This window comes from Trichosurus vulpecula, chromosome 1, assembly GCF_011100635.1.
Source record: "Trichosurus vulpecula isolate mTriVul1 chromosome 1, mTriVul1.pri, whole genome shotgun sequence".
Taxonomy (NCBI): domain Eukaryota; kingdom Metazoa; phylum Chordata; class Mammalia; order Diprotodontia; family Phalangeridae; genus Trichosurus; species Trichosurus vulpecula.
The window spans coordinates 526,325,905-526,468,906 of NC_050573.1; the positions used below are offsets into that span (position 1 = coordinate 526,325,905).

Here is a 143,002-nt window from a genome sequence, read left to right on the forward strand (position 1 = left end):
GGAACGACGTTGCTTTCACTGAGCCTTCTTGGCTCTGCCCCCTGTAATGGCTGAACAAGTTGTGCAATATGAACATAATGGAAAACTGTTGTGCTGTAAGAAATTATGAAGAGACAGATTTAAAAAAATACCTGGAAAAACTCCCAGGAACTGATGCTTGCTGAAGTGAGCAGAACCAGGAGAACATTGTACACAGTAACAACAACATTTTGTGATGATCAACTATGACTGACTTAGCTCTTCTCAGCAATACAGTGATCCAAGACAACTCTAAAAGGCTCATGATGGTAAATGCTATCTCCATCCAAAGAAAGAACTATGGAGTCTGACTTCAAATTAAAGCTTACTGTTTTAACTCTATGTTTTGTAATTTTTGGTTTTTCCCTTTTGTTGTGCTTCTTGTTTTACAACATGATTAATGTGGAAATATATTTAACATCATTACACCTGTATAATCTATTTCAAATTGCTTACTGTCTTGGGGACAGGTGAGGGAGAAAAATTTGGAATTCAAAATGCTATAAAAATGAATGTTGAAAAGTGAAAAAATAAAGAAATGATTCAGTTTTTTTTATTTAGTAGTTTAATTTTCCCCAGTTATTTGTAAAAAAAAATCATTTTTAAATATTGAGTTCCAAATTCTCTCCCTTCCTTCCTCTCCACCCCCCCCTTTGTTGAAAAGTGAAGTTACAAGTTATACATATATAGTGAAGCAAAACATTTCCGAAATAGTCATGTTGTGAAAGAAAACATAACTAAAAATACCCTCAAGAAGAATAAAAAAGACATGCTTGAATCTGTATTCAGACACTATCATTTTCTTCCCTCGGGATGGATAGTATTTTTCATCATAAGTTCTTCAGAGTTATGGTGGATCATTGTATTACTGAGAATACCTAAGTCATTCACAGCTGGTCATACAATATTGCTGTCACTTTGTACACAGCACATTTCACTTTGCATTACCCTGTGCAAATCTTTTCAAGTTTTTACTCAGAGCATCTTCCTCCTCATTCCTTATAACACAATAGTATTCCATCATGATAACATGCCACAATTTGTTTAGCCATTTGCCAATTGATGGGAATCTCCTGAATTTCCTATTCTTTGCCAGGAGAAAAGTGTTACTATAAATATTTTTGTATGTGTAGATATTTTTCCTTCTTTAAGTTTCGTTTTGGATACAGAACTAATAGTGGTATTGCTAGGTCAATGGATATATATGTATATATATATATATATATATACATATATATATATATATACATATATGTCTGTGTGTGTGTGTGTGTGAATGTACACATATACATATATATATATAAAGCTGTTGACTTGTTTTTCATGATTTTCTTGCACCATTCACATTTTAATTCCCAATTTTTCCTTTACTTTACTTACTTGATATCCTAAAACCTTTTTAAGCTCTTCCATGGCCTGAGATCAATTTATATTTTTTGTTGGAGGCTTTAGATGTAGGAGCTTTCACTTTGTTACTTCCTTGTGGGTGTGTATTTTGATCTTTCTTGTCACCATAGTAACTTTCTATAGTCAGAAGTTTTTCTGTTGTTTCCTCCATTTCCCAGCCTATTATTTGGCTTTTTACTCTTTGTTGCAGTAGGGTTCAGCTTCCATGATGGAGGCACAGTGTCCCAAACTTCAGGGGTTTTATGCAGCTGTTTTCAGAGATATTTCTGGGTACTGATGTAGTTGTGAACTGATTCAACCATTCTGTAAAGCAATTTGGAATTATGCCCAAATGGCTATAAAACCATGGATACCCTTTGACCTAACAATACTACTACTAAGTCTATATCCCAAAAGAGACTTAGAAAAGGAAAAGTATCTATACACACAGAAATATTTATAGCAGCTCTTCTGCTGGCAAAGAATAGGAAATTGAGATGCCCATCAATTGGGAAATGGTTAAACAATTTGTGGTATGTGATTATGATGGAATACTATTTTCTTATAAGACATGTGGAGGAGAATACTCTGAGAAAAACCTGGAAAGATTTGCATGGGCTGATGCAAAGTGATGTACTGTGTACAAAGTGAGAGCAGTATTGTAAGATGGTCAGTTCTTCCAAGGTGGCATGATGTTAAAAGAGATGTTTGCTACTCTTTTGGCCTATGCTCTGGTCTGTGAATGACCACGAGGACTGTGAGGAGGGTCCCTACTCCTTTGTGGCCACAAAATCTGGCGTGCTGGTGCTCCTCCTTGCCTTGGGACTGCCACCCAGGACTACAACCTTGATCTGGTTATGGGCAAGGCAACAGAGTCTTGCATTGGTGCCTGCAAAGAGACACCTTTAATCTCCTTTGGATCATTCATTCATTCATTCAACAACCTCACCATCTGTGGGCTGAAAGCTCCACTACTAATTCAGTGGCTCCCAAGGCCTTCTCCTGGTTTGCAGGGTCTGGGGTTGTGCTAGTGGGACCTGTGCTAGGCTGTGCTCCATTGTTGCCCAGGTGCAACAGATCTTTCTGACTGACCTTCTAAGTTGTCTTGGGCCAGAATATTATTTCACTTCATATTATTGTGGGTTCTGCTGCTCTAGAATTTTTAAATAGTCATTATTTAAAGGTATTTGGAGGGTCTTAGGAAAGAGTTCAGGTGAGTCCCTGCCTGTCCTCCACCATCTTGCCCCACCTCCCAAATAAATGGTTAATACAAGAAATTAACAATTAAGAAAAAAGTAAATTTTATTAAAAAAACAACAACCTTGAGTATGGTGGAGTAAGAAGTAAGTTGCTCACCCTCCATTGTTGACTTCTAAAAGCCCAGAAAATATAGCCCTGTGAAAAACACCGCAACAGCTGAGTCAGTACAAAAACAGGTGCAGCAGTCTTGCAACCCAGGACGGTTGGAGGATTAATGGGTAAGGTTCTTCTTGATCTGGTGAAGAAGGAGCAGTATAGGACAAGAGGCAACTCAGCAAGCCAGTGGGAAGCCCCATTGCAGCAAACCAGGGGGAGATCCTGAGCCATGGTATGGTGGACATGTAAGCACCAATACAGGACCCCCTGGTGCTTCTGCATAGGCAGCGGAACTGGTAGACAGTAGCTTGGAAAACCACAACATGTGCCAACACTCTACATCAGTCAGATCTCCCTGTGGTTCAGCTACAGGTTCATGAAGCACAAGTTCTAGGAGTCACTGCTATAGGCTGGCAGACATCACCTAGAAGCTAAACATTCTAGTGCCGAGCTTGGGTGAGCAGGAGCCAAACATTCCAGTGCAAGGACAGTTGAGCAGGTGTCCTCTAGGGGCTAGTTCCCCACTTCCACCCAGAGAGCACCAGTGTTGCTGACCCCAGCTCAGCACCAGGTAAGCTGCCAGACCTCTAGAGCTGCCAGCTGCCAGCACCTGAGGCCCAGAACACAAAACCAGTGACCAGGTCCCAGGCTCATAGCATAGGAAGCTTGAATCAATGCCCACTCTATTTCAACAGGAGAACTTAACCCAAAAAGCCATGAAATAGGCAAATACCATGAGCAAAAAGCAGAAACAGATAATGAGCATAAATTCTTATAATGGGAACAGGGAAGATCAAGGTACAAATTGACACATTGTCAATACACGTATGTTTGAAATCTCAAAGGAGAATATGAACTGGTCTCAAGCCCAAAAAGCCTTCTTGGAAGAGCTCAAGAAGGATTTTAAAAGTCAAATAATAAAAGTAAAAGAAAAATTGAGGAAAGAAATGAGAGGTATGCAAGAGATTGTCAATAGCTTGGAAAAGAAAGGACAAAAATTGACTATAGAAAACAGCTCCTTAAAAAGTAAAACTGGCCAAATGGAAAAGGAGACATAAAAACCCACTTAAGAGAACTCCTTATGATGTAAAATGGGTTACAAGAATACGAGTCATTCTTCAATTGATAAATGGTCAAAGGATATGAACAACCAGTTTTCAGAGGAAGAGATTGAAGCTATGTTTACATAAAAAATGCTCTAAATCACTGTTGATGTGAGAGGTGGAAATTAAAACACGTCTTAAGTACCACATAACACCTGCCAGATTGGATAACATGACAAAACAGGAAATTGATAAGTGCTGGAGAACATGTAGAAATATTGGAACACTAATTCAGTGTTTGTGGATTGCGAGGTGATCCAACCCTTCTGGAGAGCAATTTGGAACTATGCCCAAAGGGGTATAAAATGTGCATACCCTTTGACCCACCAATATGACTTCTAGGGCTGTATCCAAAAGAGGTCATAAAAATGGGAAAAGGACCCATATGTACAAAAATATTTATAGCAACTCTTTTTGTAGTGGCCAAGAAGTGGAAATTGATGGATGGCCATCAATTGGGGAATGGCTGAACAAGTTGTGATATATGAAATGGAATGGAATAAATCTTTACAACCAATGTCTCTGACAAAGGCCTCATATCTAAAATATACAGGGAACAGGGCCAAATTTATAGGAATACAAGTCATTCCACTATTGAGAAATGGTTAAAGGATATGAACAGGCAGTTTTCAGAGGAAGAAACTAAAGCTATATATAGACATATGAAAAAATGCTCTAAATCACTATTGATTAGAGAAATGCAAATCAAAACAACTCTTAGGTACCACATCTCTCCTGTCACATTGGATAACATGACAAAACAGGAAAATGATAAATGCTGGAGTGGATTGCAAAAATTGGAGCACTGTTACATTGTTGATGGAGTTGTGAACTGATCCAGCCATTCTGGAGAGCAATTTGGAATTATGCCCTTAGGGCTATAAAAATGTGCATACCCTTTGACCCAGCAATACCACTTCCAGGGCTGTATCCCAAAGAGATCACACAAGTGGGAAAGAGACCCATATGTACAAAAATATTTATAGCAGCTCTTTTTGTGGCAGTAAAAATTGGAAATCAAGGGGATGCCCATCAATTGAGGAATGGCTAATCAGGTGGAGCAGGCCTCAGGGCATTGAATCACTGAGCTGTGGCAGTTACCAGACTTCTCCACCCACAAACACCAAAGACAACAGAGCAGGCCAGTGGGAAAACTGCTGGATATGGGTGAGAGAAGTGGGTGGTCTGGCCTTAGCCTTGAGGGCAGTGGGCAGCAGTAGCAGGAAGCTCTTGTGCTGCTTCCAGAACTAAAGCAGCAGCTATTTCAGGAGCCCTGGCCCACATGAGGGGAAGAATTAAGGAGCAGAGAAGAGCAGGAGTGCAGGGAGTTATTTGCTGGTTCAGATGCAGGGTTCTTTTGCTTTGCCCTGTTTGGATCTGGGTTGCAGTCCTGGTTGGTGGTTTTTGTGGAAGGAGGAGCTCTGGTGTGGCAGAGCTTGTGGTGACTGTGGAGAGGGAGTCTTCTTGGTAGTTACACAGTACAAAAGAGTGCTTGAACTCACAGACCAGACCATAGGCCAAGAGAGGAGTATCATACCACCTCAGAATAGAAGTACCTCTGAAAGCAGTAGCGCAAAACCCCTGAAGCTTTGGACAAAGCACTCTCCAATTTGAAAGCTGCCTGACAAAAAGCTCCAAAGTCAAGTAATTTGCTGGGAAAATGAGCAAGCAGCATAAAGTACTCAGACTATAGAATCTTTTTTTCTTGGTGACATAGAAGATCAAAACATACAGCCAGAAGAAGTCAACAAAGTCAAAGATCTTACATCAAACATTTCCAAGAAAGATATGAATTGGTCTATGGCCAAGGAAGAGCTCAAAAAGGATTTGGAAAACAAAGTAAAAGAAGTAGAGGCAAAATTGGGAAGAGAACTGAGAATGATGCTAGAAAACCATGAAAAACAAGGCAGTGAATTGCTAAAGAGACCCCAAGAAATACTGAAGAAAATAACACCTTAAATAGTAGACTAACCAAATGGCAAAAGAGCTCCAAAAAGCCAATGAGGAGAAGAATGTCAGAAAAGGCAGTATTAGCCAAATGGAGAAGGAGATCCAAAAGACCATTGAAGAAAATACTGCCTTTAAAATTAGAATGGAGCACGTGGAAGCTAGCGACTTTACGAGAAATCAAGAAATTATAAAATAGAACCAAAAGAATGAAAAAATGGAAGACAACATGAAATATCTCATTGAAAAAACCACTGACCTGCAGAATAGAACCAGGAGAGAAAATTTAAAAATTATTGGACTACCTGAAAGCCATGATCAAAAAAAGAGCCTAGACATCATCTTTCAAGAAATTATTAAGGAGAAATCCCCTGATATTCTAGAACCAGAGGGTAAAATAGAAATTGAAAGAATCCACCCAACACCTATTGAAAAAAGATCCCCAAAAGAAAATTCCTAGGAATATTGTAGCCAAATTCCAGAGTTCTCAGGTCAAGGAGAAAATATGGCAATCAACCAGAAAGAAACAATTTGAGTACTGTAGAAACACAATCAGGATAACACAAGATTTAGCAGTTTCTACCCTAAGGGATCAAAGGGCTTGGAATATGATATTCTGGAGGTCAAAGGGTCTAGGATTAAAACCAAGATGCCCCTACCCAGCAAAACTGAGTATAATACTCCAGGGCAAAATACTGATTTTCTATAAAATAGAGGGCTTTTAAGCATTCTTGATGAAAAGACCAGAGCTGAATAGAAAATTTGACCTTCAAATAGAAGAATACAGAGAGGCATGAAAAGGTAAACAGGAAAGAGAAATCATAAGGGACTTACTGAGGTTGAACTGTTTTGTTTATATGGAAAGATGATATTTTTACTCATGAGACCTTTCTCAGCATGCATACATACAGAGGTCACAGGGTGAGTTGAATATGAAGGGATGGTATCTAAAAATAGAATTAAAGGGTGAGAGAGGAATATCTTGGGAGAAGGAGAACAGGAGAGATTGAATGGTGTAAATCATCTCACATAAACGTGGCAAAAAAAGCAGTTATAATGGAAGGGAAGAGGGGGCAGGTGAAAGGGAATGAGTGAATCTTGCTCTCATCAGATTTGACTTAAGGAGGGAATAACATACACACTGAATTGGGTATCTTACCCTACAGGAAAGTTGGGGAGAAGGGGTTAAGAGGGGGCGATGATAAAAGGGAGGGCAGATTGGGGAAGGCAGCAGTCAAAAGCAAACACTTTTGAAAAAGGACAGGATCAAGGTAGAAAACTGAATAAAAGGGGGACTGGATAGGATGGAGGGAAATATAGTTAATCTTTCACAACATGACTATTATGGAAGTGTTTTGCATAATGATACATGTGTGGCCTATGTTGAACGAGGGTGTGTGGGGAAGGAAGAAGGGAGAGAATTTGGAACTCAAAGTTCTAAAAACAAATGTTTGAAAAAGGTTGTTTTTACATGCAACTGGGAAATAAGATATACAGACAATGGTGTGTAGAAATCTATCTTGCCCTACAAGAAAATAAGGGGAAAGGGGATAAGGGGGGGGGTGGGGTGACAGAAGGGAGAGGAGACTGGAGAAAGGGGCAATTGGAATATGTGCCATCTTGGGGTGAGGGGAAGGTAGAAATGGGGAGATAATTTGTAATTCAAAATCTTGTGGAAATTAATGTTGCAAGCTAAAAATATTAAATAATAAATATAAATTTTAAAAAAGAGCAACTATGATTGCAATCGCTGTAGGAATCTATGAAGCCTCTGAAGATGCCCATCTAATCCTCCCTCCCATTATTCTTTCCCAGAAACTGAAATGCCTTCTTATAGAGTAATTGTCTTGATTTTTTAATTAACATAACAAGTGTAAAAGACAACATGATTGGATCTTCTCCTCTGAGGCTAAACCCCTTGAGAAAACCATTTACAACAGATGATTATACTTTTGTTCCTTTTTTCTTTATCCTTTTTCTATTCTGAAATCCCTGTAGTCTGGCTTCCAATTCATCATTCAATTTAGCCTTTAAAATTAAAAAATTCTCCAAAATTACTAGTGATATTTTTATATTTATAAAAATATTTTAAACTTTCTTTTTTAGCTTTTCCTTTTCATCTTCTAAAAATTGTATTTGAATTTGGGCCCAAGTTGTATTTTCCTTTGAGACTTTGCTTGTAGATTTTTAGAATTATTCTCTTTTGGGTTTGTGTTTTCAATGTCTCTGTTACCATAATAGATTTTTTATGGCGTTATTTTTCTTTGTTCATTTTTTTCAACTTCCTGACTTTAGACTTTATGTTAGGTCCATGTTCTACACACTTCTGGAGGGAATGTCAGAATTGATTTTGTTCCATATTTCTTGTGTTATTGGTTGTTTTATTATTTCAGTCTGCAAAGGCCATCTCATGCTAGGAACTTAGAAATTTATGATACTCTAAGAGATCTTATCCAGGGCATAGTCTGATCAGTTCCTTCCTCCTCTCCTGCCCCAGTGAAGTTGGATCTCTGCAGGTTCTCGACCTGTATAAAGTCTAAGCAACAATAGGCTGCTGATGAATTGAAGAACTTCGGATTGGTCTAAAAGCTAGAGCTGAGAATAAACTTTTTTTTCCTGGGGTCTGAGGCAAATTGTTGCTGTTTGTTTCTGAATTTCTCCTTTGCTTGATAGGTCCTGTGACTGATCCTCACATCTGGGTACCAGTCCCTTCCACAGTCTGCACTGGATCTGTATCTCAGAAAGGTGTAGGAAGCATCACTCTGTCAGTTGGCACCTGCTCTCATACCCTGCATGAGATCATGGTGTCCCAGTGTGGGTTTATGACTTTTTATTCCCCTTGAGCAAAGTCTCTACTTGTTGGAATGTTCCATAGGGTACTTTTTGGCCCATATCTATAAAGTTTATCTCTCTTTCTATGCCAATCTGTGCTGGAAAATTACTCATATGGACATATGACATTTTCCCCTCCTCCTTTTTGGAGCCAGTCTGGTGCATTTTCTATACTTGCTTGGGGGCAAGGAGCTCTTTGTTCTTCTTGCTTCTCTGCCATCTTAACTTCATCTCTATTACTGCTCTCTTAATTGTTAAATCTAATGACTTCTTTTTGATTTTAATCCTTCCTGACTCTATGGCAGCATTTGACACAGTTAGCTTATTTTCTTTCTATATGTTTTCTCCTCTCAGTGTTTTGCAATTCTGCTCTATCTTGGCTCTCTTCCTATTTCTCTGACCGTTCTTTCTAAACCTCCTTTGTTGGAAATGCATCCAGGTAACACTCAGTAACTGTGGCTCAGTCAGTGAAAAATAATTTATTATGCAATAATAAAATTTACAAATAGAACATAGGTAATATTAATATATGGTTTTCTGATTCAGTATATGGCCCACAGGTATCCTTTTGCATCGTTCAGTCTCCCCAGTTTCCAGCGATTTTGACATCAGTTTTTTAGAGCCTCACTTTATATATTTGTTTGGAGATGAAAGAAGAGATGCCTTTTTGCTTTCTCTCTCCAGCATCTTTTGGGCCTATAACATGGATGTGATCACTACCACTTTTTTTGAGTCAATGTTGATTCCTTGAATAAGCAGAATGATGCCTTTCTCCAAGAAATGAAAAGTTAATTAAATTCCATTTTGTGGACCCACTCATACTTTATAATAAGTAACCATCTTCCATTATTTCTTTATAGAAATTTAGAATTACAAATTCAGTGGTCCTTACATTCCTGAAGATAACTCAATAAATTGGATCTTAGATTTGGAGATGGAAGGAAATTTAGAACTCATCAATCTTAACCCCTATATTTAACAGAAGAGGTAACTGATGCATAGAGAGATTACAACATAGTCCTTGGAATTCTAGAAATTCAATTCTTTAATCATTGTAGTGAGAAAGGGAGGGCTTTCAGAAAAGAACTGACCTAAATCTTCAGGGAAATTACTTAGTGATTTGATTAGTCATAGATAGCTTAGCAGTTAACCTGGAAGACCAAGGATGGGAACAGGAGACCTGATTTTGGTGAGATTCCCTTCCACTGTTGGATTTTTAATTGACCCCTAGCAATTCACAGACAATCAGTGATGTCAAAAAGGAAATGAGTAAGCCATATTACAATCTTTACCTCTGGTACTGTCTCCCCATCTGTACTCCAGATAAAAGTGATAGCATCTCTCATGAAATTCTACAGCTTCATAAGGATGCTTTTCTTCAGTACTCTTTCCATTCCTTCTTCTTTGTTTAAAAAACTGACTGAAATACATTTCCAAAAGATGCATCTGACATTTTACAGAATAAATTACAAAAATAAAAGCGTAATGAAACAAAAATTCATGGATGGTAAGTAGTTATTTATTTGTTATAAGAATATGTGGACATTATAATTAATTGCATTCTTTATTCTCAGAGTAGAGCAAACAAAACTTGTGTTTCATTTCACTTGGTATTCACCCTAGCTCACTTTAATTTTTATTCAATTGTCAAACATTTTTGAGGAATTTTAGTAACATGAAGTAACATCCCTCTGGGGCCTCTAGGCTCACTTCCACATTTAACTATGTTCTATTGTTCTTATTATTTATTATTTGCCAGACCTTATGATCAGTGTCTCTGGGAGTACAAAGAGAGGAAAGACACTGTGGAAGTTCTCAACTAATTTATAACCTCATAGATCGGACAAAAATTCATTCCCAATTATATACTACTAATTAATATGTGGCATGTGGAAGGAACTCAAAGAGTGAGAGGGTTATTTCCCCTTTTAATCTTATTTCTTATTCACCCACTTGCCTCATCTCGTAGTAGAAGTTTTGTCAAAATCACCTGCACTGACTATGATTTGCCCATTAGTGAGCATGGTCTTGGTTTGAAAAGACAAAGGTATGTTGAAACACTATAGGTTTACATTCCTTTTTCTTATCCCTTGCTTGTCTTCCCCTTCCCTACTCTCCTCTCATCTCATTTTCTCAGATTCTTATTCAATCTCTCACCCCTAAGGCAATACTTAAACAGTTATTTACCTATATTGGTAGTATTTAGCCTTGAGAATGTATTTAAATAGTTCATTTAAACAGTGATGAGTGACCAAGCTACAGTGATGGCAGTAGGAATGTAAAGGAGAAATGTTTATAAAAGTTTGTCTATAGATCTCATAATGTAGAAATTGTGGGGGTCCACCGATCACCTCCTGAAAGTGATCCCAAAAGCAAAACTTCTAGGAATATTGTTGCCAAATTCCAGAGTTCCCAGGCCAAGGAGAAAATATTGCAAGGAGTCAGAAAGAAACCATTCAAGTCTCATGGAATCAGATTAACACTAGATTTAGGAGCTTCTACATTAAAGTACTGGAGGGCTTGGGATATGACATTCCAGAGATCAAAGGAGCTAGGATTAAAACCAAGAATCACCTACCCTGAAAAAGTGAGCATAATATTTCAGGGAAAAAAAACAGAATTTCAATGAAATAGAGGACTTTCAAATGTCTTTTTTTTAGGGTATCATTTTTATTTCACTGGGCCCTGATAAGCAAGTAACCCAACTCTGGTCCTACGTGATACCAATTAGTCATGTAACAAATGCTATGTTCTCAGAATTATCTGATTATTTCACCATTCCAGTTCTAAAGCTTTATCCTCAGATCTAGACATTGCATGTTCCTTGATAACATTTCTCATTTTCATTCTTATCCCTCTCAACCTTTCATCACATTATAAGTCAATAATGTACCATATATGTGAGATTGTGACACGGTACCAGTACTACCACTCTTTGTAATATTTTCTTTTCATTTAAAAAATTTATTTATTTTTAAATTTTATTTTGCAACACTCAGTTCCACAAGTTTTTGAGTTCCAAATTTTCTCTCTCTCCCTCTACTCCCTGCTCCTCCCCAAGACGTCATGTAATCTGGTATAGGTTCTACAAATGCCTTAGCATCAAACTTATTTACATATTAGTCAAGTTGTAAAGAAGACTTATAACCGATGGAATGAATCATGAGAAAAAAGAAAGAAAACCATAAAGAAGGAGTAAAAGAAGAGAGAGAGCAAATAGTTTGCCTCAAACTCCATTCAGACTCCTTAATTCTTTCTCTGGATATACATAGCTTTTTTCCATCATGAGTCTTTTGGAGCTGTTTTTTAATTTTTTTTGTTTTTATTTTTGGGGGGAGCTTCATTATTTATTTATTTAATATTTTTAGTTTTCAGCACTAATTTTCACAAGAGTTTGAATTACAAATTTTCTCTCCATTTCTACCCTCCCCCCAATACAAGATTGCTTATATTCTGATTGCCCTGTTCCCCTTCTCTCACCCCACTCCTCCCCATCCTTTTTTCCCTTACTTTCTTGTAGGGCAAGATAGATGTTTTTGCCCCATTGCATGTACATCTTATTTCCTAGTTGCATGGAAAAACGTTTTTTTTGAACATCTTCTTTTAAAACTTAGATTTCCAAATTTTCTCCCCTCTTCCATCCCCACCCACCCTCCCTAAGAAAGCAAGCAATTCAACATAGGCCACATGTGTATCATTATGCAAAACCCTTCCACAATATTCATGTTGTGAAAGACTAACTATATTTTGCTCCTTCCTATCCTATCACTGTTTCAACAATCTGGCTAGCAGCCGTTGTGGGGGTGAAAGCCCAACAACAAAAACGCTACCAGCACACTGCAAAAGCACAGGTTCTTTTGATCTGCTTAACTAAGAAAGCTATATTAAGGGGTTTGACAAGCTTACTTTAGTTCAGCATACAAATATCATTCACTTAGTTCAGGGGAAAAAGGCAGAACCCTGAACTTCAGAAGAATATATAAACAAATTACAAACATCGACAGACAGACCTTGTCTGATTCAAATCCCAATACATAAATACCAGAGTTCAACAAAGTCTCAGCATCCCGGTCTACGGGCTGGAGGTCTCCTTAGCTACGGCTGCCTGGAGTCTCTGCATCAGCACCATCATGAATGAGAGCCCTAAACAAATTATAAACAGACAGACCCAATACAATTCATAGTTACCAACATCTAGGTTCAGCCCGGGAGCTCATAACGTGGCTGGCCCAGAGTCACTCACACCACCACTGCTGTGGGAAAGAGCTCCAAAGAATAAAAGGTCAACCCCTGGTTTTATATGTTTTTCAGGGTCAGGGGTGAGTCACACATGCGACTCACCCACGTGACCTAAAATCATCACAAAGAGGTGACTTAAACCCATGTGGTCTAAGAGCCTCTGATGTCCCAAACCTGTCACTCAAACTCATTTGTAAACAAGACCTTCCCCTGAGTTAGCCCCACCTGGGGCCCCACCTTAGTTACCAATCCACAGCCACATAGGTTTTACACCTAATAGGGGTTTGGGCCTGGGGCTTAGCACCTAGTAAAGCTCAATGAAATACACTGAATTACAAAAAGGAAACAAACCAAAATTTTCAAGGGCACTTGTTGAACTAAGTGCTAAGAGCCCATTTTGCTTACCAATACAATCCCCCTTTATCCAACTTTCTCCTTTGACCCTGTCCCTTTTCAAAAGTGTTTGCTTTTGATTACCTCCTCCTCCTATCTGCCCTCCCTTCTATCATCTGCCCTTTTTTATCTCCTTCCTCCTTCTTTCCTGTGGGGTAAGATACCCAGTCAAGTGTGTATGTTATTCCCTCCTCAGGTCAAATCTGATGAGAGTAAGATGCACTCGTTCCCCCTCACTTGCCCCTTCTTCCCTCCCAACAGAACTAATTTTTCTTGCCATTTTTATGTGAGATAATTTACCCCATTCTATCTCTCCCTTTCTCCCTCTCTCAGTATATTCCTCTCTCATCCCTTAATTTTATTTTTTTCGATATCCCTTCATATTCAACTCACCCTGTGCCCTCTGTCTATATATCCATATATATATTTATATCTATATGTATATACATATGTATATTCCCTTCAGCTACCCTAATACTGAGGTCTCATGAGGTCTTTCCATGTAGGAATGTAAACAAAACAGTTCAACTTTAGTAAGTGCCTTGTGTTTTCTCTTTGTTGTTTACCTTTTCATGCTTCTCTTGATTTTTGTGTTTGAAAGTCAAATTTTCTGTTCAGCTCTGGTCTTTTCACTGAGAAAGATTGAAAGTCCTCTACTTTATTGAAAATCCATATTTTACCTTGGAGCATGATACTCAATTTTGCTGGGTAGTTGATTCTTGGTTTTAATCCTAGCTCCATTGACCTGCGGAATATCATATTCCAAGCCCTTTGATCCCTTAATGTAGAAGCTGCTGGATCTTGTGTTATTCTGATTGTGTTTCCACAATACTCAAATTGTTTCTTTCTGGCTTCTAGCAGTATTTTCTCCTTGACTGGTGAATTGTGGGATTTGGTGACAATATTCCTAGGAGTTTCCTTTTTGGGATCTTTTTCAGGAGTCAATCAGTGGATTCTTTCAATTTCTATTTTACCCTCTGGCTCTAGAATATCAGGGCAGTTCTCCTTGATAATTTCTTGAAAGATGATATCTAGGCTCTTTTTTTGATCATGCCTTTCAGGTAGTCCAATAATTTTTAAATCATCTCTCCTGGACCTATTTTCCAGGTCAGTGCTTTTTCCAATGAGATATTTCACATTGTCTTCCACTTTTTCCATTCCTTTGTTTCTGTTTTATAATGTCTTGATTTCTCATAAAGTCACTAGCTTCCACTTGCTCCAATCTAATTTTTAAGGTAGTATTTTCTTCAGTGGTCTTTTGGACTTCCTTTTCCATTTGGCTAATTCTGCCTTTTAAGGCATTCTTATCCTCATTGACTTTTTGGAACTCTTTTGCTATTTGAGTTAATGTGTTTTTTAAGGTGTTGTTTTCTTCAGTATTTTTTGGGTCTCCCTTAGCAAGTCATTGACTTGTTTTTCATGGTTTTCTCTCATCACTCTCATTTCTTTTCCAAATTTTTGCTCTATTTCTCTAACTTGCTTTTCTAAATCCTTTTTGAGCTCTTCCATGGCCTGAGACCAATTCAAATCTTCCTTGGAGGCTTTTGATGTAGGCTCTTTGAATTAGTTGACTTCTTCTGGCTGTATGTTTTGGTCTTCTTTGTCACCAAAAAAAGATTCCAAAGTCTGACACTGAATCTGAGTCTGTTTTCTCTGCCGGGACATGTTCCCAACCAACTTACTTGACCCTTGAGCCAAAGCCATGCCATAGATCTTACTCAGTGACCATCAAGGCTGTCCTGGGTTGGAGCCCTGCTTCGCTCTGCTATTTCATGAGTTCTGACGTTGTAGAATTTGTTCAGAGCCATTTTTATTGGTGTTTGGAAGTTGCTTGGGGAGAGCCCTAGGCCAGTCTCTGCTTTTCAGTCACCATCTTGGCTCTTCCCCGGAGCTGTCTTTGAACCTTGCATTGATGAGAAGAACCATATGAACTCATTTAAAAAATACTATTTATACAAATTAAAAAAATCCAAATAATTGGAAAAAAGTTAATTATTCATGGCTAGGCCAAAGCAATATAATAAACGTGCCAAGAATTAAGTTATGTGCTATAGTTGGAAGAGTATCTTCCCTCAAAGAGCTTACAATCTGATTAGGGAAGACAATACCACACAAAAAGGTAGAAACCAGGGTGGTTGGAATGAAGGTACCAGAAGAGAACACTGAAAATAGTGGAGTCAAATAGAGGAAGTGTAACTGGTGGGATAAGAAACAAGAGGTCAAGAACATCCAGGGAATAAATGAAAAAAAAAGAAAAGGAAAGGATCTCAGCAGGGATGATTTCAAACTACATTACTACAAAGCCATATTTGTAAAAAGAAATAGTAGTCCTGAGTAACAAATGGAGAAGGTAATTAGTAGAACAAATTGGGGACACAATATACAGAAACAAATGAGCTTAATAAACAGTTTTTGATAAAAATGAAGATCCCAGATTTTGGGGCAAGAACTCAATATTAAACAAAAACTATTGGAAAAACATTCTAGGAGAAACCAGGCACATACCAATATTCCACAAAATATACCAGGTTAAATGCAAAATAAAAACATGATTAAGACACAAAGGGTGACATCATAAGTAAATTAGAGGAGCATAGAGAAATTACTTGTCAGTTCTATGGATAGGGGAAGAGTTCATGGCCAAATAAGAGATAGAGAGGTTCACAAAAGGTAAAGTAAACAATTGTGGTTACATAAACTTAAAAAAAGATATTGCATAAATAAAACCAATGTAGCTTAAATTTGAATAAAGAAACTAGGAAAACATGTTTGCAACAAATTTCTCTGACAAAGGTCTCATTTCTAACACATGAAGGAAAATTGGCTAAATTTATAAGAACAGAGCCATTTGTAAATTGACAAATGGTCATAGGATGTGAATAAGCAGTTTCCAAAGAAATAAATCCATGCTATAACTAGTCATATGAAAAATTCTCTAAGTCACTGATAATTAAGGAAATGCAAATTAAAACAACTTTGAGCTACCATTTGCACCCATCAGATAGGGGTGTGACCAGGGAGAATGACAAATACTGGAGTGATTCTGGAAAAACACGTATTTTAATGCGCTGTTGGTGGAACAGTGATCTGGTCTAACCATTCTCTCAAGCGATTTGGAAGTATGAACAAAAAGCTGTTTCAGTGAGTCGGGCAGACCGAAACAAATCAATAACTAACAACAAAAGGTTGGATGAGACTGATCTGTGGTTCAAACATCATAAAACTTTAACTGCAGTGTGATTTTTTCAATACTATTTCTCATAAGGATTAAAGATGTTTGTATTATTTTTGTTGTTGTTTGTCCTTCATTATTGAAGAGGACTATGGCATCAGGAAGTGATGCTATGACTTGAAAGTGCATGGGATTTAAGTGAGGGAGGGCTGTGCAAAGTTACCAGCCTAACTTTTTTTCTCTTGGAGCCATCTGGGTTAAATGACCAGAGGTTCATCAGGATGACAGGAGAGGGCCCTCAAAGATGTTTGTGTCATTATTTATTTAAAATGGTTAATTATTACATTCTAAATTTAACTGACCATCACGGGATACCAAGATTTTTTTTTCCTACAATAGGACAAACAAGATGAACTTTGGGACTCTGGCAATAAAGACTTGTAATAGGAACCATAAAACTTCCCAGCTGGATCATAATTTCATTTGTTGACCCTGTAACTCCAGCCTTGCTTTACAGTCTGTGTATTCTCAGAATTTGTCAGGAATTATAACAGCACTCGAGCGGAGGTATTAAGGACTAAGGCACAGAGAGAGAGGAGGAGAAGAGACAGAAAGAATAAGCCGACTAGAGAGCATGACAATGAACATCATCCCAAGCTTAAATGCTGGAACTTGGGCACTGCTTGTTCTCTTCCTGACTCTCCTTTATCTGTAAGTGACCTTTTTTTCCCTCCTACAATTTGGATTAGACGAAGCTCCTCTGTGATTGTCACAGGACATTTCACAATGACTGGTTTCAAGATTCTCCTACTCTTTGTATAATGTACATAAGGATATATTTGTTATTTATGATTTCTGTATTGGAAACTTTTGACATTTCTTTGTTTATATAAATGAATTGAGATAGTTTGCTAGAAAAAGTATCAAGGGAATGCTATAAACTCTTTGATCAAAGGCCATATTGTTTTTTCCCAAAAGTATAGACTTTGAGCCTATTCCTTTTGCATTGGACAAGTAGTTTAAAAGCAGAGAAAACTCCTTAAAGAAACCTGAGTTCAGGCCAATTGCCTGTTTTTCATATTTCCTTTCCAATTTTGTTCTCTATTTTATTTTTCAAAGTTTAAAAGGTATTTCCTGATGTCTAACAAAATTACAGCTTATTTGCTAGTCCTCATCCTGATGAAAATGCTATAGTCTTTTCCATCAGTTGGTTTAGAGGAATTCTGTATGACTTATTTCTGCATTCTGATTTTCAAAGGCTTTGTGGTGGGAGTATCCCCCAAAGTTGAGCATTCCTGTTAGGCTCTATACATCATGATTAAGTAATCACTGTCCTGGAAAGGCAGGGAACTAGAAAACTGGTAAATGTCATGGACACATGTCAGTGATGGAAGCTTCTCTGTACAAAAAATACCAGTTGATCAATTATGTCTAGTGTTACAATCCCCCAAGCTGATGAGACTTAAAGTTTGTACTAGCAGTAGAACAGGTAGAGTCCCAACTGCAGATGTTGTAGCCCCCTAAACTTCAGCACCTGCTCTCCTTATTTTTTAAGGCTTCTGGTGAGTTCAAAGTCGATAATTTAATTATGCTCTATTGGAGATAAACATTTTGTGCTTTGGTCTTTGTTTATTTCCTGGTATATTGGTTACTTAACCAGAAAATGAGACAGTTGTTACTTCTAAATGTTAGAGGAAAGTTAGTGGAAATTTGTAAATTTTCCTTTCATTTTTTTCCTGTAGACTCTGAATCATTTTAATTTATTTGGGTAGTAGAAGTTGATATTCACATGTTCCTTGTGTACTACGAGTTTCAGAACTCCCTGTAAGTGAATAGAGAGTACGTGTTAGTAATTATTCACATGGATATAAAAAATGACCAGTTTGAATGAATGAAGTTGTTATTGAGCAGGGAGATAGTTTAATATCATTATCCTAATATACAGGTTTCTTTCTTAGAGCTACCAGAAAATCCCAGAAGGTCATAAGGGAAATAGGAATATTAGATGCCATGGGAACCTTCTGCATTTATGCCAAAATTACAGTAGCACTTATGGCTTAGGAGGCACCCAGCAAACTAGAATGATAATGCACTCTGGAGTGAAAGGACCTACATTCAGATTCCTCTCTTGATGCTCACCTATGTGAGCTTGGCCAAGGATCTTAAATAGCGGAGCCTTAGTTCCTTCATTTATATAACAAGAAGACTTTGAAGATAGACTGGAAAGCCTCCTAATACTATAAATTTATGATTCTATCATTTTAAGTTCCATATTAGAAATCAGAACTGCCCATGTGTGCTGCTTTACGCCATTGCTGGCCGAGGGTAATAATGTAATACAGTGTTTATAGCAGCATAGGGTATGAAACCTAGGAAAGACCTTTATCTTCTACAACACCCTCACTTTCTCTCTCATTTGGCAGATGAGGAGCTTGCGGTTAAGAGAAGAGAAGTAGCCTGCCTAAGAATACAGCAGAAAAGGACACAAATATAATATAAAGTAATGCACTATGATATAGTATATCTATGGAACCTATTACTTTGAGGTTACAATCAGCAAACAGATGCTGCGCAAGAAAAGAAGGGAAACCATATCCTAGATAAGGAAATAATACAATATTAGATATACAGAAGATGAATTGTATAGCAAATAAATTCTTTTCAAAAGGTATTGGAAACTTTATTGTGAAGTTTAAACTTAATGAGTTGAGCCTTTAAAACAACTGTCATAAACTTACCACACACTGCAGCATATATTGAAGTAGAAGCAGCTGAAGTAACATATAAATAACAAGGAAGAAAATAATATAGTTTTTATTCAGGCTTTCTAGAAATTTTTACCGTATTTGAACCCACATACTTCCCAGCTGGATCATATACCCCTCGGTGTAAGGGTGTAACCATTCTGGTTTTATTTATTTTGCTATACCTCATTTCATAAAGTTAATTCCTCATTTTCTTTTGTGCATTAACTATAATTATTGTGGGAGACTCTATTATACTTGGTTATGATAATGTGCCATAATTAGTTCAGCCAGTTTTGAATATATGTCCCCTATTTGTGCTTTTCAAAATAAAGAACCAATGAATATATTTTTATGTGTATAGGTAATTTGGCCATTTTGTGTTTATTTCTGTGATACTGCCCTACTTAATTAAAAGGCATATTCAATTTTGTGACTCTTATAATGTGCTGGGACACTGCTTTCCAAAATATTTCTGAAGTCCCATCAGCAATGAGTTAGAGTACCTGATTCTTCATAACCCCACCAAAATTGAATAGAACCATTGTGGAGCTAATTACCAGGTGCTGCAATGTATTCTGGTTTAGGACAATGAATTCAAAGGCATTAGCAAATGGAAACATTTGGGGCACCTTACCATCTACCCTCCTGATTTGGACTCTGTTGCCAAACATCTTCCTTATCAATATCAAACACCTTTAGCAAGCTTGTCTTATTCAGTACAAAAGTCCTTGAGAACTTAAACTTGTGGGCCTCTCAAAGAATATTGGATAGGTACATCATGAGCTTGAGTATGTTGCAGTATATAATGAAGTAAGGAAGAAAGGAAGTTAGGAAGGAAAGATTGAGGAAGGAAGAAAAGTAGGAAGGAAGCATGGAAGTAAGAAAGAAAGACTTTTTCAGGCTTGTACTATATTCCAGGTACTGTGGCACATGGTTTAACAATAATCTCATTTGATCATTGCAACAATCCTGTAAGGTAGTTATTATTATCTTCATTTTGCTACTGAGGAAACTGAGGCAAACAGAGGTTAAGTAACTTGGTCATCATCACACATCTATTTAGTGTTGAAAGCTCTTATTTGAACCAAAGGTTTCCTCTTTCTAGGTCTAGTGTTCTATCCACCAGGCCACCTAGCTCTAAAGTAATGGTATAAGGATATCTTGAAAGAGGTATCTCACATCTTCCCTCACCTTACAACAATTGATGATTTTTTTATGCCTGGGTGAGTAAATCCTGTTTGTAATTAGCTGTGAACATGTTAGAGATTTTAAAGAGACAGCATCCAAGAGGAAGGGCTGAGAAAAATCATTGAATTTGATTTCACAATTAAGAGATTGTTGCTACCATTGGAGGAAGCAATTTCAGGTGAATAATGAGATTATAAGCCAAAATGCAAGTCAAGTAAGGCTAGCATAGAAAAGATCACAGATTCAGACCCTAGCCCAGGGCAGAGCTTGGAGAGGGAGTCTGAAGTAATCATCCAATCTGAAGTAGACCAAGGATATCCAAGCACTAAAGCAAAAAGAGAAGAGGAGTATACATACGTACATACATATGCACACACACATATGTGTGTATATATGAGTGTATGTATATTTATCTATCATCTATCTAAATATCTATCTCTATATCTGTCCATCTACCCTTGTAGAAAACCACAAATAAAATTAAAATGATATTATAAATTAAGTCTGACAGAGAAAAGAACTGGAAAAGAAATGAGAGACCTGGAGGGCACACTTGGAAAAAGAACTAACTGTTTGTCATGAAGGGTACCAAAATCTTATCCAAGTAACTACTTCTTTGAAAATTAGAATGGACCAACAGAAGTTAACAATTCTATGGGAGAAGAAGAAATATTAAAAGAAAGCCAAAAGATTGAAAAAAGATGCTATAAGGTCTCACATATAAAGAAATGACCCAGGTAATAGATCAAGGAAAGATCATTCAAAAATCAATGAAGTCCTGAAAGCCATGAACAGAAAAAAGAGCACAGGAATAATATTTTGGGAAAATAGGAAAGAAAATTTCTCAGATTTCATTGAACTCAAAGGCAAAGTAAAAATTGAAATAATTCACCAGATAAATCTGGAAAGAGATGACTAAATGAATTCACTAGATAGTTTTGGAAAGAGATGTCTAAATGAAAACGCCTAGGAATGTCAGAACCTGTATCCAAAGGGTCCAAATCAAAGCAAACTATTGCAAATGCTAAGAAAGAAATTAAGTAATGAGAAGCTACAGACAGGACCTTATAAAGTTTAGCAGCTTACAATAAAGAGGAATAGAGAGTGTAGTATATGGTGCTCCCCAAAGCAAATGACACACACTTAGAACCAAAAGTAACTAACCCATCAAAACTGAGTTTAATTATACTGGAGGAAAAAGCATTGATGAAGAGATAGAGAACTTCCATGCATTCTGGAAGAGAAGACCAGATTAAAGTAGAAACTTTAAACTATAAATTTATGAGTAAAGAGATATATGAGAAGGTGAGCAATTAGAAAAGACTAAAATATTTTAGGGATGAAATGTTTACATTCCAATTGGGTAAGACATAGAATGCAATATCTCATGACAAGTATAGTTCCAGATGAGGTCATAGAAGGGGCAAATGAGATTGTCACCTTGGAAGTGATTTTTTGTAAAGTTTTGACGATCTTAAAGGATAAAGGGAAGGGAGGAGGGAAAGAATATACTGGGGAAGAAAAGAGGAATAGTGGGGACATATCTCATAATTGGAGGTGAAAGCAGAAACCCATATAAAAGAGGAAGGACGGGGGAAGCATATGACTTAAACCTCACTTTGAACTGAATGCAAAGCAAAGTGAACAGAACAAGAAGAATAATTAATAATATAATATTTTTTAAATTATCAATTTTGAAAATCTTCAGAACTCCACTATCATGATTACCTATGATTAATGAGTCCAAAGGATTGATAATTTAGAATGTTGTCCATCTTTTGACAGAGGTGATGGAACAGCTATGTGGAGGGAGACACAAATTTATGGATACGGACAATGTGTGGATGTGTTTTTCATGACTGTTTATTTGTTATAGAGGTTTTGTTTTCCTTTTTCTTTTCTTAGTGTATATGTGTGTATATGTGTGTATGTGTGTATGTGCATGTGTGTGGGCATAAGTGAGTGTGTGTGTGTGAGCAAACAGAGAGAGAGAGAGAGAAGAAGAAGAAGAAGAAGTAGAAGAAGAAGAAGAAGAAGAAGAAGAAGAAGAAGAAGAAGAAGAAGGAGGAGGAGGAGGAGGAGAAGAAGAAAGAGAGGAGAAGGAGAAGGAAGAGGAGGAGGAGGAGGAGGAGGAGAAGGAGGAGGAGGAGGAGGAGAAGAAGGAGGAGGAGAAGAAGAAAAAGATGATGGCGGGAGAATGGGACAAAGCTTTTTAATATTAAATTATTTTTTTTAAGAAAATTGAAGCCACAACTTAGGAGGGTACTGAATGGTGATGGTTCTGGGACTAGAGTTCAAGGTAAACATGAAAAATAAGATTACAAAAATGAGATATGGAGAGGAAAGAAATTATAAGATGTTGTCAGATAAAGCAAGTTTAGAAATCTTGACCATGGAAATAGAATATTTGGGGTGATAGTGAGATCAAGGCTGTTATTATTGCTGTATGTGACTAATGGGAAATGAGTGAATAGGAATTGAGAATTGAGGTTAAGGAATAGGGAGGCCAAGGTGTTCTGAGGACTAACTGAATTTTTATGTCATCTGGCATAAGGGCAGGGTTAGATTGCAGAAGAAGAGTGAGCCGGGGTGTGAAGCGCTTGAGAAAAAATAAACAGCTGTAATCCTGTGTGTAACTACTTTCAAAACTAGATTGGTTAAGATATATCTGGGAAGAATGAAACTCAAAGGATGACAGGTTGCTAAGTAATGCCAGAGAAAGGGTCTGGGAAGGGTAATGAGGAGCAAGGGAGGAGTGTACTGAGTTGTCCACCAGGATTTTATACCTGGGGTCATGAGAATCCAGGAGATGAAAGGAAATGTGTTGATAATAGAATGCAGATGCAGAGGACAAAATGGAAGTGGTGGGCACAGCTGGATCGCTACCTGAGAGGAGTAGGACTATGACATGTAGAGAAAAGAGAATGGGAAATGGAGGCAAGGAAAATGGGTGGTTTTTGCTTAGTCATGTGGGAGCTCTCTAATCAAATGGAAGAGTAAATAGTAGGAGTACACTAGTCTTAGCAAACAGTTATACCTCTTTCTAGTGTCAAAGAAGGAGTGATCTTAGGAATGGTGTAAAGAGCTCTTCCTGTACATAAGGTCCTAACAGTAAGAGGTGTGGTATTTAAATCTTTGGTGTTGGGGTGGGTCATTGATTTGAGTGAAAGATATTGGAAACTGTGAATGTGGTATGTAAGATAACTCTAGCACATGGGATGGCTGCTAGTACAGTTTCACTCTTGATCTGTTCAGACAGGAAAGACAGCTTCAAAGGGGTTAATAATCTTACTTTATTCTAGTCTAGTCTCCTTATAAAGGTTGTTGATAATGAGTACAGCCTCCTACAGCATTCCTTACTCACCTTTAACTCAAGTGCCAGCTAGAAATGGGAGGGCAACTAACCCTACATCTCAATGGGGTCGATTGAGACAGGCATAATTTGTGCACACCCCTCAATTACCTCAAGCCTCAATGCGGCCCAGTTGAGGCAAACAGATCCCCCCAATACTTGATGGGGGCCAGTCATGGCACACACAGCATTCCAGCTTGTGCATTCAACTCCAAGGGTTCCCCAACTCAGTGACCAGTGCCCATCTGATTTACAGGGCAACAGACAAAGAAGGCAAATTGCTACCAATAGCCTCACAAGTTTATATCACCTTATCTATGCATCTCACTGCACAGTCACAGTGAATGTTTACAGTTTAAGCACAGATGTGTATATTATTTATCATTACATAATGCTACACAAGCATGCTTTGAACCATGTGCCTGGGAAGTACAGATTGTTATAGCCATGGATGCTGGGAAACTGAACTAAAAGAAAAAATAATAAAAATCTACTTTACACAGACTAAAATCCACTTATTTACACTAAAATCCACCTTACTTACATGGTGTCTGGTGTTCTGGTTCTAAAGATGAGTGGTCTGGTGTCTGAGGCACCAGAGCTGAATTGGTTCCCGGAGAGGAAAGTTTCATGTATGAGGCTCATGTCCTCATCTGTCTTGGTCATATGTAAGTTGCATTGACCATGGACTGAGTCCAGTCTAGCAACAGAGATTTGGTCCTAGTCACAGCCCAATAGAGTTCAGCTGTAGTAATGATGGAATGAGTTCAGGCAGAGGGGGAGTATATTCCAGAAGCAATAGTGATGGTGGTTTACTTCAAGATTTGCCAAACTTGAGTATACCTATTGTGTTTTCTCAGGCTTTACTGATTTGCAGGTAGGACTTCAAAGAATCTCAGCTTAGCCTTGTATTGTGTCAGGATGTTTGTGGAAGCTATGAAGTATCTTTGGAAGTGCCCCCTTGGTATCTGTGTCTGAGTGAACCTAGCCTTGCCTTAGAGTTGCCTTTACAGCTCCTCCCCTTCTGATTACTGACAAGTGGGCCGCATCATTTGTCTTTGGTCTTGGCTTTGGCTTTAATGTCTTTGTATTTTTCCTTTGCTTTACAGATATGGGACCTGGACACACAAGCTCTTTAAGGACCTGGGAATTCCAGGACCATCACCTCTTCCTTTCTTTGGCACTTTACTTTCTCATAACAAAGTGAGTTTCTTCTAACTCTGCTTTATTCTCCTTGTACAGTGGAAATAGCATTTGCTCTTGGCTCAGGAGACTTGGATACAAATGCCATCTCTGATGCTTATTTCGTATGTAGTGTTGGGTAAATCGATCACTCTTTGTAGGCCTCAGTTTCCTCATTTGTAAAATGAGAGGCTTGGATGTTCTGCTTCAGTTCTAGGATCTTTAATTCTTTTAATGTGTTAGATTTTATAAAGAAAAGTTAAAGAGGACGTGTCCTTCAGTGTTACAGGATAGAGTGTGTAGTAGTATTCAGGCCCTCTTTCCTTGTACAAAGACTTCATTAACAAGGCCTGGACACTGAATAGTTTACAGTGACTTCTGCCTGAGTGGTTATTAATATTCTCTGGCAGATTTAGCCATTGATTCAAAAGGTATTTCCTTTTGAGTCCTGTGCCCTCAGTGCTCTAGGGGATGATAATTAGACCTTTTTTAACTGACACAAGATTTCCCAGGTTAGGTAAATGGCTATTATCACCTGACTTTTCCCATAACTTTTAGCCTTAGAGAGCTTTCTCCAACATCAATTAATTACTTTTCCTAAGGTCACCCAACCAGCATATGTGAGAGGCAGAACTTGACTTTTTAGTTTTGAGGCCAGTTTAGAAAGATCTCTACGCCTTTCTACTGACTATGCAGGAGTATTTATCTCCAGATATTGATGCATAGATAGGAGAGACTTCATGTGAAGCTTTAGATTAGAAGATATGTGATGTACTGGCAAGAATTAGCGTACAAAGATGGCCATATGAAAACTGTATCTTACTGGAGCTCTCTCACAAGTTCTGTCAGATTCTGACAAAAAAAGTGAATTTGAGCAGATTTGAGGGAGTTAGGAACTGTGAGCAGTATGAGTGGGGCAAATTTCCCAGCCAGGAGAGTCTGAAAGGCTGAAGAAACGAATCTGTGGGCTAGGAGAGCACTCAGCATGCAGAGCTGCTCCAGACAGCACCAAAGCAGAAGCAGTCGGCTGGGAAACCCACGTGGGAGACAGGCTGGGAGAAAGCCGGGTGCCTGAAACCAGCGGGGTTCCCCAGGCCTCCCAACACAGGACGGCAGTCTGTGGAAGTGAGGAGAGGCAGTGCAAAGGCACTGGCTGTGAGACACCAACTCCTCAGGCTTACAGCCCAAAGGTGTGAAACAGGGTTTCTTGAACTTCTGGGAGACATAATGGTCAGGTAAAAGGCTCTAATCCCTCCCCTACCCAATCAGAGAATTCCTCACAAAAAAAAAACAAAAACAAAAACAAAAAAATGCTGGAATAGAGGAGACAGAAGTGGGGCTTCAGTGGCCGAGTAGTGGGAGTACTCAAGTTCCAGAGGGGCAGAGCCAACAGGGGTCAACACCAGGAGCCCAGACTTGCTCTTCCTACCCCAGGGGAAGTGCCAGACACCCAGCTCAAGCAACAAAGAGCTGAGACCATTGCTGAAGAGCAACAGTGCTGGAGAGCAACCCCAGGGGAAGAGGAGATTTGGGGCAGCCAGATCCCTTCCCCCACACCTCAGGAAACTGAAGGCTATAATTCAGAAAGCCAACAACTAGACTCACAATCCCCAGAATAAGAAAGCTGGGACAGAGAGCCCTGAACCCCAAAAGCAGAAATTTATTGTAAAGCCAGGAAAAAGGCTAACCAATATGAAGAACACACAAAAAAAAAAACTGAGGACAGTTGATTCCTTTTATGGAGACAGGCATGATCAAAATACCAATTTGGAAGAGGATAACAATGACACTATATGCACTTCTGATACCTCAAAAGATAGTGTGAACTGGTCTCAAGCCCGAAAAGTATTACTGGAAGAGCTAAAGGAGGATTTTAAAAACCAAATTAGGGAGGTAAAAGAAAAAATGGAAAAAAATGGAAAAAATGGAAAAAAAGAATCCACTGATGAAATCAAGTCCCTAAAGAATAAGATTGGTGAAATGGCTATGGAGATTCAGAATCCAAATAGAGAAAATGACACCCTGAGAGGTAAAATCAACCAATTGGAAAAGGAGACTCAAAAGCAAAATGAAGACAGTAACTCATTAAAAAATAGAGTTGAGCAAGTGGAAGCTAATGACTCTATGAGGCATCAAGAAGTAGTAAAACAAAATGTAAAGAATGAAAAAATAGAAAAAAAAATGTGAAGTATATGATTGGGAAAACAACTGACCTGGAAAATAGATCCAGGAGAGACAATTTAAGAGTTATTGGTCTACTGGAAATCCACAATGAAAAATAGAGCCTTGACAGTATCTTCAAAGAAATTATCAAAGATAACTGCCCAGAGGTCCTAGAACCAGAAGGCAAAATAGTCATTGAAAGAATTCACTGATCACCCCCTGAAAGAGATCACAAACTGAAAACTCCAAGAAATATTATAGCAAAATTTCAGAATTACAAAAACAAGGAGAAAATACTGCAAGCAACCAAAAGGAAACAATTCAAATATTGTGGAGCTATAGTCAGGATCACGCAGGATCTTTCAGCTTCTACATTAAACTACAAGAGACACTGGAATATGATATTCCGAAAGGCAAAGGAGCTCGAACTACAACCAAGGATCAACTACCCAGCAAAACTAAGCATAATTTTTCAGGCAAGGAGATGGACATTCAATGAAATAAGGGAATTCCAGACCTTCCTGATGAAAAGGCCAGAACTCAATGAAAAATTTGATTTCCAAATACAAAACTCAAGAGAGACATAAAAAGGTAAACAGGAGGAAAACCCCCACAAACCTTATTAATCAATAAGGCCAAATTATTTGCATCTTTATATAGGATTATATTGTCTTATGTATGTTTTATATGTATACATATATATTTCAATCTTGAGAAGAGTACAGCTATTATGACAATTGAAAGGGATACACATAGACTGTGAATGTCTGTATAAAATAACTGATACAAGGATAAAAAACATAATTAAGAGATGTAAAGGGAAGGTTTTGAGAGAAGAGGTAAGGAGGTAGTAGAAAAGGGTAAATTACACCAAATGAAAAGGCACAAAAACATATTTTAGTAGAGGGAAAGAAGGGAGGGAGAAGAGCAGTATTTGATCTTTACTGTCATCTGATCTGGTTCAAGAAGGGAATAACATACCCTGATAAGTATAGAAACCTAACTTGCCCTAAAGGAAGTAGGAGGGGAAAGGGGGAAAAAAGGGAGGGGGGTGGTCAGAAGGGAGGGGAGAAGTAGCAAGTGGGAAATGGTAAGATAAGGGAGGGGAATAAAGAGGGAGGGTAAACTGAGGAAGGCAGCAGTCAAAAGCAAAACTTTGTTGAGGAGTGGAAGGGGAAAAGGAGAAATAAAAGCATAAACAGGGGAGAAATAGGATGGAGAAAAAGATACAGGTAGAAATCATAACTGTGAATGTGAATAGGATGAACTCTCCAGTAAAAGATAAGCAGATAGCAGAATGGATTAAAAACGATAATCCTACAACATGCTATTTACAAGAAACACATTTGAAACAGGGGGATACACATAGGGTAAAGGTAAAAGGCTGGAGTAAAATATATTGCACCTCAGCTAAAGTAAAAAAAACAGGTGTAGCAATTCTAATCTCAGACAAAGCAAAAGTAAAGATAGATTTAATTAAAAGCGATAAGGAAGGACACTACAGCCTGCTAAAAGCCATCATAAACAATGAAGCAATATCATTGTTTAACATTTATGCACCAAGTGGTATGGCATGCAAATTCTTAGAGGAGAGGTTAAGGGAGTTACAGGAGGAAATAGATAGCAAAACTATAATATTGGGAGACCTCAACCTTTCCCTTTCTGAACTTGATAAATCTAACCTCAAAATAAATAAGAAAGGAGTTAAGGAAGTGAACAGAATTTTAGAAAAGGAAGATATGATAGACCTCTGGAGAAAACTAAATGGGGATATAAAGGAATATACTTTCTTCTCAGAGGTACATGACACATACTCAAAAATTGACCTTGCACTAGGGCATAAAAACCTCACAATGCAGTGCAGAAAGGCAGAAGTAGTCAAAGCATACTTTTCAGATCAGAACGCAATAAAAAAAAAATTTGTAACAAAGAACCATGGAAAAATAAGCTAAAGATTAAGGAAACTAAATAATCTAATTCTAAAGAATGAGTGGGCCAAGGAACAAATCAGAGAATCAAATAATAACATCATTCAAGAGAATGACAATAATGAAACAACACACCAAAACTTATGGGATGCAGCAAAAGCAGTTCTTAAGGGAAGTTTTATATCTCTAAATGCTTACACGAATAAAATAGGGAAAAAGGAGATCAATGATTTGGGCATACAATTGATAAAGATAGAAAAAGAACAAATTGAAAATCCCCAATCAAATACCAAATTAGAAATAATGAAATCAAAGGAGAGATTTATAAAATTGAAACCAAAAAAACTATTGAATTAATAAATAAAACAAAGAACTGGTTTTATGAAAAAAACAATAAAATTGATAAACTTATGGTTAATTTCATTAAAACAAAGAAAGAAGAAAATCAAATTACCAGTATGAATAATGGAAAGGGTGAGTTCACCTCTAACGAAGAGGAAATCAAAACAATCATCAGGAATTATTTTCCCCAATTGTATGCCCGTGAATTTGATAACGTTAGAGATATGGATGAATATCTACAAAAACATAAATTGCCCAGGTTAACAGGAAAGGAAGTAAAATTTCGAAATAACCCCATCTCACAAAAAGAAATTGAGCAAGCCAGCAATGAACTCCCTAGGAAAAAATCTCCAGGGCCAGATGGTTTTGCATGTGAATTCTATCAAACATTTAAAGAACAATTAATTTCTATACTTTGTAGACTATTTTGGAAAATAGGTGAAGGAGTCCTACCAAATTCTTTTTATGAAACCAATATGGTACTAATACCAAAACCAGGTACAGTTAAAACAGAGAAAGAAAATTATAGACAAATTTCCCTAATGAATATTGATGAAAAAATTTTGAATAAAATATTAGCAAAAAGACTGCAGCAACCTATCACCAGAATAATACACTATGACCAGGTAGGATTTATTTAAGGAATGCAAGGCTGGTTCAATATTAGGAAAATGATTTGCATAATTGACCATATCAACAACAAAACTAGCAGAAACCATATGATCATCTCAATAGATACAGAAAAAGCCTTTGACAAAATGCAACACCCATTCCTATTAAAAACACTAGAAAGCATAGGAATGAATACAGTCTTCCTTAAAATTATAAATAACATCTACTTAAAACCATCAACAAGCATTATTTGTAATGGGGATAAGCTATATGTATTCCCAATAAGATCAGGGGTGAAACAAGGATGTCCATTATCACTCCTACTATTCAATTTGGCACTAGAAACGTTAGCTGGAGCAATAAGAGAAGAAAAAGGAACCGAAGGAATTAGAATAAGCAAAAAAGAAGCTAAATTATCACTTTTTGCAGATGATATGATGATTTACTTAGAGAATCCTAGAGAATCAAGTAAAAAACTGCTTGAAATATTAAACAACTTTAGCAAAGTTGCAGGATAGAAAATAAACCCACATAAATCCTCAGCATTCCTATACATTACTAACAAAGCCCAACAGCAAGAGATAGAAAGAGAAATTCCATTCAAAGTTACTGTAGACACTATAAAATATTTGGGAGTCTATCTGTCAAGACAAACCCAGGGACTAAATGAACATAATTATGAGACACTTTCCACGTGAATAAAGTCAGATCTAAATAAATGGAAAAATATCAGTTGCTCATGGTTAGGTCAAGCTAATATAATAAAAATGACAATTTTACCTAAATTAATCTATCTATTCAGTGCCATGCCAATTGAACTACCAAAAAATTATTTTATAGAGCTGGATAAAATAATAACAAAATTCATCTGGAAGAACAAGAGGTCTAGAATATCTAGGGTATTAATGAAAAGAAATGCTATAGAAGGTGGCCTAGCCATACCAGATATTAAACTGTACTATAGAGCAGCAGTCATCAAAACTACCCAGTACTGGCTAAGAAACAGAGCTGTGGATCAGTGGAATAGGATAGGTACACAAGATAGAGAAGACAATGACTGTAGCAATCTATTCTTTGGTAAACCCAAAGAGGCCAGCTTCTGGGCTAAGAATTCCCTATTTCACAAAAACTGCTGGGAAAATTGGAAAATGCTGGGCAGAAAGTGGGCATAGACCAATATCTTACACCATATATCAAAATAAAGTCAAAATGGGTTCATGATTTAGAAGTAAAGGCTGAAACTATAAGCAATTTGGGAGAGCAAAGAATAGTTTACCTATCAGATTTATGGAAAAGAAAAGAATTCATGACGTAACAAGAGATGGAGAGCATTAAAAAATGAAAAATGGATAATTTTGATTACGTTAAATTGAAAAGTTTTTGTACAAAAAAGCGAATGCAACAAAAATTAGGAGGGAGGCAGAAAATTGGGAGAAAATCTTTACAACTAGTGTCACTGATAAAGGCCTCATTTCTAAAATATACAGGGAACTGAACCAAATATATAGGAATACAAGTCATTCCCCAATTGAGAAGTGGTCAAAGGATATGAACAGGCAGTTTTCAGAGGAAGAAATTAAAGATATATATATATAGGCATATGAAAAAATGCTCTAAATCACTACTTATTAGAGAAATGCAAATCAAAACAACTCTTAGATACCATATCTCTCCTGTCAGCTTGGCTAAAATAACAAAACAGGAAAATGATAAATGCTGGAGAGGATGTGGGAAAATTGGAACATTGTTGCATTGCTGGTGGAGTTGTGAACTGATGTGGCCATTTTGGAGAGCAATTTGGAACTATGCCCAAAGGGCTACAAAAATGTTCATACCCTTTGATCCAGCAATACCACATCTAGGGTTGTCTCCCAAAGAGATTATACAAGTGGGAAAAGGACCCATATGTACAAAAATATTTATAGCAGCTCTTTTTGTGATAGCTAAGAATTGGAAATCAAAGGGATGCCCATCAATTGGGGAATGGCTGAACAAGCTGTGGTGTATGAAGGTAATGGAATACTATTGTGCCATAAGAAATGGGGATGACATGGACTTCGTAACAACCTGGAAAAACCTACACGACATAATGCTGAGTGAGCGGAGCAGAGCCAGGAGAACATTATACACAACCACAGATATATGGATTCTGTGATGACTAACCCTAACAGACTTTGCTTTTCTCAGCAACACAATGTGCAAAGACACCTCCAAAGGACACACGATGGAGAATGCTATCTACATCCAGAGAAAGAACTATGAAGTATGAATGCAGATTGAGGCACACTTCATGCTCACCTCTTTCTCTCCCCCCTTTTGTTTTCTCTTCTTTGTATTTGTTTTTGGGTTGTGTTTTTTTTTGGTTCTGTTTCTTCTTTCTCATGATTCATTCCATTGGTCATAATTCTTCTCCACAACCTGACTAGTGTGTAAATTAATTCAATGCAAAATTATACATGGAAGTTTTATGGGATTCCATGCTATCTTGGGGAGGGAGGCTGGGAGGGAGGGAAGAAAATCTGGAACTCAAAATTATGTAGAACCGTGTGTTGCAAACTACAAATAAAAGAAAAAATAAAAAGGAAAAAAAGAATTAGTGTACAAAGACCCGGATTGATGGGCCAGTGGCTGAGATAAGGCAACCATTCAACTTTTTTATCCTTCAGTTTACTCATTACCTCATGTTTTGAGAATCAAACGAGACACATTGGCTCGTGAAATTCATGTGAAATAACTTTAGAAGGTGTAAGATACTGTCAAGTGTAAAAGGGATCTGTTAAAGGATTTCATCATCATAATTATGTTAAAAACAATCGTTTAAAAACATCTATTAATCATTTACTTTGAATGATACTCTGTGAAAGACATTAAATCGATGATACTTAACATGGGAAATGCGAATTTTTTTTATAATTAATTTTTGAAAAAATTGTTTTCTTTTGTAATGCTATGTGTTTTATGCATTTTAAAACATCGTTTTGAGAAGGGGTCAACACACCACCAAAAAGGTCTATGACACTTAAATTATAAAAACCCTTGCACTAGTGGAAATACAAAAACAAAAAAGTCAATGGTAGGTGACCCCATGAAGCCTATTATTCAGTACAGAGAATAAGTTATATTAAGATAATTGTAACTTAAAGGAGAATATAGTAAGGGTATAAGTGAATACAGTATATCAATCCCTTTTATGAAGTGCCTACATTGTTCTAGAGGCACAGAGTCACAAATACTGTGAATAATAGAACAATGCCTATTTTAAATAATATTTCACAGCAGAGGAAAAAGATATTAGAGTTAAAATCAAGAGAGGCAGGGTCCTGGACAAATCTCTTTCTGCCAGGGAGATCAGGAAAGACTTCATGGAAGTGACCACATTTGAGCTGGGTCAGATGTCAATGAATAAAAATGGGGATGGGCAACAAACAACTTCCAGGCAAAGTGAGTATCACAACAACAATAGCAAAAAATACAATTATTGTATATTTAACTTCCTAACATAAGGCATTTTTAACATTTTTCTTTTTTAAGAAATCATGCCAATATCTGCTTTTAAAATGCTTTTTGCAGGGTTTTACAAATTTTGACCTGACTTGTTTTAAAAAATATGGGAGAATCTGGGGGTGAGTATTCTGACTATCTTTCCATTATACTTAAACATTTCAATAGTGAGTCCCTAATAGCTTCCCGTGTATCCTAAATACTTTTGTGAAGGTAGAGGCATTGGAGACCTGTTTAATGTCACAGAATTCTAGTTCAGGCCCATAGAATCATAACAGATGCACCTAGTATGATATTATCCTGGGTCATAGATTCTGTACATATCCCCTTGTTTTTAGTTCAGTGTCATGATAATGTGAATGTTGCAGAAATAAGGAAATATTGTATGAAGTGCCTACTGAGGGGGCCTACAAAGGCCTGCTGAGCAATGCAGATACAAAGAGAGAACTGAAAGAGTTCCTGCCCTGAAGGAGCTTCCATTCCTGTTGCACAATTCAACATGTTAAAAGAATAGTAATGAAAAAAGATGATCAGAGGAGTAATACCATATAGCTCAATGAGGGCAACCACCATTTCTTTGAGAATTAATTTTACTTCAAAAATGTATTCTTCCACTCTATTTAATTCACTGATTAGACTCTTATTAATTACATACTTAATAAGTATCACTCAGTGAGGAGGAGGAGTTAAAGAATAGTGTCATTTTTAGAAATGTTAGAAATTTTCTTTGATACATGATTATATATGTACTAATCTCATTTTAATTTCCATGAGTAAGCAATGATAAATTGGTTAACATTAGTGTAGCATCTGATACTCTATCAATCTGGACCCTTCTATTAGTTACCCCAGATACTAGAGATTTGGGAAGATGGCCAGAATCCTCTCCAAATCTTATCTCTTAAGCACTAACACAAATGATTTACTTTTCCTTGTCACCATAGTACAAATGGTATGTAACAGTTAATATAACTAAATAGTAATGAAAATAAATTAACAACAGAACATGGCCTCTACAATCTTTGGGTTCACTCTCTCATTAACATGCTAAAATTCAATGATAAGAAGAGGTCTCCATTGGAATTATGACTGGACAACCGCACGTTGGCACACAGATGGATAGAGCACATGTTTGAAAGGATAAGTATATAGGGAACAGATGAGAACATACATACACAAATATGTATACATACATGTTCATACATACACATAACACATATGTGCGTATACACACATGCATATACATAGATAGATAGATAGATAGGTATATAGACACATCATATCAACAAAGCTGTGTAGCTGCCCATGTCCTTTGCTGATGTGATTGCGCTACTCCATTAGACTTATTCCCTGCTAGTCATATTCCACCAGGTGGTTCCTTCTTGTGTTACATCTTACTTGTTTTGGAAGACCAAGATTCTAAATTCTATCTTAAACTCTCAAGAGGGTAATCTATTGAGTGGTTCTTTGAAAGCATGCCATGTTAGCACACTTCTTGTATTGTCTTCATAATCACGGGCTTCCATTCTCATTACTTTTCATCCAAATACCCACAATATTTCATCCTGAATACTTTTCCTTATTCTAATCACTCCAATTATTTCTGAATCCCAGTCCAGTTGAATTTTCCATCACTTACTGCTTCTGTCCTTCAGGGAACCGCTCTCTTATCATCTACTATGTTTCCTACACATCTATAAACTTTTCTAACAGCTTGAATTCTAATTGCTTTCTTTAATAGAAATCTGACCATCTCTTGAAGATACCATATCCCTTAAAATGCTTTCTCTTCTGTATTCTACTCCCTTCACCCAATACTCACAGTTAGAAAATGGAGAAGGCATATTCCTTAATCATCACTGTTGTTTCAAGGTCATTCTTTTTTACTATCCTCTAATTACTTGCCCATTTGTTATCTGCTCATCTCCAAGTAACTTTTCCAATGTTTCCAATGACTTTGGTGCTGGGTTCACCATCTTCTCATTTATTCACCCCCTGCTCTTGGCTACAACAGAATATTTCAGTTGATAGCCTGACCAGGCAAGTCCTCAACATCTACAGTTCCAAAGAGTTCCTTTCCCACCTCCAGTCAGCATGTTCATACCTTTGAACAAATAATCTCACCAATACCAAAATCTTAATTTAAAATTTGACAATTTAACCACCAATTTATCTCCTTTTACCTGATGTACTCACTCCCATTAAACCTAGCAGTCCTCTTATTGTGCATAGTGGTCCTTTACCACTCATTTTCCTGTTCTGCTTGTTCTCTTTGAGTTTCATTTGACCCATTTTTTGCTACTTTAATGCTTTATTATCTACTCTTTTAGAATCCTTCAAACTCTTCTTCCACCAATCCCGATTTCCATATCCTGATTCTAGGTTGAATCCCAATAACATATTTCTCCATTTCTACAATAGGTCGAAAGATCATTCATAGAGAAATTGGGTCAGTTTTACCCAATTCAAATTCATGGTACATAACTCTAGATGGGAATCTGAGTGGCATAGTACATAGAGTGTCATGCCTGGAATCAGGAAGATCTGAGTTCAAATCTACCTCAGACATTTACTAGCAGTATGACCCTGAGCAACTCACTTAACCCTGTTTGCTTTAGTTTCCTCATCTGTACGATGAACTGGAGAAGGAAATGGCAAACAACATATTTGCCAAAAAAACCCTAATGAGGTCACAAATATTTGCACATGACTGAAATGACCAAAGAACAATAGCAATATTGTATTATATTTTTATTTATTTTGTTCAACATTTTCCAATTTCATTTTAATCTGGTAGCCAAGAGTTTTAAAACTGCTTGTAGATCATTTATAAGTTTGAAAGTTCTTATCTGTATTGTTGTCTATTTTTATAATTTTGAGGGTTACATTCAATTCCTTTTCCCCCCTCTTACTGCAGATTCCTTCGGCTTCCTAGAATTTTCAATTCCATCTCTGCAACATCTCTGAAATCCCTTTTATAATCCTACTGCTACCACTACACATACTAGTACAAGTTGTTGTTACCACTCATATAGAATATGGTTGTGACCTCCTGCCAGGATTTTTCCTACCTCCACTCTCCCTTCTACTTGGTCCATTTAAAGATTATTTATTTTTAAAAACTGCTTATTTCTTTTCAACTTTCATTTTAAAAAAATTTGAGTTTGGAATACTTTCCTTTTTTCCAGTCCCTCCCTGGCCCATTGAGAAAGAAAATCATATGATATAAATTATATATGTGAAGCCAGGCAAAACATATTTCCATATTATTGTTTTCCAAAAATCCCACAAGAAAAATAAAGGGAAAAACAATATTGTTCATCAGTTGTCCCTTGGGGCATGAATGGCATTTTTTCATCATGAGTGGGTCCTCTGGAATTTTCTTGAGTCATTTCATCCATCCTTAATATAATTACAAGAGTAATTATTATTGTGTGTGTTAACATTCACATATACACACCAAAGTTCTCCCTGGCTCCCTATTGCCTGCTAAGTAAAATTCAAAAACTACTGACTGATGTTCAAGACTCTTCCTAGCATGGTACCACCTCATCTTCCCAGGCTTGTTCCCTATCAGTCCCCTCTATACACTTTGTTTTCTAGCCAAACTGGATGACTCTGGTCCTGAAACACACTTGCCACTCTCATGCCATCATGATTGCTCAGGCTGTTTGCTGTTATTGAAATGCCTTCCTTCCTTCCTCTTCCTACTGAGTGCCTGATCATTTTTAAAATGCAATTCAAATGTCATCTCTTCAATGAAACTATTCCCCTTTCCCAGCATATGACTCAACAAGAACAAGAACAACAGTAAAATCTACTCTGAGAGTTTCCAATTACACTACATTTGTTCTTTTATTTGATCCACATAAGAACCCTCTAAGGTTTATGCTATTTTCCCCTCATTTTATCAGTGAAGAAACTGAGTGTGAAAGAGGTTACTGACTTCCATGAGGTCACAGAGCTAGGAAGTGTCTGAGACAGGATTCTAACTTAAGCATGCACGAAGTATTTCATAAATATTCTCTCATGAGTTTTATTTTTGATTTGTGGTTCTCTTCCACATCTTAAATTAGGGCAACATGAGGCCGCACTGAGTTACTGGCCATTAGTTTATAGCTTCTGTGTGCAACCTCTGTTTCCAACAATGTAATTTTATGACCGATGCAATTTTTTCCACTTGGGCACATAGGTTTTTTGATGGCAGACAACCTGTATTGGCCATCACGGACCCAGAGATTATCAAATCAGTGATGGTAAAAGAGTGCTATTCTGTCTTCACCAATCGTCGGGTAAGTGACAGTGGAAGAGTAATGGGGAAAGCATGCTAAACATATTAAGGGTCACCCAATTTTTAAGCCATCTGTAAACAGTAGCTTCACTCTTGACATTCTTGCAGAAGACAGGGGCAAGACAGCCTGACTAAGGACAATGAAGCTTAAGCTACAGACAGAAGGCAGCTTTTGCTGGGTGATTTGAAGCCCCATCAATATAGCTTGGCCCCATAAACTTGGGAGTGGCAATGTCTCCCCACCAACTAGAATTGCTTATAATGAAGCCCATAGGGCCATTATTAAAGAGAAAGATCACTGAGGCCTGCTTTCTTCATCTCCTCAGGCAATTAACTGTTGACCTACTGCTTCCAATACACAGATGGGCATAGCCCTGGATGTACCCCCAAGCCTCCTTTCCTGCCTTTAGCCAGGTGTTTCCAATCATGATCCTGGGGAAAATTCCTGTGGAGGAAGTACTGGCTGTCCCCATCAATGGTCAAGCAATTATCCCACATATGACAGGCCCAGATAACTGAAGCAATTGATGGCATGAGGAGGAGATAGGAAGTGATGTGTGCCACGTCAAATTATCACCACCACCAATATGTTCAACACCACTTCACCTCCGATATTGTGGGAGACAGGCTAGGACATGGCACTCAGGACCCCTGAGAATTACAATGCTTTTAACCTAGTATACCCAGCCAACATTCTGGGAAGCAACCTCTGTAGTGATGCAGCCTGGAACTGCTTCTTTAGGTTCAATTGTCACAACTTTTAAGTATCCAGAAAAGTAAATTCTCAGCACCAAAGTGCATGGGATGTAAAGAGTCAGAAAACAAACTATAGATATTTAGAAAGAATTAATTTTTATACTGGAAAATGCAATACACCTCTAGCTCTGGTTCCACAACTGAATAAAAGAATGGTCTTTACTTTTACTGTTTTCTCCTAGGGAGGTCTTCCAGCAAAGACTTTGTGGAGTGCTATCACATTCGTTCAAGATGATCAATGGAAGAGGATTAGAACAATACTGTCTCCAACATTTACAAGTGGAAAACTCAAGGAGGTAAAGAATTGGACGTTGGTCAGATTCTAGAAAACTGAGTCTAGGGGAGAGTAAACAAAATAAGTTCCAACAATTTTCTCTAGTAAAAGCCTAATGAATAGGCCTGCAAGTTTCAACTTCCTCTAAGGGAACATTTTGTTTCCTATCTTTTGCGGTAATGTAGAGAGCATAGTGTCTGGAGTTAGAGAGTCCAATCTCACCTCTGATGCATATTACCTGAGTGACCATTAGCAAGATACTTAACCATTCTGGCTGCAGAATGTTAGTTCTTAGTTAAAATGTGGTAGTTTGACTAGATGGCCTAGAAGGCCTCTACTTACTATAGATATATGCTTCTTTACATTCTAAAATGAGAAATGAATTCATGAAAAACAATTGTGCTTCTTCTCACGTTGGAAATCTGGTTTGTTTTGGAATTGGGTTTTCCACATATAAGTATTGTCATTTGGCCTTTAGATGTTTCCCATCATTAACCAATATGGAGATGTGTTAGTGAAGAACATGCGGAAGGAAGCAGAGAAAAACAAGCCTGTGACTCTGAAAGAGTAAGTATGGGGCGACAGCTGTAGGAATCTAAGGAGCAACAGGACCCTGCTTGCCGAAGTCTCTCTCCTGCCATCTTTCCTCAGAAACTGAAGCCCCACTTTTAGAATTATTTTCTTGAATTTTTAACTAACAAAGCAAGTGTAAAGACAACATGGTGAGATCTTTCCTTCTGAGGCTAAGCACTTTGAGAAAGTTATTGACATTTGGAATCTACTTTTGCTCCTTTTTTCTTTATCTTTTCATATTCTGAACTTTCTGTAGTCTGGCTTCCAAATTTGTCATTCAACTAAGCCTTAAAAAAGTTTTAAAAAAATTCTCCAAAACTCCTAATTATCTTTTTTTACATTTATGAAAGCATTTTAAACTCTTTTCTTAACCTCTTGCTTTTTCTCTTCCAGAAATTTTATTTGACTTTGTCCCTAAGTTATGTTTTCCTTTTTGGATTTGCTTATAGATTTTTTTTGAAGCTATTTTCTTCTTGGTTTGTGTTTGGTGTGTCTCTGTCACCATAATAGCTTTTTATTATGGGATTTTTTTGTCCGTTCATTTTTTCCAATTTCCGGACTGTAGGCTTTATATCAGTTCCAGGTTCTACACACTTTCAGAGGGAATATCTGGGTTTGCTTTATTGCAGCTTTTTTGGGTTATTGGTTGTTTTGTTATTCTGGGCTCCAAATGCCAACTCATGCTGGGAATGTATGAACTTTTGTTGCCCTAAACCGTCTTACCCAGGGCAAACTCTGATCAGTTCCTTCCCCTTTCTCCTTGACCAAATGAGGTCTGAGCTTCGCAGGTTTCTGACCTCTATTTGAGACTGAATAGAAATAGAGTGCTGCTGGACTGAGGCCCTATCATCCAGTGGGAAACCTCTTCTGGTTCATAGTGAGGGAACTATAGGCTTCCCTCTGGGTCTGAGATTCCTTTCATTATTATCCCTCAGTGTGCTTCAGATCAGTTTAAATATTAGAGCTGAGTACCAACTCTTTTCCTGGGATTGGAGATACCTTGCTGTTGCTTGCTTGTGAACTTCGCTTTTGTTTGGTAGGGTTTGTAACTCTCCCCTCTGGGTCCTGGTCCCTTCCATGTCCACATGGCACCTTTGACCCACAAAGGTGTAAGGAGTGACAATCTGTCTGTTTTCAATGCATGATCTACATGAGTTCTCAGGGTTGCATTTAAAAAAAATACCTTTTATTTTCCTTGGGTAGAGTCGCTGGAATGTTCCTTAGGGCTAATTTTTGGCTACTTTCTAAAGATCTTTATAAATGTCTCTATGCCAACCTGGGCTGGACAAATGACTGTTTTTTTTCTTTCTTGGGCTTCCCAATCATTAGCTAGTCTGTTCCATTTTCTAGAGTAGTTTTGGGGAGGAGTGAGCTCTTTGTGCTTCTTGCTTCTCTTTCGTATTAACTCCATCTCTATTACTGCTCTCTTAATTTCCAAATAAATGACTCCTCATGGATTATGATCCTTGTCGGCCCCATTGCAGCATCTGACATTGTTGACCCCCTTCTCTTTCTGGATGTTCTCTGTGTTGTGATTCTGCTCTGTTTTGGTCCTCCTCCTGTCTATCTGGCTATTCTTTATCAATCACCTTTGCTGAATGTCCATTCATGGAACAATTACTAATTGTGGCTTTGTCAGTCAAGAATAATTTATAGTTATTTGATTTATTAATAAAAACTTGAGAAAACACCCCATTCAAAATAACTGTAGACTGTATAAAATACCCATCCACAGAAACCCAGGAACTATATTAGCAAAACTAAAAAAACCCACCTTTTTATGCAAGTAAAATCATATTTAAGTAATTGGAGAAATATTATTGGTTTATGTGTAGCAAGGCCAATATAATAAAAATGACAATTTTACTTAGATTAATTTATATATTCAATGCCATTCCAATTAAATTACCGAATATATTTTAATGAATTAGAAGAAAATAGCAAAAATCATTTAGAAGAGCAAAAAATCAAGAATATCAAAAAAACTAATAAACACGCAAAGGATGGAAGTTTAGTAGTGCCAGATCTTAAACTATATTACAATGTAGTAATTATCTAGTTTAGTTATCTGACTTATTGATAGGTGAAAAATTTATGAATAAAGAAGAGCTAGAGAACAGAGTAAGCTGTAAAAATGGATAAATCTGATTACATTAAATCAAAGTTTTTTTTTTATAACAAATAAAATTAATGTAGCCAAGATCAGACAGAAAGAAGAAAATTGGGAAAAATTTTTGTAGACAGTTTCTCAGATAAAGGTATCTTCTCTCAAATATATAAGGAACTTTGTCAAATCTATAAAAATATGAGTTATTCCCCAATTAATAACTGTTCAAAGGATATGAACAGTTTTCTGATGAAGAAAACAAAATAATTTATAAATATATGAAAATGATTTAAATCATTATATTTAAGTATCTTCCCTAAATTGCCTTTTATTTAAACTATCAATATCCTCAGTCCCTTCAATAGGCCTTTTGTTGTGAATCGCCTCATCATACTAGTCATTCTAAACCATTACCTCCAACTTATCAATGTCCTTCTCCAAATGTGATGCTCAGAGCTTTGGACACAATAATATAGAGATGGTCTGACCAGGGCAGGGTGCACCAGGACCATCAACTCTTTCATTCTGGATAATATTAATTTCTTCTTCATTTTAAGGGCTCATTATATTCTTAATTATCATTTATGTGGACAATACAAATTAAAATAACTTTGAGATATCACTTTATACCTATCAGATTGGCTAAAATCCTTTAAGAAGAAATGACACATGTTGTGGGGGATGTGGAAAAATAGTGACACTAATCGATTGTTGGTGTAATGGTGAATTGATCCAGCCATTTTGGAAAACAACTTTGAATTATTTCCAAAGTATTTTAAAGTGACTATAACCTTTGACACAGCAATACCATTATTAGTTCTATTACAAAGATGATTAGGGAAGATAGAAAAAAAACCTATGTGTTCTGAAATGTTCAGAGCAGCTTTCTTCATGGTACAAAGAGTTGGAAATTTTGAGGATGCCTGTCAAATGGGGAATGGCTGAAAAGTTGTGGTATATGATTGTGATAGAATACTATTGTGCTCTGAGAAATGATAAACTCAATAGTTTTAGGAAAATATGGATATACTTGCACAAAATAATGAAGAATGGAATGAGCAGAATGAAAAGAATGTTGTATACAGTAGCAGCAGTATTTTCGATGAGCAAGACTGAGTGGCTAAGTAATTTTGACTATTATAAATATCCAAACTGCAATGGATATATGAAGGAAGAGACTATGTGCATCCAGAGAAAGAACTGATAAATAGAACATGTACAGAATGATTTTACACACACATACACACACATGCAAATGCATGCACAGACACACACACATAAAATTGTATCTAATGGTAGCCATCTATAGCATATGGGGGGGCAAAAGAAAAGAAAGCAAAAAACCAAATTCATGTGATAAGTTTACTATATATTTTAAAAATATAGCCAGTTGTACATTATAGATTTGCACTTTCATATGCAAGCATCTTTTTTCTTATTCCATGTTATGGAAAGGCTTGTTTTATATTATAATTTAAAAGTAAAATAAATACAAATTGAAAAAGGAAAACATGAAGGTAAGAGTTGAAATGCTATTGTAGATAATCTGCAGAAGACAGAAGAATGAGGGCTCAAAAGTATAGCTGTTAGTACCTTCTTCTATGCTGCCACCTTCCACTTCTTTGGTATTTATCTTCTTGGTATTGATTGATATATGTATGTATTTATGCATGTCTACAAGCCCTATTTGAATATAAGCTTTTTGAGGCCAGAAGATGCTTTTGTATTTTTCTTATATCTCCAATGCCCAGAATAGTACCTAGCACATTCAAAGCACTCAGTAAAAGATAGCTTATTAATTGGAAACAGGGAGTATTGACATTGTGGGGAGGAAAATGTACCCGTAGTTAAATGAGGGAAACCAAACCTTCTCTAACAGCTTAGGACAAATAAGAGATAATACCAATGAGGACTGCAATGCATTTTGTTGCCCAAATGTCCTAAATATCATCATTCATTTATAAAATGCTTTTTGGACTTTGAGGTACTTAATGAAAAGAATCAACATTTTTCTGAAAAATCTCACCTACTGACCATTTTCAACTCTAGCTTTTATGTCCTTCAGGCTTGAACATAGAGCACAGTCAGCAAACCTGGCCAGACCACATTAAAATGTAATTGAAAATAGGTAATAAAGTAAAGTAAAATAGAACATAAGTAATGTTAATATGTGGTTTTCTAATTTCAATATATAACCCACAGGTATCTTTTTTTTTTTCCACCCCCCCCCCCAATTACATGCATTTTCACTGACTGTCCTTCAGGCCCTGAATATTCATTGTCTTTATCTCCATCTCCTGGCCAATCTGGATTCCTTCAGATTTCAGCTAAAGCCCCATTTTCAGTAGGGAGCCTTTACCCATGCATGCCTGCAAGGTTACTCCTGATTTATCTTTTTTTTTGGTACATAACTGTGTGCATGTTGTCTTCCTTATTAGACTGAATTGAGAACAGGGACTCCTCTGCACCTTTTTTGTATCATAAGTGTTTAGCACAGGACAGAGCATGTTGTAGGTGCTTAATAAATGCTTGCTGATGACTTGTTGAGTAGAGAAAGTTTCTTCAAATATAACCAATATCAAAGGGATATCTTTATGGGAAATTGTGACATATACAGTGTGTCCGTAAAGTCCATGTGCAATTTACAAGTTACAAGTATTTTAAAAGGCACACGGACTTTATGGACACACTGTGTAAGGCCAAGAACCATTTCCTAATATATAAATGGTAAAGATATAATAGTGATTGTCAAAATATAAACAGGGGTTGATTAGGGCATGTGCAGAACTGTCCTATTTCTAGTCAGTCATGCATATTAGCTCAACACTTGGGTTCTTTGGCGATGTCTAAGCAACCCCTTGCTTGGCCATTGAGGAAGAAGAACCGATGAATGAGTGGATGTTTTAAAAACAGTGTGTCAATCTTTATCTCTTCTTTTGACCTTCCAGGTGCTAGTCTGTAACTTGGAGATTTCCCATGAAGGGTAGAGGGAAGGTCAATTTATACTTTTCCCCGACCCCACTGACATTTGATTTTGAGTATGTAGTAACTTAAAGTACCCTGTCCTGCCTAGACAAACTTAATTCTGAATATCAGAGTATTAGCTGCCCCTTCTATTTTATGTTTCTCTCTTCAATATAGGTGTCCAAACATCAAATTTGAAACACATTTTCATGTTTCGAGGGTGCTTTGTGAATCTAGTTCCAGAATTTCTGGGCTCCCTAGTTGGAGATGGCTTATTTCTTTTTTTTTTTTTTTTGTTTATTTATTTTTTTTAATGCAATTTATTTATTTAACATATTTGGTTTTCAGCATTGATTTTCACAACAGTTTGAATTACAAATTTTCTCCCCATTTCTGCCCTCCCCCCCCACTCCAAGATGGCGTATATTCTGGTTGCCCTGTTCCCCAGTCAGCCCTCCCCTCTATCACCCCCCTCCCCTCTCATCCCCTTTTCCCTTCCTTTCTTGTAGGGCAAGATAAATTTCTACGCCCCATTGCCTGTGTATCTTATTTTTTAGTTGCATACAAAAAGTTTTTTTGTTTTTGAACATCTGATTTTAAAACTTTGAGTTCCAAATTCCCTTCCCTCTTCCCTTCCCACCCACCCTCCCTAAGAAGTTGAGCAATTCAACCTAGGCCACACATGTATTATTATGTATAACCCTTCCACAATATTCATGTTGTGAAAGGCTAACTACATTTTGCTCCTTCCCAACCCATCCCGCTTTATTGAATTTTCTTCCTTGACCCTGTCCTCTTTCCAAAGTGTTTGTTTTGATTACCTCCACCCCCATCTGCCCTCCACTCCATCATCCCCCTGCCTTTTATTTTTTTTTTTATCTTCCTCCCTCTTCTTTCCTGTGGGGTAAGATACCCAACTGAGTATGTATGGTATTCCCCCTCAGGCCAAATCTGATGAGAGCAAGGTTCACTCATTCCCCCCTCACCTGCCCACTCCCCTCCTCTCCTAGAACTGCTTCCTCTTGCCACCTTTATGGGAGATAATCCACCCCATTCTATCTCTCCCTATCTCCCTCTCTCAGTAAGTTACTCTCTCATCCCTTAATTTCATTTTATTTCTTTTAGCTATCTTCCCTTCATCCTCAGCTCACCCTGTGTCTGCTCTCTTTCTTTTACATATATATATATATACACATACATACACATACATACATATACACATAGATACATGCATACATACACATTCACTTATATATATACATAAACATATATATATGCATATATATATATGCATATTCCCTTCAACTACCCTAATACTGAGGTCTCATGAATCATACTCATCATCTTTCCATGTAGGAATGTAAACAAAACAGTTCAACTTTAGTAAGTCCCTTGCAATTTCCGTTTCTTGATTACCTTTTCATGCTTCTCTTGATTCTTGTGTTTGAAAGTCAAATTTTCTATTCAGTTCTGGTCTTTTCACTGAGAAAGCTTGAAAGTCCTCCATTTTATTGAAAGTCCATATTTTGCCTTGGAACATGATACTCAGTTTTGCTGGGTAGGTGATTCTAGGTTTTAATCCTAGCTCCATTGACCTCCGGAATATCGCATTCCAAGCCCTTCCATCTCTTAATGTAGAAGCTGCCAGATCTTGGGTTATTCTGATTGGGTTTCCACAATATTCAAATTGTTTCTTTCTGGGTGCTTGCAGTATTTTCTCCTTGATCTGGGAGCTCTGGAATTTGGCAACAATATTCCTAGGAGATTTCTTTTTGGGATCTATTTGAAGAGGCGATCGATGGATTCTTTCAATTTCTATTTTGCCCTGTGGCTCTAGAATATCAGGGCAGTTCTCCTTGATAATTTCCTGAAAGATGGTATCTAGGCTCTTTTTTTGATCATGGCTTTCAGGTAGTCCAATAATTTTTAAATTATCTCTCCTGGATCTATTTTCCAGGTCAGTGGTTTTTCCAAGGAGATATTTCACATTGTCTTCCATTTTTTCATTCCTCTGGTTCTGTTTTATAATATCCTGATTTCTCATAAAGTCACTAGCTTCCACTTGCTCCAATCTAATTTTTAAAGTAGTATTTTCTTCAGTGGTCTTTTGGACCTCCTTTTCCATTTGGCTAATTCTGCCTTTCAAGGCATTCTTCTCCTCATTGGCTTTTTGGAGCTCTTTTGCCATTTGAGTTAGTCTATTTTGTAAGGTGTTGTTTTCTTCAGTGTATTTTTCAGTATTTTTTTTGGGTCTCCTTTAGCAAGTCATTGACTTGTTTTTCATGGTTTTCTCGCATCCTTCTTATTTCTCTTCCCAATTTTTCCTCTACTTCTCTAACTTGCTTTTCCAATTCCTTTTTGAGTTCTTCTATGGCCTGGGGCCAGTTCCTGTTTTTCTTGGAGGCTTTGGTTGTAGGCTCTATGACTTTGCTGTCTTCTTTAGGCTGTATGTTTTGGTCTTCTTTGTCACCAAAGAAAGAATCCAAAGTCTGAGACTGAATCTGGGTGCGTTTTCGCGTCCTGGCCATATTCCCAACCAACTAACTTGACCCTTGAGTTTTTCAGTGGGGTATGACTGCTTGTAGATTACAGAGTTCTATGTTCTACGTTTGGGGGGGAGGTGCCAGCTCTGTCAGAGCCGCACTCCTCCTTCCCCAAGGACCTCCAGTCCAGACTGGGCTCAGATCTTCGGCAGGCTGTGCACCCCTGCTGTGATCCGTCACTTAATTCCCCCCACCAGGTGGGCCTGGAGCCGGAAGTAACAACAGCTGTAGCTGCCCCACCTCCGCTGCCCCCGGGGCTGGAAGCCGAACCGCGAACTCCTTCCACTCCCGCAGCTTTTCCCACTAACCTTCTCCGCAGTCTTTGGTGTTTGTGGGTCGAGGGGTCTGGTAACTGCTCACATATTCAGGGCGCTAGGGCCCCCTCCGCCCGGCTTCTGGCCTGGATCGTCCACGCCGCTCAGGCTGGGCTCTGCTCCACTCCGTTCCCAGCTCCCAGCTCCCAGCTCCGTGTGGAATAGAGCTCACCCAGAGACCATCCGGGCTGTCTTGGGCTGGAGCCCTGCTTCCCTCTGCTGTTCTGTGGGTTCTGCCATTCTAGAATTGGTTCAGAGCCATTTTTATAGGTTTTTGGAGGGACTCGGGTACGGAGCTCACTCTAGTCCGTGCTTACCAGCCGCCATCTTGGCTCCGCCCCCCCCCCCCCCAGGTATCTTTTAGAATGATTTAATGACCCTGGCTTCTATTGAGTTTGACACCACTGGTTTAGAGGCTCACTTCCTGTCTTTGCTTGGAGAAGAAAGATGTGGTGGTGCCTGTTCTGAGTCTTTTTTCCCTTTCTTTTCTCAGCATCTTTGGAGCTTTCAGCCTGGACGTGATCACCAGTACTTCATTTAGTGTCAATATTGATTCCTTGAATAACAAGGATGATCCCTTTGTCAGAGAAATCAATAAGATAGTCCAATGTAATACTCTGGGCCCACTTAGGCTTACAGTGGGTAAGTTGGTTCTTCTTTGCAGAAATGAAAACTAAAAAATTCAGCGGACTTGATATTCCTGAAGATAACTCAATAGATTGAATCATCAATTTAGGGATTGAAAGAAACTTAGAAGCCATCAAGTCTAACAAAGGATTAAACTGTTGCATAGAGAGATTACAACACAGTCTCAGGAATTCTGGATATTCAACACTTTAATCGCGCTTTTCAGAGAGCCACTGACCTAAGTCCTGGATTAGTCATAAATAGCTTACAGTTACCCTACAGTCAGGGATGGGCACAGGACACCTGTTTTCGGAGAGAGATTCCCTTCCACCGTTGGGCTTTTCATTGACCCCCACCAGTTCACAGACAATTAGTGATGTCAAACAAGAAATGAGTAAATCATATTGCAATTTGTAATCTGGTACCTAATCTCCCCATCTACACTCTAAATAAAGGTGATAGCATCTCTCATAAAATTCTACAGTTTCATAAGCATTTTTTGTTTTCTATTTTTCTCAGCAATCTTGCCATTCCTTGTTCCTTTGTTTAAAAAGTTGGACCTAAGTCTATTTCCGAGAGAACCAGTGGATTTTTTAACAAAATCAGTTAAAAAAATAAAGGAAGGAAGAAAGAAAAATTCACAGATCGTAAGTAGATGTCTATTGTTCAGAATAAGAATATGTGAACATCGTAAATAGTTGTATTCTTTACCCAGAATAGAGCAAACAAAACTTGTATTCCTTTTTACTTGATGCTCTTCCTTTTCCTTTATAATTTTAATTCAATTCTAAATGTCAGATTTTTTTGAGGACTTACTGTAACCTGAAGAAGTATCCCTTTGTGGCCTTTAAGCTTATTTCCAGCTCTAACATTATGCTCCTATCATTTAATATTTGTCACACCTATTTATCTGTGTCTCTGGGGGTACAAAGAGATAAAAGACACTGCACAAGCTCTCAATTAATTTACAACAATAGAGATGGAATAAAATAAATACTCAATATTATATTGCAAATAGTATGTGATGTGTATCAGGAACCCAAGGAAGAAGAAAACACCTTTTTCTTTTATTTACTCTCAGAAAGGGCTTTGCTAACAATACAAAGGCTATATAAGACTGGACACAAAAAGTATAATTGTGCCAGTAATGTTGTACTCAAATTCTCCACGTGGGGTCTTGGCCCAAATTCAGAACATTTTTAACGTTCCCACAGAGCTCCTACTCTAAACCCTTTTTTTCTGGAACATCTATGACCCCTTAGTTCTTGAAGGCCATGCCCCAAAAGTATAACCTATTGTTGATGCTTACAAGATACAAAGTCTTCAAGCTTAGGCTTATTGGTTCATTTAATGTTGGCTGAACTATGACCAGTCTAGCTAAGTTTGAAAAGGGATATCCATTGGTTGGCTTCAATGAGATGAATTTCTTTGCCTAGACAACAAGCCATGAAGTTATTGTAAGATTTTCATCAGTAGTGTCCACAGTAGTGATATTATAAACCATTGAAGCATTATCTTTCTATCCTTTCTGTCAGACTTAAGAGAATTCATTTCCTGACATACTTAATATTTTATTTTAGTCTGTTTCCTTCCCATAAGTCTGGGTTGGTGATTGGGACAGAATCTTTTAAAATTGTGGAATCTGACTTTAAGACCTTATTTCATTCACTTGAGGCTCAGGCTCTTTGACCATCCAGGGTTCTTGGTGGAAGTGGCCTGGATAGAATTTCAACATTTCCGCTGAACTGGAACCACAATGTTACTAATCATTTGGATCTTCACTTGTCCATCCAACAGCAGGCATATTAATTGGCTGTGTTCATAGTTAATTTCTGTGTTCTCAAGTGTTTTTTTAAAGCATCAGTGATTTCCATTTTTTTTCTAGCACCGAGTAGATTTCCTTCAGCTTATGTTGGATTCTCAGACTTCTAACAATTCAGAGATGCACTCTCACAAAGGTAACTTGGGCATGAAGGTGGCCACAAATTGGAATCTTGAATCCATTATCTTGGAAAGTATGAAAAAATTTCCAATTTCCTTAGATGATATACCAAAAGGCAATAACAGTGACAATGGTAATGACAATGAATTACAGGGTTTCAAGATTTCCAGAGTATTTTCCATTTATTGCTTCATTTGACCTTCATCATAATTCTGCGTGCTTGGTGTCATTCCTTTGTCCTTTTCAGAGGTGAGGAATCTAAGTCTGAGACAGTTTAAGCAATTTCCGCAGGATCACAGCTAGTAAAATTTTGAAGTAGGATTTGAACTCAGAACTGATTTACCTCTAAATCCAGCACTCCGTGGCATCACCTAGCCACCTCAGAAAGATGCTTGATGTATGTAGGATGAGCTAAATGGAGATAATTTTCAAAATCATATTTGAATTTGTGATGGTCAAGTTAGTCTGAAGCTTGGATAGTGACACTGAAGTCCTTTTTTCATTTCATATCTGGGACATTTCATAAGTGGGACAATAATGAAGCACGATGAGGTGGGAAAACCACAATTTTGAAAAGAAAATGTTCTGTGCTCTTATGCTACCTGTACTACTAAGTATTTGTGTGACCCTGCATATATCAATCCACTTGTTCAGACTTCCTTGTCATAGGTAAAAACAGGTAATTGGCCCTGATGAATGTTCACTTATCATCTAGATCTAAATCCTATAATTTTACTCTATTTCCTGTTTTTTTGTGCTCAGCTAGTTGGACAGTTAGGTGGCATACAATGTAGAGTGCCAGACCTGGAGTCAGAAAGAATCATCTTCCTGAGTTTAAATCCAACCTCAGATAGTTAGCAGCTGTGTGACCATGGGCAAGTTACTCCCTGTTTACCTTAGTTTCCTCATCTGTAAAATGAACTGGAGAAGCAAATTGCAAACCAGTGCAGTATCTTTCAAACAAAAACCTCAACTGGGGTCACAAAGAGTCAGACATGACTGAAACAATTGAACAGTAGAAAAAGAGGAAAGGAGAAAAGTACAAGTTTCTCCTGCAATATAAAACTTGTGAGCAAACTTCTCAAATAATATTTTAATTACCACTATTCTCATTTAGCCATAAGTAGGATATAGACTCTCCCATGCTGTGTACCTAAGCATTCTTACCAGAATTCAGCCTGAGAGAGGCAGCATATTTTAAGGGAAGGAGGAACTGGAGTTGAGAGTCAGAAGGCTTGATTCTAATCTCAGCCTCAGCCACTTCCCGGCTCCGTGAGTTTGGAACAGTCATCTTACTGCTCTGAGCTTCAAGTGCCTTTTCTGAAGAATGGAGAGAAGCATTTTAGCGCTAGCAGCTTTACAGGCTTGTTATGGTGGTCACATGAAATCACGTAGGTAAAATATAAATACTAGGCACTGTAGAAAGAAATGTAGCCAATGTTTACTGTTACCTTCTGGACTCCTTCCCACTGTGGAGCTCATCAGTCATAGGATGTAGTGGGGCACTATAGGAAGAGCATGCCTCTGAAGTCTGAAGCTCTGGGTCCAAATCATCACTCTCTCACCAATGAAACTTGGGGAAAGTCTCTTAACTTCTTCAGGCCTCAGGTTACTGAACTGATAAGTCAGGATGCTGGTCTACATGGCTTTTGAGGTCCCTTCCAGCTCTAGGTCTGTGATCTCCCTTCAAACATCTCACCTCCATATTTGGTTCACTCCATCTACAACTACCCTACTGCAGAGACTTATCCCCTCTCCTCTGGACTACTTCTAGAACCTTCTAATGTGTCTATCCCATTACACAGTGTGCTAGAAAGAAGAGAAAAATCCCTGAAATTAAATGTCACTTTTTATCACATTAAGGAACAATGACTGAGGATGAGGCAATTGTGTGGAAAGGACAGAACAGACATAGGAGAAAAAAGTTTGAGCAACCATGGTTAGAATTAACCTCTTTCCTTGTGATAGATTTAGGGGAAAATTCCTATTATTTCAATGAATGTATATCAGATCTTTTCTGGATATTCTGGAGATTCAGAAACTTACTTAAATTCTTGTGATATGAATGAAAGATATAACAAAGGTATGATGACTTTGTCTGAATATCTCCCTTGCCTCTATTTCAGATCTGAGTGATGAGGAAATCGTAGCCCAATCCATTATCTTTATTCTTGCTGGATATGAAACCACCAGCTCAGTCCTTTCTTTCCTGTTTTACCACCTGGCCACCCACCCTGAGATCCAGCAGAAACTTCAGAAGGAGATAGATGCTGTTTTACCCAACAAGGTGAGAGGATAAGAAAAACAGAATTATTCACATCCCTTCCCAGCTTACTTTGGATTCACCTGTTTGCCTCATCTCCTAGTGGAAGCTTTGTCAAAATCACCCATGCTGACTGTTTGCTCATTTTTGAGTCATAGTGTGGGTTTGAAAAGACAAAGATATGTTGAGACACCATAAATTTACATGGAGCTCTTGAAGAGAAGAAATTTCCTTGGAAAAATGCTCAAAAAACCTCCTTATTCTTGTTCATACAGTCATTTCACAACCCTTCCTCCATTCAATGGCATTCATTTCTCACATCTTCTGATACTTGATATCTTTGTGACTTTGTGTCTCTACTCCTCACTTACTCTCTTTCCCCTTCTCTCCTTTCCTATTCTATTTTTGTCTCTTGCTTGTCCTTTCCTTCCTTCTCTGCTCTCCTCTTATCTCCTGTTCTCAGATTCTCATTCAATCTCTGATGTGCGAAGGTAATAAAATTTTCCTGGTGTTAGAAGACAAGAGCTCTTTTGAATCAACATTGGAGTTGCCCACACCTAGGCACCTCACCAGGATCACCTGTCTCCACTACTTTTGGACAAGTAGGATAGTCACTCTATGGCAACAGAAGTACTTATTTGCCTATGAGGTTACTAGATAGCGTTGAGAATGTAATGAAATAATCCACTTAAGCAGTAATGAGTGATCAAGCTAGAGTGGTGGTAGTAGGAAGGAAGAGAAGGTAAATTCATAAAAGTGTCTCTTTAGATCTCATTGACCACCTAGCAAACCAAACTTGAGCACCTGTACCATTGCAGAGGGCAACATAGGGCATGTAAACGAATGGGAACAGATTCTGTCTCGTCTTGGTTTGGGACCAGATCTTTTTTTGTATATTAGTCATTTTCTCTAGTATTTTATAGGTTGCCAGGATACTTTTTTTTTCTTGGAGATAGATGATGACTACTAAATAGTGACTCTCTATTCTCTTTCAAAGCCACATAATATCCTTTATGCTGTATGGAAGTGTCAAAAAAGGATGATTTGACCAGAGCTGTCCTTGTTAATAGATAACTGTCTATGTTATCAGTTGTAAGGATGCTGGGAAAGCCTCTCTTCCCTCACCCCAAATATCTCTTCTCAATTCTGCCAGTGCAGATGCATCCCTTTGAATCTTTTTTACTATGAAGTCCCTTGGAGGTATACTAAACTGTTATGAAATACTATCAGAGCATCCCAACATTATGGTGAGCTGAGAGTGAGGACTTCTAGTGTCTGGATGGAAGTTAGTTTTTAGAAGGATTTGGTTGTTGTCCTTCATTCTTGAAGAGGACCAAAATAACATCAGTATGCTAGAGTCAAGTTACAGTGTGTCTGACTGTGTCTGATCAGACCTATAAGAGCTTGGAATGTTCTACTTCAGTTCAGGCACAAATAGTCCATGTGAACATTTGGGGTGGATTCTCTAAACTTGTACGGATCATGTTTCTTTTAACCTACTTCAATTCTGCTTTGCTCATAGAGTACAGCATCTTCTCTGATGAGGGCATGTCTTGATGAGTGGTCCTGTGCCAGTGTCTCCCATGTCACACAATCAATTCCAAAGTTTTTAAGAGAGACCTTGAGAGTGTCCTTATATCACTTCTTCTGACCACGATGTGAATACTTGCCCTGTGTGAGTTCTCCATTAAAGTCTTTTTGGCAAGCATATGTTTTGCATCCAAACAACATGGCCAGCCCATTGGAGTTGCACACTCTGAAGTAAAGTTAAAATTTGGTTTCCTGGAGAAGTTCATCAATATTATATGTCATGTGTTTAATGATGGCATGCTTGCCTATGTTCTGCATAATGGACAATGCTATCATACTTTCCTAGTCATCTATGGAGGAAAACAAGGCTGTGTGCTTGCTCCCATGCTTTTTAGCGTGATGTGTTCAGCCTGTTTTCAATGAGGATGAATGTATCATTAAGGTCAGCCACTTCATGGATGGTAAATTCTTCAGCTTGGAAAAGCTACAAGCCAAAACCAAAGTGGAGGGTGTGTGGGTGCATGACTTGTTTTTTGCAGATGGTTGTCCACTCAATGAAGCCTCTTAAGCTAAGATGCAACAAAGTTTGGATCGCTTTTCAGTTGCTTGTTTTAATTTTGGCTTAACAATTAACACCAAGAAACACAGGTGCTCCATCAGACACCACCAACCATATAGGGTTACAGCAAATGGAGAAGTTTTGAATGCTGTGGATAAGTTCACTTACCTTGGTACTGTACTTTTTAGGCATGAATATATTGAAAATATGGTTGGCACATACCTTGCCAGAGTTAGCTCAGTGTTTGGGAGGTTCTGAAGAGAAGAGGTATTAGACCGACTACCAAATAGAAATTCTACAGAGCCATTGTGCTGACCTCATTGTTATATGCCTGTGAAACCTGGACAGTATACTAATGACATTCCTGGAAACAGAATTGCTCCTATTTGAGTGGTCTTAGAAAGATTCTGAAGATCACTGGCAGGACAAGGTACCAGACTCAGAGGTCCTTTGGAAGGATAAGCAGAGATGACAAGAAGTGGAAGCTGGGGAGCAATGAAGATACAGTTGGCTCTTCTCAGGTTTGAAGTGTTTCTCAAGTAAACTTAACTGAGGTAGATTTTGTCTACTATTCCACCCAAGATTTCATGGTTGGCCTGGTTTGTTCCTAGAGATAACCTGGAAGAACAGAAGAAAAATATTTATCTTAGCACTTGTAAGCACATACCTTGAAGTGTTTTGTGCTAGGCTCAAAGGGCTCATTTTATTAAACCATTTATATAAATGCTAATCTCACTGTGATAGAGCTCAGAAGTTTTGAATTGCTTCATTACTACATTGAGGACTACAGTGGCTCCCAACATTCCACACATTCAGTGGGAGGCAGAGCCAAGGTGGTGGCTGGAAAGCAGGAACTTGCTTAAGCTTTCTCCCAGGTCCCTCCAAACACTTGTAAAAATGGCTCTGAACAAATTCTAAAGCTGCAGAACCCGCACAATAGCATAGGGAAGCAGGGCTCCAGCCCAGAACAGCCTGGATGGTCACTGGAAAGTGTCTATCACATGGAGCTGGGAGCAGAGTAGGGCACAGCCCAGCATGGGCCATGCCAGGACCAACCAGACAAGGAATCAGGCAGGACAGGCCTTAGGGTCCTGAATCATTTAACTGCGGCAGTTACCCTACTTGTCAACCCACAAATGCCAAGGACAACAGAGCAGGTTACTGGAAAAACTTCTAGATCCAAGTAAGAGCAGTGCACAGTCTGCCCCAGCTCCAGGGCCAGGGAGGTGGTACAGCTCTGCAGCTGCTTACAGAGCTCCATCTGTGTTTGCTTCCAGTCCCAGGCCCACCAAGTTTGAGCAATTAAGCTGTGGATCAGAGTGGGAGTGCAGAGCCTGCTTTGCCCTGCTTGGATCTGTGTCCGACCCTGGAGTAGGTGCACTGCTGTGGCAGAACTTGCTGTGTAGAACTGGCTCTGAAAACAGAAGCACAGCCCCTAAAGCTTGGGACAAAGTACTCTCTATTCTACAAGCAGTCACATCCTAACAAAAAGCTCAAGGGTCAAGTAGTTGGCTGGGAACATGAATAGGCAGCACAAATGGACTCAGACTCAAACTCAGTCTTTAGAATCTTTTTTGGGGACAGAAGAAGTCAACAAAGTCAAAGAACCCATATCAAAAACCTCCAATAAAAATATGAGTTGGTCTCAGCCCATGGAAGATCTCAAAAAGGATTTGGAAAAGCAAGTAAGAGCAATAGATAAAAAATTGGGAAGAGAAATGAGAGTGATGCAAGAAAATCATGAAAAACAAGTCATCTATCAAGAAATTATCAAGGAAAACTGCCATGATATTCTAAAACCAGAAGGTAAAATAGAAATTGAAAGAATCCACTAATCACCTCTTGAAAAAGTTCCCAAAAAGAAAACTCCTAGGAATAGTGTGGTCAAATTCCAGAATTTGCAGGTCAAGGAGAAAATACTGCAAGTAGTCAGAAAGAAACAATTTGAGCATTGTGGAAACACAATCAGGGTACTACAGGATCTAGCAGCTTCTGCATTAAGGGTTTGAAGGGCTTGGAATATGAGATTCTGCAGGTAAAAGGAGCTAGAATTAAAACCAAGTATCACCTACCCAGAAAAAGTGAGTATAATGCTCCAAGGCAAAATATGGATTTTCAATAAAATAGAGGACTTTTGAGCTTTCCCTAAGAAAAGACCAGAGCTGAATAGAAAATTTGACTTTCAAGTACAAGAATCAAGAGAGGAATGAAAGGTAAACAAGAAAGAGAACTCATAAGCGTCTTACTAAAGTTGAACTGTTTTGTTTACATTCCTACATGGAAAGATGATGTGTGTAATTCATGAGACCTTTCTCTGCATTAGGGTAGTCTAAGGGAATATACACACATACATACATACATACATACATACATACATACATACATATATATATATATATATATATATGTATACACACACACACATACACACACACATATACATCTATATATGCACAGGACACAAGGTGAGTTGAACACGAAGGATGATATCTGAAAAATAAAATAAAATTAAAGGGTGGAAGAGGAATATATTTGGAGCGGGAGAAAGGGAGAAATTGAATGGGTGAATTATCTCACATAAGAGTGGCAAGAAAAAGCAGTTCTGTAGGAAGGGAAAAGGAGGCAGGTGAGGGGGAATGAGTGAATCTGCCTCCCGTGGGATTTGACCTGAGGAGGGAATAACATACACACTCAGTTGGGTAACACACCCCACAGGAAAGTAAGGGAAAGGGTAGCAAAAAGGGGGGATTATAGAAGGGAGGGCAGAAGGGGGAGGTGGTAATCAAAAGCAAACACTTTTGAAAAGGGACAGAGTCAAGGGAGAAAACTGAATAAAGTGGGACAGAATAGGATGGAGGGAAATATACTTAGTCTTTCATCACATGACTGGTATAGAAATGTTTTGCATAATGATACATATGTGGCCTATGTTGAACTGCTTGCCTTCTTAGTGAGGGTGGGTTGTGAGGTAAGAGGGGAGAGAATTTTGAACTGCAAGTTTTAAAGCAGAAGATCATAAAAAAGTTGTTTTTGCATGCAACTGGGAAATAAGATATACAGGCAATGGGGCATAGAAATCTATCTTTCCCTACAAGAAAGTAAGGGGAATGGGAATGGGGATGGAGTGGGGTGACAGAAGTGAGAGCTGACTGGGGAACGGGGCAATCAGAATATATGCCATCTTGGCATGGGGGGAGGGTAGAAATGGGGAGAAAATTTGTAACTCAAAATCTTGTGGAAATCAATGCCGAAAACTAAAAAAAAATACTAAATAATAAAATATGGAATTAAAAAAAACATTCCATATGTTCAATAGAAAAAATATCTTCATAGCTTTCTTGTAGAAGGTATTACTATAACATCTGGTGACCAGATCTTTAATGGGGTTGGTATAGACTCATTCTCAAACCAAGTGAGTAAAGGTAGATGTGATATCACCTTAGCACCCAGAATTTAGTAATTAAAACTGTTGGTTCTCTTCCCAGGAAGCAGTCACATATGATGCCCTGCTACAGATGGAGTACCTAGACATGGTGATACATGAAAGCCTCAGGCTGTTTCCCGTAACTCCCAGGATGGAAAGGGTTGCTAAGAAAACTGTTGTGATCAATGGACTAACAATTCCTAAAGGCACAGTGGTGATGGCCCCAGCCTTTGTCCTTCATCATGACCCAGAATACTGGCCAGAGCCAGAGGAGTTCCACCCTGAAAGGTAAACATATATATTTTTTAAATAAGGGAAAAAGTTACTCAACATGATCAAAGGTGACAGTTTGGAGAGAACATTGAGTTGGGAGACAGGATCAGAACGTGAATCCTGTTTTTGTCTTGCTGGGATTGATGATTCTGGGTCTCTAACTTAAACTCTCACAATAACCCTGCATAATACTTACAGTACTATTTCCATTGTTTAGACATAGCCACTTTCAGCATTATTGTATCTGTTTTATAGATGAAGGAGTTGAAGCTTATATACATCAATTTACTTGGCAGTAGCCCTACAGCTAAGAAATGTCAGAAGTAGGTTTTGAATGCTGGTCTTTGTTAGAGTTTCCAAGTTGAAAGATGAGGGTTTAAACTGTATGCCAACTGAGATCCCTCCTGGCTTTAAATTCTGTAATATGTGATTCTTTTAATAAGTTATTCTGTTGTTTGTATATTCTGGCATTAATGCAAATGTGTCATTATTTTGACAAATCACTTATTTGTAGAGGTTTTCAATCACTCAGTAGTGACTAAATATTTTAGGGCATGTGAGAAAGAGGACCTGGTGCTACATTCAGAGTCAGGAAGACCTGAATTCAAAGTCCATTTCTGACAGCTAATGATAATGATACCATTCTGCACAATAACTCTTCCAGATATTTTCGTCCTTCTCAAACCATCTATTGCTACCCATCTTTCCACTCTCTCAGATGAGAATCTTCCCCCATATTTTCCTGGAAAATGGAGCTATTCACAGTGAACTCCTTCCCTCTCTTCCTCATCTCCCATCACTCAGATGCTTTCTGCTATTAACCCCTCCTTTATGCCAATATCACAGGTTGAAGTAACCTTATTCCTGACCAAGGCTAACTCCTCTATATGGTCAAGTGATCACATCTTTTGTGATAGATTGCCCCATATATCATGCTCCCTAATATACTTGTGTTTTTCATCTGTCCCTGTCTACTGACTATTTTCCTACTGCCTATAAACATGCCTGTGTGTCTTCTATCCTGAGTAAACCTCCACTTGATCCTTCCGGCCCTGATATTGTCCTATCTGTCCTCTGTCCTTTGTAGCTAACCCTTTCAAAAAGTTTACAGTACAATAAAAAAAGTAAAAAGTAGGTGCCTCCACCTTCTCTCCTTTTATTTTCTTCATCATTGGATTTTAAAGAATCATTTAAAATCTTTTGTTGTTTTCTTGTTGTTCAGTCATGTCTGACTGTTCATCACCTCATGTGGAGCTTTCTTGGCAAATATACTAACCATTTCTTTCCTAGATCATTTTACAGATGAAGAAGCGGACTAAAACATGTTGAAATGACTTGACAAGAGTCACACAGGTAGCAAGTGTCTGAGGTCAGATTGTAATTGAAGTCTTTCTGAATGCGTTTCTTGCTCTCTATCTGCTGTGCCACCCAGCCACCCCCAAAAATCTTTAGTTAAAATGCTATTGCAAGAAGAGATCAATAGTTTCTTTTCTTATATTTCTTAGTAATACTAAGTTTAGCATCTCTAAAATAATATTGATAGTAGAATAGATTGTTGAGAGTCTGTTGAAATTTCTGACTTTTAAAGCTAATTTGGAATTTTTAAAAAAGACAAATAAACTCGACCCCATAATAGGAAGACATTGTTCTGAAGACAGACACATGGTTCTTTAGATGTTGTCACTGTCTTCGTAAGGCATATCTCTTGATGTTTCCTTTTTAGTCTCTTTTTATATTTCACATTGATTTTTAAAATTTTGTTTTCCAAATTCTCTTCTTCCTTCTGGCCCCTTCTCCACCCATTCGGAAATCAAGAAAAATGAATCAGTTCTACCTGTGAGATAATGAAAAACATATTTCCATTTTAGCCTTGTGTAAAAAAAAAGAAAAATGAAGTGAAAAAAACCATGGTTCACTAGGAATGCACAGTTCATAATTTCTCGTGGAGGTAGATACCATTTTTCATAGTAGCTTTGGAATTAGTTTTTGGTCATTGTATTCTTTGGTATTAATCTTGGATCACTGTGTCTAGCAGAGTAGCTAAGTCTTTCATAGTTGATCATTATACAATTTGATGTGCAAATTGTTCTTCATTTTACATCAGTTCATATAAATCCTCCCAAGTTTATCTGAAACGATCCCCTTTATCATAACAACATCACAATTTTTCCACCCATTCTCCAATTCCTAGATATCGTTTCCTTTTGAATTTTTTTGCCACCACAAAACTGCTGCTGTAATTACTTTGTACAAATGGGATTGTCCCTATTCTTTGATCTCTGGGATACAGATATATAGTGGTATTGCTGGTTCCAAGGGCTTACAATTTTATTGTCCTTTGGGCATTGTTCCAAATTGTTCTCCAGAATGGTTAGATCAGTTCACAACTCCACTACCAGTGTTCTAGTGTACCTTTTTTTCCCACATTGACTACAGCAGTTGTCATTTTTTTCCTGTCAGATTAGCTAATCTAAAAGGATTGAGATGGTACTCCAGAGATGCTGTAGTTTCAATTCCTCTAATCTAATCTCTAACTTAATCAATAGCAATCTAGAATATGCTTTCATGTGACTATTGATAGCTTTGATTTGTTCTTCTGAAAATTGCGTTTTCATATCCTTTGCCTTTTTGTCAATAAGGTATTGCCATTACTTTTACAAATTTGGCTCAGTTCCTTATGTATTTGAGAAATGAGACCTTTTTCAGAGAAACTTGCTATAAATTCCCTTCACGCACAGTTTTCTGCTTTCCTTCAAATTTTAGCTGAATTGGTTTGGTTTGTACAAACCCTTTTAAATTTAATATAACCCAAATCATCCATTTTACTTTTACTTTGTGGGATCCTCTCTATCTCTTGTTTGGTGACAAAACCTTTCCTTATCCATACATCTGAAAGGTAATTTTTTTTCTATGCTTCCCTCATTTGATTATGATATCACCCTTTGTGCCTAAATTATGTACCCATCTTTTCTTTATCTGGGTATATAGTGTGAGATGGTTATGTATGTCTACCTTCTTCCAGACTGCTTTGCAATTTCCCCTGAAGATTCTTTTTAATAGTTTATCAAACACGGAACTGCTGTGGTCATTCACTTTTATATATTGTGTACCTAATCTCTTTCACTGATCAACCACTCTATTATACAGTACCAGAAACCATCTTTTTGATGATTACAGTTTTGTAGTATAGCTTGAAATTTTTTAGCACTTTGCTTTCTTTATTAACCTTTTTCCAATGATTATCTTACTATTCTTGAGCTTTTGTTCTTCCAGATGAATTCTGTACTTTTTTTGTCCCAGTGCTATAAAATAATTCTTTAGTAGTTTGATTGGTATGGCACTGAATAATTAAATTATTTTGGGTAGAATTGTCATTTTTATTGTGTCAGTTTGTCTTATTCATGAGTAATTAATATTTCTACACTAGTTTAGAGCTACTTTTTGTGTGAAAAGTCTTTTGAATTTATGCTCGTATAGTTTCTGTGTGTTTTTTTTTGGCAGACAGACTCCCAAGAATTTTGAGTTTTCTACAGTTGTTTTATATGAAAGTTCTATTTCTATCCCTTTCTGAATGCTGATGATCTGTGTGGATTTTTTTACATACTGCCAGTTTGCTGAAGTTAAGTATTTTGACTAGATTTTGTTAGTTTGATTCTCTAGCATTCTCTAAGTACCCATCTAACCATCTTCAAAGAGGGATAGTGTTTTTTCCTCCCTCACTGTATATTCCTATTGCTTCAATAGACAAGAGTCTATTGCTATTGCTGACAGTTTTGGTACAATACTGAATAATAATGGTGGTAATGTACATCCTTCTTTCACCCCTGACCTCACTGGGAAGACTTCTAGTCTATTGCTATTACACATAACACTTGCTGTTGGTTTTAGAGGGACACAATTTATTGTTTAAGAAAACCTCCATTAAAAATGGTATGGCAGAAACTGGGCATAGACTAATATCTTACACCATATACCAAAATAAAGTCAAAATGGATTTATAATTTCAGAACAAAGGCTTATACTATAAGCAATTTTGGAGAGCAGGGAATAGTTTGCCTTTCAGATTTATGGGGAAGGGAAGAATTCATGACCCAACAAGAGGTAGAGAGCATTACAAAATGAAAAACAGATAATTTTGATGATGATAAATTGAAAAGCTTTTGTATAAACAAAGCCAGTGTAACAAAGATTGGGAGGGAATCAGATAAATGGGAGAAAAGTTTTACAGCTATTGTCTCTGATAAAGGCCTCATATCTAAAATGTAAAGGGAACTGAGACGGATTTATGGGAATACAAGTCATTCCCCAATTGAGGAATGGTCAAAAGACATGACCAGTCAGTTTTCAGAAGAATAAATTAAAGATATCTATATTCATATGAAAAAATTCTATAGATCACAATTGATTAGAGAAATGCAAATCAAAACAACTCTTAGGTACCACACTTCTCCTGTCAGACTTGGTAATTTGACAAAACAGGAAAATGATAAATGCTGGAGAGGATGTGGGAAAATTGGAACATTGTTACATTGTTGGTGGAGTTGTGAACTGATCCAGCCATTCTGGAGAACAATTTGGAACTATGCCAAAAGGACTATAAAAATGTACATACCCTTTGACCCATTAATACCACTTCTAGGGCTATATCCCAAAGAGATCATATCGGTGGGAAAGGGACCTGTATGTACAAAACACTTATAGCATCTCTTTTTTATGGTGGCAAAGAATTGGAAATCAAGGGGATACCTATCAATTGGGGAATGGCTAAACTAGTTGTGGTATACGAATGTAATGGAATACTATTGTGCTATAAGCAATGAGGAGTAGACTGACACCGTTATAACCTGGAATGACTTATATGATCTGATGCTGAGTGAGGGGAGCAGAACCAGGAGAACATTATACACAATTACAGACACACGGTATTTGTAAAGACTAACTTTCATTGACTTGACTACTCTTATCAGACCAAGTCAATGACAGCTCTAAAAGAATCATGATGGAAAAAAAGCATAAAGAAAAAGAATTATGGAGTCTGAATGGAGATTGAGGCAAAGTTTTTGCTCTCTCTTTTTTTCCTTCTTTTTTGGTTTCATTTCTCCTTTCTCATAATTCATTCCATTGGTTATAATTCTTCTTTATAACTGGTCTATTATGTAAATGAGTTCAGTGTGAAGGTATATATAGAACCTACATTGGATTACATTCAGTCTTGAGGGCGAGGGGGGAAGAGAGAGGGAGAGGAAATTTGGAACCCCAAAACTTGTGGAACTGAGTGTTGTAAACCAAAAATAAAAAAAAAAACTCAATTTATTATTAAAAAAGAAAGTACACCACAACATATGTCCTTCTACTTTGCTGTTATCACTAATGATAATACCTCATAAATATAATAGGACTTTAAGATTTCCTAAGGAGTAGCTCCTATTCTCAGGGCTGATACTTAAATCCTGATATTTAAAGTCTCAAGTGAAGTACTCCTTCCACCACATATACTGCTTTTCAGTTTAATGAGTTACCTTTATACGATGCTTCATGATATGCATTGTGTTGCTGTAGTTTCTTTATATTCCTCCAAGCAGTACCCATTTTGGGCCAATGACTAGAGTACGGGTATTTTTGTCATTCTACCAAAGCTTTCAGTGTTGCCAACTCTCTTGTCTGGAGGCTTGGCTACTGTGTTCTTAGAGCTTTCTGGAACAAACTGGAGAGTGAAGGTGGGTATAAGTAGTCCTTTGGGAGCTGTGTGCATGAGAAGATTTCACTCTCATGCCCACCCCCATCCCTCAGTAAAAAAAAAAATACGGACTAAACAGAGTTCTGTGATCTCTGTCCTGGGTTCAGCTATCCCTGGAACTCTGGACTCTAGTTCTGGTGAACCTATATACGTGCTTTTAAAAACCTAACACGAAGAGAAGTAGCTTCCACCTTCATTACCTTGAGCCAATCATTAAGCAAGTACTGAAATATTTTGTATCAATATTCATTAGAGTATTTTGTCAATAGTTTTCTTTCTCTTTGATCTTCCTGGTTTAGTTATCAAGACTGCATTTTCTTGGCCCGGAAAAAATGTCTCAGCTCATCCTCTTTTTGAATATGTCATTTTAGAATTTGATTTGATATGTTATTTTAAAGTTGTTTGGGGAGAATTTTGGGGGAGTTCAGCCGGAGTCTTAGAATTGTGCTTCTCATCTTATGATTTCACTGAAACTGCTTTCTCAAGCTACTGATGATCTCTTAGTTTCCAAGTGCAATGACCTTTTCCTCAATCCTCATTCTCCTTAACCTCTTTGCAACCTTTGACATAGTTGATCATTCTCTTTGATACTCTTTTCCCTCCAAGTTTTTGGGATCCCTTTCTCTCCTGGTTCTCTTCCACCCTATCCGACCACTCCTTCTCTGTCTCTTGTATTGGGTCTTCTTCCAGATCACAGTCTCTAATTCCTAGGTGTCCCTCAGGGTTCTGACTTGGACCCACTTCTATTCTTCTGCTATGCCACGTCACTTGATGAGCTCATCAATTCCCATAGATTTAATTAGCATCTTTATGCCAATGATTTTCATATCTACCTACCCCGACTCTACTGACGTCTAATCTCTAATCTCTAATCCGCAAAAACCTTTCAAACGTCTTGAACTACATATCCAGTAGACTTCTTAACTTCAATGTGGCCAAAATATTATTCATTATCCTCCTCCATAGATAACCTCCCCACCTTACCTATTTCTGGCAACATCATACTCCCATTCTCTCAGATTCACAGCCTTGGATTTATGCTTGACTACTCTCTATCTCTCTCCCCCTCCCTTCCCCATACCCAATCTGTTGCTAAAGCCTGTTGATTTCACCTATGCAACATTTTTTAAAAATCTTCTCTTTTTTGATGCTGCTCCCACTCTAGAGCCAGGACTCATCATCTGGCATTCAGAATATTATAATAGCCTTCTGGTGGGTCTACCTGCCTCAATTCTCTCCCCACATCAATTCATTCTCCATTTAGCCATGAAAATGTATTCCTAAAGTGTAGGAATGATCATGTAACACCCATCCTCAATAAACCCCAGTGGCTTGTATATTAGGAAGGCAGAGTTTATGATTTCAAAGAGAATCTCATATTTGCCTAAAAGGTCCGGAACCACAGGATATAAGGAATTCTCTAGGCAGAAGGCAGGAGAACTAAAGCATGTATTTACACTCCACAATAACAAGCCCACAAACCAGTGTCCCCATTTTGATATTTTCATCAAAAGCTTCCAGGCCCAATAAGTCCACCTTACAAGGGTAACCAGGAGGCAACAGAGACGCGAGATGGTATAAGGCAAAATCATATACATTCTTCCCCTCTACAGTAAGAAGATTACCCACTAGCCTCTAGTCAGCTCTGCTACCGGCAGCTCAGCTTCGGCTGTAGGCGTCTCTGTCTCCAACCAGAAAAGGAAAGGAGGATCTTCAAGCTGTCCTCTCCCCTCTTATAGAGTTTTTGACATCATCAAGTGCCGCCTGAACGACCAGGGCCGATTGGTAGTTGACTTGGCCCCTCCCCCTAGCGTAGGCCATGTTAACACACCTCCCTCAGCCAGCCCCACGACTCATCACACAGGAAGCTCTCTGATCCCTGGCATGGTCACTGGGCCTCCTGCCCCAGAAGAGCAAGCCCCAGTGTCCAGAGAAGCTCAATGAGGCAAGCTGAGTCATTCAAAGAAAACAAAGTCCATTCTGGCTACACTCCACCCCTCACAATGTTCTAGGATGCACAATCCAATCATAATTCAAATTAAATTATATATCCTAGAACATTGTGATCCAATTATGCAGGAAACTAAAACATATCATTCACAATAAAGCAAAACATATCATTCAGTGACATTCCCAAATATTGGTTTACGATTCAAATGTGATCCACCCATAGATCCCAGCCAGATAATCTCTTCAATCAATTATCTCAAAATAATTATTAATAATTCAAATGTCCACCCCTAGATCTTCGTATCCATTACATAGGATCAATAATATCATAACAATAAAACAATATAGCACGGATAACACAAAATAAGTACACAGAACACTATCATCATTCTCCCCCTCAAACAATTGGGGCTCAAAATCTTGGGGTAATGGGTGAAGGTCTCATTTTCCATAGCTTCTTCTTGCTGAAATTGGATGTAGAGGTGTCCCTGCGCCAAAGAGTCCCATTCCAGAGTTCAGTTCTTTAGCGAGCTGGCAGGAATTCCAAGAATGCTACATGCTTAGGCAGTCACCAGAAACTGCAGGGTACTTAAACCTGCAGGAGACAGAACTAGCGACAAGGTTAACTAAAACAGAGAACAAAAAGAGTAGGCAAGTATGGGCTATTATCCTTCAAATAAAATCATCTCCAGTTTAGTTGAAATTTCAGTTATGCTAGTTGAAATTTCAGTTATGCAGAGATCCAATATCAGAGCCAAACTCAGATGGGAAATGTTTCTTTTTAAACGGAACACAATGAGGAAACTAAGCCAAGAAGATCCCACCCTAGATGGAGACCAGGATTGTCCTCCCAGCCTTTCCCCAGATGTACAAGGGAAACCAGGAGGATCCCATCCTAGATAGACTAGGATTGTCCTCCCAGCCTTTCCTCAGATGTACAAGCTTTCATCCATTAATCACACAAAGTCACCTTCCCTCTGAGTGGCTTGTGTCAATTACCAGCATCAGCCATACCTGTGGGGTCTTTGAATCTAATATTATAGCCCTATTCATGGTAAAATATATGGTTCAGGGGCACGATTTGGTAATTATCTTCCCCTGAATAGACAACTGTTACAGTGTTGTTCTTCCCATGGGCTATGACTTCTGCAGCCTTTGGAATATCATCTGGCTTCCGTTTTACCCATACCTTAGCTCCCAACTTTATTCTATCAATGGAGCAAGCCCCCTTTGCCCCTCTAGTAGTTATTCTGGGAGGAGGGTCAGTTTTCACAAAGGGTATTTTTTCACAGGGGATAATAATCACTTGAACTATCCTATCATTCCTACCAAATTGTACAGGTTTTTCACCCAAATTCTGGAGTGTCACAACAATTTCTTTTTGATAATTCAAATCTATCACTCCAGCCAATACATGTACTCCTTGAGCTGCTAATCCTGGTTTAGGTAATATCCGTCCAAAATGATTCTTGGAGATTCTCATACATACTCCAGTAGGGGTTTTTCTTATCTCTGTCCTATTCAACCTAAAATTCTCTATACAATGTAAATCATATCCTGCCGAACCAGGTGTTCCTGGACATGGTAGGGGGACACCTTCCCTCACAGTCCAAAATTCAATATTTTGGATCTCACGTGTTTGCTGTTCTCTAATCTGCAAATTTGGGGTCATCATTCTGGCTAGAGGTGTACTCCCCCCAAGGGCCTATTATTCAAATTACGCAAGGCAATAGACAAATTATCCTTCCAATGTCGATATGAATTATTAGAGCTTAATTTTCTCAGCTGTTCTTTCAACAATCCATTCATTCTTTCAATCAGCCCAGATGCTTGTGGGTAATACGGGATATGATATATCCATTCTATATTATTCAACACACAATATCTTTTCACTTCTTCGCCCTTGAAATGTGACCCATTGTCACTTTGAATCTGCATTGGGGTTCCATAGTATAAACTTACAATATCTAGAGTTTTACAGGTGTTTTTCTGAGTTGCGTCCTTATAAGGACAAGCCACTAGGACACCTGAATAAGTGTCAACACACGTACATACATATTTACATCCTTTATCCTGGGGTAGTGGGCCAGTATAATCTATCTGCCAAATTTGGGCTGGAACTTTTCCCCTTGCTATTTCTCCAGTTACTGTCCTAGCAAGAGTTCGTTCTTTTTCTAATTGACATATACAACACCCCTCTGTTATTTGTTTTAACAATGCATGAGAGATACTGATACCTCGATCTTGTGCCCATCGGTGGGTGGCCTGGACCCCTAAATGGCCGGAGGTCTGGTGGACCCATCTTGCTAAGGCTGAGTCATCAGTTGGAGTTGGAGTAGGGACAATACATTCAGTGGCAATCTTTGCTAGTCAATCCGCGGGTGCATTGTACTCATGCTCTGGTCAGGGTCGCGTGAGCATCAACATGAAAAACTGACAAATCCGTAACCAAAGACATGTCCCATATATTTTCCCATAACTCTTTACCCCAAACTTGTTTGCCATGAATCTCCCAATTCTGATTCCTCCATATAGAAATCCAAGTAGCTAATCCATTAGTTACCGCCCATGAATCAGTAAATATATGACACTGTCCTCCCTTCTCCATTCTGATGGCCTGATGTACTGCCATCAATTCAGCATATTGGCTACTTCCCCCTATCCCAGAACTTTCCAGAGTTCGCCTAGTACAGGGGTTATAGGCTACTGCTTTCCAATGTCTCTTCTGTCCTAAATATTTTGCTGTCCCGTCAGTAAACCAAGTGTGTTTCTTCTGTTCTACACTTAGTCCATCATACCCATTATTCCATTTCACTAAGGATGGCACCACCTGTTGCTTAGATTCAAGGGGTTTTTGATTTCTTTCAGTGCCAATGTTCGCCACCGATTCATGTAAAGCAGAAACTCCACTTTTGCCTGCTCTGGACCTATTCTGAATATACCACTTCCATTTGATTATGCTTGCCTCTTGTGCATGTCCAATTCTGTGAGAAGCTGGGGTACTCATTACCCAAGTCATAATTGGAATTCCAGGCCTTAATATCACTTCATGACCCAGGGTTAGTTGCTCAGTTTCTACTAAAGCCCAATATGCAGCTAACAGCTGCTTCTCAAAAGATGTATACTGCACTCCAGATGAGGGCAGTTTCCTTGACCAAAAGCCTAAAGGTACACTTAGGCTCTGTTGTTTCTGCCACAGACTCCAATTTGCATAGTCATCTTGTACAGTCACTTGTAACTCCACTGGCCCATTTTGCACAGGCCATAAGTCCAGAGCTAATTGGATAGCAGCCTTTGCTTCCTCAAAAGCTCTTCTTTGTTCAAGGCCCCAATCGAATTCATATTTCTTTCTGGTGACTTTATACAAGGGTTTTAAAATCTGTCCCAAATGTGGGATGTGGTGTCTCCAATAACCAAATAGCCCTATGAACTTTTGGGCCTCTTTCTTATTAGTAGGGGTGGGAAAATCCTGAATTTTTTGTCGAGCTTGTGGGAGAATTTCTCGCAATCCTCTATTCCACTGCATCCCCAAGAATTTTACAGTTTGAGCTGGCCCTTGAACCTCTGCGGGGTTGATTTCCCATCCTTTGCTTTTCATATGGTCAATTAATAATGTTAAACTCTCCTCCACTTCTTTTATATTCTTTCCCTGTATCATGATGTCATCTATGTAATGTGTAAGCTGTACACCAGGTAGCTTCAATTCATCCAAATGCTCTGCTACAATCCTGTGGCAAATAGTTGGGCTATGAATATATCCTTGTGGCAGGCGCATAAATGTATACTGTCGGCCTTGCCAAGTAAAAGCAAACTGGTTCCATTGCTTGGGGTCTATTGGGATCGTAAAGAAGGCATTGGCCAAATCAATAACTGCATACCAAGTCCCTTCATGTTTTTGTATTCTCTCTATTAAAGTAACTGTGTCTGAAACAGCAGCATACAAGGGAGGAGTCACTTTGTTCAGCTGTCTATAATCTACTGTCATCCTCCATGTCCCATCTGACTTTCGGACTGGCCAGACAGGGTTGTTCCATTGAGTAGTTGTAGGGACTAACACTCCTGCCTCAACACATTCTCTTATAGTGTTGGCAATTTTATCTTGCCCACCTGGCACACGATATTGCCTCAAAGTAATTACTTGGGAAGGTTCGGGCAAAGTGATTGGATCCATCTTGATTTTCCCCACTAAGACTGCATTAATGCCTATTTTCCTCACAGCAAATTGGTATTTCCCTTCAGGTAAATTTAAGGTCATACCCTTCAAAATGTCTATTCCAATGATGTATTCAGGAATAGGCACAATAACCACACTATATTCTTTCTTGGGCAACTGTCCAATTTTTTTTCTTTTTTTTAATTCTAATTATTTATTTTTAGTTTACCACACACTGTTCTACATAGTTTTGAGTTCCAGATTTTCTCCCCTCCCTCCCCCTCCCTCCCCAAGATGGCATGGAATCTCATATAACTATCATGTATAACTTTGCGTTGAATTAATTTATACACTAGTCAAGTGGTGGAGAAGAATTATGACCAATGGAATGAATAATGAGAAAGAAGAAACAGAACAAAAAAAAAACAACTCAAAAACAAAAACAAAAGAGAAGCAAAAAGGGCGAGTATGTAGTGCGCCTCAATTTGTATTCAAACTTCACAGTTCTTTCTCTGGATGAAGATAGCATTCTCCATCATGAGTCCCCTGGAGTTGTCCTTGCACCTTAGGTTGCTGAGAAGAGCGAAGTATGTCAGGGTTGGTCCTCACAGAATCCATATATCTGTGGCTGTGCACAACGTTCTCCTGGCTCTGCTCCGCTCACTCAGCATTATGTCATGTAGGTTTTTCCAGGTTGTTACGAAGTCTGCATCATCCCCATTTCTTATGGCACAATAGTATTCCATCACCTTCATATACCACAGCTTGTTCAGCCATTCCCCAATTGATAGGCATCCCTTTGATTTCCAATTCTTGGCTACCACAAAAAGAGCTGCTATAAATATCCTTGTACATATGGGTCCTTTTCCCACTTGTGTGATTTCTTTGGAACACAACCCTAGAAGTGGCAATGTAACAATGTTCCAATTTTCCCACATCCTTTCCAGCATTTATCATTTTCCTGTTTTGTTATTTTAGCCAATCTGACAGGAGAGATGTGGTATCTAAGAGTTGTTTTGATTTGCATTTCTCTAATCAGTAGTGATCCAGAGCATTTTTTCATATGCCTATACATAGCTTTAATTTCTTCCTCTGAAAACTGCCTGTTCATATCCTTTGACCATTTCTCAACTGGGGAATGACTTGTATTCCTATAAATTTGGCTCAGTTCCCTGTATATTTTAGAAATGAGGCCTTTATCAGAGAAACTAGTTGCAAAGATTTTCTCCCAATTTTCTGCTTCCCTCCTAATTCTTGTTGCATTGGCTTTTTATGTACAAAAACATTTCAATTTAACATAATCAAAATTATTTATTTGTATTTTGTAATGCTTTCTATCTCTTGTTGGGTCATGAATTCTTTACTTTTCCATAAATCTGATAAGTAAACTATTCCTTGCTTTCCCAAATTACTTATAGTATCAGCTTTTACTCCTAAATAATGAACCCATTTTGACTTTATTTTGTTGTACGGTGTGAGATGTTGGTCTCTGCCCAGTTTTTGCCCTACCATTTTCCAATTTTCCCAACAGTTTTTGTGAAATAGTGAATTATTAGCCCAGAAGCTGGCCTCTTTGGGTTTATCAAAGAGTAGATTGCTAAACTTGTTGATTTCTCCTACTTGTGTACCTATCCTATTCCACTGATCCACACCCCTATTTCTTAACCAGTACCAGGCAGTTTTGATGACTGCTGCTGTGTAGTACAGTTTAATATCTGGTATGGCAAGGCCACATTCTCTAGCATGTCTTTTCATTAATACCCTAGATATTCTAGACCTCTTGTTTTTCCAGATGAATTTTGTTATTATTTTGTCCAGCTCAGTAAAATAATATTTTGGTAGTTCGATTGGTATGGCACTGAATAGATAGATTAATTTAGGTAAAATTGTCATTTTTATTATATTAGCTCGGCCTAACCGTGAGCAACTGATATTTTTCCATTTATTTAGATCTGATTTTATTCGCGTGAAAAGTGTGACATAGTTACGTCCATATAGGCCCTGGGTTTGTCTTGGCAAATAGACTCCCAAATATTTTATAGTGTCTATAGTAACTTTGAATGGAATTTCTCTTTCTATCTCTTGCTGTAGGGCTTTATCAGTAATGTATAGGAATGCTGAGGATTTATGTGGGTTTATTTTATATCCTGTAACTTTGCTAAAGTTGTTTATTATTTCAAGTAGTTTTTTACTTGATTCTCTAGGGTTCTCTAAATAAATCATCATATCATCTGCAAAAAGTGATAATTTAGTTTCTTCTTTCCCTATTCTAATTCCTTCAATTCCTTTTTCTTCTCTTATTGCTACAGCTAATGTTTCTAGTACCAAATTGAATAATAAGGGTGATAATGGACATCCTTGTTTCACCCCTGATCTTATTGGGAATGCATCTAGCTTATCCTCATTACAGATAATGCTTGTCGATGGTTTTAGGTAGATGCTATTTATAATTTTAAGGAAAGTTCCACTTATTCCTATGCTTTCTAGTGTTTTTAATAGGAATGGGTGTTTTACTTTGTCAAAGCCAAGATGGCCGCATGAAGGCAGCGTCTTACCGGAGCTCTCTCACAAGGTCTGTCAGATTCCCATAAAAAAGTGAATTTGAGCAGATGTGAGAGAGTCAGAAACCGCGAGCAGTCTGTGTGGGGCAAATTTCCGAGCCGGGAGAGTCTGAAAGGCTGACGACACGAACCTGTAGGTTCGGAGAGTGCTCGGCTGCGGAGCTGCTGTAGACCAAAGCGGAAGCGGCCGGCCGGGAAATCCACGTGGGAGACAGGCTGGGAGAAAGCTGGGCGCCCGAAACCGGCGGAGATCCCCAGGACTCCCAACACAGGACGGCAGTCTGTGGCAGTGAGAGAGGCAGCGCAACGCCACTGGCTGGGAAAACACCAACACTTGACACTTCCAGCCCAGGAACTTTACTTCTTGAACTTCCGGAAGACTCAATGGCCAGGTAAATGGCTCTGATCCCTCCCCCCCCCCTCACCCAGAGAATTCCTCAGGGAAAAAAAAGAGAACTGAAACAGAGGAGAAAGTAGTGGGGCCTCACAGGACAAATAGTAGAAGCTCATTAGTCCCAGAGGGGCAGAGTCAGCAGGGGTCAACACCAGGAGCCTAGACGTAATCTTGCTCCCCCAGGGAAAGTGACAGTCAGCAGCTCAAACAACAAACAGCTGAGACCATTGCTGATAAGCAAGTGCTGGAGAGCACCCATAGGGAGTGAGACGCCAGGCAGCCAGGCCCCTCCCCACACCTCAGGAAACTGAAGGCTATAATTCTAGACTCACAATCCCCAGAATAAGAAAGTTGGGACAGAGTCCTGAGGCCCAAAGATAGAAATTCGTTGTAACGCCAGGAAAAGGCAAAACAATAAACATGAAGAAGAACACAAAAAAACCAAAGACAATAGATTCTTTTTATGGAGACAGGCAGGATCAAAATATCAATAAGGAAGAGGATGGCAATGACACTATAGACGTGTCTGATATCTCAAAAGGTAATATGAACTGGTCTCCAGCCCAAAAAACCCTGCTGGAAGAGCAAAAGGAGGATTTTAAAAACCAAATTAGGGAGCTAAAAGAAGACGAAATCAAGTCCCTAAAGAATGAGATTGGTGAAATGGCTACGGAGATACAGAATCTAAAGAGAGAAAATGACACCCTGAGAGGTAAAATCAACCAAATGGAAAAGAAGACTCAAAAGCAAAATGAAAACACTAACTCATTAAAAATTAGAGTTGAGCAAGTGGAAGCTAATGAATCTATGAGGCACCAGGAAGTAGTAAAGCAAAACGTCAAGAATGAAAAAATAGAAAAAAAATGTGAAATACCTGATTGGGAAAACAACTGACCTGGAAAATAGATCCAGGAGAGACAATTTGAGAGTTATTGGTCTACCGGAAATCCACTATGAAAAAAGGAGCCTTGACAGTATCTTCGAAGAAATTATCAAAGATAACTGCCCAGAGGTCCTAGAACCAGAGGGCAAAATAGTCATTGAAAGAATTCACCGATCACCCCCTGAAAGAGATCCCAAACTGAAAACACCAAGAAATATTATAGCCAAATTTCAGAACTATAAACTCAAGGAGAAAATACTGCATGCAGCCCAAAAGAAACAATTCAAATATCGTGGAACTACAGTCAGGATCACGCAGGATCTCTCAGCTTCCACATTAAAAGACAGGAGAAATTGGAATATGATATTCCGAAGGGCAAAGGAGCTGGGACTACAACCAAGGATCAACTACCCAGCAAAACTAAGCATAATTTTTCAGGCAAGGCGATGGACATTCAATGAAATAAGGGAATTCCAGACCTTCCTGATGAAAAGGCCAGAACTCAATGGAAAATTTGATCTCCAAATGCAAACCTCAAGAGAGACATAAAAAGGTAACCGGGGGAAAAACCTCACAAACCTTAATAACCAATAAGGGCAGGATGTTTACATATTTATGTGGGATTATATCATCTTATGTATGTTATATATATATATATATATACACACACACACACACAAATACACACACACACACACACACACATATATAAGTCATTCTTGTGAATGGTACAGCTATTATGACAAATGAAAGGGATATACATAGGTTGTGAATGCCTGTATAAATTAACTGATGTAAAGATATAAAATATAAGTAAGAGATATAAAGGGAGGGCTATAACGGAAGTGGTAAGGAGGTAGTAGAAAAGGGTAAATTACACCAAATGAAGTAGCACAAAAACATATTAGAGTAGAGGAAAAGAACGGAGGGAGAAGAGCAGTATTTGAGCTTTATTGTCATCTGATCTAGTTCAAGAAGGGAATAACATACTCTGATAAGTTTAGAAATCTAACTCGTCCTACGGGAAGTGGGAGGGTAAGGGGGGAAAAATGGAGGGGGGTTGGTCAGAAGGGAGAGGAGAAGTAGCAAGTGGGTAACGGTAAGATAAGGGAGGGGAATAAAGAGGGAGGGTTAACTGAGGAAAGCGGCGGTCAAAAGCAAAACTTTGTTGAGGAGGAGAAGGGGAAAGGGAGAATAAAAGCATAAACAGGGGGAATTAGAATGGAGAAAAAGACACAGATAGAAATCATAACCCTGAACGTGTAGGGGATGAACATTCTCACAAAAGAGAAGCAGATAGCAGAATGGATTAAAAACCATAATCCTACAATATGCTGTTTACAAGAAATGCATTTGCAACAGGGGGATACACATAGGGTAAAGATAAAAGGCTGGAGTAAAATATATTGGGCCTCAGCTAAAGTAAAAAAAGCAGGTGGGGCAATCCTAATCTCAGACAAAGCAAAAGTAAAGATAGATTTAATTAAAAGAGATAAGGAAGGACATTATATCCTGCTAAAAGGCACCTTAAACACTGAAGAAATTTCATTGCTTAACATATATGCACCAAGTGGTAAGGCACACAAATTCTTAGAGGACAGGTTAAGGGAGTTACAGGAAGAAATAGACAGCAAAACTATAATATTGGGAGACCTCAACCTCCCCCTTTCTGAACTTGATAAATCTAACCTCAAAATAAATAAGAAAGAAGTTAAGGAGGTAAACAGAATTTTAGAAAAGGCACATATGATAGACCTCTGGAGAAAACTGAATGGGGATATAAGGAATATACTTTCTTCTCAAAAGTACATGGCACATACTCAAAAATTGACCATGTACTAGGGAATAAAAACCTCACAATGCAGTGCAGAAGAGCAGAAGTAGTCAATGCATCCTTTTCAGATCATGATGCAATCACAATCATTTTCAATAAAGTACCATGGAAAAATAAGCTAAAAACTAATTGGAAACTAAATAATTTAATTCTAAAGAATGAGTGGGCCAAAGAACAAATCAGAGAAACAATTAATAATTTCATTCAAGAGAATGACAATAATGAAACAACATACCAAAACTTATGGGATGCAGCAAAAGCAGTTCTTAGGGGAAGTTTTATATCTCTAAAGGCCTACACGAATAAAATAGGGAAAGAGGAGATCAATGATCTGGGCATACAGCTGAAAAAGCTAGAAAAAGAGCAAATTGAAAACCCCCAATTAAATACCAAATTAGAAATAATGAAAATCAAAGGAGAGATGAAGAAAATTGAAACCAAGAAAACTATTGAATTAATAAATAAAACAAAGAGCTGGTTTTACGAAAAAACCAATAAAATTGATAAACCTTTGGCCAATTTGATTAAAAAAAAGAAAGCGGAAAATCAAATTACCAGTATCAAAAATGAAAAGGGTGAAGTCACCTCTAATGAAGAGGAAATCAAAACAATGATTAGGAATTATTTTGCCCAACTGTATGCCCATAAATTTGACAACCTTAGAGATATGGATGAATATCTACAAAAACATAAACTGCCCAAGCTAACAGAGAAGGAAGTGAAATTTCTTAATAACCCCATCTCAGAAAAAGAAATTGAGCATGCCATCAATGAACTCCCTAGGAACAAATCTCCAGGGCCAGATGGTTTTACATGTGAATTCTATCAAACATTTAAGGAACAACTAATTCCAATACTTTGTAGACTATTTGGGAAATAAGTGAAGAAAGAGTCCTACCAAATTCTTTTTATGACACAAATATGGTACTAATACCCAAACCAGGTAGAGTTAAAACCGAGAAAGAAAATTATAGACCAATTTCTCTAATGAATATTGATGCAAAAATTTTAAATAAAATATTAGCAAAAAGATTGCAGCAACTCATTACGAGAATAATACACTATGACCAGGTAGGATTTATTCCAGGAATGCAAGGCTGGTTTAATATTAGGAAAACTATTAGCATAATTGACCATATCAACAACAAAACTAGCAGAAACCATATGATCATCTCAATAGACGCAGAAAAAGCCTTTGAAGAAGTATAACACCCATTCCTATTAAAAACACTAGAAAGCATAGTAATAAGTGGAACCTTCCTCAAAATTATAAATAGCATCTACCTAAAACCATCAACAAGCATTATTTGCAATGGGGATAAACTAGATGCATTCCCAATAAGATCAGGGGTGAAACAAGGATGTCCATTATCACCCCTATTATTCAATTTGGTACTAGAAACTTTAGCTGTAGCAATAAGAGAAGAAAAAGCAATTGAAGGAATTAGAATAGGAAAAGAAGAAACTAAATTATCACTCTTTGCAGATGATATGATGATTTATCTAGAGAATCCTAGAGAATCAAGTAAAAAACTACTTGAAATAATAAACAACTTTAGCAAAGTTGCAGGATATAAAATAAACCCACATAAATCCTTAGTGTTCCTATACACTACTGACAAAGCCCAACAGCAAGAGATAGAAAGAGAAATTCCATTCAAAGTTACTGAAGGCACTATAAAATATTTGGGAGTCTATTTGCCAAGACAAACCCAGGGCCTATATGGACGTAACTATGTCACACTTTTCACGCGAATAAAATCAGATCTAAATAAATGGAAAAATATCAGTTGCTCATGGTTAGGCCGAGCTAATATAATAAAAATGACAATTTTACCTAAATTAATCTATCTATTCAGTGCCATACCAGTCGAACTACCAAAAAATTTTTTTACTGAGCTGGACAAAATAATAACAAAATTCATTTGAAAAAACAAGAGGTCTAGAGTATCTAGGATATTAATGAAAAGACATGCTAAAGAAGGTGGCTTAGCCACACCAGATATTAAACTGTACTACACAGCAGCAGTCATCAAAACTGCCTGGTACTGGTTAAGAAACAGGGGTGTGGATCAGTGGAATAGGATAGGTACACAAGTAGGAGAAATCAACAAGTTTAGCAATCTACTCTTTGATAAACTGAAAGAGACCAGCTTCTGGGCTAATAATTCACTATTTCACAAAAACTGTTGGGAAAATTGGAAAATGGTAGGGCAAAAACTGGGCATAGACCAATATCTTACGCCACATACCAAAATAAAGTCAAAGTGGGTTCATGAGTTAGGAGTAAAAGCTGATACTATAAGTAATTTGGGAAGGCAAGGAATATTTTACTTATCAGATTTATGGAAAAGAAAAGAATTCATGACCCAACAAGAGATAGAAAGCATTACAAAATACAAATAAATAATTTTGATTATGTTAAATTGAAATGTTTTTGTACAAAAAAAGCCAATGCAACAAGAATTAGGAGGGAAGCAGAAAATTGGGAGAAAATCTTTACAACTGGTATCTCTGATAAAGGCCTCATTTCTAAAATATACAGGGAACTGGGCCAAATATATAGGAATACAAGCCATTCCCCAATTGAGAAATGGTCAAAGGATATTAACAGGCAGTTTTCAGAGGAAGAAATTAAAGCTATGTATAGGCATATGAAAAAATGCTCTGGATCACTACTGATTAGAGAAATGCAAATCAAAACAACTCTTAGATACCACATCTCTCCTGTCAGATTGGCTAAAATAACAAAACAGGAAAATGATAAATGCTGGAAAGGATGTGGGGAAATTGGAACATTGTTGCATTGCTGGTGGAGTTGTGAGCTGATCCAGCCATTTTGGAGAGCAGTTTGGAACTATGCCCAAAGGGCTATAGATATGTTCATACCCTTTGACCCAGCAATACCACTTCTAGGTTTGTATCCCAAAGAAATCACACAAGCAGGAAAAGGATCCATATGTACAAGGATATTTATAGCAGCTCTTTTTGTGGTAGCCAAGAATTGGAAATCAAAGGGATGCCCATCAGTTGGGGAATGGCTGAACAAGCTGTGGTATATGAAGGTGATGGAATACTATTGTGCCATAAGAAATGGGGATGATGCAGACTTCGTAACAACCTGGAAAAACCTACACGACATAATGCTGAGTGAGCGGAACAGATCCAGGAGAATGTTGTGCACAGCCACAGATATATGGATCCCGTGAGGACCAGCCCTGACATACTGCGCTCTTCTCAGCAACCTAAGGGGCAAAGACAACTCCAGGGGACTCAAGATGGAGAATGCTATCTTCATCCAGAGAAAGTACTGTGAAGTTTGAACACAGATCGAGGCGCACTACATGCTCGCCTTTTTTGCTTCTCTTTTGTTTTTGGGTTTTTTCTTTTGGATCTGTTTCTTCTTTCTCATGATTCATTCCATTGGTCAAAATTCTTCTCCACAACTTGACTAGTGCATAAATTAATTCAATGCGAAGTTATACATGACAGTTATATGAGACCCATGTGGTCTTGGGGAGGGAGGGGGGAGGGAGGGGAGAAAATCTGGAACTCAAAACTATGTAGAACCGTATGTGGTAAACTAAAAATAAATAAAGAAATTTTAAAAAAAAGCCAGACCCCGTGAAAACTGGGAACCAAGGCTACAGAGAGGAGATCATAAAGATTTGGAAAGGTGTTTACAAGAGGTTGGGATTCAGTCAGTGGCATCACTATCTAGGCAAAGCTGGATAGTGTTATCATCCTACCGGCTAGTATATGAAAGATTGAGATTAAGTGAAAGAGATGGGGGCACTCCTACCCCACAGCAAGAAGGGGAATCTCAGCTAGCAGGAGAACAAATTGCTGCTCAAGAACCCACTGACTCAGATGAGAACTTTTCTATTAATGTGGCTAGGAGCAACAGGAGGCCAAATAAGCCAAGAGTGCATCCCAACTCAGCCCAGACCAAGCCTGACTGCCTGCTTTGTCCTTGCCATGGTGGCAGGGGAAGCGAGTGGGGGGAAAATGAAACAATGTTAGGGGCTGAGACAGAAAACGCTACTAGGGTTCAGGACATCCCTTGCACAGAGCATGGGAGATGGTTAAATACTCAGACAAGCGTTCGTCCCGTAGAGAGGAGGAGGACAGAAACCTGAGGTGGCAATTTAGTTATGAGGGAATTTCAGGAAGATTTCTCACCACAAGAGGTCACAGATATTTTGAGATTCAGCCAAAGAGTAGGAGAACCATTAATATCTTGGATGGTAAGGCTCAGTGATCAAGGGGCCGGTGGAATATCAGTAGATAAGAGGGACTGTATGAGATTCATAGGTATCAGCCATGATCCTCTAGTTCAGCAAGCTTTTAGGGAACATCATCAGCGAGGAGATGATGCTAGCAGGACTACTCTGTTGGCATTAGCTGCTGCGGGATGCAATAAGAGATATACTAATGATTTTATGTGGCCCACTGAGCACAGACCCTGGTGTTCACTTAAAGATTGTATCATGAGACTAAAGGAGGAGGCAATGAAGACTGCTATTATGACAGGAACTGCAGACAAATATTACAATGATCCCATAGGAATCACTCATAGGAATTTAATAATTAGGACAGCTCCCCCTGCTTATAAACAACTAATTTTGAATCTGTTACTTGGGGAAGTAGGGACCCATCTTACAGAGGTGATAAATAAGATTTTACAGTTACATGACTTAGGAGACTGGGGAAGGGATAGATCTCCTCGAGAGAGAAGGGTGAATAGCCAGCAAACTTGGCGCCAAAATGGAGTGGCAAGAAAAGAAATGTTCACTGCTCTATTGAGAGCAGGGGTAGGTTTTGAAATGATAGAAGGCATTCCAACCAATGAATTGTACAGGATGTACTGAGATAAAGGACTCGATAACAGGAGAGATAGGGAAATAAGAACTGCCCCTGCAAATGCTACAGATGTTGAACCTTCATACCCAAGTGAATCACAAGCTAGGGAATACTAGGAAACAGGCCAGGCCCCAGCCCAAATTAAGGAAATACGTAAGCTGGATTGCAGACCTCACATTAACTTGACCATGTATTGGAAAAATGGGTCAAGTACAGTAACTAGGGCATTAATAGACACTGGGGCCAACTAGGAGGAACTGAAATATCAGCCAGACAAGTTAAATTGATGATGAAAATTGGACAGTTCTGCATCTATTGAGATGATCATATGGTTTCTGCTAGTTTTTTGTTGATATGGTCAATTATGCTAATAGTTTTCCTAATATTGAACCAGCCTTGCATTCCTGGAATAAATCCTACCTGGTCATAATGTATTATTCTCGTGATGATTTGCTGCAATCTTTTTGCTAATATTTTATTTAAATTTTTTGCATCAATATTCATTAGAGAAATTGGTCTATAATTTTCTTTCTCGGTTTTGACTATACCTGGTTTGGGTATTACTACCATATTTGTGTCATAAAAAGATTTTGGTAGGACTCCTTCTTCACCTATTTTCCCAAATAGTCTACAAAGTATAGGAATTAGTTGTTCTTTAAATGTTTGATAGAATTCACATGTAAAACCATCTGGCCCTGGAGATTTGTTCCTAGGGAGTTCATTGATGGCATGCTCAATTTATTTTTCTGATATGGGGCTATTAAGAAATTTCACTTCCTTCTCTGTTAGCCTGGGCAGTTTATGTTTTTGTAGATATTCATCCATATCTCTAAGGTTGTCAAATTTATGGGCATACAGTTGGGCAAAATAATTTCTAATTATTGTTTTGATTTCCTCTTCATTAGAGGTGACCTTACCCTTTTCATTTTTGATACTGGTAATTTGATTTTCTTCTTTCTTTTTTTTAATCAAATTGGCCAAAGGTTTATCGATTTTATTGGTTTTTTCGTAAAACCAGCTCTTTGTTTTATTTATTAATTCAATAGTTTTCTTGGTTTCAATTTTCTTCATCTCTCCTTTGATTTTCATTATTTCTAATTTGGTATTTAATTGGGGGTTTTCAATTTGCTCTTTTTCTAGCTTTTTCAGCTGTATGCCCAGATCACTGATCTCCTTTTTCCTATTTTATTCATGTAGGCATTTAGGGATATAAAACTTCCCCTAAGAACTGCTTTTGCTGTATCCCATAAGTTTTGGTATGTTGTTTCATTATTGTCATTCTCTTGAATGAAATTATTAATTGTTTCTCTGATTTGTTCTTTGGCCCACTCATTCTTTAGAATTAAATTATTTAGTTTCCAATTAGTTTTTAGCTTATTTTTCCATGGTTCTTTATTAAAAATGATTCTGATTGCATCATGATCTGAAAAGGATGCTTCAACTACTTCTGCCTTTCTGCACTGAATTGTGAGGTTTTTATGCCCTAGTACATGGTCACTTTTTGAGTATGTGCCATGTACTTTTGAGAAGAAAGTATATTCCTTTTTATCCCCATTCAGTTTTCTCCAGAGGTCTGTCATATGTACCTTTTCTAAAATTCTGTTTACCTCCTTAACTTTTTTCTTATTTATTTTGAGGTTAGATTTATCAAGTTCAGAAAGGGGGAGGTTGAGGTCTCCCAATATTATAGTTTTGCTGTCTATTTCTTCCTGTAACTCCCTTAACCTCTCCTCTAAGAATTTGTATGCCTTACCACTTGGTGCATATATGTTAAGCAATGATATTGCTTCATTGTTTATGGTGCCTTTTAGCAGGATATAATGTCCTTCCTTATCTCTTTTAATTAAATCTATCTTTACTTTTGCTTTGTCTGAGATTAGGATTGCTACACCTGCTTTTTTTACTTTAGCTGAGGCCCAATATATTTTACTCCAGCCTTTTATCTTTATCCTCTGTGTATCCCCGCATTTCAAATGCGTTTATTGTAAACAGCATATTGTAGGATTATGGTTTTTAATCCAGTCTGCTATCTGCTTCTGTTTTATGAGAATATTCATCCCCTGCACGTTCAGGGTTATGATTTCTATCTGTGTCTTTTTCTCCATCCTATTTCCCCCGTTTTTGCTTTTATTTCTCCCTTTCCCCTTCTCCTCCTCAACAAAGTTTTGCTTTTGACTGCCGCCTTCCTCAGTTTACCCTCCCTCTTTATTCCCCTCCCTTATCTTACCGTTTCCCACTTGCTACTTCTCCTCTCCCTTCTGACCACCCTCCTCCCTTTTTCCCCCCTTCCTCTCCTACTTCCTGTAGGACAAGTTAGATTGCTAAACTTATCAGGGTATGTTATTCCCTTCTTGAACTAGATCAGATGACAGTAAAGCACAAATACTGCTCTTCTCCCTCCCTTCTTTCCCTCTACTATAATATGTTTTTGTGCCACTTCATTTGGTGTAATTTACCCTTTTCTACTACCTCCTTACCGCTCCTCTGATAGCCCTCCCTTTATATCTCTTACTTATATTTTATATGTTTACATCAGTTAATTTATACAGGCATTCACCACCTATGTATATCCCTTTCAATTGTCATAATAGCTGTACCATTCTCAAGACTTACTTATATATGTGTGTATATTATATGTATATATATACATATATATGTATATATATACACATAAAACATACATAAGATGATATAATACCACATATAGATGTAAACAACCTGTCCTTATTGGTTAATAAGGTTTGTGGGGTTTTTCCCCCAGGTTACCTTTTTATGTGTCACTTGAGTTTTGTATTTGGAGATCAAATTTTCCATTGAGTTCTGGCCTTTTCATCAGGAAGGTCTGGAATTCCCTTATTTCATTGAATGTCCATCGCCTTGCCTGAAAAATTATGCTTAGTTTTGCTGGGTAGTTGATCCTTGGTTGTAGTCCCAGCTCCTTTGCCCTTCGGAATATCATATTCCAATTTCTCCTGTCTCTTAATGTGGAAGCTGAGAGATCCTGCGTGATCCTGACTGTAGTTCCACGATATTTGAATTGTTTCTTTTGGTCTGCGTGCAATATTTTCTCCTTGAGTTTATAGTTTTCATAGTGGATTTCCGGTAGACCAATAACTCTCAAATTGTCTCTCCTGGATCTATTTTCCAGGTCAGTTGTTTTCCCAATCAGGTATTTAATTGGGGGTTTTCAATTTGCTCTTTTTCTAGCTTTTTCAGCTGTATGCCCAGATCATTGATCTCCTCTTTCCCTATTTTATTCGTGTAGGCCTTTAGAGATATAAAACTTCCCCTAAGAACTGCTTTTGCTGCATCCCATAAGTTTTGGTATGTTGTTTCATTATTGTCATTCTCTTGAATGAAATTATTAATTGTTTCTCTGATTTGTTCTTTGGCCCACTCATTCTTTAGAATTAAATTATTTAGTTTCCAATTAGTTTTTAGCTTATTTTTCCATGGTACTTTATTGAAAATGATTGTGATTGCATCATGATCTGAAAAGGATGCATTGACTACTTCTGCTCTTCTGCACTGCATTGTGAGGTTTTTATGCCCTAGTACATGGTCAATTTTTGAGTATGTGCCATGTACTTTTGAGAAGAAAGTATATTCCTTATATCCCCATTCAGTTTTCTCCAGAGGTCTATCATATGTGCCTTTTCTAAAATTCTGTTTACCTCCTTAACTTCTTTCTTATTTATTTTGAGGTTAGATTTATCAAGTTCAGAAAGGGGGAGGTTGAGGTCTCCCAGTATTATAGTTTTGCTGTCTATTTCTTCCTGTAACTCCCTTAACCTGTCCTCTAAGAATTTGTGTGCCTTACCACTTGGTGCATATATGTTAAGCAATGAAATTTCTTCAGTGTTTAAGGTGCCTTTTAGCAGGATATAATGTCCTTCCTTATCTCTTTTAATTAAATCTATCTTTACTTTTGCTTTGTCTGAGATTAGGATTGCCCCACCTGCTTTTTTTACTTTAGCTGAGGCCCAATATATTTTACTCCAGCCTTTTATCTTTACCCTATGTGTATCCCCCTGTTGCAAATGCATTTCTTGTAAACAGCATATTGTAGGATTATGGTTTTTAATCCATTCTGCTATCTGCTTCTCTTTTGTGAGAATGTTCATCCCCTACACGTTCAGGGTTATGATTTCTATCTGTGTCTTTTTCTCCATCCTAATTCCCCCTGTTTATGCTTTTATTCTCCCTTTCCCCTTCTCCTCCTCAACAAAGTTTTGCTTTTGACCGCCGCTTTCCTCAGTTAACCCTCCCTCTTTATTCCCCTCCCTTATCTTACCGTTACCCACTTGCTACTTCTCCTCTCCCTTCTGACCAACCCCCCTCCATTTTTCCCCCCTTACCCTCCCACTTCCCGTAGGACGAGTTAGATTTCTAAACTTATCAGAGTATGTTATTCCCTTCTTGAACTAGATCAGATGACAGTAAAGCTCAAATACTGCTCTTCTCCCTCCGTTCTTTTCCTCTACTCTAATATGTTTTTGTGCCACTTCATTTGGTGTAATTTACCCTTTTCTACTACCTCCTTACCACTTCCGTTATAGCCCTCCCTTTATATCTCTTACTTATATTTTATATCTTTACATCAGTTAATTTATACAGGCATTCACAACCTATGTATATCCCTTTCATTTGTCATAATAGCTGTACCATTCACAAGAATGACTTATATGTTTGTGTGTGTGTGTGTGTGTGTGTATTTGTGTGTGTGTGTGTATATACCTATATATATATATATATATATATATATATATATATATATATATATATATCATACATAAGATGATATAATCCCACATAAATATGTAAACATCCTGCCCTTATTGGTTATTGAGGTTTGAAGGTTTGTGGGATTTTTCCCCCTGGTTACCTTTTCATGTCTCTCTTGAGTTTTGTATTTGGAGATCAAATTTTCCATTGAGTTCTGGCCTTTTCATCAGGTAGGTCTGGAATTCCCTTATTTCATTGAATGTCCATCACCTTGCCTGAAAAATTATGCTTAGTTTTGCTGGGTAGTTGATCCTTGGTTGTAGTCCCAGCTCCTTTGCCCTTCGGAATATCATATTCCAATTTCTCCTGTCTTTTATTGTGGAAGCTCAGAGATCCTGCGTGATCCTTACTGTAGTTCCACGATATTTGAATTGTTTCTTTTGGGCTGCATGCAGTATTTTCTCCTTGAGTTTATAGTTCTGAAATTTGGCTATAATATTTCTTGGTGTTTTCAGTTTGGGATCTCTTTCATGGGGTGATCGGTGAATTCTTTCAATGACTATTTTGCCCTCTGGTTCTAGGACCTCTGGGCAGTTGTCTTTGATAATTTCTTCGAAGATACTGTCAAGGCTCTTTTTTTCATAGTGGATTTCCGGTAGACCAATAACTCTTAAATTGTCTCTCCTGGATCTATTTTCCAGGTCAGTTGTTTTGCCAATCAGATATTTCACATTTTTTTCTATTTTTTCATTCTTGACGTTTTGTGTTATTACTTCTTGGTGCCTCATAGATTCATTAGCTTCCACTTGCTCAAGTCTAATTTTTAATGAGTTAGTGTTTACATTTTGCTTTTGAGTCTCCTTTTCCAATTGGTTGATTTTGCCTCTCAGGCTGTCCTTTTTTCTCTCTAGAATCTGAATCTCCGTATCCTTTTCGCCAATCTTATTCTTTAGGGACTTGATTTCATCACTGAATTTTTTTTCCACTTTTTCCATATTCTCTTTTAGCTCCCAAATTTGGTTTTTAAAATCCTCCTTTAGCTCTTCCAGCAGGGTTTTTTGGGCTGGAGACCAGTTCATATTACCTTTTGAGGTATCTGATGTATTTACAGTATCGTTACTTTCCTCTTGGATATTTGTATTTTGATCTTGCCTGTCTCCATAAAAAGAATCTATTGTCCTTGGTTTTTTTGTGTTCTTCTTCATGTTGGTTTGCCTTTTGCTGGCTTTACAACGAATTTCTATCTGTGGGCCTCAGGGCTTTCTGTCCCAGCTTTCTTATTCTCGGGGTTGTGAGGCTAGAATTATAACCTTCAGTTTCCTGAGGTGTGGGGGAGGGGTCTGGCTCCCTGGGGTCTCACTCCCTGTGGGTGCTCTCCAGCACTTGCTTTTCAGCAATGGTCTCAGCTGTTTGTTGTTTGAGCTTATGTCTGGCACTTCCCCTGGGGGAGCAAGGTTATGTCTGGGCTCCTGGCGTTGACGCCTGCCGACTCTGCCCCTATGGGACTAATGAACTTCTGCTATTTGACCACTGAAGCCCCACTACTTTCTGCTCAGTTCCAGGGTTCTTTTTTTTTCTCCCGAGGGATTCTCTGGGTGGGAAGGGGAGCGATTAGAGCTGTTTACCTGGACATTAAGAACTCCTGGAAGTTCAAGAAGCCGCATTTAATACGTTTGGGCTGCAAACTTCTGGAGACTGTGTTTTATGGGTGGTGTTGCGCTGCCTCTCGTCGCTTCCACAGACTGCCCTCCTGTGTTGGGAGGCCTGGGGATCTCTGCTGGTTTCGGGCACCCAGCTTTCTCCCAGCCCGTCTCCCACATGGATTTCCCGGCCAGCCGCTTCCGCTTTGGTCTGGAGCAGCTCCGCACAGAGCACTCTCCGAGCCTACAGGTTCGTGCCTCCGGCCTTTCAGACTCTCCCAGCTCGGAAATTTGCCCCACGCAGACTGCTCGCGTTTTCTGACTCTCTCACTTCTGCTCAAATTCACTTTTTTATAGGAATCTGACAGACCTTGTGAGAGAGCTCCGGTAAGACGCTGCCTTCATGCGGCCATCTTGGATCTGCCCCCCAGGGTCCAGCTTTTTTAGCCAATTCCTCTGCTAAGGAGGAATAAAATGAATCCTCCCACCCTGGGATATTCGTCTCTTCCTCTGAAGTTCTTCTGCTTCTGAATAGAGATCTTATATCTAGAGATCCCATCCACTTCGTCGCCAAATATATTAGGAAGGCAGAATTTATGATTTCAAAGAGAATCTCATATGTGCCTGAAAGGTCTGGAACCACAGGATATAAGGAATTCTCTAGGCAGAATGCAGGAGAATTAAAGCATGTATTTACACTCCACAATAACAAGCCCACAAACCAGCATCCCCATTTTGATATTTTCATCAAAAGCTTCCAGGCCCAATAAGTCCGCCTTACAAGGGTAACCAGGAGGCCACAGAGAAGCGAGATGGTATAAGGCAAAATCGTATACATGCTTCCCCTCTAAGGTAAGAATATTACCCACTAGCCTCTAGTCAGCTCTGCTACCAGCTGCTCAGCTTCAGCTGTAGGCGTCTCTGGCTCCAACTGGGAAAGGAAAGGAGGATCTTCAAGCTGTCCTCTCCCCTCTTATAGAGTTTTTGACATCATCAAGCGCCGCCTGAACGACCAGGGACGATTGGTTCTTGACTTGGCCCCTCCCCCTAGCGTAGACCACGTTAACACACCTCCCTCAGCCAGCCCCACGACTCATCACACAGGAAGCTCTCTGATCCCTGGCATGGGCGCTGGGCCTCCTGCCCTGGAAGAGCAAGCCCCAGCATCTAGGGAAGCTCAACGAGGCAAGCTGAGTCATTCAAAGAAAACAAAGTCCATTCTGGCTACAGCTTGCTAGTGCCTCCAGGAACAAATACAAAATTTGGCATTGCAAACTCCTTATACCCTAACCCTCTTATACCTTTTCATTCTTCTTCCACAGTATGCCCTGACACTTACATTTTCATCCAATTTCACTGAATGCTTTGCTGTTCCACAAACAAGAAATTCCATCTCAGCTCCAAATATGTTCTCTAGCTGTTCTCTTTGCCTACACTGAACAACCTGCTCTATTCTGACTTCTGACCTCCCTGGCTTCGAGTCCCAATACAAATCTTACCTTGTACAGAAACCTTCCCTCAATCCCTCTTAACTCCTGTGGTTTCTCTTTTTTAATTATTTCCCATTTATCTCATATAGATTTTTTTTGCATATTGACTCTCCCATTGGATTTTAAACTCCTTGAGGTCAAGGAATGTCTTTTGCCTCTTTATGTATCCCCAGAACTTAGCAGAGTGCCTGGGAAATAGCAGGCACTAAATAAATGCTTTTTGGTTGATGGATTGATGCATCTGTTTCAGAATCTGATTTATTGTTCTTCTGACAAGACTTATATCTTCTTTTTTTCCACTCATCTCTTTTCTCTTGCCATGTTGAAAAAACTAGGTTCAGCAAGGACAACAAAGGGAGCATTAACCCCTATGTGTACCTGCCCTTTGGTGCTGGTCCCCGAAACTGCATTGGGATGAGATTTGCACTTATGAACATAAAAGTTGCAACTAGCCGACTCCTGCAGGAATTTTCCTTCAGAACGTGTAAAGAGACACAGGTGAGGAGTCACATCTTTTGTTTTAATACTTAGGATGGGTTTTGTTGAGATGATTTTATTTTCAAAGTAGAGAAGTATCCTATGTCACGTGGACAAATTTTATTCAACACAATTTGCCTGTTTCTTGATAGTAGGCTATTAAAGATTAGCTTACTATTATTAGGATGGAAATATACAGAAGGCCAAGAGAGAAATAAAGTGTTTTTTCCTATTTAATTAATTTGATTTAACTATAGTAAGAGTAACTTAGACACAAAATTCTTGATTGCAAACAGCATAGTTTTTGAAGACCAATAATAGTAGCCCCCTTTTAATTCCTTTGTTTTATGAGAAAAAATATGCAGTATTAAAGATAATTGGGGTGAATAAAATCTCTTAATTTCAGCAAGACTCTTGATTCTATATTATGACTTACTAGTATTAATATAACTTAAGTATATAGCTAATATATATTTATTCACTGATTGTCTATTTTCTTAGTCTCTGAGATCAAACCTACATTGTGTCTCTATTACAATCATATCAATCTAACACTCCTTTGCATGACATTGTAGCTAGTTTTGTCTTGATTTCTTTTTTTTTTTGGAGTGTGGAAGGCAGGGCAGTTGGGGTTCTGTGACTTGCCCAAGGTCACATAGTTATTAAGTGCATTAATTGTCTGAGGCCAAATTTGAACTCAGGACCTCCTGACTCCAGGGCTGGTGCTTGACTCACTGTGCCACCTAGCTGCTCTGTCTTCATTTCTATAATCTTATTTTCCATTGGATATAATTAATATTTGTAACTAGTTCTCTTTCCCTCTGTTGTTTGGTATTGAAAAGTTATTGAATTCTAATATTTTCCTTAATTGGTGCAGGTTCCTCTGAAGCTGAGCAAGCGGCCATTCCTTTCACCAACTCTACCCATCGTCCTGCAGGGTGTATCAAGGACCAAATAGACAAACCAATACTAGAAATTCTCCTTCTCATTCTACTTATTCCTATCTACAGTCATGCCCCAGATTTCTCTTCTAGAGTTCAAAGACATGGAATCCTAGGTTTTAAGAGGAACTTAATTTACCTTATGAAGCAAACAAAGAAAAAGATGTTTTTGTAAACCAGGAAGATGAGTACTTAGATATTTCAGATGGTCTTTTGGAGTCTGAGGACCATTGTATAATGTTCAGTGGTGTCAAGTGTCACATAAAATGATCTAACTGAGCACATTCTAAATGAAATAACCCCCAAATAGATTGGTACCACTTGATATTATTAGGCTATAGTGATGCAATCCATGTACATGGAGAAACCACAAATTGATTGTTCATTATTCTTATCAACAATAGTCCTTAATAATTAGTAGTGAATGTAGTAATATTTGAAGTGCATTTTACTTATTTTTAAAATTTTGCAATCGATCTCAGCAAAACATTTTTACTTTCTGTTTTTTTTTGTCATTTTTTCCCTTTGTGTCTGTGTTTTCTTTCACAATATCACTACTATGGTAATATGTAATTGATCATATGTAACCTAAATGAAAATGCTTCCAGTCTTTAGGATGGGGAAGGTGGGGGAGGGAGAAAGAAAATTTGGAACTTAAAATTAAAAAAGAAACAAATGTTAAAATTGTCTTTACATGTAGCTGGTGAAAATAAAACATTCATTTGTTATTCTGTATTTGACAACTGTGTTGCTACAAACCAGTAAAGACATTTCTGAAAACATTTTGTTTAATGTCTATTATCCTTAAAGTCATATCGGTGTCATTTACTTGAATAGGCCACGTATTGCTTTTGATTATCTCATTATTATTATTTTGCCAATTAGCTGATCAGAGTCTTCATACCGAAATCTAGTGTAACCATTGAGAGCTCTGGGAAGTGAATGTATTTACTTTCTTCTTGGTACTTTTTTGCTTCTTTTGGGGAACTAAATTCACAGCTGCTTTTTTTTCTACCACATGAGACTTTTTAGCTTGCTGTTCTAAAGGAACGTTCGAACATTGTAGCACAGAAAGCTTCTCAGGGAAACCAGCTAACTCCTTTTTCATCTGAACTTTTTCCTCCAGTAATTTGTCTTTGCTTTTACACATAATATGATAACTTGTTAGCAAGACACAGCCTCTCCTACACACCCTTGCCAGTTCTTTTTCTGGTTCTACTGGTATTCCTTGCAAACATCTTTCTAAATCTCTGGGTCCTCCCTTTTGTAGCCTTCATTCTCAGTTTTCACAGAGCCTTGTGCTTTTAGCCCATTCTCTTGCCTAGGAGGAAAAAAGTAAACCCTCCCATCTTGGGATATCCTTTTTGTTCCCTAAAATCTTCCTGCCTCCAAGTAGAGGTCTGATACTTTGCAATCCCATCCTCCTTGCCAAATGTAGTGCCAATGCAATACCCATAGTGGCTACGGCTGCTATCACTATGCCAGTATAGTTCTGAATCACAAAATATAACAAATTCTCTTCATTGAATTTGAAACCAAAAGCTTTATTCCCAAACCAGAAAGCCAAGTGCATAATAACAACAAAGAAATCTATATACATTATTAATGCAGGGGTCACCACCACCTACAAGCCTTTCCTCTGTTAGGGCCTTCCCACAACACAAGCACTATCAAGCAAAATCACTCCCTCTCTCACTCATGGTAGCTGCTGCTCTGTGTCTCTCTCTCACTCCCAGCTTTGACTGCTCTGTCTCACTTCCTCTCAGATCTGTTCCACCCTTCCTCCACCCATTGAGCAAGCTCTTCCCACCACAGGTTCATGTGACTCACATTTCCATGTGACTCAAATTCATGTGACTCAGACAGGTCACATGGGCCTATTAATGGATGGGAAGATCTTCAAATTGTATTAACATTACAATCAGGAAGACTCATCTTCCTGAGTTCAAATCTGGTCTTAGACACTTACTAGCTAGGTGACCCTGGCAAGTCACTTAATGCTGTTTGCCTTAGTTCTTAATCTGTAAATTGGGCTGAGAAAGAAATGGTAAATCATTTCAGAAACCTCACCAAGAAGTCTTCAAATGGTGTCATGAAGAGGTGGACACAACCGTAACAGCTAGCCAACAACAACAAAAAAGGTGAATTCAATACTGTTTTCAAATATATGAACCCATATGATTTGTTATCATTGGCAAGCAATTTAAATACTCTTGCTTCATTTTTATCTTCTTTAAAATGGAGATAATATTTGTTTTACAGTAACTCTTAAGGTTATCATGAGGAAAGCACCTTTTAAACTTTAAAGTGCTAAATACATGAGTTATTATGATGATGAGAATAAAATATTCTCCACATCTTGGAAGAACTGAACAAAAAAGGCTGCTATATACACAATCCCTTGAGATCGCCTTCCTTGTTCCTCTATTGATCACAGACTCACTGTTCTCCTAACTGGGAATGATCTTTCATCATTTCTTTACTCATTCAAATGATGGCATTCATTACCTTAAGTCTTTCCTTGTTCCCTGAAGCCCCAGTAATCTTGGGCTTCTATATCACTTGTGTAATCTTCCATTCATTTGACCTCCATTGCCTTTCAGTTTTTAGTTATTCTTTCACATATATCTTTTTCCATATCGAGACTATAAGCTCCTCAAAAGAAAGTATCCTGTATTGTTCTTCATTTAAATTCCCCGCTATGTCAAGTTTTCTTAGTTAGCTTTCAAAAATTATCACTGATCTATGAATACAAATGCACCACTACTCCTGCAAACATAACTAAAATACATAAAAATAAAATGTATGGCATGACTATGGTGGTAGAGTGGTTCTAACACTGTACAAGTAGGACAGATAGTATGCTATCTTCTTTTGGTTCTCTATCAATTAATCAAAGCCTCTCAGTATTGGTGAATGTGTTATCATTCATAGATGGGAATTCCACTTCACGAGAGGAGGGGAAGGGAAGAGACCAAATAAAGCTGGAGATGCAGCATTAAAAAGACAACTAACTATTAAGGAATTACCAACTGGTAGCAAAGAATTAGAAATTAGAAAGAGGGAATGCTCATCAACTGAGTAATGGCTGAATAAGTTTTCTTTTATTTTTTCATTCTTCAGATTTTGTTTGTCTGATTCTTGGTGTTTCATAGAGTCATTAGCTTCTACTTGCCCCATTCTAAGTTTTAATACATTGTTTTCTTCATTTATCTTCAGTATCTCCTTTTTGATTTGATTAATTTTACTTTTTAAGGAGTTATTCTCTCCAAATATATTCTGAACCTCATTAACCATTTCACTAATTTTACTTTTTAAATATTTGTTCTCTTCTTTTACCTCTCTAATCTGGTATATTAGGAAGGCAGAATTTATGATTTCAAAGAGAATCTCATATGTGCCTAAAAGGTCCGGAACCACAGGATATAAGGAATTTTCTAGGCAGAAGGCAGGAGGACTAAAGCATGTATTTACACTCCACAGTAACAAGCCCACAAACCAGCGTCCCCATTTTGATATTTTCATCAAAAGCTTCCAGGCCCAATAAGTCCGCCTCACAAGGGTAACCAGGAGGCCACAGAGAAGCGAGATGGTATAAGGCAAAATCGTATACATGCTTCCCCTCTACGGTAAGAAGATTACCCACTAGCCTCCAGTCAGCTCTGCTACTGGCAGCTCAGCTTCGGCTGTAGGTGTCTCTGGCTCCAATTGGAAAAGGAAGACAGCATCTTCAAGCTGTCCTCTCCCCTCTTATAGAGTTTTTGACATCATCAAGTGCCACCTGAACGACCAGGGCCGATTGGTTCTTGACTTGGCCCCTCCCCCTAGTGTAGACCAGGTTAACACACCTCCCCTCAGCCAGCCCCATGACTCATCACACAGGAAGTTCTCTGATTCCTGGCATGGTGGCTGGGCTTCCTGCCCTGGAAGAGCAAGCCCCAGTGTCCAGCGAAGCTCAATGAGGTAAGCTGAGTCATTCAAAGAAACCAAAGTCCATTCTGGTTACATCTGGTTTTTAAAATCCTCCATGAATTCTTTCAGGAATGCTTTTGGGGCTAGAGACAAGCTCACATTCCCTTTTGTGGTTTCAGATGTGGATATAGTGTCAATGCTGTCCTCTTCTGAATGGGTATTTTGATGTTCTCTATCTCCATAATAGGACTCAATAGTCTTTGGTCTTCTGGCTTGCTTTTTCATGGTGTTTGTTTTTCCCCCCAGCTTCTAAATAGTGGATCTCTGCTTCTGGAGCTCGCTGGCTTTGTGTGCTGTGGCCTCTAGTATTGTGAGGTGTGGGGTAAGGGTGGTCTGGCTGCTGGAAATCCTCTTCCTCTAGGCCTGCATTACAGCTTAGGTGGTCTCAGCAGTTGCTGGTGTCTGCCACTTCCCCTGGCTGTGCAAAAGCATGTCTGGGGCCCTGGTGTTGAGGATTGCTGGCTCCACCCCCCTAAGCCTCAGGCCCTCCTGCTATTCTGCTGAGGTGGGGCCTGTTGGGACACCTCTTTTCCTGCACTAATCTCCTTCTGCCACCATAAGAGGGGAACTCCCCAGCTTCCTGAGGTACAAGGCTACTGAAGCACCACTTCTGGCCCCTCTATTTCATGGTTTCTCCTGAGGGAGCATTATCTGACTGAGGAAGGGAGGGAGAGCCATTTTACCTGGACATCATGGCTCCCAGAAGTTCAAGAACAGAAATTTCAAACCTTTAGACTGTGGCTGGGTTAGCTGCTCTTGTGGCTGCAGGCTCTGTTCTAGTATCTCTGGTAGCTCCAAAAGACTCCTGTCCTGGGCTGAGAGGCCTGGAGATTACTGCCATAGCTGGTACTTCTGCCCTAGGCCTCCTCCTGCTCCCGTGTTTCTTGTGCCCAGAGCTCTCTCAGCTTGGCATACTGGCTGGGTTACTCTGCTTCTCGTGTTCTGGTGTGGTCTGTTACCATTCCGTGCCCAGTGCTCCTGCCCCACTCAGTCTATTAGTGGCTTCTAATTCTCTCAAATCTGCTCAGATTCACTTTTTTAGAAGTATCTGACAGAATTTGTGAGAGAGTTCTGGAAAGATGCTGTTTTCATGTGGCCATCTTGGCTCTGCCCCCTGTAATGGCTGAACAAGTTGTGCAATATGAACATAATGAACAACTGTTGTGGTATAAGAAGTGATGAACAGGCAGATTTAAAAAAAACACGGAAAAACTCACTGGAACTGATATTTGCTGAAGTGAGCAGAACCAGGAGAATGTTGTACACAGTAACAGCAACATTTTGTGATCATCAGCTGTGATTGACTTAGGTCTTCTCAGCAATACAGTGATCAAAGACAACTCTAAGAGGCTCATGATGGAAAATGCTATCTGCAACCAAAGAAAGAATGAGGCAGTCTGAATTCAAATTGAAGCTTACAGTTTTAGCTCTGTGTTTTGTAATTTCTGGCTTTTCCCTTTTGTTGTGCTTCTTGTTTTACAACATGACTGATGTGGAAGCATGTTTAACATCATTACACCTGTATAATCTATTTCAAATTGCTTACTGTCTTGGGAAAAGGTGAGAGAGAAAAATTTGGAATTCAAAATGCTATAAAATGGTTGTTGAAAAGTTAGAAAAATTAATTATTTAATTTTTATATTTAGTAGTTTAATTTTCCCCAGTTGTATGTAAAAAATTCATTTTAAAATTTTTAGTTCCAAATTCTCTCCCTTCCTCCCTCCCCAACCCCCTTTGTTGTAAAGTAAAGTAATTTGGTACAGCTTATACATATATAGTGAAGCAAAACATTTCCAAAATAGTCATGTTGTGAAAGAAAACATTACTAAAAAATACCCTCAAGAAGAATAAAAAAGGCATGCTTGAATCTGTATTCAGACACTGTCATTTTCTTCCCTGGGGTTGGATAGTATTTTTCATCATAATTTCTTCAGAGTTCTGTTGGATCATTGTATTGCTGAGAATAGCTAAATCATTCACAGCTGATCATACAGTATTGCTGTCACTTTGTACACAGTACATTTCACTTTGCATCACCCCATGCAAGGTTTTCCATGTTTTTTCTCAGAGCATCCTCCTCCTCATTTCTTATAACACAATAGTATTCCATCATAATCACATGCCACAGTTTGTTTATCCATTCCCCAATTGATGGGAATCTCCTCAATTTCCTATTCTTTGCCAGGAGAAAAGAGTTGCTATAAATATTTTTGTACGTATCTTATAGCCCTTTGGGCATAGTTCTAAATTGCTCTACAGAATGATTGAATCAGTTCACAAGTACACCAACAGTAAATTAATGCTCATTTTTCCTATGCATCTTTCTACTTTAGTCATTTTCTCTTTCTGTCTTATTAGCTGGTCTAACAAGTATGAGGCAGTACCTCAGAACTGTTTTTACTTGCATTTATTCAATCAATAGTGAGTTGGAGAATTTGTTCATATGGCCATAGATAGTTTTGATTACTTCATCTGAAAATTGTTCCTATCTTTTGATCATTCATATCATTTGGAATCTATGATACTACAACCATACTTTGCCTGAAATCTGTTAAAATTCCTTCCATAATTTCGTTTTTGTGCCCTCAAGTACTATCATTTGATAGAATACTGCTTCCTACCATCCTTTATCATACCATAAAGAGGACTCTGGTACCATAATATGTGAAATTAATTTTCTAGAAGTAGAAAGCCTCTTATTTGAGTAAAAAATAATTAAAATTATTTGCTATTCTGAATTGAATCTGCATATTAACAGCTTGCATTGTTATTACCATTCAGGCCTTATGTGCTATTCATTTCCAGCTACCTACAGCTTTTCATGATATCAAAAATGCAAAACTAGTTTTGAAATGCTGTATGTAGATTGCCTTGAGAACTATAAGGGAAGCTTTAGAATTTAAGGCATGAATCATTAAAGGTTTTATTTTTGCATCTTGTGCACTCAAAAGCTGTGGAATGTATGCAGAGACATTGACAAGCCCATCAAATCTCGTGGGGCTTGTACTTCCCAAAGCCTTCATTGACAATGCATAATCTCCTTGCTTCAAGCACTTTACCTGGATATGAGGTCTACATGATAGGAGATGAGACAAAGGAAGGTCCTATGAGGATAGCCTTAAATCACATTCGAAAAATAGCCAATATTTATATTCTAAAAAATAAATCAAATGCTAAGCCTGAAAAAAAAAGACACGTGGAGGGTAATACTCTGAGAAAAACCTGGAAAGACTTGCATGGGCTGATCCAAAGTGACATGTACTGTGTACAAAGTGACAGCCATATTGTAAGATGGTCAGTTCTTCCAAGGTAGTATTATGTTAAAAGACATGTTGACTATTCTTTTGGCCTGTGCTCTGGTCTGTGAATGACAAGGACTCTTTTGCCCTGGAACTGTGAGAAGGGTCCCTACTCCTTTGTGGCCACAAACTCTGGTGTGCTGGTGCTCTTCCTTGCCCTGGGACTGCCACCCAGGACTACAACCCTGATCCGAGTTTGGGCAAGGCAACAGAGTCCTACATTGGTGCCTGCAAAGAGACACCTTTAATCCCTTTGGATCATTCATTCAACAATCTCACCATCTGTGGGCTGAAAGCTCCAGAAGCAGCTCCTGCTGCTACTAATTCAGTGGCTCCCAAGGTCTTCTCCTGGTTTGCAGGGTCTGGGGCTGTGCTAGTGGGACCTGTGCTAGGCTGTGCTCCATTGTCACCTAGGTGCAACAGACCTTTCTGACTGACCTTCTTAGTTGTCTTGGATCAGAATATTATTTCACTTCATATTATTGTGGGTTCTGCTGCTCCAGAAGTTTTAAATAGTCATTATTTAAAGGTATTTGGAGGGTCTTTGGAAAGAGTTCAGGTGAGTCCCTGCCTGTCCTTCACCATCTTGCCCTCCCCCAAATAAATGGTTGATACAAGAAATTAACAATTAAGAAAAAAGTAAACTTAATTAAAAAAAAACATCAACCTTGAATATGGTGGAGAAAGAGGTATGTCGCTCACAACCTCCATTATTGACTTCTAAAAGTCCAGAAAACATAGCCCTGGGAAAAACCCAGGAACAGTTGAGTCTGTAGAAAAACAAGGCCAGCAGTCTTGAAACCCAGGAAGGTTGGAGGATTAATGGGTAAGGCTCCTCTTGTTCTGGTGAAGAGCAGCAGTACAGGACAAGAGGCAACCCAGCAAGCCAGTCGGAAGCCCCATTGGAGCAAACCAGGGGGAGATCCTGAGCTGTGGTATGGTGGACATGTAAGTGCCAATGCCAGGACCCCATAGTGCTTCAGCATAGGCAGAGGAACTGGTACACAGTAGCTTGGAAAACCATCACATGTGCCAACACTCTCCAGCAGTCAAATCTCCCTGCAACAGGTTCATTAAGCACAAGTCTAGGAGTCACAGCTACAGGCTGGTAGACATCCCCTATAAGCTAAACATTCTAGTGCCAAGCCTGGGTGAGCAGGAGCCAAACATTCCAATGCAAGACCCAGGTGAAAAGGTGTCATCTAGGAGCCAGGTCCCCACTTCCACCCTGAGAGCTTCAGTGTTGCTGACCCCAGCTCAGAATCAGGTAAGCTGCCAGACCTCTAGAGCTGCCAGCTGCCAGCACCTGAGGCCCAGCACACAAAACCTGTCACCAGGTCCCATGCTCATAGCACAAGAAGCTTGGGTCAATGCCCACTCTACTCCAGCAGGAGACCTTAACCCTAAAAGCCACAAAATAGGCAAATACCATGAGCAAAAAGCAGAAACAGATAATGAGCATAAGTTCTTATAATGGGAACAAGGAAGATCAAGGTACAAATTGAGACATTGTCAATACACCTACATCTGAAACCTCAAAGGAGAATATGAACTGGTCTCAAGGCCAAAAAGCCTTCTCGGAAGAGCTCAAGAAGGATTTTAACAATCAAACAAGAAAAGTAAAAGAAAAATTGAGGAAAGAAATGAGAGGCATGCAAGAGAGTGTCAATAGCTTGGAAAAGAAAGGACAAAAATTGACTATAGAAAACAACTCCTTAAAAAGCAGAATTGGCCAAATGGAAAAGGAGGCATAAAAACTCACTTAAGAGAACTCCTTATGATGTAAAATGGGTTACAAAAATACAAGTCATTCCTCAGTTGATAAATTGTCAAAGGATATGAACAGGCAATTTTCAGAGGAAGAGATTGAAGCTATGTATATTCATGTAAAAAATGCTCGAAATCATTGTTGATGTGAGAGGTGTGAATTAAAACACCTCTGAAGTACCACATAACACCTATCAGATTGGATAACATGACAGGACTGGAAAGTGATAAATGTTGGAAAAGATGTAGAAATACTGCAACACTAATTCGCTGTTGGTGGATGCGAGCTGATCCAACCCTTCTAGAGAGCAATTTGGAACGCCCAAAGGGGTATAAAATGTGCATGCCCTTTGACCCAGCAATGTGACTTCTAGGGCTGTATCCAAAAGAGATCATAAAAATAGGAAAAGGACCCATACGTACAAAAATATTTATAGCAGCTCTTTTTGTGGTAGTAAAAATTGGAAATCAAGGGGATTTCCAATTGTGGAATGACTAAGCAAGTTGTGGTATGTGGTATATGGAATGTAATGGAATACTATTGTGCATAAGAAAGGGGGAAGATACGGACTTCAGACCTGCATGATCTGATGCTGAGTGAGGGGAACAGAAAGAGGAGAACATTGTACACAACCACTGTCATATTTCTTCTCTGATGACTCACTTTGATAGATCTGCCTCTTCTCAGCAATATAAGGTTCAAAACATCTCCAAAGAACTCATAACAGAAAGAGCTATCTACATCCAGAGAAAGAACTATGGAGTCTGCAGGCAGATTGAGGCAAAGTGTTTGTTCTCTCTTTTTTCTCTTCTTTTTTGTTTTTGTTTCTTCTTTCCCATGATTCATTCCATTGGTCATAGCTCTTCTATACAACTTGACTATGTGTAAATAAGTCTAATGCAAAGGTATACGTAGAACATATGCAAGATTCTATACTTTCTGGGGCAGGAGGGGTTAGTGGAGGAAAAGTGACAAAATATGGAACTCAAAAACTTTTGGAATGGAGTGTTGTAAACTAAAAATAAAAAAAAATCTTATTAACAAAGGAAAAAAAAAGTAAAGCTACTTCTTCTACAGCTGGACCTCATAGCTCTTTGAATCCAGTCCTCTCTCTTTTTTTTAATGAAAAAGTGAGGCCTGCAGTTGTTATATAAGTTTACCAAAGTTATACAGCCTTTAAGTTGCAGAGTTGGCATTCAAACTTGGGTTTAATGAATCCGCATTTATCTCTTTTTTCATGGTATCATGACTCATGACTTCTCTGTGATCATATAGACATTTCTATTTTCAGTTTTTTTTCTATTTCAAGTTATTGGTGCAGGACTTAGAAGACAGTGGGCATTTAATAAATACTGGTTGATTACTTATTTAGTACTATAGTTTTTAATTAGTCTTTAACTCTAGTCTGGCTTTGTCATCATTTCTGATAAGGACTGAATTTCTTTGGATTATTTCCTATTTAAAATTGCCTGTTTAATTATTGTTTTCTAGTTTTGCTAGACAAACTAATAAGGTTAATTATTGTTTTCTGAACTCAACCAACTACCAAAAATTACCACAAGTCTTACATGTTTTGCTAGACAAAGTTACTAAGGTTCATTATTGATTTCTGAACTGAATTTACCATCAAAGGTTACAATGAGTTTTATTTTTCAAGAATATGTTCATAAAGAGAACTTTGAGACTTCAGAGATCAATATTTGATTAAGTTTCACAAAGTTTCCCAGTTGAATCTTGATTTAAATTAGCTTTCCTTTGAAAAATCTTGTTCATTTCCTACTACCCACATGATGAAAGTGGAAAATTCCTGAGGCTTATAATAGCCCAGAATTGAAATTTTGATTTCGCAGAAAGTAGTGGGTTCCCTTTATTGTAAGCCTTCAAAGAAAGTTTTAATGAGCGCTTGGTTGGTATTTTGTGGACAAGACATTTGTTCACGTTTATGTTGCATAAGATGGCCATTGAGGTCCCTTTCAACTCTGAAGTGGTATGATTATATGATTTAAGAAAGAAGAAGAAAAGATTTTCCCCCATAAGTAGTTTGAAGTTAGCGGTTAATCAGTAACTGAGAGTACTCATTTGCCTTTGCAGGATTGCCCTCACCTTGGTGAGCATCTGGAATTTGGTTGCCTTGTGGGGCTTCCCTGAAGAATGCATCTAGAGCTTGAAGAAACCTTTCAGCTATCCAACTCCAGATCCCTCATTTTATTTTATTTTATTTTATTTATTTTTATTTTTTGAATTTCTTTATTTATTTTTAGTTTACCGCACACGGTTCTACATAGTTTTGAGTTCCAGTTTTTCTCCCCTCCCTCCCCCCTCCCTCCCCCCTCCCTCCCCAAGACGGCATGGAATCTCATATAACTGTCATGCATAACTTCGCATTGAATTAATTTATGCACTAGTCAAGTCGTGGAGAAGAATTTTGACCAATAGAATGAATCATGAGAAAGAAGAAACAGAACCAAAAAAAAAAAACCCAAAAACAAAAACAAAAAAGAAGCAAAAAAGGCGAGCATGTAGTGCACCTCGATCTATATTCAAACTTCGCAGTTCTTTCTCTGGATGAAGATAGCATTCTCCATCGTGAGTCCCCTGGAGTTGTCCTTGCCCCTTAGGTTGCTGAGAAAAGCGCAGTATGTCAGGATTGGTCCTCACGGAATCCATATATCTGTGGCTGTGCACAACGTTCTCCTGGCTCTGCTCCGCTCACTCAGCATTATGTCGTGTAGGTTTTTCCAGGTTGTTACGAAGTCTGCATCATCCCCATTTCTTATGGCACAATAGTATTCCATCACCTTCATATACCACAGCTTGTTCAGCCATTCCCCAATTGATGGGCATCCCTTTGATTTCCGATTCTTAGCTACCACAAAAAGAGCTGCTATAAATATTTTTGTACATATGGGTCCTTTTCCAGCTTGTGTGATTTCTTTGGGATACAACCCTAGAAGTAGTATTGCTGGGTCAAAGGGTATGAACATTTCTATAGCCCTTTGGGCATAGTTCCAAACTGCTCTCCAAAATGGCTGGATCAGCTCACAACTCCACCAGCAATGCAACAATGTTCCAATTTCCCCACATCCTTTCCAGCATTTATCATTTTCCTGTTTTGTTATATTAGCCAATCTGACAGGAGAGATGTGGTATCTAAGAGTTGTTTTGATTTGCATTTCCCTAATCAGTAGTGATTCAGAGCATTTTTTCATATGCCTGTAGATAGCTGTAATTTCTTCCTCTGAAAACTGCCTGTTCATATCCTTTGACCATTTCTCAATTGGGGAATGGCTTGTATTCCTATATATTTGGCTCAGCTCCCTGTATATTTTAGAGATGAGGCCTTTATCAGAGATGCTAGTTGCAAAGATTTTCTCCCAATTTTCTGCTTCCCTCCTAATTCTTGTTGCATTGGCTTTTTTATACAAAAACATTTCGATATGACATAATCAAAATTATCCATTTTGCATTTTGTAATGCTCTCTATCTCTTGTTGGGTCATGAATTCTTTACTTTTCCACAAATCTGATAAGTAAACTATTCCTTCCTTTCCCAAATTACTTAGAGTATCAACTTAGGGGAAGTTTTATATCTCTAAATGCCTACATGAATAAAATAGGGAAAGAGGAGATCAATGATCTGGGCATACAGCTGAAAAAGCTAGAAAAAGAGCAAATTGAAAACCCCCAATTAAATACCAAATTAGAAATACTGAAAATCAAAGGAGAGATTAATAAAATTGAAACCAAGAAAACTATTGAATTAATAAATAAAACAAAGAGCTGGTTGTATGAAAAAAACCAATAAAATTGATAAACCTTTAGCCAATTTGATTAAAAAAAAGAAGAAAATCAAATTACTAGTATCAAAAATGAAACGGGTGAGGTCACTTCTAATGAAGAGGAAATCAAAACAATAATTAGGAATTATTTGGCCCAACTGTATGCCCATAAATTTGACAACCTTAGAGATATGGATGAATATCTACAAAAACACAAACTGCTCAAGCTAACAGAGAAGGCAGTGAAATTTCTTAATGACCCCATATCAGAAAAAGAAATTGAGCAGGCCATCAACGAACTCCCTAGGAAAAAATCTCCAGGGCCAGATGGTTTTACATGTGAATTCTATCAAACATTTAAAGAACAACTAATTCCAATACTTTGTAGACTATTTGGGAAAATAGGTGAAGAAGGAGTCCTACCAAATTCTTTTTATGACGCAAATATGGTACTAATACCCAAACCAGGTAGAGTTGAAACAGAGAAAGAAAATTATAGACCAATTTCTCTAATGAATATTGATGCAAAAATTTTAAATAAAATATTAGCAAAAAGATTGCAGCAACTCATTACAAGAATAATACACTATGACCAGGTAGGATTTATTCCAGGAATGCAAGGCTGGTTCAATATTAGGAAAACTATTAGCATAATTGACCATATCAACAACAAAACTAGCAGAAACCATATGATCATCTCAATAGACGCAGAAAAAGCCTTTGACAAGGTACAACACCCATTCCTATTAAAAACACTAGAAAGCATAGGAATAAGTGGAACCTTCCTCAAAATTATAAATAGCATCTACCTAAAACCATCGACAAGCATTATTTGTAATGGGGATAAACTAGATCCATTTCCAATAAGATCAGGGGTGAAACAAGGATGTCCATTATCACCCCTATTATTCAGTCTTGTACTAGAAACATTAGCTGTAGCAATAAGAGAATAAAAAGAAATTGAAGGAATTAGAATAGGAAAAGAAGAAACTAAATTATATCACTTTTTGCACATGATATGATGATTTATCTAGAGAATCCTAGAGAATCAAATAAAAAACTACTTAAAATAATAAACAACTTTAGCAAAGTTGCAGGATATAAAATAAACCCACATAAATCCTCAGCATTCCTATACATTACTGATAAAGCCCAACAGCAAGAGATAGAAAGAGAAATTCCATTCAAAGTTACTGAAGGCACTATAAAATATTTGGGAGTCTATTTGCCAAGACAAACCCAGGGCCTATATGAACATAACTATGAAACACTTTTCACGTGAATAAAATCAGATCTAAATAAATGGAAAAATATCAGTTGCTCATGGTTAGGCTGAGCTAATATAATAAAAATGACAATTTTACCTAAATTAATCTATCTATTCAGTGCCTTACCAATCGAACTACCAAAAAATTTTTTTACTGAGCTGGACAAAATAATAACAAAATTTATTTGGAAAAACAAGAGGTCTAGAGTATCTAGGATATTAATGAAAAGACATGCTAGAGATGGTGGCTTAGCCACACCAGATATTAAGCTGTACTACACAGCAGCAGTCATCAAAACTGCCTGGTACTGGTTAAGAAACAGGGGTGTGGATCAGTGGAATAGGATAGGTACACAAATAGGTGAAATCAACAAGTTTAGCAATCTACTCTTTGATAAACCCAAAGAGGCCAGCTTCTGGGCTAATAATTCACTATTTCACAAGAACTGTTGGGAAAATTGGAAAATGGTAGGGCAAAAACTGGGCATAGACCAATATCTTACAGCATATACCAAAATAAAGTCAAAATGGGTTCATGATTTAGGAGATCTCTCATTTTATTGATGATAAATGCAAGGCCCAGTGATGTAAACAAAATTTCCATTATCACAGAAGCCATAAGTGGCACATGCTGGATTCAAACTTATGGTTCATGAATCCAAGTTTACCTGTTTTTCCCTTGGTTCCATTACTCATGACTTGCTCATGTACATTCAACACAATTGTCACAGGTAGGAGTTTTGTCTTTGTATTCCAAGGATGAAGTATAGCACTTGGTATATAGTAGGTACCTAGTGAACTCTTGTTGTTGCTAAAATAAATTGCTTGATAAATTAATATTAGTGCTGGCATCTCCATCATTTGATGAGAACCAAGGTCTTGCATGAGCAGTAAAACTAGTGGAAACCCAATTGGAGATACCGTGACACCCTACTGGCACCTCAACATTTGCTGCCTTTATTTATTTTTAAAGGTTTGTGATGGCAGCAAGAACTATCTTTTAGTTATGTTTCAGAATTAGGATCTTTATTAATGAGCTCTCTCAGAAAAAAAGATCCCTAAACCAGATGGATTTACAAGTGAATTCTATCAGCCATCTAAGGAAAAATTACCCCAAATGCCATGTAAACAATTTGAAAAATAAGTAAAGCAGTCCTACCAAATTCCACAAATATGAGACCAGGGAAACAAAACAGAGAAAGCAAGTTGTTGAGTAGTTTCCTTAATGAACATCAGCCCAAAACTTTTAAATAAAATATTCAAGAGGAGATTGCAGTGATATATTACAAAAATTATACACTATGACCAGATGAGATTTATATTATGAATGCAGGATTGATTCAGTAGTAGGAAAACTATTAGCACGATTGACCATACAAATAATATTGATAAGAACAATCATATCTCAATGGATGTAGAAAAAGCTTTTGACAAAATACAATACCCATTTCTATGAAAAACAATAGAAAGCATGGGAATCAATGGAGACTTTGTTAAGATAATAAATAGTATTTATGTAAAACCAAGGGCAGGCCTTTTATGTGTTGGGAGAAAATTCAAAACCTTCAAAGTAAAATGAAGATAAAGGAAGAATGTCCATTATTGCCACTATTATTCAATGTTATACTAGAAATGCAAGTAAAAACAATGAAAGAAGAAAATACTTGAAGAAATAGAAATAGATTTGGAGGAAACAAATCTATCACTCTTGTAGGTGATAAAGTAGTATACTTTGAGAACCTTAGAGAATTAACTAAAAAACCTATTTGAAACAATTAACATCTTTAACAAAATTGACAAACATAACATAAACCCACATAAATCATCAGTATTTCCACATTCTACTGACAAAATTCAACAGGAAAAGATAGAAAGAGATATTCCTTTTAAAATGACTGCAGACAATATAAAGTATATGGGAGTGTACCCTCCAAGACAAACACAAGGCTTATATGTACATAGTTTACATAACACTTTTCGTACGACAAAGACAGATCCAAACTTTTAGAGAAATGCTAATTGCTCATGGATAGGACAAGCCAATATTATAAAAATGACAATTCTGTTTATATTATTTTCTATTTTTAATGCCATGCCCTTTGATCCTGTAATATCATTACTAGGTCTGTATCCAAAAGAGATCAAAGAAAAGTGAAAAAGGTCTATTTGTAAAAATAAATACTTATTTATAATATTAATTGAAAGGATGCTATTCAATTTGAGAATGGCTGAATAAGTTGTGGTATATGATTGTGATGGAATATTATTGTGCTATAAGAAATGATAAGCAAGATGGTTTAAGAACAACTTGTGAAGACATATAAACTGATGCAATGTGAAGTGAACACAACCAGGAGAACAACTTATACAGTAACTGCAATATTAAAGGGATGATCAACTGTGAAAGACTTAGTAATCTGATGATCCAAGACAATCCCAAAGGACCCATGATGCAAGATACTATCCACCTCCAGAGAGAGAACTGATGAATTCTGAATATAAAGTAAAATTTACTTTTTATACTTTCTTTTTCCCTTTTGTTTTATTCTTTTGCTTCATATTAAAACATGTTTTGCATGACCTCACATGTATAATCAAAATCAAATTGCTTGCTTTCCCAAGGAAGAGGGTAAGGCATAAAGGAAGGTGAGAATTCAGAACCAAAAATTAAAAAAAAATTATTAAACATTTTTACGTGTAATTGGGAAAAATGTAATGAAATAAAAATGAATAACAAAAAACCAAAATGAGACAATAGTCACTGTATATGACAGTGAAAATGCACTGAAAAATTTGTTTGTACAAATCTTTTAATTTGTACAAACTGATTTGAACTTTAGACTTCAATTAAACTTTAACTCCACTGTGATTTTGTCAGCACTCTTTCTGAAAAGAACATGATGTCTTTGTGTCACTATGTATTTGAAATTGGTTAAAGTTCATTATTATTTTCTGCACTTAACTGACCAATAGTGGATACCATAGATTTTTTTTTCTCTCATACAACAATAAAGGTAAAGACTGAAACTTTAGAGATGAAGATTTGTGTGGGATTCATAAAATTTCCCAGCTGAATCATAATTTCATTGACTGGACTTTTAACTCTACTCCTTGATTTGCAGATACTATATTCCTTTCAGAATTTGTCAAGAAATCACAGCAACACTCAAAGTTGGGGTATTAAGAATTGAAGCAGATAAGGAAAAGAGAAAGAAAAAACAAAGTTGATTGGAGCATGTGGCAATGAACATCATTCCATGCTTCAGTTTTGGAATCTGACCTTTATAGGTGCTCTTCCTGACTCTCCTGTTTTTGTAATTGAGATCCTGCTTCCCCCTGATTCCCCCATAGTTTGCCAGGGGATTAAAGTCAGCTGCATTGTGACTGTCATAGGACATTTCACAATGACTGGCTTCGAGTTGTTACTATTCTTTGCATAATGTACCTAAGAATATGTTTATTATTTAGGATACTCGTAACTGAAAATTCTGACATTTCTTTAATATAAGTGAACTGATATAGTTTGCTAGAAAAAGTACCAAGGGAAAACTATAAACTCCTTCATCAAATGTTCTATTGTCTTTTCCCAAAAGAGTAACATTGATGATATTGTTTTGTCATTTGTCAAGTGATTTAAAAGCAAAGAAAACTCTTTAAGCCTGGAGTTTATAACAGTTGCTTATTTTTCTTACCTTTCCAATTTGGTTTCTATTATTTTATTTTTCTGGCCTGAAGAATTGAAAAAGGAATTTTTTAAAAAGAATTTCCTTAGGTCTGAAAGTTATACCTTATTTGCCAATGCTCATCTTGACCAAAGCAATGTATTGTTCTCTCAACCTGATCCTAAGGATTTTGTGTGATATATTTCTTTGACAGAGGGTTAGAAGGAGAACTTAGGAGGAGAACTCTTCCTTTACCTTATCCATCCTTTTTAAGCAATCCATTTTATAGCAGAGAACTTGAAAACTTGTCAATATAGCAATAACATGTCAAAGAAGGAAGCTCGTTTGGGTACAAAAATACTAGTTGATAAATTAGATCTAGTGTTACAATCCCTACAAGTTGATGAGATCTAAAGTCCTGCATAGGCAGTAAAAATGATGAAGACTCAACTGGAGATATTGCGCCCTCCCTCCCACAACGTCAGCATTTTTTGCCTTTTTTAAAGGTTTTTTTATGCCTACAAGGATTATTCTTTATTTATGCTCCATAGCATATATATGTTTTATGCATGAATCTTTATTTATTGGTAGGTTGGTTAACTTACCACAAAATGAAATGGTGGTCACTGGTAAATGGTAGAGAAAAATTCACAGAAGAACTTCCTAAATTTCCCTTTTTTTTCTTCCTGCAGACTCTGAATAACACTGATTTATTCAGGAAGTAGAAATTCATCTTCAGTTGATCCTTTTTCACCAGATTTTAGTCCTTGTAAGTGAATAGTGGGGACTTACAGGTAATTCTCCATGTGGATACAAAAATAGAACAGATTGGAGAGAAAAGCTGTTATTTAACAAGAAGATAGTTTAAGATCCTAACCACAATATTCAAGTTTCTTTCCTAGAGCTATAAGGTAATACCAGAAAATCATAGAGCTGGGAAATGTCAACATTAAATCCTATGGAATCCTGCTGCCATTACATCAAAATTACAGCAACACTGATGACTTAGGAGGCACTCAGAAAATGAAAATGATAATGAGCCCCAGGGTGAGAAGACTTCAATTCAGATCCATCTCTTGATATCACTTACCTTGGCCAAGGACCTTAAATTTCTGAGCCTTGGGTTCCCCATTCATAAAATGAGGGGACTCTGAAGATTGACTCAGAAGTTCCCTACACATGTAGATTTGTGATTTAATCACCCTAAGTCCGATACTGGAAGCTAAAACTGTCAATGTGTGCTTCTTTAAGCCACTGCTGGCTGAAGGTAATGGTGTAATACAGTCTTTACAGAGGCACAGGTTATAAAATGTAGGAAGAACCTTTGGAATTTTCTACTACAACTCCATTAATTTCTCCCTCATTTGATGGATGAGAAATTTAAGGTTCAGACAGGAGAAGTAGCATGCCTAAAAATATACTAATATCCTGTCCTATTCTATTCTATTCTATCCTATCCTATCCTATCCTATCTTATTCTATCCTATCCTTTCCTATCCTATCCTATCCTATCCTATCCTATCCTATCCTATCCTATCCTATCCTATCCTATCCTATCCTATCCTATCCTATCTTATTCTATTCTATCCTATCCTATCCTATCCTATCCTATCCTATCCTATCCTATCCTATCCTATCCAATGTGTAATAGCAAGTGAAGTGGGACTTTTTTGTTGTCTTTTGTTTTGGATTGCTTCTCAGCACTAATGTAGCCAAGTACCCTTGACTCTTGCCTTTGTTTCAAACAATAGTGTTCGATTGAATCCAGGTTCTTTGATGACCTGCTTAAGTCACAGGTAGGCTTACATCACATGAGATGAATAACAAGGTCTCTGACCTTGGAGAAATGTATATATACTCTGAAGTTAGCATTTTGCTTGGGGCTCATTGGAAGACTATTTTTTTGTGATTTGGCCAGACAAGTCTCTAGGTAGCAGCTGGTGGAGACCCCCAGCTTTGAAAATCCAGATGTTTGTGCTTCTGTCTCTGGTAACTATGTATGTAATGTCTTAGATAAACATATAGAAGTATGTCTGTTGGTTTGCTTTTATTTGCTCTACTTATATAATTTCTGCTTTTAATTCCTGTTTTGTATTCTCTCTGAAGTTCAGGGTGCTGGCTTTCCCCCATGAACTAAGTCAATGATATATGTATGTTTAATTAAAGTTAGCCCTTAAAGTTGCTTTCCTTAGAAAAGTAGATCAAAAACCTGTGCTAACAGCCCTCCTGTGTGCTGGTGTTGTTGGTCTTGCATAGCCACAGTACTAGCAAGTAGCATTATTGTAACACTATTTGATCCTGTCACATGATATATGATATAATAAATTAGATAAAAAATTAAGCCCCCAGCCCAGGGTAGAACTTGGAGAGGGAGGCTGATATCAGCAACGAAAACTCTGAAGTAAGTCTGCAGCACATGGAAACCTAGAGATGACCTTGAACTCAGCTTAATACCAAAATAGCAGCTTGAAACTTGGGACAACCTCCTCACCAGAGACATAGTACACAAAGCCCCTACGTGAATATACCGTGGACTTAATAAGCTACGTAGGAAAGTAGTGTCAGAAACTTCTAAGGGGCTATCATCAAAGACTCAATTCCTAAAGGTCACCTAGGAATGTCTTCAATGCCAGTTTGCCTAGGACAAATGAGAACAAAGATATCCAAGCCATAAACCAAGAAGAGGAAAATAACTCAAAAATATACATAAACAAAGCCTCAAAGAAAATCACAGCTTGCCCACAAAATAAGTTAGAATCCTTAGAAGAAATGAATTCAAGAGCTAAAAATGAATTTAAAATGGTAGTATAAATGAATTGAGAGTGACAGAGGAAGAAATTGAAGAAGAAATAAGAGCTTTCAAGGAGAAATTTAGAAAGAAAACTAACTGTTGGTAATAAAAGATACAAAACCTTACCCAAATACCTGCCACTTTGAAAATTAGAATGGATGAAACAGATGATAATGATTATATGAAACAAAAAGAAATATTAAAACAAAGCCAAAAGATTATGGAAGATAACATAAGGTTTTTCATATATAAAAAACTGACCTGAATAACAGAACAAGGAAACATCATTTAAGAATCAATGGAGTATCTGGCAGCCATGGCCAGAAACATATATCAGGAAATCAGGAGATAAAATGTCCCACATCTTATTCAACTATGCCAGTGGTGGGGAACATTCGGCATTGAGGCCATATGTGGCCTTCTGGGTCCGTGGGTGTGGCCTTTTGACTGAGTACAAGTTTTATAAAACAAATAATTTTAGAGGAATTTGTTCCATGAGGCTTGGATTCAGTCAAAGAGTCACTCTTGAGGACCTAGACAGCCATATGTGGCCCTGAAGCTGCAAGTTCCCCACCCCTGTACTAGACTTTGGTTACTAGAGGGCAACGTAAAAATTGAAAGAATTCACCAGACAGTTCTGGAAAGATGTGTCTAAATGAAAACACCTAGGGATATCAGAACTAATATACAAAGGTTCCAAAGCAAAGCAAATACTAAGGAAAAAAAGAATTTAAGGACCGAGTAGCTACAGACGGAATCTTGTATTATTTAGCAGCTTCTATTAAAGAGGTGCAGAGAGTGCATTTTAGTGTTCCCCAAAGGAAATGATATACACTTAGACCTAAGAATTTCTTATCCAGTACATCATCAACGAGATGCCCACATTGGCTGTTATGAATATGCCAGCATATTCCCAGGTTTGAACTGCAAAATGTAACAGACTGTCTTCATGGAAGATGAAACCAAGACATTTATTCAAATACCAAATCCATCATAGTAACAAAGGAATACATACATACATACATACATATATATATATATATACACACACATATATACACACACATATATATATTATATATATATTACACACACATCCATATATATATATGTATATATATATATATATATATATATGTACACACAGTATATATATACACATATACACCTTATCAATGAAGGGGGCACCATCCCCAAGCCTTCTCTCCATTAGGCCTGCCCACAAAGAAACTCTTTGAAGTAACATCACTCCCTCTCTCAACCACACCAGCTGCTCTGCTCTCTCTATCCAAGCTCTGCCTGCTTTGTCTCACTTTCTGCTGCACTCTTCCAGTTCTACCTGTTCAGCATGCTCTTCCCATCACAGGTTCCATGTGACCTAGGCTCATGTGACTCAGGCTCCCATGTGACTGTAGCTCAAAGCGGGTCCCATAGTCCTATTAATAGATGGGAAAGATCTTTCCATTCCATTAACATAACACCCAGTAAAACTGACTTTAATTATACTGGATAAAAAAAAAACTGATGTTGAAAGAGAGCATTCTTGCAGAAAAGACCAGATTAAAAAAGAAGCTTTAAGCTACCAAAATGAGAGTAAAGAGAAATATAAAAAGGTGAGCAATTGGAAAAGACTGAAGTCTTTTAGGGATGAAGTGTTTGCATTCCAATTGGGTGAGACACAGAATGCAATATCTCATGAGAACTATAGTGCCATATGGGGTCATAGAAAGGCCAAATAAGATGGAGTCCTTGGGAATGATTATTGTAATGCTTTCATGATCTTCAAGGAGAAAGGAAAGGGAGAAGCAAATGGATATACTTGGGAAGAAAGGAAGAAGAGTGGAAGGAATATTTCCCATAACTGGAGGTGAAAGTAGAAATCCAAACAAATGAGGAAGGATGGGAGAAAGGTTTGACTTGAACCTCATTTTGGACTGATTACTGAGCAAAGTGAGAGGAACCATGAGAATAATTGTCATATTTTTAAAATGATAAGTTTTGAAAAACTTAATAATTTTGATGCTCCTAATGACAAATTATGATTCCAAAGTATATAAGTATTTACAATTTTGACAGAGGTGATGGACTAGGTATGAAGAGGGAGACATTCATATTTGGATGTGGACAATGGGGGAATGTATTTTCATGGCTATTTGTTATAAATGTTTTGATTTCCTTTATTTTTTCAGTATACTTATGTATGTATATATATATGTATATATATATACATATATATGTATAGATGTGTGTGTGTGAATTGAAGATGGAAGGAAAGGGAGAAAATGCTTGTTAATATAAACATTATTATTACAATTATTTTTTACAAAAGTGAATCTAGGAGGATACAGAATGGTGGATGGATTAGAGTTCAAGGTAAATATGAAGAATAGAATCATGAAAAATTAGATTTTGAGAGAAGAGCAGTCATAAGATGTGGTGAGATAAAGTAATTTAAGAATCTTTAACCATAGAAGTGCAGCACTTGGTGTGATAATGATATCAAGTCGTTACACGACTGATGGGATATGATGGAAAAGGACCTGGAAGTTGAGATTAAGGAATAGGGAAGTTAGGGTTTTTTGGGGACTAATTGAATATTGATGTCACCTAGCATAAGGGCAGGATTAGGTAGTAAAAGAAGAGTGAACAAGTGTCTAAAGTGCTTGAGAAAAGACAGCTGTAATCCAGTGTATCATCCCAAATTGGATTGGGTAAGATATACCTGAAAAGAAGGATATTCAGAGGAGAACAAGTGGCCAAGTGATGCGAGAGGAAGAGTCTGGGAGTGGCAATAAGGAACAAGGAAGGAATGTACTGAGTCCTCCACCAGAAGTATTATATCTGAGGGCGTGGGAACCTAGGAGATGAGGGGAAATGTGTTGATATAATGCAGATCCAGAGGACCCAATGGAAGAGTTGGGCAGAGCTGGATTGCTACCTAAGAGGGGTAGGACTATGATGTGTAAGGAAAAGAGAATGGGAAATAGTGGCAAGGAAAGTAGATGATTTTTGCTTGGTATGAAATGGAAGAGTAAGTAGCAGGAGTATGCTAGTCATAGCTGTTAGTCATTTCTTTTTCTAGTATCAAGGAGGGAGGGATATTAAGAATGTTGTAAATAGCTCTTTCAGTATATAAGGTCCTAACAGTAAGAGGTGTGGTATCTAACTTTTGGTGTTAGGATGGGTCATTAGGTTGAGTGAAAGATTCTGGAAACTATGATTGTGGTGTCTGGTGTTCTGGTTCTAAAGATGAGTGATCTGGTGTCTGAGGCACCAGAGCTGGGTTGGGTCCTGGAGAGTAGGGGGTGATGTCTGAGGCTCTTGTCCCTTGAGCTGCTTTGGTTGTATGTAAGTTCATTTATGGACATGTATGTAAGGTATATAAGGACACTGGTCTGAGTCCAGTCTAGCAATAGAGACTTGGCTGTAGTCACAGTACAATAGAGTTCACCTGTAGGGATGATCAAATTAGTCCAGGCAAAGGAGGAATACATTCCAGTAGCAATGCTGAAAATGGTTTACTTGAAGCTTGCCAAACTCGAGTACTCCTAATGTGTTGTCTAAGGCATTACTGACTCTTGGGTAGGTCTTAAAGGAATCTCTACTGGGTTGTGTAATATCTCAGGATGTTTGTGGGAGCCATGAAATATTTCTGAAAGTGTCCCTTTGGCATCTGGATCTGAGTGAACCAAGTCTTACCTTAACTTTATAGCTCCTTCCCTTGTGATTACTGACAAGTGGACTGCGCTATTTGTGTGTTTTGTCTTTGCCTTCACTCTAATGCCTTTCTAGTTTTTCCTCACTTTACAGATGTGGAACTTGGACACATAAGCTCTGTAAGGACCTGGGAATTCTGGGATCAGCACCTCTTCCTTTCTGTAACACTGTTCCTTCTTAATGTAAAGTGAGTTTTTATGAGTTCTTTACTCATTTTAGACAGTGTAAAGCACATTTACTCTTAACACAGGACACTTTGGTACAAATGCTAGCTCTGATGCTTATTATCTATGTGACTCTGGGCAAATCAGTCATTCTTATTAAGCCTCTGTTTCCTCATTTATAAAATGGTTGTCTTAGACTATCAGCTTGAGATCTAGGATCTTCTGATTCTTTGTAAGTCCTCAGATTTCACAAAGATAAATCATAGGGCACATGTCCTTCAGTGTTGTAGTGCACTGTGTAGTTGTATTCACTGAATATTTTATACTCAATTCTGCCTGAGTAGTTGTCAGTGTTATTTACTCTGTCTGGAAGATTCAGCCATTGATTCAAAAGGAATTTCCTTTTGAGCTCTGTTCCCTCAGTGCTCTACTGAATAATGACTAGACCTGTGATTTCATTGGCATAAAATTTCCCACCTCAGGCAAATACTACTCCCAACTGAATTTTTCTACAACCTATGTTCCAGCGTTGCTTCTAGCTTACCCATCAACATGGGAGGAAACTTCTGTAATAAATCAGTTTGGAAACTAGTCTTTCAGGTCCAGTAGTCACTGCTTTTCATTATCCAGTAAAAGGGGGCAGAGTCAAGATGGCCGCATGAAAAGAGCGTCTTACCCGAGCTCTCTTACAAGATCTGTCAGATTCCTATAAAAAAGTGAATTTGAGCAGATTTGAGAGTTAGAAACTGTGAGCAGTCTGAGTGGGGCAAATTTCCAAGCCAGGAGAGTCTGAAAGGCCGAAGGAATTTGTAGGCTTCGAGAGTGCTCAGCGTGCGGAGCTGCTCCAGACAGTACCAAAGAAGAAGCCGTTGGCCGGCAGGGAAACCCACGTGGGAGACAGGATGGGAGAAAGCTGGGTGTCTGAAACCGGTGGAGATCCCCAATCCTCCCAACACAGGACAGCAGTCTGTGGAAGCGAGGAGAGGCAGCACAATGCCACCGGCCATGAGACATCAACTTCTGACGCTTGCAGCCCAAAGGTATGAAATGCGGCTTCTTGAACTTCTGGGAGACATAATGGCCATGTAAACGGCTCTAATCCCTCCCCCCCACCCAGAGAATTACTTGGAAAAAAGAGCACTGTAATAGAGGAGATAGAAGTGGGGCTTCAGTGGCCAAGTAGTAGACGTTCCTGAGCTGCAGAGGGGCAGAGCCAACAGGGGTCAACACCAGGAGCCCAGATGTACTCTTGCTCCCCCAGGGGAAGTGCCAGACATCAGCTCAAGCAACAAAGAGCTGAGACCATTGCTGAAGAGCAACAGTGCTGGAGAGCAACCCCAGGGAAAGAGACAACAGGGAGCCAGACCCCTCCCCCACACCTCAGGAAACTGAAGGCTATAATTCACAAAGCCAACAACTAGACTCACAATCCCCAGAATAAGAAAGCTGGGGACAGAGAGCTCTGAGCCCCCAAAGCAGAAATTTATTGTAAAGCCAGGAAAAGGCTAACCAACACGAAGAAGAACACAAAAAAAAAAAAAAAAACTGAGGACCATTGATTCTTTTTATGGAGATGGGCATGATCAAAATACCAATTTGGAAGAGGGTAGCAATGACACTATAGCCAAATCTGATACCTCAAAAGGTAGTGTGAACTGGTCTCCAGCCCAAAAAGCATTACTGGAAGAGCTAAAGGAGGATTTGAAAAACCAAATTAGGGAGGTAAAAGAAAAAATGGAAAAAAAATTCACTGATGAAATCAAGTCCCTAAAGAATAAGATTGGTGAAACGGCTATGGAGATTCAGAATCTAAATTGAGAAAATGACACCCTAAGAAGTAAAATCAAATACTTGGAAAAGGAGACTCAAAAGCAAAATGGAAATAGTAACTCATTGAAAATTAGAGTTGAGCAAGTGGAAGCTAATGAATCTATGAGGCATCAAGAAGTAGTAAAACAAAATGCAAAGAGTGAAAAAATAGAAAACAAATGTGAAATATCTGATTGGGAAAACAGCTGTCCTGGAAAATAGATCCAGGAGAGACAATTTAAGAGTTATTGCTCTACCAGAAATCCACGATGAGAAAAAGAGCCTTGACAATATCTTCAAAGAAATTATCAAAGACAACTGCCCAGAGGTCCTAGAACCAGAGGGCAAAATAGTCATTGAAAGAATTCACTGATCACCCACTGAAAGAGATCCCAAACTGAAAACACCAAGAAAGATTACAGTTAAATTTCAGAATTACAAAGTCAAGGAGAAAATACTGCAAGCAGCCAAAAAGAAACAATTCAAATATCATGGAACTACAGTCAGGATCACGCAGGATCTCTCAGCTTCTACATTAAAAGAAAAGAGAAATTGGAACATGATATTCCAAAGGGCAAAGGAGCTGGAACTACAACCAAGGATCAACCACCCAGCAAAACTAAGCATAATTTTCCAGGCAAGGCGATGGACATTCAATGAAATAAGGGAATTCCAGACCTTCCTGATGAAAAGGTCAGAACTCAATGGAAAATTTGATCTCCAAATACAAAACTCAAGAGAGATGAAAAGGTAAACAGGGGGGACATCCCCAACAAACCTTATTAATCAATTAGGGCAAATTATTTGCATCTTTATACAGGATTATATCATCTTATGTATGTTTTATATATATACATATATATGTCAGTCTCAAAATGGTACAGAAATTTTGACAACTGAAAAGGATACACATAGATTGCGAATGCCTGTATAAAATAACCTATATAAGGATAAAAACATAATTAAGAGATGTAAAGAGAGGGCTATGAGAGAAGAAGTAAAGAGGTAGTAGAAAAGGGTAAATTACACCAAATGAAGAGCCACAAAAACACATTTCAGTAGAGAGAAAGAAGGGAGGGAGAAGAGAAGTATTTGATCTTTACTGTCATCTGATCTGGTTCAAGAAGGCAATAACATACCCTGATAAGAATAGAAATCTAACTTGTCCTACAGAAAGTAGGAGGGGAAAGGGGGATAAAGGGAGGGAGGTGGTCAGAAGGGAGGGGAGAAGTAGCAAGTGTGAAATGGTAAGATAAGGGAAGGGAATAAAGAGGCAGGGTAAACTGAGGAAGGCGGTGGTCAAAAGCAAAATTTTGTTGAGGAGGGGAAGTGGAAAGGGAGAAATAAAAGCATAAACAGGGGGAAATAGCATGGAGAAAAAGACACAGAGAGAAATCATAACTGTGAAGGTGAATGGGATGAACTCTCCCATAAAATGGAAGCAGATAGCAGAATGGATTAAAAACCACAATCCTTCAATATGCTGTTTACAAGAAACACATTTGAAACAGAAAGATACACACAAGGTAAAGGTAAAAGGCTGGAGTAAAATATATTGTGCCTAAGCTAAAGTAAAAAAAAAAAAGCAGGCTTAGCAATCCTAATCTCAGACAAAGCAAGACTAAAGATAGATTTAATTAAAAGAGATAAGGAAGGACACTACATCCTGCTAAAAGGCACCATAAACAATGAAGCAATACCACTGTTTAACATATATGCACCAAGTGGTAGGACATACATATTCTTAGAGGAGAGGTTAAGGGAGTTACAGGAAGAAATAGACAGAAAAATGAGAATATTGGGAGACATCAACCCCCCCCCCCTTTCTGAACTTGATAAATCTAACCTCAAAATAAATAAGAAAGAAGTTAAGGAGGCAAACAGAATCTTAGAAAAGGCAGATATGATAGACCTCTGGAGAACACTGAATGGGGATAAAAAGGAATATATTTTCTCCTCAGCGGTACATGGCATATACTCAAAAATTGACCATGCACTAGGGCATAAAAACCTCAAAATCCAGTGCAGAAGGGCAGAAGTAGTCAAAGCATACTTTTCAGATCATGATGCAAGAAGAATTATTTGTAACAAAGAGCCATGGACAAATAAGCTAAAAATTCATTGGAAACTAAATAATTTAATTCTAAAGAATGACTGGGCCAAAGAACAAATCAAGAAACAATTAATAACTTCATTCAAGAGAATGACAATAATGAGACAACATACCAAAACTTATGGGATGCAGCAAAAGCAGTTCTTAGGGGAAGTTTTATATCTCTAAATGCTTACATGATTAAAATAGGGAAAAAGGAGATCAATGATCTGGGCAAACAACTGAAAAAGCTACGAAGGAGCAAATTGAAAATCCCCAATTAAATACCAAATTAGAAATACTGAAAATCAAAGGAGAGATTAATAAAACTGAAACCCAGAAAACTGTTGAATTAATAAATGTAACAAGGAGCTGATTTTATGAAAAAACAATAAAATTGATAAACCTTTGGTCAATTTGATTAAAAAAAAGAAAGAAGAAAATCAAATTACCAGTATCAAAAATGAAAAGGATGAGTTCACCTCTAATGAAGAGGAAATCAAAACAATAATTAAGAATTATTTTCCCAATTGTATGCCCATAAAATTGACAACCTTAGAGGTGTGGATGAACATCTACAAAAACATAAATTGCCCAGGTTAACAGAAAAGGAAGTAAAATCTCTAAATAACCCCATCTCAGAAAAAGAAATTGAGCAAGCCATCAATGAACTCCCCAGGAAAAAATCTCCAGGGCCAGATGGTTTTACATGTGAATTCTATCAAACATTTAAAGAACAATTAATTCCTATACTTTGTAGACTATTTGGGAAAATAAGGGAAGAAGGAGTCCTACCAAATTCTTTTTATGACACAAATATGGTACTAATACCTAAACAAGGTAGAGTCAAAATTTCCCTAATGAATATTGATGCAAAAATTTTAAATAAAATATTAGCAAAAAGATTTCAGCAAGTTATCATGAGAATAGTACACTATGACCAAGTAGGATTTATTCCAGGAATGCAAGGCTGGTTCAATATTAGGAAACTAACTAATAGCCATATCAACAACAAAACTAGCAGAAAGCATATGATCATCTCAATAGATGTGGAAAAAGCCTTTGACAAAATACAACACCCATTTCTACTAAAAACACTGGAAAGCATAGGAATAAATGAAGCCTTCCTTAAAATTATAAATAGCATCTACCTAAAACCATCAACAAGCATTATGTGTAATGGGGATAATCTAGATGCATTCCCAATAAGATCAAGGGTGAAACAAGGATGTCCAGTTTCACCCCTACTATTCAATTTGGTACTAGAAAAGTTAGCTGTAGCAATAAGAGAAGAAAAAGAAATTGAAGTAATTAGAATACGCAAAGAAGAAGTGGAATTATCAGTTTGTGCAGATGATATGATAATTTACTTAGAGAATCCAAGAGAATCAAGCAAAAAACTGCTTGAAATAATAAACAACTTTAGCAAAATTTGCAGGATAGAAAATAAACCCACATAAATCCTCAGCATTCCTATACATTACTAACAAAGCCCAAAAGCAAGAGATAGAAAGAGAAATTCCATTCAAAGTTACTGTAGATACTATAAAATATTTGGGAGTCTATCTGCCAAGACAAACCCAGGGCCTATATGAACATAACTCTGAAATAATTTTCACGCAAAAAAGTCAGATCTAAATAAACGGAAAAATATCAGTTGCTCATGGTTAGGCTGAGCTAATATAATAAAAATGTCAATTTTACCTAAATTAATCTATCTATTCAGTGACATACCAATTGAACTACCAAAAATTATTTTACAGAGCTGAATAAAATAATAACAAAATTCATCTGGAAGAGCAAGAGGTCTAGAATATCTAGGGTATTAATGAAAAGAAATGCTAGAGAAGGTGGCTTAGCCACACCAGATATTAAACTGTACTACAGAGCAGCAGTCATCAAAACTGCCTGGTACTGGTTAAGAAACAGGGGTGTGGATCAGTGGAATAGGATAGGTACACAAGTAGGAGAAATCAACAAGTTTAGCAATGTACTCTTTGATAAACTCAAAGAGACCAGCTTCTGGGCTAATAATTCACTATTTCACAAAAACTGTTGGGAAAAATGGAAAATAGTAGGGCAGAAACTGGGCATAGACCAATATCTTACACCATATACTAAAATAAAATCAAAATGGGTCCAAGATTTAGGAATAAAGGCTGATACTATAAGTAATTTGGGAGAGCAAGGAATAGTTTACCTATCAGATTTATGGAAAAGAAAAGAATTCATGACCCAACAAGAGATAGAGAGCATTACAAAATGCAAAATGGACAATTTTGATTATGTTAAATGGAAATGTTTTTGTACAAAAAAAGCCAATGCAACAAAGATTAGGAATTAAGCAGATAGTTGGGAGAACATCTTTACTACTAGTATCACTGATAAAAGCCTCATTTGTAAAATATACAGGGAACTGAGCCAAATATATAGGAATACAAGTCAAATAATGGTCAAAGGATATGAACAGGCAGTTTTCAGAGGAAGAAATTAAAAATATCTATAGGCATATGAAAAAATGCTCGAAATCACTACTGATTAGAGAAATGCAAATCAAAACACCTCTTAGATACAACATCTCCCCTGTCAGATTGGCTAAAATAACAAAACAGGAAAATGATAAATGCTGGAGAGGATGTGGGAAAATTGGAACATTGTTACATTGCTGGTGGAGTTGTGAGGTTTTCCAGCCATTTTGGAGAGCAATTTGGAACTATGCCCAAAAGGCTATAAATATGTTCATACCCTTTGATCCAGCAATACCACTTCTACGGTTGTATCCCAAAGAGATCACACAAGTGGGAAAAGGACCCACTTGCACAAAAATATTTATAGCTGCTCTTTTTGTGGTAGCCAAGAATTGGAAATCAAAGGGATGCCCATCAATTGGGGAATGGCTGAACAAGCTGTGGTATGTGAAGGTAATGGAATAATGTTGTGCTATAAGAAATGGGGATGATACAGACTTCATAACAACCTGGAAAAACCTATATGACATAATGCTGAGCGAGCAGAGCAGAGCCAGGAGAACATTATACACAATCACAGATATATGGATTCTGAGAGGACTAACCCTGACAGACTTTGCTTGTCTCAGCAACACAAGGTATAAAGACAACTCCAAAGGACTCACAATGGAGAATGCTATCTACATCCAGAGAAGGAACTATGAAGTATGAATGCCGATTGAGGCACACTTCATACTAGCCTTTTTTCTCCCCCTTTTTTTTCTTTTTCTCTTTTTTGTTTTTGTTTTTGGTTTGTGTTTTTTTTGGTCCTGTTTCTTCTTTCTCATGATTCATTCCATTGGTCATAATTCTTCTCCATAACTTCAGTAGTGTGTAAATTAATTCAATGCGAAGTTACACGTGCAAGTTAAATGGGATTCCGTGTTGTCTTGGGGAGGGAGGGGTGGAGGGAGGGAAGAAAATCTGGAACTCAAAATTATGTAGAACCGAGTGTTGTAAACTAAAAACAAAAAAAATTAAATTGAAAAAAGAACCCAGTAAAGAAAATTCTTGCCAACAATGTACATAAGCTATAAATAGTCAGTTAACAAATTATAGATATTTAGAAAGACTTATTCAATATCTTGGCAAGTATAATGAACACCTTGTTCTGGTTCAAACACTTACTAAATGAATACCTTTTCTTCTAGAATTTTGGTTCAGCAGGGATTTTGGAGAGTCCTGTCTCAATTGCTGAGGATGAGTAATTGAAGAGAATTTGAACAGTGTTGTTTTCAACATTTGCAAGGGGAGCATCAAGGAGATAAAACAGTGCACATTTGTCAGATTTTAAAAGACTGAGTCTAGGGGAGAATAAAAAAAATGCTTCCAGTGATTTTTCCAGTTAAAGCCTAATTAAGACTCCCACAAGTTTGAGCTTCCTATAAAGGAATATTTTACTTCCTATTTTTTTGTGATGCAATTTAGAGAGCACTGTCACTGGAGTTAGAGAACCTACTCTCCAATGTCACCTGTGATGCCTATTACCTGAGTAACCATTGGTAAGTCATTAACCACCTGTAATGGTAATGTAAATTTGAAGATCTTTCCCACCCATTAATAGGCCCATGTGACCTGCTTGTGTCACAGGAAGCCCAAGTCACATGTGGTGGGAGGAGCTTGCTGAAGGAGAGAAACTGGAAGGGTGGAGCAGGAAATGTAGAGAGTGAGTTAGAACTGTGGGAAAAGGAGGTGGACAGGGAAGGAGTCAGCTAGGATTTGTGAGTGTTTGTGGGAAGGTCCTAGCAGGGGGAAAGTCTAATGGGTTGGCAAGGCTCCATGCTGTGATATTGTGTTTTAAGTTCCTTGCTGTTATCACGAAGTAGTCTTACTGGTTTAGGGATTTGGTTGCTTCTTGGATGGGTTGAAGTTACTGATTTAGGGATTTGGTTTTCTGGTGTCTGAGTAAATGTTTTACCTCTTCTACCTTCTATATGGAGAGTCTCTTATATTTTGTGATACAGAACTACACAGGAATAATCACCATTATCTTTGATGCTGTGATTATTGCCTGCATCAGTAAGGCAAGATTCATGACCTCTAAGTTTTATGGTAATTAGGGTGGGACTTTTTTGTTTTCTTCTCTTTTTAGAATGCTAAGACCTTCAAGTCTTCATTAGAGGTGAGCTCAACCTTTTCATTTTTGATACTGGTAATTTCATTTTCTTCTCTCTTTTTTGAGTCAAACTGACCAAAAGTTTATCAATTTTATTGTTTTTTTTTATAAAACCAGCTCTTTGTTTTGTTTATAAATTCAGTAGTTTTCTTTTTTTCAATTTTATTAATCTCTCCTTTGATTTTCAGTATTTCTAATTTGGTATTTAATTGGGGATTTTCAATTTGCTACTTCGTAGCTTTTTCAGCTGTATGCCTAAATCATTGATCTCCTTTTTCCCTATTTTATTCATGTAAGCATTTAGAGATATAAAACTTCCCCTAAGAACTGCTTTTGCTGCATCCCATAAGTTTTGGTATGTTGTCTCATTATTGTCATTCTCTTGAATGAAGTTATTAATTGTTTCTCTGATTTGTTCTTTGGCCCAGTCATTCTTTAGAATTAGATTATTTAGTTTCCAATGAATTTTTAGCTTATTTGTCCATGGCTCTTTGTTACAAATAATTCTTCTTGCATCATGATCTGAAAAGTATGCTTTGACTACTTCTGCCCTTCTGCACTGGATTTTGAGGTTTTTATGCCCAAGTGCATGGTCAATTTTTGAGTTTATGCCATGTACTGCTGAGAAGAAAGTATATTCCTTTTTATCCCCATTCAGTGTTCTCCAGAGGTCTATCATATCTGCCTTTTCTAAGATTCTGTTTGCCTCCTTAACTTCTTTCTTATTTATTTTGAGGTTAGATTTATCAAGTTCAGAAAGGGGGGGGGGGTTGATGTCTCCCAATATTCTCATTTTTCTGTCTATTTCTTCCTGTAAGTCCCTTAACCTCTCCTCTAAGAATATGTATGTCCTACCACTTGGTGCATATATGTTAAACAGTGGTATTGTTTCATTGTTTATGGTGCCTTTTAGCAGGATGTAGTGTCCTTCCTTATCTCTTTTAATTAAATCTATCTTTAGTCTTGCTTTGTCTGAGATTAGGATTGCTAAGCCTGCTTTTTTTTTTTTTACTTTAGCTTAGGCACAATATATTTTACTCCAGCCTTTTACCTTTACCCTGTGTGTATCTCCCTGTTTCAAATGTGTTTCTTGTAAACAGCATATTGAAGGATTGTGGTTTTTAATCCATTCTGCTATCTGCTTCCGTTTTATGGGAGAGTTCATCCCATTCACCTTCACAGTTATGATTTCTCTCTGTGTCTTTTCCTCCATCCTATTTCCCCCTGTTTATGCTTTTATTTCTCCCTTTCCCCTTTCCCTACTCAACAAAATTTTGCTTTTGACCACCGCCTTCCTCAGTTTACCCTCCCTTTTTATTCTCCTCCCTTATGTTACTGTTTCCCACTTGCTACTTCTCCCCTCCCTTCTGCCCACCTACCTCCCTTTTTTCCCCCTTTCTGCTCCTACTTCCTGTAGAAGTTAGATTTCTATACATATCAGGGTATATTTTTCCCTTCTTGAACCAGATCAAATGACAGTAAGGCTCAAATACTGCTCTTCTACCTCCTTTCTTTCCCTCTACTGAAATGTATTTTTGTGCCTCTTCATTTGGTGTAATTTACCCTTTTCTACTACCTCCTTACTGCTTCTCTCATAGCCCTCCCTTTACATCTCTTAATTATGTTTTTTATCCTTATATCACTTTTTTTATACATGAATTCACATCTATGTGTATCCCTTTCAGTTGTCATAATAGCTGTACTATTCCTGAGACTCACATATATATGTATATGTATAAAACATACATAAGATGATTTAATCCTATTTAATGATGCAAGTAATTTGCCCTTTATGATTAATAAGGTACGTCGGGGTTTTTCCAGCTCTTCCATTGAGTTCAGGCCTTTTCATCACCAAGGTCTGGATTTTCCTTATTTCATTGAATGTCCATCTCCTTGCCTGAAAAATTATGCTTAGTTTTGCTGGGTAGTTGATCTTTGGTTGTAGTCCCAGCTCCTTTGCCCTTTGGAATATCATATTCCAATTTCTCCTGTCTTTTAAGGGAATATATATATATATATATATATATATATATATATATATATGTATATGTATGTATACACATATGGAAGGAGAAAGGGAGAGACAGAATGGAGTAAATTATCTCACATAAGCATGACAAGAAAAAGCAGTTATAATGGAAAGGAAGAAGGCGCAGGTGAAAGGGAATGAGTGAATCTTGCTCTCACTGAATTTGACTTAAGGAGGGAATAACATACTCACTGAATTGGGTATCTTGCCCTACAGGAAAGTTGGGTAGAAGGTCATAAGAGGGGGTGATGACAAAAGGAGGGCAGATTGGGGAAGGAGGTTGTCAAACGCAAATACTTTTGAAAAGGGACAGGGTCAAGGGAGAAAAGTGAATAACTGGGGGCCAGATAGGATGGAGGAAAATATAGTCTTTCACAACATGACTATTATGGAAGTGTTTTGCATAATCATACTTGTGTGGCCTTTGGTGAATTACTTGTATTGTCAACTATGGTGGGTGGGGAGGGAAGAAGGGAGAGAATTTGGAACTCAGAGTTCTATAAACAAATGTTCAGAAAAATGTTGTTTTTACATGCAACTGGGAAATAAGATATAAAGACAATGGGGTATAGAAATCGATCTTGCCCTACAAGAAAGTAAGGAAAAAGGGGATAAGGGGAAAGTGGGGTGACAGAAGGGAGGGAAAAGTGGGGAAAGGAGCAATCAGAATATATGCCATCTTGGGGTGGGAGCAGGGTAGAAATGGGGAGAAAACTTGTAATTCAAAATTTTGTGGAAATTAATGATGCAAATTAAAAATATTAAATAATAAATATAAATTTAAAAAAGGGCAACCATGATTGCAATTGCTGTAGGAATCTATGAAGCCTCTGAAGATGCCCATCTAATCCTCCCTCCTATTATCCTTTCCCAGAAACTGAAACACCTTCTTATAGAGTTATTCTCTTAACTTTTTTTTTATTGTAGTTGATAGTTTATTGGGTGCTCTAGTATCAATTTAAAAAAACTTTAAAGTCAATTGTAAGTTGTAACACCCTCCCCCAATCCTCTTAACTGTTTTCTCCAAAATATAATATGTATTTTCAGGAGAAAAGGTATCTTGGACAGCAGATAGTTTGATAGGTACAATGTTATATGTGGACAATGGGTCAAACTCCATTACAGTGGGATTTCTTGATTTTACAGAAATATTTCATGTAGCAGAAAGTGTGAGACTTGGTGTTAGGAGAAACCTGAGTTTGAATCCTGGCTCTGACATTAGTTGAGTGAACTTGGCAAGTGACTTCTGCTCTGTGAGCTTCAGTTTCCTCATCTTTTCATGCTTCTCTTAATTCTTGTGTTTGAAAGTCAAATTTTCTATTCAGTTCTGGTCTTTTCACTGAGAAAGCTTGAAAGTCCTCTATTTTATTGAAACTCCATATTTTGCCTTGGAACATGATACTCAGTTTTGCTGGGTAGGTGATTCTAGGTTTTAATCCTAGCTCCATTGACCTCCGGAATATCGCATTCCAAGCCCTTCGATCTCTTAATGTAGAAGCTGCCAGATCTTGGGTTATTCTGATTGGGTTTCCACAATACTCAAATTGTTTCTTTCTGGCTGCTTGCAGTATTTTCTCTTTGATCTGGGAGCTCTGGAATTTGGCAACAATATTCCTAGGAGATTTCTTTTTGGGATCTATTTGAGGAGGTGATCGATGGATTCTTTCAATTTCTATTTTGCCCTGTGGCTCTAGAATATCAGGGCAGTTCTCCTTGATAATTTCCTGAAAGATGGTATCTAGGCTCTTTTTTTGATCATGGCTTTCAGGTAGTCCAATAATTTTTAAATTATCTCTCCTGGATCTCTTTTCCAGGTCAGTGGTTTTTCCAAGGAGATATTTCTCATTGTCTTCCATTTTTTCATTCCTCTGGTCCTGTTTTATAATATCCTGATTTCTCATAAAGTCACTAGCTTCCACTTGCTCCAATCTAATTTTTAAAGTAGTATTTTCTTCAGTGGTCTTTTGGACCTCCTTTTCCATTTGGCTAATTCTGCCTTTCAAGGCATTCTTCTCCTCATTGGCTTTTTGGAGCTCTTTTGCCATTTGAGTTAGTCTGTTTTTTAAGGTGTTGTTTTCTTCAGTGTATTTTTCAGTATTTTTTTGGGTCTCCTTTAGCAAGTCATTGACTTGTTTTTCATGGTTTTCTCGCATCCTTCTCATTTCTCTTCCCAATTTTTCCTCTACTTCTCTAACTTGCTTTTCCAAATCCTTTTTGAGTTCTTCTATTGCCTGGGGCCAGTTCATGTTTTTCTTGGAGGCTTTTGTTGTAGGCTCTTTGACTTTGTTGACTTCTTCTGGCTGTATGTTTTGGTCTTCTTTGTCACCAAAGAAAGAATCCAAAGTCTGAGATTGAATCTGGGCGCGTTTTCGCTGCCTGGCCATATTCCCAACCAACTAACTTGACCCTTGAGTTTTTCAGTGGGGTATGACTGCTTGTAGACTAACGAGTTCTATGTTCTACGTTTGGGGGGGAGGTGCCAGCTCTGTCAGAGCCTCACTCCTCCTTCCCCAAGGACCCCCAGTCCAGACTGGGCTTAGATCTTCAGCAGGCTGTTGCAGTCCTGCTCTGATCCGCCACTTAATTCCTCCCACCAGGTGGGCCTGGAGCCGGAAGTAACAACAGCTGTAGCTGCCCCACCTCCGCTGCCCCCGGGGCTGGAAGCCGAACCGCGAACTCCTTCCACTCCCGCAGCTTTTCCCACTAACCTTCTCTGCAGTCTTTGGTGTTTGTGGGTCGAGGGGCCTGGTAACTGCCGCAGCTCACATATTCAGGGCGCTAGGGCCCCCTCCGCCCAGCTTCTGGTCTGGATCGTCCACGCCGCTCAGGCTGGGCTCTGCTCCACTCCGTTCCCAGCTCCCAGCTCCCAGCTCCGTGGGGAATAGACCTCACCCAGAGACCATCCAGGCTGTCCTGGGCTGGAGCCCTGCTTCCCTCTGCTGTTCTGTGGGTTCTGCCGTTCTAGAATTGGTTCAGAGCCATTTTTATAGGTTTTTGGAGGGACTCGGGTAAGGAGCTCACTCTAGTCCGTGCTTACCAGCCGCCATCTTGGCTCCGCCCCCTTCTCTTAACTTTTTAATTAATATAGCAAGTGTAAAAGACAGCATGACTGGATCTTCTCCTCTGAGGCTAAATCCTTTGAGAAAACCATTTACAAATGATGACTCTACTTTTGTTCCTTTTTTCTTTATCCTTTTTCTATTCTGAACTCTCCATAGTCTGGCTTCCAATTCATCCTTCAATTTAGCCTTTAAAATTAAAAAAAATTCTCAAATATTATTAATGATATTTTAATATCTATAACAATATTTTAAACTCCATGTTTTAGCTTTTCCTTTGTATCTTCTCAAAATTGTATTTGAATTTGTCCCGAGTTGTGTTTTTCTTTGAGACTTTGCTTGTAGATTTTGGGGAATTATTCTCTTTTGGGTTTGTGTTTTCGATGTCTGTGTCACCATAATAGCTTTTTTATGGGGTTGTTTTTGTTTGTTCATTTTTTCAACTTCCTGACTTTAGACTTTATGTTAGGTCCATGTTCTACACACTTCTGGAGGGAATGTCAGAATTGGTTTTGTTCCATATTTCCTGTGTTATTGGTTGTTTTATTATTTCAGTCTGCAAAGGCCATCTCATGCTGGAAACTTAGAAACTTGGGATACTCTAAGAGGTCTTATATAGGGCAAAGTCTGATCAGTTCCTTCCTCCTCTCCTGCCCCAGTGAAGTCTGATCTCTGCAGGTTCTTGACCTGTATTTAAGTCTAAGCAACAATAGATTGCTGATGAATTGAGGCACTTCAGATTGATATAAAAGCCAGAGGTGAGAACAAACTTTTTCCTGGGGTATGCAGCAAATTGTTGCTGTTTTCTTCTGAATTTCCCCCTTGCTTCATAGGTCCTGTGATTGATCCTCACATCTGGCTACTGGTCCCTTCCACAGTCTCCACTGGATCTGTGACTCAAAAAAGTGTAGGAAGCATCAGTTTGCCAGTTGGCACCTGCTCTCATACCCTGCATGAGATCACAGTGTCCCAGTGTGGGTTTATGACCTTTTATTCCCCTTGAGCAAAGTCTCTCTTGTTGGAATGTTCCATAGGGTTACTTTCTGGCCCATATCTAAAAACCTTTATCTCTCTTCCTATGCCAATCTGTGCTGGAAAATTACTCATATGGACACATGAAAATTTCCCCTCCCCCTTCTTGGAGCCAGTCTGGTGCATTTTCTAGACTTGCTTGGGTGGAAGGAGCTCTTTGTACATCTTGCTGATCTGCCATCTTAACCTCATCTCTATTACTCCTCTCTTAATTGTGAAAGCTAATGACTTCTTCTTGGTTTTAATCCTTCTTGACTCCATGGCAGCATTTGACCCAGTTAGCCTCATTTCCTTTGTAAGCATTCTCTCCTCTTGATTTTTTGTTTTTCTGCTCTGTCTTGGTCTTCTCCCTATTTCTCTGACTATTCTTTCTAAACCTCCTTTGTTGGATATTCATCCACGTAACACTCACTAATTGTGGCTCAGTCAGTGAAGAATAATTTATTATGTGATAATAAAATTTACAAATAGAACACAGGTAAAATTAATGTATGGTTTTCTAAATCCATATATGGCCCATGGGTATCCTTTACATAGTTCAGTGATCCCAGTTTCTACTGATTTTGACATCAGTTTTTTAGAGCCTCACTTTATGTCTTTGCTTGGAGATGAAAGAAGAAGTGCCTTTTTGCTTTCTCTCTCCAGCATCTTTTGGACCTGTAACACGGATGTGATCACTATGACTTTTGTTGAGTCAATGTTGTCCACCAAATAAAAAGTTAATTAAATTCCATTTTGTGGATCCACTCATACTTTACGATAAGTAACCCTCTACCATTATTTCTTTTTTTCACTTTTTAAATTTATTTTAATTTATTTAATATATTTAATTTTCTGCATTGATTTTAATAAGACTTTGAATTATGAATTTTCTCCCCATTTCTACCCTCTGACCCATGCCAAGATGGCACATATTCTGGTTGGCCCATTCCCCAGGCAGGCCTCCCTTCTGTCACCCCACTCCCCTCCCATCCCCTTTTCCCTTCATCTCTTGTAGGGCAAGGTAAATTTCTATGCCCCATTGCCTGTGTATCTTGTTTCCTAGTTGAATGCAAAAACTTCTTTTTTTTGTTTTTGAACATCTGTTTTTAAAATTTTCAGTTCTAAATTCTCTCCCCTCTTCCCTCCCCACACACCCTCCCTAAGAAGGCAAGCAATTCAATGTAGGCCACATGCATATCATTGTGCAAAACCCTTCCACAATACTCGTGTTGTGAAAGACTAACTATATTTTGCTCCTTCCTAACCTATCTCCCTTTATTCAGTTTTCTCCCTTGACCCTGTCCCTTTTTGAAAGTTTTTGTGTTTGATTACCTCCACCCCCATCTGCCCTCCCTTCTGTTTTCTCCCCTTTTTTATCTTCTTCCTCCTTCATTCTTGTGGGGTGAGATACCCAATTGAGTGTGCATGCTATTCCCTCCTCAGGTCAAATCCAATGAGAGTAAGAATCACTCATTCCCCCTCACCTGCCCCCTTTTCCATTCCTACAGAACAGCTTTTTCTTGCCACTTTTATGCGAGATAATTCACCCCATTCTATCTCTCCTTTTCTCCTTCTCTCAGTATGTTCCTCTCTCATCCCTTAATTTGATTTTAATTTTTTAGGTATCATCCCTTCATATGCAACTCACTCTGTGTCCTGTGTCCATATAAATACACACACACATATGTATATATACATATACATATATATATATATATACACACACACACACACATATTCCTTTCAGCTACCTAATAATGAGGTCTATTGAATCATACACATCATCTTCCATCTAGGAATGTAAACAAAACAGTTCAATATTAGTAAGTCCCTTGTGATTTATCTTTCTTGTTTACCTTTTCATGATTCTCTTGATTCTTGTGTTTGAAAGTTAAATTTTCTATTCAGCTCTGGTCTTTTCACTGAGAAAGCTTGAAAGTCCTCTATTTTATTGAAAGTCCATATTTTGCCTCAGAGCATGATACTCAGTTTTACTGGGTAGATGATTCTTGGTTTTAATCCTAGCTCCATTGACCTCTGGAATATCATATTCCAAGCCCTTTGATCCCTTAATGTAGAAGCTGCTAGATCTTGTGTTATTCTGATTGTGTTTCCACAATACTCAAATTGTTTCTTTCTGGCTGCTTGCAGTATTTCCTCCTTGATCTGGGAGCTCTGTAATTTGGCAACAATATTCCTAGGAGATTTCTTTTTAGGATCTTTTTGAGGAGGCGATCTGTGGATTCTTTCAATTTCTATTTTACCCTCTGGCTCTAGAATATCAGGGAAGTTCTCCTTGATAATTTCTTGAAAGATGATATCTAGGCTCTTTTTTTTGATCATGGCTTTCAGGTAGTCCAATTATTTTAAATTCTCTCTCCTGGATCTATTTTACAGGTCAGTGGTTTTTCCAATGAGATATTTCACATTGTTTCCCATGTTTTCGTTCCTTTGGTTCTGTTTTATAATATCTTGATTTCTCATAAAGGCACCAGCTTCCACTTGCTCCAATCTAATTTTTAAGGTAGTATTTTCTTCAGTGGTCTTTTGCACCTCCTTTTCCATTTCACTAATTCTGCCTTTCAAGGCATTCTTCTCCTCATTGGCTTTTTGGAGCTCTTTTGCATTTGAGTTAGTCTATTTTTTAAGGTGTTTTTTCTTCAGTATTTTTTTTCATTAATTTTTGGGTCTCCTTTAGCAAGTCATTGATTTGTTTTTCATGGTTTTCTCACATCATTTTTATTTCTCTTTCCAATTTTTCTTCTGCTTCTCTAACTTGCTTTTCCAAATCCTATTTGAGCTCTTCTATGGCCTGAGTCCAGTTCATGTTTTTCTTGGAGGCTTTTGGTGTAAGCTCTTTGACTTTGTTGACTTCTTCTGGCTGTATGTTTTGGTCTTCTTTGCCACCAAAGAAAGATTCCAAAGTCTGAGACTGAATGTGAGTCTGTTTTCACTGCCGGGCCATGTTTCCAGCCAACTTACTTTAACCTTGAGTTTTTCATCAGGGTATGACTGCTTGAAGAGTAAAGAGTACTTTGTTCCAAGCCTGAGGGAATGTGCTGTTGTTTTCAGAGCCATTTCTAAACAGCCAGCACTGCCACACCAGGACTTCTCCTCCCCCAGGAACCACCAACCTTGACATGACTCAGATCTTAAGCAGGCTCTGCACTCCTGCTCTGATATGCCACCTAATTCCTCCCACCAGGTGGGCCTGGGGCGGAAGCAACTGCAGCTGTAGTTCTGTAGCTGCACCACGCTGGCTGCCTCCTGGCGTGGTGGCCAAACCCCGAACTTTCACTCTGTTCCCAGCAGCTTTTCCCACCAACCTTCTCTGTTGTCTTTGGTGTTTGTGGGTTGAGAAGTCTGGTAACTGCTTCAGCTCACTGATTCAGGATGCTAGGGCCTGTTCTGCCTGGCTTCTGGTCTGGTTGGTCCTGCTGCTGCCCAGGCTGGGCTCTGCTCCCCTCCACTCCCAGTTCCATGAGTCATAGACCTCACCCAGTGACCATCTAGGTTGTCTGGGGCTGGAGCCCTGTGTCCCTCTGCTATTTTGTGGGTTCTGCAGTTCAAGAATTTGTTCAGAGCCATTTTTTATAGGTTTTCGGAGGGACCTGGTGGGGAACTCATGCAAGTCCCTGCTTTGCAGCCACCATCGTGGCTCTGCCCCTGTCAGTGGTCCTGACATTCTTGAAGATAACTCAATAGGATCATAGATTTAAAGATGGCAGGAAATTTAGAACTCATCAATCCTAACCCTTTTATTCAAAAGAAGAGGTGATTGATGCATAGAGAGATTACAGCAGAGTCCTTGGGATTCTGGAGATTCAATTCTTTAATCATTGTATGTGAGAAAGGGAAGGTTTTCATAAAAGAACTGACTTAAATCTTCATGGATATTACTTGCTGATTGGATTAGTCATAGGTAGCTTAGCAGTTAACCTGGAAGACCAAGGATGGGAACAGGACACCTGATTTTGGAGAGATTCCCTTCCACTGTTGGATTTTTAATTCACTCTTAGCAATTCACAGACAGTCAGTGATGTCAAAAAGGAAATGATTAAGCCATATTACAATCTTTACCTCTGGTACTGTCTCTCCATCTACACTCCAAATAAAGGTGATAGCATCTCTCATGAAATTCTACAGCTTCATAAGGATGCTTTCTTCAGTACTCTTTCCATTCCTTGTTTTTTGTTTAAAAAACTGACTGAAATATATTTCCAAAAGATGCAACTGACATTTTACAAAATAAATTACAAAAATAAAATAATAATGAAACAAAAATTCATGGATGGTATGTAATTCTTTGTTTGGAATCAGAATATGTGTACATTATAATTAACTGCATTCTTTATTCTCAGAGTAGAGCAAACACAACCTGTGTTTCATTTCACTTGGTGTTCACCCTAGTGTACTTTAATTTTTATTCAACTGTCAAATATTTTTGAGGAATTTTAGTAACATGAACTAACATCACTTGGGGGCCTCTAAGTTCACTTCCACATTTAACTCTGTGTTCCATTGCTCTTATTATTTAATATTTGCCAGACCTTAGGATCAGTGTCTCTGGGAGTACAAAGAGAGGAAAGACACTGTGCAAGCTCTCAGCTAACTTACAGCCTCATAGATCAGACAAAAATACTTGCCCAATTATATACTACTAATTAATATGTGGCATGTGGAAGGAACTCAAGGAGTAAGAGGGTTATTTCCCCTTTTAATCTTATTTCTTATTTACCCACTTGCCTCATCTCCTAGTAGAAGTTTTGTCAAAATCGCCTGCATTGGCTATGATTTGCCCATTAGTGAGTATGGTCTTGGTTTGAAAAGACAAAGGTATGTTGAAACACTGTAGGTTTACATTCCTTTTTCTTATCCCTTGCTTGTCTTCCCCTTCCCTACTCTCCTCTCATCTCCTTTTCTCAGATTCTTATTCAGTCTCTCATGTGACTGATAACAGGGCTTATAACATCTTCCTGGTGTCAGAAGACAAACTATTTTATGAATGGACGTTGGAGTTTTTCCATACCCAGGAGCCTCTTTTTGATGCATCAGCATCACCATCTCTATCACTGTTAGACCAAATTGAATAACCAATACTTAAGGCAATACTTAAACAGTTATTTGCCCATGGTGGTAGTGTTTAGCCTTGAGAACATATTGAAATAGTCCATTTAAGTAGTGATGAGTGACCAAGATACAGTGATGGCAGTAGGAATGTAAAGGAGAAATATTTAAAAAGTTTCTCTATGGATGGCATTGACCATCAGGTGAAGCCAAATCTACAACCCCTATAATGGTGCTGAGAGCAACCAAGGGTCTGTACGTGAATGGGGATGGATTCTGTGCCATCACGGCTTACGACCAGATATTTTTTGTATGTTACCCATTTTCTGTATTATTCTGAAAGTTGCCAGTATATTTTTTTTCTTTGAGATGGTTTATGACTGCTAAATAGGGATTCCCCCATGCTCTTCTCTGAGTTCTATAATATTCTCTAAACTACACAGAAGTGTCTGAACAAGATGATACAATCAGAGTTGTCCTTGTAAATAGATAACTATGTTATCTGTTACTAGGATGCTGGGAAAATCTCTCTATCCCCACTCCAAGTATCTCTCCAAAATTCTACAATTGCCGATGCATCCCTTTGAGTCTTTCCTGTTGTGAAGTCTCTTGGAAGTATAAAATATTAAACTGTTATGAAATACTTCCAGAGAATACCAACATTGATGGCAAACTAAGAGTGAGGACTTCTAGAGACTGGATAAATATTAGTCATTTTTGGAAGGATAAGCAGAGATGACAAGAAGTGGAAGCTGAGTGCCAATGAAGACACAGATAGGCTTATCTCAAGTTCCAAGTGTATCTAAAATAAATTTGACTGAGATAAGTTTTGTCTACTATGCTACCTTCAATTTCATAGTTGGAATGGTTTCTTCTAAGAGATAACCAGGACATATAGGAGAAGAAAAAGATCCATCTTAGCACAATTTAATTTTACTGAGGTTCGAAAGTTTTGTCAAGGCTCAAAAGAGTTCTTTTTCTGCAAACATTTATACAGATGCAATCTCACTGACAGAACTCAGAATTTTGCAGTCACTTCATTAGCACACTGACCACTACAGTGATGCCAACATTCAGTAGGTTGAATAGTAAAAATATATTTATAGATTTCCTCCAGAAGTTAGTACTGTAACATCTGTTGACCAGACCTACAATAGCATTGGTATGTTTTTGTTCTTGTCATTTTAGTTATTTTCAGTTGTTTTAGATTCTTCATGAACTTTTTTGGAGTTTTCTTGGCAAAGATATTGGAGTGATTGGCCATTTCCTTTTTCAGATATTTGGTGTTTGTATAGCCGCATAAAGATGAAGTGAGTGAAGACTTGATGTGATATGTCACCTTAGTACACATAAATCTCTTTGTTCTCTTCCTGGGAAACAGGCATATATGATGCTCTGGTACAGATGGAGTCCCTAGACATGGTAATAAATGAAAATCTCAGGCCATGCCCCATAGCTGGCAGGATCCAAAGCGTTCTTTAGAAATTGTTGGAGTCAATGTACTTATGATTTCTAAAGGGAAAGTGGTGATGGCCCCATCCTAGTTCCTTCAGTGTACTGGTAAGAACAAAAGGAGTTCCAGCTTTTCCATTCCCCTTTAAAGCAAGGGAAATGTTCGATATGGTCAGTTGAGACATTGGAGAGAACACCAAGTTGCAACACAGGCTCAGGTTTAAATCCTGGTTTTATTTCTTGATTAGCTTGATAATGTGCCTGCAACTTAAACTCTCACAACAATCTTGCCTGCAGTAGCTATTGAAGTAGTGACTGTAGGCATCATTGTCCCCATTTTGCAGAGGATAGGAACTGAAGCTTATCTACATTAAGTGACTTGTTCTTAGATGTATAGTTAAGAAGTGTCAGAAGTGGGCTTTGAATGCTCATAATTGTTACTGTTGAAAATGTAGAAGTTGAAAAATGAAGGTCTAAACTATATGCCATCTGACATTTCTTTGAGATTTAAATTCTATGGCCTTTATCTCAATTAGTTGTTCTTTATGTTGTCTATTCTGCATTCAGTAAGTAGAGGTGAATGCAAATGCAGAATTATTTTCAAGAATCACTTCTTTGTAGGTTTTTAGAAAAAACCTTAGTGGTGACTAAAATTTTAGGCCCTATCAGACAGAGGACCTGGTGCTACACTCAGAATCAGGAATACCTGAATACAAAGCAGACCTCTGACACCACTTAGTCATATGGCTAAGGAGCCTCACTATCCTACTCTATGCAGCAGGTCTTCCAATTTCATTCTCCTCTCAAGCTTCCCATTGCTTCCTCTCTCCCTATTCTCAGCTATGGACCTTTCCTCATAATTTACAGAAATAATTGAGGCCATTCACAGAGAGCTCATTCTTCTCCATTCTTCCTTATTTCCCAACACTCAGATGCCTTCTGTCACTAGCTCCTCCACTTTCCTTTCAGCTATTCCTCCTCCTCTTCCCCCTCCTCCTTTTCTCCCTCCTTTTCCTTCTCTTTTTCCTCTACCACCTTTTTCTTCATCTTCATCTATGTCATCTTCTTCTTCTTCTCCTCCTCCTCCTCCTCCTTTTCTTTCATTTTAAAGACTTTTTTGGGGAGAAGGGTCAGAGACAAGATGGCTGAGTAAAAACAGGGACTTGCTTGAGCTCTCCCCCAAAGTCCTCCAAATACTTGTAAAAATGACTCTAACAATTTCTCAAGTAGCAGAACCCACAAAATGACTGAGCAAAAGAAATTTCAAGCCCAAGACAACCTGGAAGGTCAACAGAAAGGGTGTGCTGCACCAGTCTGAGAGCTGTGGTGGTTTCAGATTTCTTGTTCCATAAATGCAAAGACAATTTAGAAGTTCAGTAGGAAAGATCTGTCAGACCTGCATGACAAAAGAGTGTGTTTGGGCCCCAGTCTCAAAGCTGTGGTGGCAGTAGCAGTGGCAGCAGTTGCTTCTGGAGCTCTAGGCCGAGGGTGGCGATTGATTGGCTGATTAGAGGGGGATTGCAGTGATCTCTTTGCTGGCATTGAGGCAGGATTCTCTTGCTTTGCCTGTGCTTGGATCTAGGTCACAGTCCTGGGTGGCAGTCCAGGGGTGAGGAGGAGCACTGGTGTGATAGAGCTTGTGGTGGCAGAGGAGTGGCAACCCTCCTCACAGTTCCCAGGAAGAAAAGCATGATTTTGGTCACTCACAGACAAGAGCAGAGAAAAGGTGGGGAGTAAACACATCTCCTTTGATCATACCACCTTGGAAGAACTGAAAATTTAAAGGTCCCTAAAAGGATCTCTGAAAACAGCTGTCAAAATCCCTGAAGCTGGGGACAGCACACCCTCCACAGTGGAAGCAGAGTTCTACCTTACTAAAGAGTTAAAAAGTCAAGTAATTGTATGGGAAAATGAGCAAACAGTGGGGAAAAAATCAGCCTATAGAATCTTACTTTGGTGGCAAGGAAGTTCAAAATACACAACCAGAAGGAGGCAACAAATTCAAAGCTCCTGTATTCCAAAGCCTCCCAGAAAAATATGAATTTGTCATATTCCATAGAAGAGCTGAAAAAGGGGGTGAAGCCAAGATGGCAGCTGGAAAGCAGGAACCTGCCTAAAGCTCTCCCCCAGGACCCTGCAAACACCTATAAAATGGCTCTGAACAAATTCTAGAACTGCAGAACCCACAAAATAGCAGAGGGAAGCAGGGCTCCAGCCCAGGACAGCCTGGATGGTCCCTGGGTAAGGTCTATCACACAGAGCTGGGAGCAGAATGGAGTACAGTGCAGCATGGGCCATGCCGTGACCAACCAAACTGCTAGTCAGGCAGAACAGGCGATAGTGTCTTGAATCAGGGAGCTTGGGGAAGTTACCAGACTTCTCAACCCACAAACACCAAAGACAACAGAGAAGGTTTGTGGGAAAAAAGTGCAGGGATGGAGTCAAAGGAGTTCACAGTTGCCCACCTCCCCAGGGGTGGCACAGGTGGTGTGTCTCTGAGGCTACTTACAGAGGTACAGCTGCAGTCGCTTCGGGCCCCAGGCCCACCTGGTGGGAAGAATTAAGTGTCAGATCAGAGCAGAAGTGCAGAGCCTGCTTCTCTGACTGTGGTCCAGGTTCGCGGTTCTTGGGGAAGGAGGAGCACTGCTGTGACAGAGCTTGCTGTGTAGCAGTAGCTCTGAAAACCACAGCACAGCCCCTCAAGCTTGGGAAAAAGTAGTCTCTACTCCACAAACAGTCGTGCCCCTACGAAAAGCTCAAGGGTCAAGTGGTTGGCTGGGAACATGAACAGGCAGCAAAAACGGACTCAGATTCAGAATCAGACTTTGGAATCTTTCTTTGGTGACCATGAAGACCAAAATATACAGTGAGAAGAAGTCAACAAAGTCAAAGAGCTTACATCAAAAGTCTGCCAGAAAAACATGAACTGGTCTCAGCCCATGGAAGAGCTCAAAAAGGATTTGGAAAAGCAAGTTAGAGAAGTAGAGGAAAAATTGGGAAGAGAAATGAGAGTGAAACAAGAAAACCATGAAAAACAAGTCAATGACTTGCTAAAGGAGACCCAGAAAAATACTGAAGAAAATAACACCTTAAAAAATAGACTAACTGAAATGGCAAAAGAGCTCCAAAAAGCCAATGAGGAGAAGAATGCCTTGGAAGGCAGAAGTAACCAAATGGAAAAGGAGGTCCAAAAGACCACTGAAAAAATACTATCTTGAAAATTAAATTGGGGCAATTGGAAGCTAGTGACTTTATGAGAAATCAAGATATTATAAAACAGAACCAAAGGAATGAAAAAAAAATCGAAGATAATGTGAAATATCTCATTGGAAAACCACTGACCTGGAGAATAGATCCAGGAAAGATAGTTTAAAAATTATTGGACTACCTGAAAGCCATAATCAAAAAAAGAGCTTAGATGTCATCTTTCAAGAAATTATCAAGGAAAACTACCCTGATATTCTAGAACCAGTGGGTAAAATAGAAATTGAAAGAATTCACCGATCGCTTCTTGAAAAAGATCCCAAAATGAAAACTCCTAAAAATATTGTGGCCAAATTCCAGAGCTCCTAGATCATGGAGAAAATACTGCAAGCATCCAGAAGGAAACAATTTGATTATTGTGGAAACTCAATCTGGATAACACAGGATCTAGCAGCTTCTACATTAAGGGACTGAAGGGCTTGGAATATGATATTCCGGAGGTCAATGGAGCTAGGATTAAAACCAAGAATCACCTACCCAGCAAAACTGAGTATCATGCTCCAACGCAAAATATGGATTTTCAATAAAATAGAGGACTTTCAAGCTTTCTCAGTGAAAAGACCAGAGCTGAATAGAAAATCTGACTTTCAAACACAAGAATCAAGAGAAGCATGAAAAGGTAAACAAGAAAGAGAAATCATAAGGGACTTACTAAAGTTGAACTGTTTTGTTTACATTCATATATGGAAAGATGATGTGTATGATACGTGAGACCTCAGTATTAGGGTAGCTGAAGGGAATATATATAGACAGAGGGCACAAGGTGAGTTGAATATGAAGGGATGATATCTAAAAAGCTAAAATCCAATCAATGGATGAGAGAGGAATATATTGAGAGAGGGAGAAAGGGAGAGAGAGAATGGGGTAAATTATCTCACATAAAAGTATCAAGAAAAAGCAATTCCTTGGAAGGGAAGAGGGGGCAGTTTAGGAGGAATGTTTGAATCTTACTCTCATCGGATTTGACCTGAGAAGGGAATAACATACACACTCAAATGGGTATCTTACCCCACAGGAAAGAAGAAGGAAGGAAATAAAAAAGGAGGGATGACAGAAGGGAGGTCAGATAGAGGGAAGAGGTAATCAAAAGCAAATGATTTCAAAAAGGAACAGGGTTAAGGGAGAAAATGAGTAAAGGGGGATAGGTTAGGAAGGAGTAAAATATATTTAGTCCTTCACAAAATGAGTATTGTGGAACTGTTTTACATAATGATACCTATGTAGCCTATGTTGAATTGCTTGCCTTCTTAGGGAGGGTGTATGGGGAGGGAGGAGGGGAGAGAATTTGGAACCAAAAATTTTAAAAGCAGATGTTCAACAAAAAAGGTGTTTTTGCATGCAACTAGTAAATAAGATATACAGGCAATGGAGCATAAAAATGTATCTTGCCCTACAAGAAAGTAAGGGGGAAGTAGATTGGGGTGGAGTTGGGTGATAGAAGGGAGGGCTCACAGGAGAATGGGGCACTCAGAATGTATGCCATGTTGGAGTAGGGGGGAGAGCAGAAATGGGGAGAAAATTTGTAATTCAAAATCTTGTGGAAATCAATGCTGAAAACTAAAAATATTAAATAAGTAAATAATAGTTGAAAAAAACCAAAAGAACTAAAAAAAAGAAGAGTTCAAAAAAGATTTTGAAAATCAAGTAAGGGAAGTAGAGGAAAAATTGGGAAGAGAAATTAGAGTGACAGAAGAAAATTATGAAAATCTAATCAACAGTTTGCTAAAGGAGACCCAAGAAATGCAGAAGAAAATAACACCTTAAGAAATTGACTAACCCAAATGGCAAAGAGGTCCAAAAATCCAATGAGGAGAATAATGATTTAAAAAGCAGAATTGATCAAATGGAATAGGAGGTCCAAACACTCACTGAAGAATCTAATTCCTTAAAAATTAGAATGGAGCAAATTGAAGCTAATGACTTCATGAAAAATCAAGAAATTATAAAACAAAACCAAAAGAATGAAAAGATAGAAGGCAATGTGAAATATCTCATTGGAAAAACAACTGACCTGGAAAATAGACTTGAGAGAGATAATTGGAAAGTTGTTGGACTAACTGAAAACCGTGATCAAGAAAAGAGCTTAGGCATGATCTTTCAAGAAATTATTGAGGAAAATTGACCTGATATTGTAGAACCAAAGGGAAAAGAAGAAAATGTGGGGGCCCACCTATGACTTCCTGAAAGAGATTCCAATGGAAAACCAGTAATATTTTAGCCAAATTCCAGAGTTCCCAGGCCAAGGAGAAAATAATTGCAAAAAGCCAGAAAGAAACCACTCAAGTCTTGCAGAATTGCGTTAACACAAGATTTAGGAGTTTCCACATTAAAGGATTGGAGGGCTTGGGATATGACATTCCAGAGATCAAAGGAGCTAAGATTAAAACCGAGAATCACTTACCCAGCAAAACTGAGCATACTATTTCAGGGAAAAATAGAATTTCAATGAAATAAAGGACTTTCAAACATTCTTTTTTTAGGGTATCGTTTTTTATTTCACTGGGCCCTGATAAGCAAGTAACCCAACTCTGGGCTTACATGATACCAATTAGTCATTTAATAAACGCTATGTTCTCACAAGTTAATTATCTGATTATTTCACCGTTCCAGTTCTAAAGCTTTATCCTCAGATCTAGACATTGCATGGTCCTCTATAACATAACTCATATTAATTCTTATATCTCTCAAACTTTCATCTCATTATAAGACAGTAATGTACCATGTATATGAGACTGTGACATTGTACCACTACTACTACTCTTTGCAATGCTTTCTTTTCTTTTTTAAATTAATTAATTATTTTTTATTTTTAGTTTACAACACTCAGTTCCACAAGTTTTTGAGTTCCAAAATTTCTCTCCCTCCCCTACTCCCCCCCCTCCTCAAGACTGCATTTAATCCAAAATAGGTTCTACATATGCCTTAGCATTGAACTTATTTACATAATAGTCCAGTTGTAAAAAAGAATTATAACCAATGGAGTGAATCATGAGAAAAAAGAAACAAAACCACAAAAGATGGAGTAAAAAAAGAGAGCCAATAGTTTGCCTCAATCTCCATTGAGACTATTTAATTCTTTCTCTGGATGTACATAGCTTTTTTCCATCATGAGTCTTTTGGAGCTGTCTTTGAACCTTGCATTGATGACAAGAACTACATAAACTCATTTAAAAATACTCTTTGTACAAATTAAAAAACAGATATAAATAATTGGAAAAAGTGCATTATTCATGGGTAAGCCAAACCAATATAAAAAATGTGCCAAGAATTAAGTTAAATGCTATACATATAGATAAAAGAGTATCTTCCCTCAAGGAGCTTACAATCTGATTAGGGAAGAAAATACCACACAAAAAGGTAGAAACCAGGGTGGTTGGAAGTGAAAATGAAGGCACCAGAAGAGAAGCCTGAGAATGTTGGAGTCAAATAGAGGAAGTGTAACTGGTGGGATAAGAAACAAGAGTTCAAGAATATCTAGGAAATAAAAGAAAAAAATGGAAAGGAAAGGAATAGCATTCCTGCTGAGGAGCAGGAATGATTTCAAACTATACTACTACAAAACCATATTTGTAAAAACAAATAATAGTCTTGAGTAACAAATGGAGAGGGTAATTAGTAGAACAAATTAGGGACACAATATACAGAAACAAGTGAGCTTAGTAAACAGTTTTTGATAAAAATGAAGATCCCAGATTTTGGGGCAAGAACTCAATATTAAACAAAAAACTATTGGAAAAATATTCTAGCAGAAACCAGGCACATACCAATATCCCACAAGATATACCAGGTTAAATGCAAAATGAAAACATGATTAAGACACAAAGAGTGACATCATAAGTAAATTAGAGGAGCACAGAGAAATTACTTGTCAGTTCTAAGGATAGGGGAAAAGTTCATGACCAAATAAGAGATAGAGAGGTTCACAAAAGGTAAAGTAAACAATTTTGGTTACATAAACTTAAAAAAAGATTTTGCATAAATAAAACTAATGTAGCTTAAATTTGAACAAAGAAACTGGGAAAACATGTTTGCAACAAATTTCTCTGACAAAGGTCTCATTTCTAACACATGCAGGAAAGTTGGCTAAATTTATAAGAACAGAACCATTTGTATATTGACAAATGGTCATAGGATGTGAATAAGCAGTTTTCAGAGAAATAAATCCATGCTATAACTAGTCATATGAAAAATTCTCTAAGTCAATGATAATTAAAGACATGCAAATTAAAACAATTTTGAGGTACCATCTTGCACCCATCAGATAGGGGTATGACCAGGGGGAATCACAAATACTGGAGTGGCTCTGGGAAAACAGGTATTTTAACACATTTTTGGCGGAACTGTGATCTGGTCTAAACATTCTCTTAAGCAGTTTGGAAGTGTGAACCAACAGCTGTTTCAGTGAGTCGGGCAGACTGAAATAAGTCAATAACTAACAAGAAAAAGGTTGGATGACACTGATATGTCCTTCAAACTTCATAAAACTTGAATTGCATTTTGATTTTTTCACTACTATCTCTGATAAGGATTAAAGATGTTTGTATTATTTTTGTTGTTGCTTGTCCTTCATTCTCGAAGAGGACTATGGCATCTGAAAGTGATGCTATGACTTGAAAGTGCATT

General features: G+C 38.0%; 1 protein-coding gene across 1 annotated transcript; it reads left to right on the plus strand.

Annotated features, from left to right (window-relative positions):
* Positions 1-16,872: 16,872 nt before the first annotated feature.
* LOC118833852 (cytochrome P450 3A8-like) lies at positions 16,873-90,331 on the plus strand. Its single transcript, XM_036741269.1, has 13 exons — positions 16,873-17,157; positions 24,843-24,936; positions 33,531-33,583; positions 37,654-37,753; positions 38,691-38,804; positions 39,261-39,349; positions 47,777-47,925; positions 48,430-48,557; positions 49,796-49,868; positions 51,979-52,139; positions 57,690-57,916; positions 88,467-88,629; positions 89,486-90,331. The coding sequence occupies exons 1-13, from the start codon at positions 17,081-17,083 to the stop codon at positions 89,564-89,566; spliced, it is 1,509 nt and encodes a 502-aa protein (XP_036597164.1). The 5' UTR covers positions 16,873-17,080; the 3' UTR covers positions 89,567-90,331.
* The last annotated feature ends 52,671 nt before the right edge of the window (positions 90,332-143,002 follow it).

What these genes read in the sequence shown, in the direction of transcription:
- LOC118833852 (XM_036741269.1), top strand. Translation starts at nt 17,081, where the DNA reads ATGACAATGAACATCATCCCAAGCTTAAATGCTGGAACTTGGGCACTG. An exon ending in GAAAGAAAAATTCACAGATC is followed by an intron (nt 48,558 to 49,795) that starts GTAAGTAGATGT and finishes TTTTTTTTCTAG; the next exon opens with CACCGAGTAGATTTCCTTCA. An exon ending in GAACGTGTAAAGAGACACAG is followed by an intron (nt 88,630 to 89,485) that starts GTGAGGAGTCAC and finishes TAATTGGTGCAG; the next exon opens with GTTCCTCTGAAGCTGAGCAA.